Here is a 130,202-nt window from a genome sequence, read left to right on the forward strand (position 1 = left end):
GGTAAATAGAAAATGACAGACCAAAATATAACAACAATCACATTTCAAATAGCTGTTTATATGACATCATTGGTAATTTGAAATATAATACAAACTGAACAAATGAAGATCGCCACTTTTGTTTTTTTGAAATTTCGTGACATTTTGTGCAATGTATTAGACACAATCAAGAAAAATGACATTTTATGTTAGCTGAAATCTTGTTTAAAAATTAAATGTGACATTTACAATCAGTGTAAAGAGGTGTTTTTGTTTTGAAAAATTGCTAACATTATTTTCTTTACCATCTATATCATGTAATATATGTAACATCTTAAATATATGAAACAAAATAAAATCTGATTTTTGGCAATATAAATGTGTTGTTTCGAATCATTTACCATATCTGTAAAATAATACTGGACAAGGGTTAATCCATTGGTAACAATCAAAACAACAGTGAATGGGTCTGTTCATAACAGAAAATGAATATGAATGTTCTAAATCTCTCATGCTCCTAGCAATGGCTAAAGCAGTTTATCATTTTATATTATATGACACATTCGATGATATTAAACAATATAAAATCTGATTTTTGGCTATAAACATGTTGTGTTTTGTTATTAGAAATCATTTAACCACCAATTAAATGTGAACTTTCAGTTCATGTTGTAAATATCGGGAGGTTTAAGAAAAGCAAGAGGTTATGCATGTTCAATATATGGATATAGAATGCCAATGCATCTAAATTCAATACTTCCCTATTGTCATGTAAAAATAGTAAACATAGTGCTAATTACGCCGTTGCTAGGACCGTAGGCAATAGCTTGCATTTTCCACAACTGTATGTGAATATGCTCAATCAAATAGAGTGAAATAAGAATCTCTTAAGAAAGCCCAACGCGGCAAAATTGAAAATGTTGCAAGCTCTGTTTGATTGAGCCTGTTCATGGACGGTACTAGAAAGTGCAAACTACCGTCCACGCCCCCTAGCACCGGCTTAAGCAGAATTCAACATTTAACACGAACATAAAATTTATAATTTTGAAACATCCGCAGATGTGTTGATATGGCGGTTATCATGGAACATTCAATGTGACACGTTAGTGCCATTCCATGAAAAGCGGCATATGGTCCCCAAGTAAAAAAATGCGTGTGCCCTAAACGAGAAAACAATGGGCGGAACTAAATAAAATAGAATTTTGAAAGGGGATCTGAGGTTATGAAGCCTGCATATCACAGATATAATGTCAAAAGACAAATTTAAATAGCAGGCCTCATATCCTAAGGGTGATTCAACAGTATTCAAGTGAGGAATACTGGAACCACCCAACAAAAAAGATGCCGAATAGATAGAACTAAAATACCACAAGTACAACAATAATGTCAAATAACAAACAAACAAATAATAACAGACCAATGATGTTGCCGTTTTGATATCATTTTATTTGCTCTCGATCTGTTAAGCAAAAAATGAAAAGCAGAGCACAAATTTGCATTACCATTATTACATGTTTTTGCCTTAAATGATGTAAAACGATAATACAAATTTCAAGGTCACCGTGTAATTAATGTGGAATCTAAATTTGCTCAGCTGAGTGAATTAACGTGATTTATTAAGAAAGTGTAAAGAAGCTTTATTCAACTATATTGTAATATCACCCATAGCTCTAGAGACATATAAAATTATAAATCACGTTCCACTATTCAAAGTGAAATCTAACTATTTACTGTCATGACACGGGTGACCACAGTGCAGAGGGGTCATGCTAGCTATAACATTGCTATTGAAAAGAACTTGTTGTTAGGTAATTCGGTGTGATAATGTCCATCATGAAATGACATGTCAGGCTGAGGGAACTTAAACAATTTCTGAGTGTCCTGGATCGTGTTTGACGCCCGCGGGTAAAGATGCCACGTCAAGAAAGGTTTATGGTCTTGCCCTTATTTGTAGTCGTCACCTTACGGCCGTTATTACATTTGTTTGCTTTTTTGTTCTGCATTTGCGTTTAGCTCTGTTAACGGAACATGCTCCAAGATTGTCACAAATGCATTGACAGTGACTGGTGATTTTCAATGAAGAGACTCCTGATAATTCTGTTTCGTCCAAATGTTTGTCATCGTACCAGAAAATCATTTTGGCTGAAATGGATAGGTTAATGGAAGGGCTGTTATGACCTAGGGAGGGATATCGAAGAGGGTAAAGTTACTATTGCGATATATGGGAATTTATGTGGATGTAATTCAGTCCAAAGTTTTCAACAGCACAACCAAATCTCTAAGCATCACAATGCCCGGCTCCATGTAACCAGAGCTTTTTTTAGACTTTCGAGCAAATCATAACTTTAAAGGTTCTGATATAGGGCAGATAAATCATAGCATGGAAACCAGCAAAAATATATGAAAATTGCAGCCTTAGTTTAAAAGAGTCTATTCATGAGAGATATAATGTTGATGTGCAATCTCTTACGCCCCTATATATGGACTTATCAATATTCAGCATTAATTATGCTGGAATCTACGGAAAATAAATAACGACACAGAAATGAAGTAAGGAGCAACTTATTACATCTGATGTTGTGCGTAATGTATTCGTTAATTCTGAAGAGTTTCATCCTTTATTCACAAATTCTTCATAGGTGCCCGCTCGTCACTGAAAATAATGCACGGCGGGGCGTCTTCTTACACCAGTGAAGCTGTATGACATTAACTGTGTTGGTGTGAATAAAAGAAATTTTCTTGTTAAAATATTCTTTTTAAACCTGTAAAAGGTTTCTTGTTAAAATATTCTTTTTATACCTGTAAAAGAGTTTGGGCCATTGTTTTGGATTAACCAATGCAGCCGAAAAATGGACGCAATGAAAGTAACATTATATGCTTACCTCTTGTGTCGGTCATTAATAGTTTCATTTTCAATATTTTATTTGAGAGGTCAGTGACAATTAACGATACCCTTTATCTTTGATCTTTAATACAATTATTAAAGTGCGCATGCAAATTGTAATGAGAGAAGTTAATTAATCTGAAACATACCACAATTAGCAAAGGATCAAATTGTTGCAATATTTGATGATTTTAGATCACTGATTTCAAAATATCATTCTAAATTCACAACGTATTCCATTCACTGGAAATATCAAATGAAATGGAATATATACAGAATCTCTTAAGAGGGTGCAAAACAAAAAATAGAGAATACATGATTGTTTCCGGAATGATGAAGGTTTATCCGGTCTACAAGAAAGTGTATCTTGGCGAGCTTTAGCTGTTACTTTTTCCCAGATAAAACAAATAAAAAGCGTATATATGTAATTTTGTTTTGCTGCTAACCATGTGGCGACATCATAGGCTAACCATTTGATGTAATGATTAGAGATAGATAAGTTTATCTGGCAAGGCTTTATCCAGCTGATAAGCAAGTAGCAGAATAAATTGAAAATATCGCAGGTTCGGTTTGGTTGATGGACTGTAGTCAACCGATACGAAAGTAAAGATAAGTAAGAAATGACAATATTGGAACAACATGTCGGTCTGCATTCAGTGATTATTAAGAATACACGAAAGTGCACCAGCCAATTTACAAAACATTATCAATGAATGAGAATACTCCAATTTTTACAAGCACCAAAAGAAATTAGCTTATAAATATGATTTCATGAAAAATATAACTAAAAAGCAAGGTTTACTTTAAGTTTGGAAACCCGGCCTTGTAAGCATTTTAGGATTACTTAATTTATAATAAATATTTTTTGGTCTTCACAATATATATATACATGGTATATTTTAATAGCTCAAGATATCTTTGCTTAAAGAAATTTCACAATAATTTCCTTCAAAACAATAATAAACTACATTACATGTATCTGTTAACTTATGCCATACGTCCCCGCCATGCTTCTTCCTTTGTGCCTCTCCGGGTGTTTGTTGGGTGTTCTTCTTGTGTCATTCTTGTTGTACCTAGCAAATTTGAATAATAAGTGATTCAAAACAAGTGTGAGTATGGAGACAAAGATGCCACAAAAAGCCAAGTTCTTTAAATAGACAATTTTCAAATTATTTTAAGAGGCATAATGACTGGTCTTGCATTTCAATTATAATTATATACATCGAAGTTTGCTTGACATTGTCCCGAAACGTTTAAATATATGTTGTTAGACGCAGAAATTATGTTATTTAATCATTGCTTAACATGCTTAGAGTGCCATTCGGTCACCAGTTGTTTAACAAATAATTTGATTGAGTGATAACAAGGCATGATTTAATATGTTGTGATAATTGTATGTTCATAGTTTGATCCTAGCAGTAAAAGCCAGTCGCGCAAAGTAACAATAAAGGGTACAATAATGGATATCAATGGATCATGTATTTTAAATGTTTAAAAAACTGATTTTAAGCAGCATGAAAGTAAGGCAATAATGTTGAATGTGAAATAATTTGCTATAACACCGGTATTTTCTCTTCATCATTAAAGCTTGAGTGACGATCAAAACAATATCAAAAACCAAAACAATAACAACAAACGTAGTTTTGTTGTATGACCAAAGAGTCCAGTTTCGGAACCATGAATTAAGCAGTACATATACAATAAAAAGCCTTAATATATATAATTATGATTTGTACGTAATTGATATTGACTTTCTGTGAAAAAATGTTCACAATATATAAAACTTAGGAAAAAATTTCTTTACAGTGCTGCGGAACATATACATGAGGTTAGAAATATTGCTGTATAGGATTTTTATAATTTTGAAAACTATGTCAAAGACAACACATTATTTGACTTATTTATGGAAAGATGTTAAAGAAGTACGATTAACACACAATCCGAGTAAAAGTGGTTCAGAAAAAATGGATACTAAACGTAATAAATGTTGTTTACAATTATCTAACAAATACATTGGTTAGCGATGCACATGAGTTTTTCTTATTCTTAATCAAGTGATGTTTTAGTCTGCAAATGTGACAATTAACTTCGTATTCTGATATTTCCGTTCTTTGGTATAACTTATCTACAATCGTAGGCGTTTAGTCTGGCGCTAGACAAACGACAAAATGCCCCATTGCACAATGATTAAATGTTTTCAAAACATGGTTATTTAAAATCATTCATTGAAGTCGTTTTAGGTAATGCAAGATGCATCTCAATTATAGACTCTCTTTTTTGGTCTGCTGCATTCATCCTACACATGTATTTTAATTGGGAGTGTCTCTAAAAATAATCACTAGTCACAAAAATGTTTTCCCTTTAGGATGATACCAAAGGCCATAAACGTCATAAGAAATTATTGAATAAAAAAAACAAATTTCAACGTGACTGTGAAAAAAAACAAATGAATTGTTGATTCAATCATATATATTCAAATATACATGCTTCCGACAAACTGTTTCCCGGGACATAATTCTGGTTTAAGTGACAGTGTCGTTATTCACACACACACAAAAAACAACCTCTTAAACAATGTTATTGCTAGGGGCCATTGGAAGAAACATTTTCCTTGAAGCAAGAACTTACTATAAATCTTCAGATTCGTAATTAAGATTCAGAGCTGAGAGCGTTGAAATACAACGAGGCTTTTTCCAGATTTCAATATTACTCTATTCGATCCCTGCTGTGCGCATACGTGGGGGCCTTTTCACCATGGTTGAATTTGATACGTAGTATGCATTAAATATGTAGAAGAAATGGACAATTGAAGAATATTTTAATTGTCAATTGCACAATCATATAGTGAAGCGCACAGTGTCTGATAAGAAATTATATTTAATGATATACTTATGTAAGAAATATCTAAGCTTTCTAAAGGTTACACTGTATGTTACACTGTAAAATAGATAACGTTCTAAAATGGTAACTCATATGTCAAAAATAAAGCTAAGAATAATCAAGTTTCTTAAAGAATGTGTGGATCTAAAGGAGTCATTTTGGAAACAGACCGAAAGAAAGGACAAATATATAAAAGTTAAGGTTTCAGATTTGCAAATATGTTGCACTAAGGAGCTTTTATTTCAGCATTTGTCCTCTCTGAAATAAACTTTAAGAAATTCTGTCCATCTATATTATCATATTCAGCATGTTAATTGTTTCAACATCTGACTTTCTTTTAACAATTAAATGACAGGTGCTTAAGCGTCCTTAAAACAAATTTTAAAAGAAACCTTTTGAACATTTGTTTTTTATGTGGAATGTAACCATTAAGTTCATTATGAAAGAAAAACAAGAACCATGTCAGTTTGAAGACCTTTCTATAAGATTATAGATTGAAAAAGACAATATTTGATTGACAGAATCCGTATATTTGTGTGCTGCCTTGGTTATCATATTTATGAAATGGATATATTGTATATGTTTTGTACAAATTAATAATGTGTAACATATGTTATATATAAGTGAAAATTGGATGATAACTGCTATGACGTCAGCATTCTGAGGCATTTGACGCAAGTTAACACAATAAAAAAGAATTATCAGAAAAATGCTCCATGTGTTGTCAATGATACTAGTTTCTTTGGGGGAAAAGTCGAAAACCTGCGAAAGAATAACACACTGATAAAGCTTGTATAAGATATTTTAATTTTCTCAAGTACACTGTCTGAGTAAGAGTTAATATAACATGAACATTTATTGAACGAACATAATAAAAAAGTAACCATGTTTGAAATTAATATATCTATAATTCTGTCTAAAACATAAAATACATTTTACAAAAAAGTATATGTATATAAGGAACATTTACTATGCCTTAAATATTATCTTTATGAACTTATACTTCATTGTATTCAGTAAAATTTAATCAAATATACTATTCTTTAAAAATGTAAACATTGGGATAATTGATTCGTTAAAGATGAAATGCTGATGGAAGCGGTGTGGGGGCTGTGAGGGACGTGACACCCTTGCTTGACTTTCAATCAGGAAGGTCTGCAATTTTAACTTATTACTTTTCGAGAAGAGGCTGGTTATATAATATTTATGGATCCAGTCAAGCATCTATATTTTAAAGTGTGTTTTTCATTTCACATCAGTCTGTTAAACAAAAAAAATGAATATAAAAATTGAATGTTTGCCTTAAAAAAATAGAAACATGATTTTATGCAAGATAGAGCACATGTAAAACATCTATGACAAAAATGTAATTAAAACATTATTAGTTTAGAAAAAGAATTAGAATTATCTTTTAAGAATAGCATTTGCTTTAATAAAATATAGTTTGCTTCTGTATCAGCATTACATAAGTATGCGCATGCTTTGTCGTTTTTCACATTAAATCCCGTACATATTCAGATGAGTTTTATTTTTACTTAGGTTCAATAAAAAGAAAAATACAATATTGTTTTTTATTGTTACTTTTAAATGTTAACGTCTTCAAAACCGGTTGGGGCGGAAAATATGTAACAATGCAATTGTATGATCAATAAGAATATTATTCAATTATTTTTTGACAGTGGTGAAAATATAACGTTACAACAAGTGTTTGCCCTTAAAAACAACTGCGTCATAACATCGTTAAGTATTCGCACATTATCAGGAACACTTAGTTATGACGTACTCTGAAAAACAACAATAACAACATATTACGAGAAGTTCCATACCCTAGTCCAAATCCTTAGCTTCCTCGCGAACATTTATTTTCAAAGTGTTTTCAACGAAAAGTGGCGTCATTATATGCATTATTAGGATACAAAAGCATTTACATGCACCTGCTGCTTGATTTACTTTATAGCAATTTTCAGGCCATGCCCACACATTCCGTTCAAATGGAATTTACTTATTAATTGTCACTTCCGCAATTAAAGAGTAACTGTTCTGAAGGTTAAAGTTAAGTTTTAAAGTTATTTCAAAGAGTTTAAAGCGGTACGCCTTATGTTGATTGACATGAAAATAAACTTACAAGACAATACGATATATAATAACACAAGCATTACCTTCTTTTTTCCTTTAGAATTCATACAAATTAGTTATTTATCTTTATGCTAAAATTTTAAACAGTTTAAAATAATTTTCATGAAATATTGCCTTTTGATAAACGACTTATATATACTTGTTCATGTCTGTTTCATATAAGTATTTGGAAAAGTATATGTATAAACAGGAGGATATTTTTACCAATAAAGATATATCAACTAAACAAGAAACCACCAATTAAGGAGCATTATCAACTGATAATATAAATGATTTGCAGACATAATTACATCTTTCACCCGAGAATTCCCCTAGAATTACATTACAAGTTCACTGTTAGGGTGAAGACTAAAATCTATAAAGTGAACCATTAAATATTCAAAATTTTAACATACTCCTATATCACGGCCTCATCTCAATACACACCACCTGTTACAATAATTAATATGAATTATTTAAGGCGAATATATCTTACGGTCATGAAAACAATTATATTTGTGTATATAACAAATGCATATAGTTTACCTTAGAAGTAATAAGTGCTTTTAAATTTGTTGTTTATATAGATTATATTGAAATTCCGGGGTTTTCATTGTACTTGCTTTCATTTCTGGAACGAAATGTCATATTTCTGTCTCAAATAATTAATATTCTGCTTGTCATGTAAAGATCAAAAGGCGTTCAATTGTCTGGTCTTTAGTTTTAGAATCCTTCTTCATAATTGAATAAAAGACAAAACAGAGATACAATTTAAAGAGAATATTGATTAATTTACTGTTATTATATTAACTGTTATTAATATATCTGCGTTCAAACATGTCTGTCCTTCCTTCAAACATCCATTAACAAAGCAAGATTGATGAAAATACATGTAATTGGTTTCAGCATAATGTTAGAAAAATTGAGCCAAAGGACAATGCGACAAATACCTTATATTGATGTCAATTACGTGCATATTACTAGACTCATTGATAAGTGGTCTGCAACAAGAAGTATCTGTGGAAGAAACGAAGTAAAACGGATTTACTCGCATATGTTAGTTTTTAGTTTTCCATGCAAAATCATATCAATATGTTGGCATAGCTTGCATAACAATGACAAAATAATTCCTTGTAGGGTTATTAATCTTGAAAAATCTACGCTTGTGATAAGGTCTGCTATTATTCTCCAACAAGAAAAATACAAAAGCTTATGGAAACACCTCTCTACAATATTGAAGAACGGCGCATGCGCAATGGGGATTAACATCAACGGAAACATTTACAATGGACTTGAATAGCCCATACCAATGAATATAACTTTTTGTTTAAGTTACTGTAAATAGGTCCATTTTTTCTTCTTTTCTTTCAGAGAAAAAAACAACTGTAAATAAAGAAAGATAGTGGTTTCATAATGAGGAATATAAAATATTTTTCAAATTTTCAAGTACACAAATCCTCTATAAGCATTGCAAGAACGTGCTAAAGAGTTTCAAATATCTAAAATCAATCTAATTTAACCTTTTGGAAATTGATGAAAATTGATCCTTAATTTTGGAGAATACACACAATATGTTTTTAATTGATAATTTAAATTATACAGCGGTATTATAGAACCCGTCCATTTATAACAAAAATAAACATATGCAGCCGTAGTAAAACTATAAGAGCTTCAGTTACTTTTATTCCCTATTATGAATGCACTGTTGTTACATTTTGTTGAAAATGTTCATGGCGTGGCCTGTCTCCACAATCGGACGTCACTATTGTTTACTGTATATAGTTGTTAAGTTTGTATTTAAGCGTTTCGTTCTCTTTAGTTTGAAGATGTAATTGTCCTATTATTATTATGTGTATGTTTAGTTATTCCAAGTAGTGCGGTATAATGTATTTTGTTAAGTTTTATTTTTAATTTTTCATGCATAGGTGCATGACCCTGTAAAGTTTGAATACTTCTCCTCGAACTATTTCTTCTTCCAAATAAACGGTTGTTTTTCAACCATAGAAATTAGAATATACTGTTATCTCAAAAATATATTTTTCTTTCATACGTAATAATATCAAGAAATGTATATTTTATAGGTTTGAATAAATTATCTTTTTTTTGTATATTCTTAAAAGCTTACTATGTTTTTGTAAAGTAACATAAATGTTGACACGTTTTCTTTCTCTGTACGTGTCAAATTTTCAAAATGGCATTCAAATACATGTACTTAATATTCGGGATTCTGATTACTTTCATTTATTAATAAAAGATATTTTATGACATTTTGGAATTGATTGAAAAAATGATCTTGCATCAGTTAATGACGAATGTAAGGACAAATGTAAAATTGACTAAATCATAAAGGCGTATTTGAAACATGTTTAATTTGGTAATGTCGAAAATTAAAATACTTTTGTTCATCATGTAATTGAGGTCAGACATCCTTATACTAGTAATTAGATAAATGAGAGGTTTTGTCGTGGGTGAATAGAATAGAATGAATACTATCAAAAGAAATGTACAGCAACATTCTTTAAATAACATACAATTAACTTAAATTTTATGGAAGCGAACAGAACAGACAGTACTTAACAGATATCTTTTTTATGTACTGCGCTCCTTTCTATCAAGTTATTTTTATTCAAAGAAGATACATTTACTTATCAAAATAAGATTAAGATAGTCTGTACTATCTATACAGTTCTGTCAACTCATCTTCAAGGAAGTCAGTAAAAGCAGAGTGCTGCAAGGTAAATAGATAATGACGGACCAAAATATACAATCACATTTCAAATTGCTGTTTATATGACATCATTGGTAATTTGAAAAATCATATCAACTGAACAAATAAAGATCACCACTTTTGTTTTTGAAATTTCATGACATTTTGTGCAATGTATTAGACACAATCAAGAAAAATGACATTTTATGTTAGCTGAAATCTTGTTTAAAAATTAAATGTGACATTTACAATCAGTGTAAAGAGGTGTTTTTGTTTTGAAAAATTGCTAACATTATTTTCTTTACCATCTATATCATGTAATATATGTAACATCTTAAATATATGAAACAAAATAAAATCTGATTTCTGGCAATATAAATGTGTTGTTTTGAATCATTTACCATATCTGTAAAATAATTCAGGAAAAGGGTAGCAATCAAAGTAACAAATAAATGTTAATCAGTTTGAGTTGGTCTGTGCATAAAAGAAAATAAATGTACTAAATCTCTCTTGCTCCTAGCAATGGCTTAAGCATTATATTATATAATATATGAATCATTCGAAGATATTAAAAATATATAATCTGGTTTTTGGCTATAAAACATGTTGTGTTTTGTTATTTGAAATCATTTAACCACCTTTTAAATGTAAACTTTCAGTTCATGTTGTAAATATGGGGAAGTTTATGAAAAGCAAGAATTTATGCATGTACAATATATGAATATAAAATGCCAATGCTTCTAAATTCAAAACTTCACTATTGTCATGTAAAATAGTAAATATACTGCTAATTGCACCGTTGCTAGGACCGTAGGCGATAGCTTGCATTTTCCACAACCGTCTGTAAACAGGCTCAATCAAACCAAGTATTAATGTTGCCGTTTTGATATCATTTTATTTTCTCTCGCTCTGTTAAGCAAAAGGATAAAAAGAAAAGCAGAGTACAAATATGCATTACCATTATTTCATGTTTTGGCCTAAAATGATGTAAACCAATAATGTCACCGTGTACGTTATGTGGAATCTAAATTTGCTATTTTGTATATTCTATTATTAAAAGCTTATACACGTTTTTTTTTCTCTGTACGTGTCAATGTTCTAAAATGGCATTTAAATACTTGATATTCGGGATTCTGATTACTTTCATTAATTAAAAAAAATATTTTATGACATTTTGAAATTGATTGAAAAAATGATCTTGCATCAGTTAATGACGAATGTAAGGAAACTTTGTAAAATTGACTAAATCATAAAGGCGTATTTGAAACATGCTGTTTAATTTGGCAATGTCTGGCATCAGTTAATGACGAATGTAAGGAAAATTTGTAAAATTGACTAAATCATAAAGGCGTATTTGAAACATCCTGTTTAATTTGTCAATGTCGAAAATTAAAATGCTTTAGTTCATCATGTAATTGCGGTCAAATATCCTTATAATTAGATACATGAGAGGCTTTGTCGTGGGTGAATAGAATGAATACCATTAAAAGAAATGTACAGCAACGTTCTTTAAATAACATACATAACACTTAAATTTCATGGAAGAGAACAAAACAGACAGTACTTAACGGATATCTTTTTTATGTACTGCGCTTCTTTCTATCGAGTTATTTTTATTCAAAGAAGATACATTTTCTTATCAAAATTCGAGTTAGATAGTCAGTACTGTCTATACAGTTTTGTCAGCTCATCTTCCAGTAAAATTTGTACTATAGTGTGGAAGCAGAGTGCTGCAAGGTAAATAGATAATGACGGACCAAAATATAACAACAATCACATTTCAAATTGCTGTTTATATGACATCATTGGTAATTTGAAAAATCATATCAACTGAACAAATAAAGATCGCCACTTTTGTTTTTTGAAATTTCGTGACATTTTGTGCAATGTATTAGACACAATCAAGACAAATGACATTTTATGTTAGCTGAAATCTTGTTTAAAAATCTATGTGACATTTACAATCAGTGTAAAGAGGTGTTTTTGTTTTGAAAAATTGCTAACATTATTTTCTTTACCATCAATATCATGTAATATATCTAACATCTAAAATATATGAAACAAAATAAATTCTGATTTTTGGCAATATACATGTGTTGTTGTGAATCATTTACCATATCTGTAAAATAATTCTGGACAGGGGTAAATGCATTGGTAACAATCAAAACAACAGTGAGTGGGTCTGTTCATAACAGAAAATGAATGTTCTAAATCTCTCATGCTCCTAGCAATGGCTTAAGCAGTATATTATATAATATATGACACATTCGAAGATATTAAAAATATATCATCTGGTTTTTGGCTATAAACATGTTGTATTTTGTTATTTGAAATCATTTAACCACCTTTTAAATGTAAACTTTCAGTTCATGTTGTAAATATGGGGAAGTTTAAGAAAAGCAAGAAGTTATGCATGTACAATATATGAAAATAGAATGCCAATGCTTCTAAATTCAAAACTTCACTATTGTCATGTAAAAATAGTAAAAAATACTGCTAATTGCGCCGTAGCTAGGACCGTAGGCAATAGCTTGCATTTTCCATAACCGTCTGTGAACAGGCTCAATCAAAAGTTTTATTGTTGCCGTTTTGATATCAATTTGTTTTCTCTCGCTCTGTTAAGCAAAAGAAAAAAAGAAAACAGAAAAAGAAAAGAGTACAAATATGCATTGCTATTATTACAAGCTTCGGCCAAAAATGATGTAAACCGATTTTACAAATTTCAAGGTCACCGTGTAATGTGGAATCTAAATTTGCTCAGCTACGTGAATTAACGTGATTCATTAAAAAAAGTGTAAAGAAGCTAAATACACTTGCAACTTTATTCAAATATATTGTTTTATCACTCATAGCTCTAGAGACATATAAAATTATAGATAACGTTCCACTATTTAAAGTGAAATCTAACCATTTGCTGTCATGGTACGGATGACCACAGTGCAGAGGCGTCATGTTATTGCATTGCTATTGAATGTTACTTGTTGTTAGGTAATTCGGTGTAACGATTTCCATCATGAAATGACATATCAGGCTGACTGTCTTAAATCGTGTTAGATGCCCGCGGGTAAAGATGCCACGTCAAGAGAGGCCTGTGGTCTTGCCCTTATTTGCAATCGGCACCTTACTGCAACAAAAGTGATTGTTAATATTATATGCAAACATAATCACCCTATTTGTGCAGCACAAACTATAAGAACATGGCCTGCGAGCTCGCTTATTATATTTGTTTTTTTTGTTCTGCACTTGCGTTTAGCGCTGTTGAAGGATTGTTACCAATGCATTGACGGTAACGTGTGATATTCGTGGAAGAGACCCATAATTTCTTTGTTTCGTCTAAATGTTTGTCATTGTACTAGAGAATCATTTTGGCTGAAAAGGATAGGTTAAGGGACAGGGCTGTTATGACATAGAGAATGATATCGAAGAGGGTAAAGTTCCTATTGCGATATATGGGAGTTTATGTGGATGTAATTCAGTGCAAAGGTTTCAACAGCACAACCAAATCTCTAATTATCACAATTCCCGGCTCCATGTAACCAATGCTTTTTTGAGACTTTCGAGCAAATCATAACTTTAAAGGTTCTGATATAGGGCAGATAAATCATAGCATGGAAACCAGCAAAGATATATGAAAATTACACCCTTAGTTTAAAAGAATTTATTCATGAGAGATAATTTAAAGTAACATTATATGCTTACCTCTTGGGTCGGTCATTAATAGTTTCATTTTCAATATTTTATTTGAGAGGTCAGTGACACTTAACGATACCCATTATCTATGATCTTTTATACAATTATCAAATTGCGCATACGTATGGTAATGGGAGTACTTAATTTATCTGAAATGTACCACAATTAGTAGAGGATCACATTGTTGCAATATTTGATGTTTTCAAATCACTGATTACAAATTATCATTCTAAATTCACAACGTATTCCATTCAACGGGAATAACAAATGAAGTGGAAAATATACAGAACCTCTAAAGAACGCGTAAAACGAAAAAATAGAGGATACATGGTTGTTTCAGGAGTGGAGAAGGTTGATCCGGTTAGCAAGAAAATGTATCTTGGCGAGCTTTAGTTTTTACTTTTTCCCAGAGAAAACAGATAAACAGCGTATATATATAGTTTTGTTTTGCTGCTAACCATGTGAAGACATCATAGGCTAACCATGTGACGTAATGATTAGAGATAGATAAGTTTATCCGGCAAGGCTTTATCCAGCTTATAAGCAAGACAGTAACAGAATAAATTGACAATATCGCAGGTTCGGTTTGGTTGATGGACTGTAGTCAACCGATACGAAAGTAAAGATAAGTAAGAAATGACAATATTGGAACAACATGTCTGTTTACATTCAGTAATTATTAGGAATACACGAAAGTTCACCATCCAATTGACAAAACATTATCAATGAATAAGAATACTCCAATTTTTACAAGCACCCAAAAGAATTAGCTTATAAATATGATTTCATGAAAAATATGGCTAAAAAGCAAGGTTTACTTTCAATTTGGCAACCCGGGCTTGTAAGCATTTTAGGATTACTTAGGATTACTTAATTTATAATAAATATATTTTGGTCTTTACATATCCATTATTTTTATTATTTTAGTAGCTCAAGATATCTTTGCTTAAAGCAATTTCACAATAATTTGCTTCAAAACATTAATATGATACATTACATGTATCTATTAACTTAAAATCGTTCATATGTTATTTAAGAAAGAATATATCCCAAACAGTGATTTTATTGCTCAATAACATCACTGTTTGGAGTTCGGATGCGAGGAATTATATCACGAGGGCGTAGCCCGAGTGATATAATGATGCGCATCCGAACGACAAACAGTGATGTTATCAAGCAATAAAATCACCGATTTGGATATATTATTTCGATTCTAACTCGACATCAACAAATAAATGCTGGCGTATCTGATATTTAGCTAAATTGCGTCTGATTTGTTTCCGTACTTATTGTCAGCGCGTCACATTTTTAGTGGTTACGTCACGTGTATAATGATTACGTCACAAGTCTAAATATAGAACGTCAAACAGTGATTTTATAGCATAATAACACACACTTTCGGTTCTTCTATGTTCAATAGGGAAAAATGCGAGTTGTGTTAGAATAATGGATATTCCCCGTCATGCGTTTTCCTTTGTGTCAGTCCGGGTGTTTGTTGGGTGTTCTTTTGGTGTCACTCTTATTGTTCTGAGCGGGAGATATCATTTGTGAAACGCCGCTCTGCACTTTATATCTTTGTACCCATATTTGTTTTTATATATATTTTTTTCCAGATGATCATGTCTTTCATACGTAGAAATAGTAGTAACCTAGTAAATTAGTTAAACAAAATAAATTTTGATCGACAATTAAAGCATTACATGAAAAATAAGATGCCAAAAAAGGAACTGCTTTAGCTGATTAGATAAATGTTTTACCTGAAATAACAGCTTTCATCCGACTTCTTAAATAAGTAAAATCATATCATTATTGTACTTTTTGGACGGGGTTTAAATCCATGAAGTACTAAAATACATATATTGAAAAAGAGAGAATTAAATACAAACGCTAAGATTCATATTCGAAGAAAATATTTAGTGGATAAGTTGCTTGAAACATTTAAAATATATATCATTATCTGAGTACTTAGCAGATTTGAATAATTAGTGATTCAAATCAAGTGTAAGAATGGAGACAAACATGCCACAAAAAGCCAAATACTTTACATAGACAATATTCAAATTATTTTTAAAAGGCTTAATGACTGGTGTTGCATTTCAATTATATATACATCGAAGTTTGCTTGACATTGTCTCGACATATGTAAATATATGTTGTTAGATGCAGAAATTATGTTATTTAACCATTGCTTAACATGCTTAGAGTGCCATTCGGTCACCACTTATATAACAAATAATTTGATTGAGTGATAACCGAGGTATTATTCAATATGTTGTGATAATTGTGTAGCAGTTACAGCGAGCAGCGCAAAGTAACCATGAAAGGGACAACAATAGATATAAATGAATACGAACAGAAAAACGTGTGTTTTCAATGTTTAAAAAATGAGTTTGAGCAGCATGTTCGATAGACAGTAACGTTGAATGTTGAATGCGAAATAATATGCCACTGGAAAATTATCTTTGTCATTATAGCTTGAGTGATGATAAAAAAACAATAACAAAAACCAAAGCAATAACAACAAATGATAGTTTCGCTGTATGGCCAAAGAGTCCGGCTTCGGAACCACGAATTAAGCAGTACATCAGCAATAAAAAATCTTTGAGAAATGACGAATTATAGAATTAGGGGTTGTTTTTTTTTGTTTTTTTTGAGGGGGGGGGGGGGGGGGCTTGATGAGTCGTTAACAATTTGCATGCAAATGATTCGTCTTTTCGTCTTATTGTATGATGATGATTATTTGTACAAATTAAAATAAATATCAGTTCTATTCTGTTACAAGCGAACATAAAGCGTTCTCTATAATATTATATTATGTTGATATATATATATTATATATATGTATAATTATGATTTGTACGTGATTGATATTGACTTTCAATGTTAACAATATTATAAATTGGGGAAAAAGTTCTTTACAGTACTGCGGCACATATACACGAAGTTAGAAATATTTCAGTATAAGATTTTTAAGATCTTGAAAACTATGTAAAACAAAACCCACACTATTTGACACACTTATTGGAAAATGTAAAAGAAACACGATTTACACACAATCCGAGTAAAAGTGATTCAGGAAAAATGGATACTAAACGAACAAAACATTTTATACAATTATCTAACAAATACATTGGTTAGCAATGCACATGTGTTTTTCTTATTCTTAATAAAGTGATGTTTTACTCTGCAAATGTGACAATTAGCTTCGTATTCTGATATTTCCGTTCTTTGGTATAACTTATCTACAATCGTAGGCGTTTAGTCTGGCGCTAGACAAACGACAAAATGCCCCATTGCACAATGATTAAATGTTTTCAAAACATGGTTCTTTAAAATTATTCATTGAAGTCGTTCCAGTTAATGCAACATGCATCCTAATTATAGACTCTCTTTGTAGGTCTGCTGCATTTATCCTACACATGTATTTTAATTGGGACTGTCTCTAAAAATAATCACTAGTCATAAAAAGGCTTTTCTTTTGAGGATGACATCAATGGACATAAACGTCATGAGAAATTAATAAAAAAAAACAAATATTAAATTGAAAAAAAAAATATAAAAAAATTGTTGATTCAATCACATATTCAAATATACATGCCTCCGACAAACTGTTTCCCGAGACATAATTCTGGGAAGGGCTTAATCAAATGTTGATAGAACTTGTTGTCCAACCAATTTCCTTTCTGTTATATACTTGTGATTTGTATAATATTTTACATGGATTTTTGCTGAAGTAAAATATTTTTAAACTTAAATAAACCGTTTCCTTGTCAGTACTTGTTTAATATTGGTTAAAAACTTAAAACAATTAATTTAAATCTTTTGCTTACAAAATTTCATGTATATTAATTGTTGACTTAATGTTTACAGGCAAGTTTTATTTCATTCTTTTTGAAATTTGAACTTTCTACTTCTCTGTAATAGAAAATAGATTGCTCACTATTCTCAATAACGAACTATTTGGGACAATCTTACATTTTTACAATGTTTCTCAATTGTAATTAGGGAAAAGTTTCATTATTTTTCTCCTTATAAATGTAAAATGCATACACCAAACACATTTAATTAATTTGAGTCCTGCATTTTCCAAAATGATCATTAATTTTGAATTTCATATAGCTTTTTTCAATAATGTGTTGGAGGGGAGGGGGGAGAGAGACATTGACATTTTGTAACGTCCTGGTTTCATTGACAGTGTCGTTATTCAAAAAAAAGCTCTTAAACAATGTCATTGCCAAGGGCCATTGCGAGAAACATTTTTCTTGAAGCAAAAACTTACTATAAATCTTCAGCTTCGTAATTAAGATGCAGAGATGAGAGCATTGAAATACAACGAGGCTTTTCTTCAAGATTTCAATATTACTCTATTCGATCACTGATGTGCGCATACATGGGGACCTTTCACTGATACGTATTCAAAATGATAAGAAGAATAAATTGACAATTGAAGAATATTTTAATTGTCAATCGCACAGTCATAAAATGAAGCTCACAGCGTCTGATAAAAAATCAAAATTAATGATATACTTATGAAAGAAATATCTAAGCTTTCTAAAGGTAACACTGTTAAATAGATAACATTTTAAAATGGTAACTTACATGAAAAAAATAAAGGTAAAATTAATCAAGTTTCTTAAAGTGACATTATGTCCATCCAAGGGAACAGGTGAAAGTCATTCACAAACATTTTCTTATAATTCCTTTCAATTTTATAACTTATTTCACATGAACGATAAATAACTCACTAGGCCCTGTGAAAAGTGTGTAATTATCCGTCGGACCGATCTGTAATTTAAATTTTATAAAAAGAGTGGGGCAGTCTTTTTATATATTTAGGTAGATTAATTTTTACCCTAAACATTTTCAATTATCATGTGTTGATCATTCACCGTTATAACGACCAGTTTATTTAAATATATAGTCAATGAAAGTCAATTTGGCAATGAAAAAAATGAGCATAATGTCACTTTAAAGAATGAGTGGATCTAAAGGAGTCATTTTGAAAACCCACCATAAGAAAGGAACAAAAAGTTTACATTCCAGATTTGCAAATATGTTGCACTAAGAAGCTTTTATTTCGGCATTTGTCCTCTCTGAGATAAACTTTAAGAAATTATGTCCATCTATATTGTCATATTGAGCATGTTTATTGTTTCAACATCTGACTTTCTTTAAACAATTGAATAGAAGGTGCGTAAGCGTCCCTAAAACAAATTTTGAAGGAAACCTTTTGAAAATTTGTTATTTTTTTTATGTGGACGGTAACCATTAAGTTCATTATGAAAGAAAACCATGTCATTTTGAAGACCTTTCTATAAGATTATAGACTGAAAATTACCATATTTGATTGTATGATAACTGCTATGGCGTCAGCATTCTGAGGCATTTGACGCAAGTTAACACAATAAAAAAGAATTATCAGAAAAATGCTTCCTGTGTTGTCAATGATACTAGTTTCTGTGGGGGAAAAGTCGGAACCCGACGAAAGAATAACACACTAATAAAGATTGTATAACTAAATTTAATTTTCTCAAGTACACTGTATTGAAAAATATCAGTTTTAAGGTGAGTGTTAATAGCAGTTTGAGTAAGAGTTAATATAACATGAACATTTATTAAAAAAAGTAACCATGTTAGAAATTAATATATCGATAATTCTGTCTAAAACATAAAACACATTTTACAAACAAGTATATGTATACAAGAAACATTTACTATGCCTTAAATATTATTTTTATGAACTTATACTGCATTGTATTCAGTAAAATATAATCAAATTTACTATACTTTAAATATGTATATATTGGGATAATTGATTCTGATAATTCTAGCGTTAAAGATGATATACTAATCAAAGCGGTGTGGAGGCCGTGAGGGACGTGGCACCATTGCTTGCCTTTCAATCAGAAAGGTCTGCAAATTTAACTTATTACTTTTCGAGAAGAGGCTGGTTATACAATATTTATGGATCCAGTCAAGCATCTATATTATATCTATAAGTGTGTTTTTCATTTCACATCAGTCTGTTTAACAAAAAATTGAATATAAAATGTTTGCCTTAAAAAAATAGAAACATCATTTTATGCAAGATAGAGCACATGTACATTAATGACAAAAAATGTTTGATCAAAGGCCCGCCTTCTTTATTTGTAAAATTAACTAACATAATCAGTTTAGAAACAGAATAAGAATTATCATATTTCAGAATAGCATTTGCTTTAATAAAATGAAATTTGTTTGAGCATTACATATATACATGCATTGTCGTTTTTCACATTAAATCCCGTACATTTCCAGATGAGTTTTATTTTAACTTAAGTTAAATAAAAGGAAAAAAGGTTTTCCCCGTGGCAATGTTGTGTTTTTTGTTACTTTGAAATGTTAACGTCTTCTATACCGGCCGGCCGGAAGTAATGTAGCAATACCATTGTATGATCAATTATTATGATCAATAAGAATATTATTCAATGATATTTTGTTATTGGTAAAAATACGAGTATAACGTTACAACAAGTGTTTGCCCTTAAACAACTGCGTCATAACATCGTTAAGTATTCGCACATTATCAGGAACACTTAGTTATGACGTACTCTGAAAAACCTCGATAACAACATATTACGAGAAGTTCAATGTCCTAGTCCAAATCCTTAGCTTCCTCGCGAACATTTATTTTCCAAGTGTTTTCAACGAGAATTGGCGTCATAATATGCATTATTAGGATACAAAAGCATTTACATGCACCTGCTGCTTGATTTACTTTATAGCAATGTTCAGGCCATGCCCACACATTCCGTTGAAATGGAGTTGACTTATAAATTGTTACTTCCGCAATTAAACAGTAACTGTTCTGAAGGTTAAAGTTAAGTTTTAAAGCATATCATTAAATTTATTTCAAAGAGTTAAAAGCGGTACGCCTTAAGTTGATTGACATGAAAATAAACTTAAAAAACAATACGATATTATAACATAGGGTTTACCTTCTTTTCCCCTTCCTACAGTTTCTGTGTAAGATTGTTCAACGACTTCACAATGATACAATACGATCTTAAATAAAATAAATTCAGTTAAAATCACCCTCGACTTCATGATAAGCTTTCATTCAGGCTTAACCTTCAGATGTGTAAATATTGCTCCACAATTAAATCAAACAATAACTGTGACCACACATCTGTTGATGACTTTTAATTCAAAATTTCGCCAATAGCCTGTTTAGCTGTTGAAAGTCTGCTTAAATAGGCGCTAGGGAATAAACGGTAGCTTGCAGTAACCATTACCGTCCATAAACAGCCTAAATAAACATTTAATTTTGCCTTCTTTTTAGCGTTCTTTATGGATTAAGTTATATTCAACTTAACCGAGTTGTTCTTATTGCTCTCGATGGATCTCCCCAGAGCGACAGTTACACATGATATAAACTTTTAGGTTTTTACCTTTACCATAGACTTAACGACCACATATAAGTTTTGTAAAAACTGCCCATTTACTTCATGACAATACAAAATGAGCTTTAACCTTTTTCAAAAATATTCTATGTCGGCATGATGCTATTTTCATCAAGTAAAAATGTAAGCAAATACAATTCATACATATATTAGTTATTTATCTTTGTGCTTTAATTTCAAACAGTTTAAAATAATTTTCATGGAATATTGCATTTTGATAAACGACTTTTATTTACTTGTTTCTGTCTGTTTCATATAAGTATTTGGAAAAGTATATGTATAAACAGGAGGACATTTTTACCAATATAGATGTATCAACTGAACAAGAAACCGCCAATAAAGGAGCATTGTCAACTGATAATATAAATGATTAGCAGACAAAATTACATCTTTCACCCAGGAATTCCCCTAGAATTACATTACAAGTTCACTGTTAGGGTGAAGACTACAATCTATAAAGTGAACCATTAAATATTTAAAACTTTAACATACAACTATATCACGGCCTCATCTCATTACACACCACCTGTTACAATAATTATATGAATTATTTAAGGCGAATATGTCTTACGACCATGAATACAATATCGAATGCAAATATTGTACCTTAGAAGTAATAAGTGCTTTGAAATTTGTTGTTTATTTAGATTATAATGAAATTCCGGGGTTTTCATTGTACTTGCTTTTATTTCTGAAACCAAATGTCATATTTCTGTCTCAAAATAATTAATATTCTGCTTGTCATGTTCAGCTCAAAAGGCTTTCAATTGTCTGGTCTTTAGTTTCATAATTGAAAAAGAGACAAAACAGAGATATAATTTAAAGGGAATATTGATTAATTTACTGCTATATTAACTGTTATTAATATATCTTCGTTCAAACATGTCTTTCCTGCCTTCAAACATCCATTAACAAAGCAAGATTGATGAAGATACATGTAATTGGTTTCAGCATGATGTTAGAAAAATTGAGCCAAAGGACAATGCAACAAATACATTTTATTAATGTTAATTACGTACATATTACTAGACTCACTGATAAGATATATGAAACAAGAAGTATCTTTGCAAAAAGAAAAAGCCGAAGTAATACGGGTTAACTTGCATATGTTAGTTCTTAGTTTTCCATGCAAAATCATATCAATATGTTAGCATAGCTTTCATAACAATGACATAATAATTTCTTGTAGATTTATTAATCTTGAAAAATCTACGCTTGTGATAAGTTCTGATATTATTCTCGTTATTTTGGACAAATTTAAAACTCAGATCTTATGTAAAATAAACTCAGTGAGTTCTTACGTAAAATAAACTGTTAACTAGAAAATGTATTGAGATCTAAATGCAAGAAGTATTGTTAAACTGAACTTTAAAAATATCTGAGCAATTTAACTAGAAAGTTTTTAAGAACTATCCTGTTCATTTTATTTTAGAACTATCCTTTACATTTTATTCAATAATGGCATTTAATGGCATTTTAATTCAAATACCCCTATTAAGAAAGTCTGGGATGCAGTACGGAAAATAAGTGGTAAGTATAAAAAGAGTCCAATTGTTCACTTAAAAACTGGTGATGGCCAATATGCCAAAACCAAAACGGATATTGCAGAAACTTTGGCTAAAACATTTGAAAAGAACTCTTCTTCAAACAATTATTCAAATGAATTTCAACAACACAAATGTAAAGCTGAGAAAGAGCATATTAATTTTACTTCAAGAAATGACGAAGACTATAATTCCCTTTTCTCTATTGACGACTTAATTTATTCAATTAAAACTGCAAAAGACAGTGCTGCAGGCCCGGACGAAATTTACTACCAGTTTCTTAAACACCTACCGCCCCAATCTCTTGACTTGCTTCTTGAAATTTTTAACAGAATTTGGGTTTCTGGTGAATTTCCTAACACTTGGAAAAATGCGTTGGTTATTCCTATCCCTAAACCTGGAAAAGATTCAACTGACCCTACAAATTATCGCCCAATTTCACTGACAAGTTGCCTCTGCAAAACATTCGAAAGAATGATAAATAATCGGTTAGTTTGGTATCTAGAAAATAATGGAATTATTACTAATTTTCAGTCAGGTTTTCGTAAACAGCGAAGTACAAACGATCATCTTGTACGACTTGAAACTTTTATTAGAGAAGCCTTTGTAAATAAACAACACCTGGTATCAATTTTCTTTGATCTTGAGAAGGCTTACGATACTACTTGGAAATATGGTATCCTAAAAGATCTAAAGGATGCTGGACTTAAAGGCAGACTTCCTCTTTTCATTTCTGGATTTTTAAACGATAGGCACTTTAAAGTAAGACTTGGTTCAACTTTTTCTGAGGATCACCAACAAGAACAAGGTGTTCCTCAAGGAAGCATACTTTCTGTTACACTTTTTGGCCTTAAAATAAACAATATTGCTAGCGCTCTTACACCAGGCATAGATTGTTCTCTATATGTAGACGATTTTCTTATCTGCTATCGATCGAAAAGTATGAGAACAATTGAACGGCAACTTCAACAAAATTTAGATAAAATTCAGAAGTGGGCAATAGAAAATGGGTTTAAATTTTCAAAGTCAAAAACTCAATGTGTTCATTTCTGCCGATTGCGAAAACAACATAATGACCCTGAACTTTACATATCTGGTTCTAAAATTCCAGTAGTTGATGAAGCTAAGTTTCTAGGAATTATATTTGATAAAAAACTTTCTTTTATACCACATATTAAACATTTGAAAACTAAATGCATAAAAGCTTTAAATTTACTTAAGGTTTTATCAAGTACAAATTGGGGATCAAATTCTTCCACATTACTGAAATTATACAGAAGTCTTATCCGATCAAAATTAGATTATGGTTCTGTAGTATATGGGTCCGCAAGAAAATCATATCTTCAAATGCTAGATACCATACATCACCAGGGTTTACGTTTAGCTTTAGGTGCTTTTCGCACTTCACCTGTAGAAAGTCTATATGCGGAAGCTGGGGAACCATCGCTTTATCTTCGTCGTAAAAAACTATCACTTCAATATGCAACTAGAATTTCATCTAATAGGAAAAATCCAGCTAAAAATATTATTTTCAAACCAAGTTATACTGAAAAATTTGTTAGCAAACCAAAGGAAATTAAACCATTAAGCCTTCGTTTAAAAGATGATTTAGATAAACTTAAAATTAATCCAGACAGTATCCTTCAAAATGACGATGAGGATGTTCCACCTTGGACTTATAATTCCCCGGAAATAAATATTAACCTTTCAAATATAAAAAAGGCATCAAATTCACCTGAATATTTCAAAGAGAAGTTTCTAGCAATTAAGGAAGAACATGAAGATTTTATACATATTTATACGGACGGTTCAAAAGAAGGTTGCAAAGTAGGTGCGGCTGTGTTTGAAAATAATTTTACATCTAGTATGAGGTTACCAGATAATGCATCAATTTTTACTGCTGAAGCAAAAGCTATCGATTTAGCATTGTCATACATAGCACAGCATACCCACGATAAATTTGTGATATTTTCTGACTCGCTTTCTGTTTTAATATCCATAAAAAATAAAAAATCTGACAATATCATGGTAAAGAAACTTCTTTTGCAATTTCATGATATACTAAAAACAAAATATGTTAAATTATATTGGATTCCAAGCCATGTAGGAATACGAGGAAATGAAAAAGTAGATGCTTTAGCTAAACAATCATTAAATTTTCAAAAAACTGACTTATTGTTACCTGCTTGTGATTTTAGACCGGCTATAAATAAACTCGTATCATCTGAATGGAAAGCAAATTGGGACAATGCCGTTTTTAATAAACTTCACGATATAAACCCATCTCTTGATATGTCACCATCTCTATCTCTGTCAAACCGCCGTGATCAAACAGTTCTTCTTCGATGCCGAATTGGACACACTAAAATTACCCACTCTTATCTCCTCACAAATGACAATACCCTTTCTGTGTAGGTTGTAATGAAAATTTTACTGTCAAGCATTTTCTTCTTGAATGTCATGATTTTTCACAGGCCCGTAATAGATTTTATTCTGTAAATTCACTCAAAGAACTTTTTAATACAATTCCATCAAAAAACATAATTGATTATTTAAAAGAGATAAACTTGTATTCTAGGATCTAATTGGCTCATTTCTATTGTCATTTACAATGTTTTACATAATATTCTAAGCCTATTATAGCATTCGGCACGATATGGCCAGTTATGTGTTGACGTGCCGTAAAAATCCAAACAAACAATAATGGCATTTTAGTTTAAAACTATCTTAGAATGACAAAAACTATCCTTTACATTTTATTTCAGAATGGCCAATGAGATTCCTTGATTTTATTTTTAAGATGACCAATGAAAACTCTTCTTATATTCAGTTCTTCCTGTAAATTTTTCAGGAAGTGAAACTGAAAACAAACCGGCATTCCGGAAAAAAATAATATGAAATTAGGTGCTACCTATGGCGCGGAAAGCTCTTATGAATTATGATTTTAACATAACATGTTAAGTGTACATGTAAACCAGATCTTTCTTGCAGGTATTTGTACCATAAACAAAACAAATAAATTGGTAGTGTTCAACCTATCATCGGAGCGCTCGGAATATTCCGAAAATCTCCGAACGTAAAGGGGGACCACTGCGCATGCATCGGCGTTTGGAAAATCCCGTCCGCCATTTTTGTTAATCTCTAATCACAGTTGTTGTTTTAACGTTATTTCTTAATGTGCTAATTTATCAAAAAGGATATGTTATAGTAACGTTTTATGTTTATAATCGTTATTATAGTTCTTATAAATGAAATGCATGTTTATTTTCTGATTTTGTACATCATTCTTTCACCGGAAGTGTTATTTAGCATGCGTCTGCTGGCAATAATCCGAATTATGTAGACACTCATTAAAAGCGCTCTGATATCTATATTTAGCTCAAAAGGATTTCAAAATGGCGGCACCCTGTTAACCCATTACTTCATGAGCATTTTGTGAAAAATGGCTGTTTTCATTGAAAAGTCTCCCGTTACAAGTTCAAATTGGTATAATACTATAAAAACTGCTTCAACACTAATCAAACTTGGCACTAATGTTCCCTGGACCATTGCCCTTGAAACAACATGCCCAGGCTTAAATTTTCTGTTACCATGGGAACGAGGGGACATCTCAAAATTGCCAAAAATCACTATTTTGCGTTGATTTTTTCCATCAAAATTGATTTCAAAGTGCTGCAACTTCTCAATGGATTGAGATAGAGTCAAATGCTTTTCAGCGTTGGTTACACGTTACCTTATGATCAATCTGGGGTCATTTATAGCCTCTCACAGGTCCAAAATTTTCTTGGCGATGAGAGGGACTCCGCTCCCTTCAAACCCCCAAACAGAAAGGGGCACATCCCCCTTCTGGCAACCCCCTGATGTATCTTTTGGTTGGGGGGCCGCGCCGAAAAAGTGGTCACTTTTTTTAACAACATTTCTCAAACAAAAACAAGTGTTGGGGGCCTAAATAAGGCATTTTTTCACCATTCGAGACAAAAAGGGGGGGGGTGAAAAAGGCGTTAAAAGGCGTGTATATCGCGTAATGGGTTAACTATTGATTTTTTCACAGCTCATTTGGTATAGGATATATATTTTTTGAAATTTTCATTTTCTTTTAATTTGATTTCATTTGAATCGATACGCGTCATACATGTTATCTAAGAGCGCTTCAGCCCTCGCGGCGCCAAGGCCCGCTCGGACTTTCCGCGTATTAAAAAAACGTTATTCGATATATAGATGGATACATGTTATAGAAATAAGTTTACAGGATAACTGGTCAATGAGACTTAACATGAGCTCGTGAGATCTATAAACTCTGTTTCTACATTGCGCTATATTTTGCTTCAAACTATAAACATTGCAAAAGAGATAATTAACTTTAAAACCTTTAATCTTTCTCCTTATTGGTATAAGACATGTACAACCCATTACTGATACTTCTGGTGACCATAAGGTTCCACCTTAATTTTCAATTAAACGTTATTTAATTTTGTATCTCTAACGTATCATACAAGTTGAAATATAATGTTTTTGAAAAAAAGGAATAGGGTGTTTCAAAGTTATAGACTGAATTGAAATTGGACTCGATGGATCTATAGAAATAACAAGGAACAAAATATCGCTTCTCTTCCGTTAGATTTATTAACGAAATGCATGTTCCTTAATAACCATGAATGAGATCATTTAAAAACAGTCTTCTTTCGATTTTGCAAGTAAAAATCTTTTAACCTTATCTATTATGAAATTATATTTATTCACTGTTTCTTTTGTACTTATGCCTTAAATTCATTTTTCTTAATAATAGCATGTACACTGTAAATTTATAAATATTTTCAGTTTCAGGACCTTTCTACATTAGATTTCACCAACCTTCTGAAAATACAGGATTGACTGTTGGGTTTTCGTGAGAAATATAATTTTTAAACTTGAAAACCATTGCTTTAAACAGATTTACAACAGTTTGAACAATAAGTTTAGCCTTATTACTATACGTATAAATAGAAATACGAAAGAAAAAATACACATTTTAATATTTCTGGTCATACAAATTTCTTTTCATTTTAATCAAACAATTAATCATATCTACATGGTTTTCTTGAGTTTTCATTGAAAAATGATTATAATGAATTTCTTACTTGGACCGGTGCTAGCGATAAGGCGTGTGAGTGGTGATATATTTTCTATTATTTCGCATGCAGAAGCTTATTTAACCCTCGATAATGCCATTTTCAATTTTGAACTTTGTTTTCATTGCTCTAGAGTTTCGTCCCTTTTCCAGATTTTTACCAGAATTCACAAAATTACTTTCAATTATCCACAATCAAATTAAAATGTAAAGCAATATAAATTACGAAGTAATTTTTTTTCTTTCGCCCAATATGACAAAACAGTTAATAAACATGCAAATTCTATAGCGTTCGGTTGATTCGGCATTGGCGCCAAAATTCCTATAATTCAATCCTAAAAGTGTAATAAGAGATTAATAATTATGTCACAGTTGACATTTAATTGTTTTGGGATTAACAGTAAATGAATGGGTTCACATTTTTCTAACAGAAATATGTTGTGTTTATGTATTTATGTAGGTGTTTCAAATGCAGACGTCATAGATTTTTGAGCATTAAGGTGTCAATATATTTTTGTTCTAACACATCCTCCCTTGTTAAACCATATACAAGACGAATCTGATTTAAATAAGTATACGCACTCTTTAATTTGAACTTCGAGCTAAATGAGCATGGACAGAGGCCTCTAATTAGACGCATGCTAAATGTTTCCACAGTCAAATGAATTTGATTCTTGAATGCGTTGGACCCTTTATTATATCTTTGATCAGTCACGTTATTCAGGTATTCTCGATATTTTCTCAGTGTTTTATAAATCAATGACATGTCAAGCCTTCCATGTTATTCTAAATGCATTCTTAAACAAAATTTCACACTTCTGAAATTAAGACTTAGATCATTTGAAATCAAATGTTTCTTTAATAACAACCGTTGAAACTTATTTGTAAATGATTTATTCAATTCACCGGGTATTCATAAAACAGTGAGTGAACAAAATATTATTTTCAATGTATGGAAATGAATTGTCAATTTACTAAGAAGACAACTGATCAGTTAATAATATGAAAATCTACGACTTTGGAAATAATTGGTTAAGATATAATATATTATTTTTATCAATATTTAAAATATTGATGAAATGAAATATGAAAATTCATCTACAGATAATATAATTATAATTTGTTTGTTCTTATGAAAGCAAGTGTTTGTTTATCATGATTGAGTACTATCATAATATTATCTCTATAAAAGCTGGGGAAAACATCAAAAATATAACCAAAAGCACTTATACAATTTTACCAAATGAAGCTGCTTTGCGACCTTTCATTTTTAAAATGTTTTGACGAAAAGTCAATTTATAATATTCACGCACTTTTAGCTTCCTTATTTACTTTATTGCAATTTACAGTTCATATAAGTATAATGCTAACATTGTCTGGTGAAATGGAAAAGTCTTTAATTAAAATAGCTTCCGCCATGTAACAACATACTTTCTTTAATAATTGCTTTTTAACTTTAATTATTCGGTAAATAAGTTTGAAACTTCCCTGTCTTAAAATGTCAAGTAAGTGTAAATAAACAACTATAAATCTGAACAACTCAACACTTTTCAAATGTAAAATTGATATAGAAAGTGATACATGTGGTATGTTGGAGAAAATATCTTATAAAAAAGTAAGTTAAACACAGAAATTTGTTTAGATATATCCCAGGTCCACTGATATCAATTAAAGCAGTATATATTCTTACGATTGTTCGTCCTTTTTAAATCGAACCACTCTCTATAGCTAAATTTACTGACTAATAGTTATGTTGTTCTTGTGTTTTGTTTCGGCAAGAACAATATACACGTACTCGAACAAGTATAAATATAATTTCATATTATACAGTATATACATCCGAGTTTTTGTCAAAATTGATTTAATTTTGTTTTTAAACTGATTCACGTTCTATATCTAAATTTACCGACAAATGGTTATGTTTGTTCTTGTATTTTGATTCGACAAGAACAGCATATACATACTCAAGCAAATATGAATATAAATTTATATGATGCATTATATTATATACATGTATCTTATCAAATTAACTCAAAACAATGTATGAAATTCACTTCTCTGTAAGTTTTGCTAGACAGTGGTAATTTATTTAACATTATATAAATTTGAATGTCCTTTTGTTATGATGTTCATTTTAATTGATGATATACAATTTTGTGTATACCTTCTCCATTTACACATGTTATTGTATGTATATGCTTTACACTGTCTTGTCATGTATCATGTATCTGTTTATCCTCATGGACCATTTGGTCCAATGGAATATTGAAATAAACTTATCAACTTATATGTAGTTATCAAATTTAAACAGTGCATGCATGACACAATTCGAGTAATTGGTGATATTACACCTTGTACTTGTAAAAGAAAATACTATGAAAGAGACGATAAAAATAAAGTTGAAAGACGTTTTGAAAGAAGATATCCATCCAGATGATACAAAATATATGTAGTTGGGAAATCACAGACTTAGTCTGAGAAAGGTTTAAATACCACCAAAACCCACCAGCATCGTTAGAATCTGATAAGTATACAATCGTCAATTATGAAAATATCAAATCAAATACAGTTAATGTTTTGATCGTGTTTTAATGTCTGATAGGTGTAGGGAAACATCGGGAGTGTATTGCTTATTAAGTTCAAATAAAGGAAAGTTGCATTCATGTATACCATTTAAATGGTTGTAACAGAAAGTAGTTATAAAAAGGGATCATACTAAATCATAATAATCAATTCATTTTCGACTTTAAATTCATTGGCGTGTAAATATGTATATTAACATGTTAAGATTCAATCTTATACAATGATTATTTACCACACTCAGTTTGTATAAAATCGATACTTAAACCTTGCACTTACACTTTTTCAAGAATAATATGTGTTTGTTTATTACAGAATAAGATCGAATTTAATTTTACTTGACTGATTATTTTTGTTCATATTTGGCAAACTTTAGAAAAAGTAGTAATCATTTTAATATTGTACGTACCAAATCAACGAATGTGATAAACATATATGTATAATTTGTACCGAGTTTTATGGTGTTTTTTTTTTTTTTTTTTTTTTTTTTTTTTTTTTTTGACGATGGTTTTGCAACGGAAGTGTCAAGGGATCGTATCTAAACCGTTTATTTGTGTCAGATTAAGCGTAGATAAAACTATCACGTACACTAGAGTAGAGTAACCATCTTTTTTATAATATAACTATGTCATATGTTATTAAAATTGTTTGCGTTAGGGTAAATATCGGGAAGAAATCTACAATAAATGCATTAACATTACAGTTTCTTTTATTAATATTTTGAAATCCAGTAAAGATATTTAGACTGATAGGTGTATAAACTAAACAAGAAGAACCCAGTTATAACCGACAATTAACGCACATGACCAGCTTTTCAGGTAAATGTTAAGTAGAAATTATTATGACTTTTATCCGACAATTTCCCCAGTATCTAGAATTATCTAAAAATACTATTTCGATGGAGTCCGCAATATAAAATTTGAATACTTATCAACTGCCTAATGTATACTAAGTGCAGGCTGGACTGGACAAATGTTTATCACTTTCGGGCCCATCAGGTTAATAGTTTATGAAGTCTGGTCCAAACTGATGGCTTTGGATTACGTTTTGATGAACAACTCGAGTTTTCTTTACAAATACATATTTCTGTCAAAGTTTCAAAGACGTTTAATAGTGCTTTGAAAATGTCTCAATTATAATCATTATATTGTCCTTAATATTTGAAATATGTTTACTAATTGATGAAGATACGGAGATGAAATTTTAAAGGGAATATTGATAAATTAAATGTCTTATTTATTGTTATTGATATGTTTATGTTTAGGGACATGTATTTCTGTCAGACACTTATTATGACAGAGCAAGTGCATGAGTCTCAAATAAAATAATCACGAGATTCTGCATGATTTATTTACGTATTATTATTGATGATAAAAAGGTTTTTACAAATTGGTTGCCGGTCCCACTGTAAAAAGAGAAATGGACTTATCAGAATGAAGGGAAATTCAACACATTGTCCGTGTTAAAAGGGATTTTTAAGTGGTCGTTAAACAATTATGTGGCATGTGAGTAAATGATTTCTTGTTTCTATAAGTTAAACACTATGTGACCGACTACTAATTGAACGAGCAATGAGAGCGACAAATGACCATTTGATTTAATGTCCGAGAAATATAATTGTTATTGCCCTTGATTACAAAACCGATGCTCTCCTTGTTGAACTAAGCGGGCGGAGATGACACTGAAGAACAATTGATGTTGTTCGGCAATATGTGACCAAGAATATTATTAGTAAATCAAGAACAACTTATGTGATTAAAGAAAACGTAAGTCCTAAAGCGATGAGGAATATACTTTTAACTGATATCAATGATGTAAAAGTATTCGAGTATAACAGTAATATATCATTTGAATAAATAAAAATGACTTAAAGCTCCTGCATTGTTTTGTCTATAATTATTTACATATTACAGGATCTTTACTGATTTTTTGACATGACTGGACTTAAAATAATTTGTTGAGGTTAATGGCCAAGTTAGTGAAAGTCTAGACAAATAAATCGTGTGCAAAATTTCAGATCAATAACTTTTTAATTGTAAAAAATAACACAAAATTGAAAAGTGTTACAAATGTTTTCACTCAAATCAAACACACGCTCGTTAAATGCATTTCTGGGTATATTTCTTTATTCTCTTTTGCATATTTCATTGTTGCAAGTGACCCAGCTAATCTATATAAGAAACTCAAATTTTGTGTTAAGGGTTTTGAAACTCAGTGGAGTTCCATTAGCATTCTCGGATAGTTCTTGCAATAAACGCATGTATTTATTTTTGTAATGATAAATGTATATTGCAGCTTTGAACTAAGGATTACAAACGTGTTTTATTGTATGCTTTAGTTCAACATAAATGTCCATCTGTTAAGTTAGAACTTTACGATATTCTTAAAATGCACGACTTACGTGTATTTTCCTCACTGGTATTCAGTGAGAAAAATAAAACGATATATGCTATTTAGTTTTCAAACGTTTCTTTCTAACAATATTACAACTTATTATTACATCTTTCTATTAAAATAAATTAAGTTTCATTAACATTTTTAAATTTGTATTCACGCTTGGACTTTGTAATCAATTCTATACAAATATCTACCACTAATTAAATTTCTAGATATTCTAAACATTCTTGCTGCTCACCCATTGAAATAAAATTTTATCTTATAACTGCACATCGTATTCGAAAATGTATCAATGCAAAATATAAGAACTGTTAATTTATTCAAATAACACGACTGTAAAATCCTTCGAAAATGTGTGACCTTACTAAATAAGAGACGGAAAGCGCAGACATAGGCATATAATTTATATTTGTCAAAACTTATAAAGAAGTCAATTTAATACAAGTATTAATCAAATTCATTTCTAAAAAAAAATGCCTCGGTTACAAATCAAATCAGTCCATTGCTTACAAAGTTATAGTCAATTGGAGCATAGTTCGAAAAGTTACGATGTATCAAGATTATATAGGTCTAGGGCAGGTTCACTTTCATTTACTTTCTAAAAGGTAATAAACAAAGGTTAAATGTTTTTAAAAAAAACCCAATAAATATGTTGTTGCAGCGAAATACCATCAAGTGCAATATGCCAGTTTTATGCCAATTGTTGTTAAATATAAGTATGAATATATTGTACTAGTAATTTATCCGTTAAGCCGTCGCTCACGTCCGTGAATAGGCTCAATCAAACCGAGCCTGCAATGTTTTAATTTTACTGTCTTGAGTGTTCTTTATTGATGGTCCGTTCTATTCGATAAATCCGTGTCTTCATAAGCATTGCTTTTCAAAGCTCTCGAGAGACCTCCCTTCCCAGAATTATGGAATGACTATTCTATATAGCATTTACTTTCAATTTTGTTAAGATTTGCCATAGACTTCACGATAATATATCATCATATACCGTCACTTTTGCCAAGATCACCCATTAGCTTCACGACAATGAGATGTATCTGCACATTATATAATAAACTGTTTCCACCTTTCTGTTACAATTTCATGTTTTCTCGAAAAAAGTGTGTATGGTATACAAGTACTAGTATTGTTTTTAAACGTCGGCGTTCCAATACATGTACATATATCCTCTTCATATATAAGTATTTGAAACAGCAAAGACATCTAAACCGTTATTGGGTGTATCAACTTAACAAGAAACTGCCATTTAACGACTATTATCAGCTGATCAGATAAATACTTAGCAGAAATAATTACAACTTTCGTCGGGATATTCCCGAAGTGTCTAGAGTTATTATCGAATGAAATCTTCAATATAAACTCAGTCATTAAACATTCAAAACTTTAACATACTACTATATCACGGCCTCATCTCAATAAATACCACCTATCACAATAAAAATGTATAAATTATTTAAGCCAAATATGTCTGACGGCTAAGAAAACAATTTAATTAGTCTATATAAAATGTCTACATTGTACTTGAGAAGTAAGGGCTTTGAATTATGTTGTTTTCATTCAGTTTCTGCTATGTTTAGATTAAACTTAACCAAATGTCATATTTCTGTCTCAAAATAATTAATATTATGTGTGTCATGTAAAGCTCAAAAGGCATTCATGTGTCTAGAGTTAACATCTTCTCCTTAGTTTTAGAAATCTGCTTTATAATTAAAAATGAGACAAAATTGAGATTATACTTAGAGGTGAATATTGATGATACTCTGATATCTTAATTGTTATTGATATGTTTTAGCTTATACAAGTTGCTTTTCGTCATACAAACATTAGCAAAAAGCATATTTGTTGAAAAATAGTTTGTTTTATCACGAATTTAGATAACATGAGCCAAAATGACAAATTTAGTGACAAAAATACCACCTTAACCTTCAATTAACTGTTATTCAATTCAATTCTATATCTCTAATTTATCATTTTAGTTGTCGCCATTTTAATTTGATTTTAATGATCTTTTTACAGTCTCAAATATTCATCAACTGCTTTGTTACAATTGGTCCTCATGGATTTGGTTTTATAAGATATATTCTGTTCCTTTTTATTTTTTATAAAACCAAATCCATGAAGACCAATTGTATATATTGTATATATATAACAACAACAACCAAGTTTATGAAGAGTGCAGACAAAGCAGGTTAATAAAAAGTAATTGGTCGGTCGTTTAAGCTCGGACGCCAAGAATTGTTTTTAAAGAAAATGCTAATACGAGATGAAGTCAATGTAAATATCTTATTGTCTTTAGATTAAAAGTGAACTAAAGGGTGCTTATATTTTACCAGAAAGCGGTACTGTTTACGCATTAATGTGAGTCGAACAAATGTCTATGAACAGATACTTGTACATCTAACCACCCTCCCTTGTTAACCATATGAACAACGTACATGAATGAAATGAGTAGACGCACTCTTTTAATTTGGTAAAATTATAAAGAATGAGCATTGGTCTCTTATTTAACGCATCCCAAATGATTCCACTATCAAATATATTTGATACTTTGTTGTGTTTGACACTACATAATTTCTTTTATCAACATCATCTTATTTTTGTATTCTAGTTGCTTTCTCATTCTTAAAGGAGCTAAGGCCGAGAAGCCATAAAGATCAACTGGGGCATTTGAAACAGAAATGCAAATAAAGGATGTTAATGAACAAATATACACAGAATATAGTATAACAATGAAAAAGAGTATGACCCAATTCCGTAGTATCCTCATCAAATTTCGATGATCAAATGATTGATTATTTGATAACAACAGATATAGCGCTGCTTTGCAAGTAGTTAATCAAATGACTAAATAGTGTAGTCTTATCGTATATATATATATATATATATATATATATATATATTTGATAAAATGTAAATGACTTTTATTAAAATACATCTTCTGCCATTTAAGACTATAGATCTTATTTAATAACTTTGAAGGTAAAAGTTTCATAAAAAGGTTATTAAAAAAAGCATTCATAATATTTTATTAATAACTCAATTCTTTTTCAGAAAATATTTTCGCAACTTCCGTGTCGTTTAAGGTCAAATAAACGTCATTAAGCATCTATAAATCTTAACAACGCAACGTTTTACACATATAAAATTGATATAGGGGGTGACATATTTTATCTGTTACAGGTAATATCTAATAAAAAATAGTTTTTTTTTATCATTATATTAAAAGATTTGGAAAGACAAAATATGTTTTCAATATCTCCTGCATGATCTTAAACCGGCTAAACCAGAAAATGTGTAAAAAATTAAACATTATTATTCCTTATTTTCTTCTGTCACACGTTAAATTGGGGAAATACAGAACAAAATATGGAAATGACCTGTTATCAGCACATTTAGATCTATTTTGGGCAACTATAAAAAAATGAGATTTTCGATTTACATTTGCTTTTCCAAATGTCACAACCATGGGGACCCTGCACAGTGTTGGGATAGTGTAAAAAAATATATAGTTTATATAGACAAGGGGTTGAGCTCGCCAAGTCGGCAGAATGCCACTAGTCCAGTATAAGTCAAAATTGCAAAGTCATTTTTACGTATATCATATTAAGCTGTATATCAATTTGTAGCTAAATGACATCACTTGACGTTGACAATAACATTATTGTTCCCACTTAAACCGATTTTGAACAACACACCACTATTTCTGATGGAACATCGTATTTTTGCTAGGTCGACAACAACCGTGCAACCTGTCAACACTCGATTTTCTACGTGTAGAAACGCAATTCTAAACCATGTCATTGTACCAACCCGTAATAAATCGATAAAACAAAACCAAAGAAATACTAGCAGATATATAAAGTAAACAAGAAGAATCCAATCATTATTGACAATATAAAATAAAGAAAATATGAATTCCTAAAGAAAGCCCAAAACGGCAAAATTGAAATGGTTGCAGTTTCGGTTTGATTGAGCTTGTTTATGGACGGTACTGGAAAGTGCAAGTTACCTCCACGCCCCCTAGCACCGGCTTAAACAGTATTCAATATTTAACTTGATGAAAATAATTCCATTATCAGCTTATCAAATAAATGTTTAATAACATCTTCCATCTGACAGTTTTTCCAGTGTATATTATTAGATAAAATTTTATTATTTTTTATGAAGCCTACAATCTTTATACTGTATACTTATTGACTGTTAGAATATATTTCTATATCACGGTCATGTTACCGTATATAGCACCTTATACAATGCTATGATTTCATTAAAACATTTTAACTCTTAACCTGCTGAATTTGTATTATAAATTAACCATGCTTCGTGTTAGGTTCATTCACAGTAAGGAGTTTCAATATCAAAACACAAAAATTGAGCTACCAACAGGAGTATATGTGTGCAGGTTAACCTGCAAAGGCTAATACATTGTCCACTCCAGTAGGTTATAGCATTATCAAGTATATCAGAAATACTAAACTAAAGGCTTTTGAATGCTAATGTGCAGATAATTTTACTAAAATGTCAAGTTTTCTTTACAAGTACATATTTCTGTCTTAAAATTAATATATTGTTTGTCATGTAAAATGTAAAAGGCTTTTAATAGTGCCTTGCAAATGTCTGCAGTTAAAATAATTATTCTTTATCCTTAATATTACAAATTCGTTTAATAATTTAAAAGGAGACAATACGGAGATGAAGTTTGTAAGGGGAATATTGATAAATTAGATATCAGTATTATATCATTATGTCTACGTTTAGAGACATGTCTTTCTGTCACACACACATTAATTAATAGAACGCATGTATTCTAAATATTGTTTTCAGTATGATTTTGTAACGTATGCTATGGATGAGAACGATTTTACGAATTGGTTTGCTGCAATTCTCACTGTAAACAGAATAAAGCAAAATGACACATGCTACTCACATGTTTTATATATAAATATTTAGTGTACATAAAAAAGTATTTTTACAATGAGAGTGAATAATATCGAGTTTCTTCCAAGTTAAACACAAAATAACACTAGAGTTGTTTAGTTGGTTATTACGCCGATTTTAAGAAATTTTGATCGTATTCACTTTACCGGCTTTACTTGGTAACAGACTAGTGATTATCTGTTTCTCAGCGAGTGACCGTTTACTTCTCGAAGCAAATGACTTCAAGACTCAATGTCAAAGTTCAATAATTCAATAATTATTATTGTCACGAGGAATTGCATATCGACCGATGTTCGAACAAGCGAACACTTGAAAACAAATCCGATACTTTTCTATTGAGCAAAGCGGGCGGATAGGACAATAAGTGCCACTTGTACATGTACAATTATATGTGACCAAGAGGATTCTACGTAAAGCAAGAACACATTATGCTATCACCAGAAACACGAGCCAAACGGAACTGTTTGTAATTATACTAGTACCTGTAGCTTCGTATCAAGTTATCTCAATATATCTTCTGTTTAATTTGTATAATTAAAACGTTTCAAAACAACGATTCCCTCGAGTAAGATATAAATAAAAAAAAACTTGTTCTTCAATGAATATAAACTATGATATAAGTAACATCCAGTGTTGTTGGTTATGAAAGCAATATATCATTCGACCACATGGAAATAAAATCATACTCCTGCATTGCTTTATTCATTAATATTTTTAGCATTACCAATGTATTTCTGTCTGTACAGTGAAAATATCAAATAAGAAGATTGTAATGTTCCTTGATATTGTTTTACATTAAAGTTAGCATCAAATTAGTATAATTTTGTTGTTTATATTTATTTTGTCAAACCAAGGATCAATTTTTCAAAGAACTCACATCTCTGCATATTAACAAGAACTAGATATTTACAGTACATTGTTGTGTCAACTGTAATATTTCTCTCAATGGTTTCTGATAATGTCTCTGCTTTCGAAATCAATTCCGAGTGAATGATTTCATTGTGGATGAAAACAAGATTTAAGAAAGATTTAATATCTTCTTTCAAAACAATTTGCATTTTATTTAATATATCTATGTTAACACGCCTGTGTTATCTATTGAAGATATTTGCACGTTTTTTTCTGATTGGATTTTATGTCGCACCAACGAAACGAAATGTACAGACACATGCGTAGACAAATTTTGTATATGTCAACAATAAGGCTAAAATACATCAATAACACAGACATTTTGATATTGAACCTATTCCTTGCATAATATTGTAGAAGAAACTAGAACCATCACTGAATGTGATAAGTACCCTCGCAAAAAAAGATTGTTTCCCTAAAAGTCACACCAAAAAGGGTAACACTTGACGTTTTCTAATTACCAAACATTGATGGAAGGTTTACCTAAGGGTCGTATTTGAATTCCCTAATATTTGGATTTATAATGTATAATAATGCTATTCAACATGTCGTTGTGCCTAAACATTAGTTATGTCTCTACATAGATTACAAAGTTCTCCAGAATTTAAATAAATATTAAATATAAATATTTGACATTGGAGATCAAGGCATTTAAATTTCATCGTCATTGTTTTGTGTATTATTTTGTCCAAGTAATTATAATATCCATTTATGAAATACAATAATTAGACTCTCAATGTCATTTTAAGAGCACGAATTGCTCAACTTGACAAATTTAATCCAGGATGTAGGTTATATCAAGTATTAATCAAATCAGTCAATGATAAGCAGAATTCAAATATTATAACAAGACCGATCAGTGATCAGACGTGTCACCTGATGATGGCACATTGCATGTTGCAGATTCTGTGCAGCAAAAGCACAAAAATCATTAACCGGCCTAAAAAACATTTTTTATTCTAAGGCTATAACTCAGCCAAAAATCATTCAACCGGAAAACCCGTGTAATATGCGCAAGTACTTGAGCTTCAAATCAAGTATGTGAAGTCTCTTTGAAATTGCATAACTGGTATAAGAGGAGTCAGAATAAACTTTAACAATAGAAATTATCAAAGGGTCGTAACTCAGCCAATATTGACATCAGGGACCTGATTGATATCAGTTGTGTGGAGGGCAATGCTTCATCGAAACACGTTAAATCTTGGCATTGTAGTTTCACACAGTATGTCCTTGACATAAACTTTATGTATTTTTCTATAGAAGTCTAAATACATCAAGTGCTCCCGTGGCGGGGCAAATATTGACTCAAGAACCAAGGGGCATGATTGATATCATTTTTGCGGATGTCCACGGTTTGATTCCAGCAGCAAAGGTTAATAAACACTTCGTTTCCGCCCACTAAAACTATCTCTTAATAAGCAGAATTACAAGGTTATGTTGAAATATTTAACAAAGAACTTATGGAACGCCCGAAGACGTGTTCACATAGCTGAAACTGAAATTACTTTTTTAACTATAATTAATATGTAAGCATATAGATATTCAACTTTTGTATCTTTGAACTAAAATTGTATAGTTGTGAAACAATGGAGTAATGAATTCGTATATATAAAATAGGCTCACAAATGAATTCTGTGTTTTAGAATAGGGAAACTGTTCCTTTGTAACATGTACCACTTCCTTTTACAATTATATAAGTATTTATTTTACCAGGTTCATGTCCTGCCATTTAATACTGAGAAGAAGCACTCTTTCATCTGAACTTAGAAATAAATTAGCATGCTCTCTAATAAAACCAATTCCCTAATGTTCCAACAATTGAATTTATTTGATTCTTAAATACGTAACAACATTTCTTCAATCAATACCGTTTGATTAAGACAGTCTCTTTATTTAAGCTGAGTTTTAATAGGCAACAACATGTCATATTTCCCCTTGCGGTCAAACAACATTAAGTTTTTTAAACAAATAACGAATAAATATTTTAAATGGAGTTATAAGAGAGATAACTCCATAATGCAGGTATATGCACTGCAGATTTACCCCCTCTTATTATCTCCCTTGTAGACGTAGGAGTGTGGTCGTTCTGACATGCAAACATTTTGGGCTGGGCTTATTTTGCAACATTAAGAATAGAAAAATCCCACTTAAACTGACAGTTTATGTGGTTTTGTTCTTCTTTCATAATGGTTTATATAAATAATATAGATAATGTAGACAGAACGCTCAGAAACCATTAGATGTTATCCCGTGTATCTGTCTTTCGAACTGTCCCACGTCAATCTTAAAGTGTTTCAGAGGGACATAAAACTTCGTATGTGGTAACATCTCATTGAGAAGTTCTGTACCCGAGAATTCTTTCGCAAAACCTTGGAGCTATTGTCTTTTGAAAATTTTCATAATGATTTTTTCTACAGGGTAAAGTGAAGAAGAAATGGAGACATGAACTTAAAACTTCAGTATTTTGAAATGAGTGTCCTCTGAAATTTATTATAGAATCTACTTAAGTTTTTGTACGTGGCATCAAATTAAAATCACAAGTAAACAGATTTCACAAAGAAAATGTGCAGTATGGCGTAGTAGTGAATGTGTCTGAAAAGTAAATGATTGCTAGCTGCATTGGTTACCCTTTAGGGGCACGTCGTCTCCTAGAGCAAGAGACTTTACACTTATTCCTCTGTACTGGTAGGTTCAAGGAACGTATTTGAATGTGTGTCTATAAGCTTATAGCTTCCTACACAATCGAACTAAAATAAATTCTTTATAAACAAAGAAAAAGTGCAGTGTGTACTTCAGTTACAGGATTTTCTTGGACGTCAGGGGTGCCTGTATTGCACGTGCAAAAACACGTTTTCAGCCGCAATGTTGTGAAAGCTATAAACCCAATAGTTTATTTTTAAACATGGTAACAACAAAACAAATGATGGTTTAACTTTATGCACAAAATATCATGCCACTTCAATTTTCGTTCTAGGAGATATACACATTTAAAATCGGAAAACACTGTAAATTTGTAAAATGTACATATCTCACAATCAGCATTACTAACTCCTCGTATATCAGTGTTTATATTAAAGTTTATATTAAAATTATGCTTGTTCCTGGTCAAATTGGATTCCATTAATGTAATAAAATGAGCATTTACATGCTTTCATTACGCTTGAATCCTTGGACCAAGTCAAATTCAATAATAACAAAAGATTACCTCAGTTCAAAGGTTGTCTTTTTACTTGGCACTGCTCATGATTTTGTACTATACTCCGAGGTTCTAAATACTAAGAAGTTTTGAACAAGACATTTGCACACTTTGTATCATTCCACGATATATCAATTCAACTAATTTCCTGGTTTACAAAGAACAATGATTATACACATAGTTCTATATACTGTTTTCAAGGTTTTCAAGTTTCAACAGATATTACCCATTTGTTGAATTTCTATTGCACCACAACTAAGATTTTGTCTTGTGTCTCTTCAGTTGTTTGTCTAATAATCAACAAACACTATATACAAAAAACTACCATTTAATCTTGAAAAGGTCATTTAATCACAGGTAACAGAAAATGTATACAAATATAAAAACTAAAAAGAAAATCTGATGTAAAACTTTACATTTAAGATAAAAGTTTGAAAGAAAGTGCTTAAAATATGGTTTTATGAATAAAATAGACAAGTCTGGTATAATGTGTAAAAAATTTTTTTGTTTTTCCCTCTTGTGAACAAAAGTACCCAATTAAATTGTAAGTTTTATATGTTTACGCTGAGTTTAAAACAAACTCCTAACCAATGCTACATGTAAAACTTTAGATCTGAGATTTACTCATATCGGATGAACATATCTCTAATTTTTGCAATCTTCCTTATATTTATTTGTATATAAAATGAAAACAATAAACAATATAACTCTATCAAACTATCTATAAAATCTAATTCTAAATAAAAAATAAAAGAGAAATAGTTAACAACATAAGAGGGGATGCCAACATGAGATGGACTTATATGATCTTGTACTTGTATAGCTAGAAACTTAAATTCTCGAAAATCCATGAAAAGAAATCTTAAAATCGTTAAAATTTAAATATAATTGCTTCATTTCTGGAAAACTCAACGTAGATGAAGGTTAATGTCATATATAAACAAATTTATTAAAATACTTGAGCTGTCATAATAGTCAACTAAAATGTAAAATATTTTGCAATCAATCACAAGTTGTGATTTGTATTTAAACCAGAAATTTGTCAGTCATTTATATAGTTTAAACTTACATTTCACATTTTAAGGACACACATCTTTTTTCAATCGAGAACTTACGTTTCCTATTGTTTTCATAATAATGATTAAATTATTTTCAAACAGTCAATAGGAAAAAAGATATAAAATTAATATTCATAACATTTGTTTGTTTCATTTTACGCCTTCTCTCAACAGTATTTCAGTCACATAGGCGGGTAGTTTCTTAACGAGAGTTACACCATATTCATAACATAATTCTATGTGAAAACTTTTTTCAACAACAATTAAACAGTATACACGGACTGTGTAAAATAAGATTTTGAACACATGAATTACACGTCAATTATGTTGATGGATTTATATAGATGTATCGTTGTAGAAGCATGATTAAAATATGTACAATGAAGGATAGAAAAATACCTATTTACAAAACAATACAAATTTCCCATGAACAATTCATTAAAAAAAAGAGTTATTTTAAAGGCTCAAAATTTCTATATCATCCAAATATAGTAAAATGTGATAAAAAAAGTCCATTTAGTCAATCATTCAAATTAATCATTTTCACAAAAAAAATCATTAAATTAAAATCTAATTAATGTCTATGTATTCATTTTAAAAGATATCAAATAAACATTCCTTCTATGTTGGTTAGTCAAAAAATAACAATGATCATTAGTTTATTCAATGTGTTTGTATTTGGTTCATCATGAAGCAAAATATAACATATTCAAGTATCTGGCTTTATTTGCCCTCGCCAACAAAAATATAAGAATATGGGTGAGCATGCTTTATCTTATGACAAACTTAAGAGAAAAGATTATAGATAAAAAAATAATATAGTCATGTAATTTATATCAAGATAGTCCAATGCAAAGTGTACATGCGCAGTGCAGATAATCAGATTCTATAAAATGGTATTTGTTATCTTCTGAATCTAAAACATATCATATAAAAACAGGACAGAGTTGTTTATCTATACTCTGCTTAATTGCACTGCAGCTTTGTGAAAATAAGCCTAATAAACTTAAAACATATCATGAAAATGTAGCAGTTCTTAAAAATACTGCAGGATCTACCAATAAGGACACTTTTGTTGAAAAAATATAAATGTAACAAGAAACAATATAAATGTAACAACAAATTTCATTACAAATTTACTACCATTGTAATGACAATTTATCAACAGTTTAAAAATATTTCTTCACACCTTGTGCTTTTAAAGTCTGAGTAATTTAACAATATTTAACAAAGGAGAGGTTACTTTACAGTCATATAATATCACTATTACATATAATTTGCATCATCACGGTAACTCTACATTTCATCATGCATATCATCTCCCATAGCAACTATAGCAGATGCTGCGATCGCAAAAGCCAACAGTCCAATTACATGTACACTGGGTATAACAATCTTGAATGTTGGCACAGCCTGAAATAAAATTATTTACATCAACATTTTTTTCCAGAAAAATCAAGGAGAATGTTTAGTGTCGTCTGGGCATATCATCTTTTACATCAAAGCAGAGAAAAACGGAACCCTACAGAACGCAGAACAGTAGTACTAGGTATTGCCAGTTATACTGGAAAATGTCGGATCCGGTTGACCATTTAGCTGTAGCAAATAAACATATTTACAAGAGCTATTCTATTCACTATTTTAAGTTTTTAAAAAGGTTTACATGATTTTAGTTGTCCAATCAATTTTAAGGTTAAACTTTGTAACAATTCAACCATTCTATGATTAAATGTTTCCTCCATAACAGCTATTTACCTATAGATAGAAACTTTAAAATTTGAGCCGCGTCATGACAAAACCAACATAATGGGTTTGCAACCAGCATGGATCCAGACCAGCCTGCACCCGTGCAGTCTGATCAGGATCCATGATGTTCGCTTAAAAACCCTATTACAAGTAGAGAAACTGATAGCAAACAGCATGGATCCTGATCAGACTGAGCGGATGCGCAGGCAGGTCTGGATCCATGCTGATCGCAAACCCATTATGTTGGTTTTGTCATGACACGGCTCATATCTTGTTTTACTTTTTCAAGTTATTCTACGAATATGTCACATACCTGGGTCACAATTGCGTTATCTGCTGCTGCGTCTTTCATTTCATAAGCTTCACCTTTAGAACCTGAATGACATAAAAACAATTTTATAATAAAAGATTTGACAATAAAATATATAACCGGTACCGTTGGCCTAGTGGTTAAGGTGTCCGCCTTCGGATCGGGAGGTCGAAGGTTGGCTGGCCCTTTCAGTAGGGGTGACACTATAATGAACAAGACCTTTACCTTATAAATAAAAAGCAATTATCATAGTATTGCAAGCAATCCATAAGTCCCCTACCGGTTAGATCCCCAGCAGCATTCTGAAGGGCCATTGGCCATTCACTAATGTTTCAATTTTTCTCTATTTTAAGTAAATTTGTTGGAAAACTTCTTTAAAAGTGATCACAGGAAACAGTTTTTATGAACAGACAGACAGACGTACTGAAGGACACTCTAAAGTTAATATTTGAAACATCCCTGTAAGCTGTTACCAAAATATAACATTTTTAAAAACAAAATTCTTAAAGAGGGGATCACTCATGAATTAAAGATGCAATTTCATAAAAATGTTCAGCTCTTTTTGACTAATCACAAATATTGTTATATTTGCCATGTTTTTAGCCTATTTGTTGCCAAGGCAACCAATATTTTTTCAAAATAGGAAGAAAAGATAAGATCTTGACATGCATAATATCCAGACTGCCATCTATACCCATATGTCAAGTTTCATAAAAATATTTCCAGTACTTTTTGAGTTATCACTGCATTCAGTTTATGTGTAAAATTTGCCATATTTTCAGTCTATGTGTTGCCATGGCAACCAGAATTTTCAACATAGGAAGAAAAGAAAAAGACGTGCATAATCTCCAGACTGCCATCTACCCATATTACAAGTTTCATAAAAATATTTCTATTACTTTTTGCGTTAACACTGGATCCAGCTTATGTGTAAAATTTGCCATATTTTCAGTCTATGTGTTACCATAGCAACCAGAATTTTCAACATAGGAAGAAAAGAAAAAGACGTGCATAATCTACCCATATTTCAAAATTCATAAAAATATTTCCAGTACTTTTTGCGTTATCACTGGATCCAGTTTATGTGTAAAATTTGCCATATTTTCAGCATATTTGTTGCTATAGCAACCAGAATTTTCAACATAGGAAGAAAAGAAAAAGACGTGCATAATTTCCATACTGCCATCTATCCATATATCAAGTTTCATAAAAATATTTTCAGTACTTTTCAATTTATAGCGGGATCAAGTTTTGTGGACGGACGGACTGACAGACTGACAGACAGACAGACGGACGGACGAAGGGTAAACCTAAAGTCCCCTCCGGTAAACCGGTAGGGGACTAAAAATGTACATAACGTATATAATGTCAAAAATTTAACAGGATATTTGAAAACTCAGTACTTTGATATTCTGAATATCTTAATCTTTAAACTTTACTATTTTTCTAAAATGGATGTTATGATCAAATCAAAGTGGTCATAATCCGTGTCATAATATTATGACAACATCGAGACTGGACATTTTTTGCCTGATATTTTAATATTTTTGCCAGTTACCGTATAGCTGTATTAAGTTATAACTAAATTTTAGTTAATAAAAATAAAGTATAAATACAATATAAAAATTAACGTTTTTAAGTCAGTCATAATAATGGCATAAAATGTAAGATATTGCAATTAAGGTTTTAGGTATATAATAAATATGGCATAAAATATGCAAAATACTGCAATATAGGTTTAAAGTATTATAAATATGGCATAAAATATGAAAGATATTGCAGTTCAAGTTTTTAATATTACAACTATGGCATAAAAATATGCATTATATTGCAAATTAGGTTTAAAGTATTGTAAATATGGCATAAAATATGAAAATTATGGCAATAAAAAGTTTTAAAGATTTAGTTTAAGATAAAGCAGCACCATGCAAGCTTAGATAAAATGGAGCAGTTAAACCTCTAAAAGAGCCCAATGAACATACTTATAACATGTGTATACATTTGTGATAAGGTAAACATTAATTATTAATTTTTTCCTTGAAAAAAATATGGATTGGAAATATTAATGTTTGTTGTCTTGTTATACTACCATCACAACATATTTACAACAAAACCTTTGCATAATATAGAAAAATTCAGGGTGTGCTGAAAAATATTTCACTTCACCAAACATCCCCGCCGTCTGTTATGTACATTTATAAATGTCAAATAAACCTTTACTATACCATCTTAAACATATTTCTTCCGACAATATTATATCGATACACTTGTGTCATAATATATAATTACATCTATATCATTATTACCTATAGGTATTGTAACTTGAACAGTATGTACAGTAAACTTAAAAATAGTTTGTATTTAATCTAATAATAGGTGGTTTTGTTAAAATCTTTCCCATTCTAAATGGTAAACCTTCTCAGTCCTCATTGTTGTGACAAATCCTAGGATTCAAATGATCAATACTGATCATCAGATCTCATGAGAAAGACTGAGGTCAATGTTATCCTTCACAAAAGTACCAATGTCACAAACTATGTCTGTCACAAAAAGCTAAGTCTCATGATGATGAATTTACATTAGATCGACTAAATACCCTGTACATACATTTTCAAATTTTTCATGTGACCTTAACCTTAGCAACAGGAACCCGAATTTTGCATGCAACATTCCAATTCACAATAGTAAACATTTGTACCAGGATATATTAAAATCCTTCAATGAATGTAGACGTTTTGCTCTAGACAAGCATTTTTTCTGACCTCCAAGTGTGATTGGCTTTTGACCTACAGACCTTGCTTATGTGTGCTACACTACATCGCATATCAAATATGTATTAGGTTATACTTAAACCAAGGCATGCATAAAGAAGATATGCTTCATATTATCATATCTGGTACTCTTGTTTATATTACCCTGGATTATGCTAGAAACATTCGATCAGTCTCATGATTGTGAATATTTCCAAACTTGCTATCCAAACTATACGATTGTCTGTACACGTATTTTCATATTACCATCTGACCTATGACCTTGACCTTTGCCAAAGGGACTTAACTGTTACAATCAACACACAGCCTCATTAAATTTGGTATGTATAAACATTATATAGGCATTCCTAAATGCATGTAGATGTTTTGCTATGACAAAGTTTTCCTCTGACTTCTATGTTGGACCTTCGAGGCCTGGTTCATGAAAACAACACTACATCACCTGGGGATGAACATTTGTATTTCAAAAACATGCAATTCTTAAATCGCTCCATAGTCTATGATAGAAGATATGCTTTGAACAATATTTATCATTGCCCATATGCCAACATTGATTTCCTATAATATGATTTTATAACTAGATGAAGGTCCAATTCAATGTAAGCTGTAAAACTTTTTTTGACAATGATTGAGGCGAATGTTAGTTTTGAAAATTCAAAAAAATAGAGAAAAACAAGCACATCACGGCAAACCTGAAATTGTTGAAGAGTCGGTTTGATGGACGGTACTTGAAAATGCAACTGTCGGTGCCCCCTAGCACCGGCTTAAGCAGAGTTAAACATTCAGACACGAAATGGTGAAATTTTAATTTAGAAACATCCGAGATGTATTCATATGGCAGTTTTCATGGAACCTTCAATGTAAAACAGTAGTGCCATTCCATGAAAAGAGGTGAATGGCCCCTAAGTAAAAGAATGCGTGTGCCCAAAACGAGAAAAACAATGGGCGGAACTAAATAAAATTGAATTTTGAAAGGGGATTTCAAGAATGTTAGCTATAAAAAGCTTGAAAATGTAAATGTTAACTATTAGATTCGCGAAAGACTGAGGTTAATGTTAGTTTTCAGAGCTGAAGCAGTTGGGATTCAATGGTAGCTGAATACTAGCTGTAAAAAATTCAGTTTGACTGAGGTCGATTTTTGCTATAGGAACTCAAGAAAGATACGGTGAATATTAGTTGTAGGAAATTAAGGAAAACTAAAGACAGATTGAGGTAAATGTTAGTTATATGAACTTTAGAAAAACTGAGGCCAATGTTAAAGGAATTCACAAGGAGAATCCAAAAGGTTCGTAGAACACGAGTTTTAACTTACAGATTGGAAGGTGGTTTCAACATTATATTTTAAACTGGTAGGTTCGAATCATATTTCAGCGATTTCTTTTTTCTTCTTAATTTTATGTAAGGGGTTTCTAGGGGGCGTGAGGGATGTTGCACTTATTCATTATCCCTCATGTACAGACTCAATCAAACCGAGTATGCAATTCTTATGCTATTTTGTTGTGATTAATGCTTCCGATGCCAGAATTCTGTATTGCAAGTGAAAAAAGCCCGTTTTCAGCGACATCGTAACAATAGAAAGTGGTGGTTTAACTTTATGTACAAATAGCATGGCATCCAGGAGATATACACATTTAAAATTGGAATGACTTGAATTTGTAAAGTGTACATATCTCACCATCAGCATTATACTCGTACATTAAAGTTAGTATTAAAATCATGCTTATGCCTGGTCAAACTGGATTCCATTTATTTGATAATTTGAGCATTAAGATGCTTTTATTATACTTGAATCCTTAGACTGAATAAAATTCTTCTATTATATTGAAATGAATGATTAAATTACACTAAATAATGTCAAAATAATGTCCTAGTGTCCTTATATTTTGAAAAGGTTGTCTTTCTACCTGGCACTGCGGATGATTTTGTTTTGTAGCACAATAATACTATGAGGTTCTTAATACTAAGAAGCTTTAGTCAAAACGTTTGCACACTTTGTATCATTCAACCATATATATCAATTCAACTTATTTGCTTGTTTACAAAGAACAATTATTATACACATAGTTCTATATTTGTCCACTGTTTTCAAGGTTTTCAAATTTCAATAGATCTCACCTTTTTGTTGAATTCCTATGCACCGCAATTAAGTTTTTGTCTTGTGTCTCTTCTGTTGTTTGTCTAATAATCAACAAACACTATATACAAAAAAACTACCATTTAATCTTGAAAAGGTCATTTAATCACAGGTAACAGAAAATGTATACAAATATAAAAACTAAAAAAAAAAACTGATGTAAAACTTTACATTTAAGATAAAAGTTTGAAAGAAAGTGCTTAAAATATGGTTTTATGAATAAAATAGACAAGTCTGGTATAATGAGTAAAACAATTCAATGTATCAAAAACAAAGCTTTAACCTAATTTTTGTTTTTCCCTCTTGTGAACAAAAGTTCACAATTAAATTGTAAGTGTTATATATTAATACACAAATGTACTTAGATTTAAACCAACTCCTAATCAATGCTACATCTAAGATTTACTCATATTAGATAAACATATCTCTAATTTTTGCAATCTTCCTTATATTTATTTGTATATAAAATGAAAACAATAAACAATATAACTCTATCAAACTATCTATAAAATCTAATTCTAAATAAAGAGAAATAGTTAACAATGTAAGAGCTCGCAAACATGAGATGGACTTATATGATCTTGTACTTGTATAGCTAGAAACTTAAATTCTGGAAAATCAATGAAAAAATCTTAAAATCGTTAAAATTTAAATATAGTTGCTTCAATTCTGTAAAACTCAACGGATATAAAGGTTAATATCATATATAAACAAATTGAGCTGTTATAACAGTCAACTAAAAGATAAAATATTTTGCAATCAATCACAAGTTGTGATTTGTATTTTAACCAGAAATTTGTCAGTCATTTATATAGTTTAAACTTACATGCCACATTTTAAGGACACACATCTTTTTCCAATCGAGAACGTTTCCTATTGTTTTCATAATAATGATTAAATTTTTTTCAAAAAGTCAATAGGAAAACTAATATAGAATTAATATTCATAACATTTGTTTGTTTGTTCATTTTACGCCATCTCTCAACAGTATTTCAGTCACATAGGCGGGTAGTTTCTTAACCATCGTTCCTGGAGAGTTACACCATATTCATAACATAATTCTATGTGAAAACTTTTTTCAACAACAATTAAACAGTATACACGGACTGTGTAAAATAAGATTTTGAACACATGAATTACACGTCAATTATGTCGATGGATTTATATAGATGTATCGTTGTAGAAGCATGATTAAAATATGTACAATGAAGGATAGAAAAATACCTATTTACAAAACAATACAAATTTCTCATGAACAATTCATTAAAAAAAGAGTTATTTTAAAGGCTCAAAATTACTATATCATCCAAATATAGTAAAATGTGATAAAAAAAGTCCATTTAGTCAATCATTCAAATTAATCATTTTCACAAAAAAATATTCATTAAATTAAAATCTAATTAATGTCTATGTATTCATTTTAAAATATATTAAATATAAACATTCCTTCTATGTTGGTTAGTCAAAAAATAACAATGATCATAAGTTTATTCAATGTGTTTGTATTTGGTTTATCATGAAGCAAAATATAACATATTCAAGTATCTCGCTTTATTTGCCCTCGCCAACAAAAATATAAGAATATGGGTGAGCATGCTTTATCTTATGACAAACTTAAGAGAAAAGATCTCAGATAAAAAAAATATAGTCAACTAATTTGTATCAAGTAAGTCCAATGCAAAGTGTAAATGCCTAGTGCAGATCATTAGATTCTATAAAATGGTATTTGTTAACACATTTTCATCTTCTGAATCTAAAACATATCATATAAAATCAGGACAGAGTTTTTTGTCTATACTCTGCTTAATTGCACTGCAGCTTTGTGAAAATAAGCCTAATAAACTTAAAACATATCATGAAAATTTAGCAGTTCTTAAAAATACTGCAGGATCTACCAATAAGGACACTTTTGTTGAAAAAATATAAATGTAACATGAAACAATATATTAATGTAACAATAAATTTCATTACAAATTTACTACCATTGTAATGACAATTTATCAACAGTTTAAAAATGTTTCTTCACACCGTGTGCTTTTAAAGTCTGAGTAATTTAACAATTTTTAACAAAGGAGAGGTTACTTTACAGTCATATAATATCACTATTACAAATAGTTTGCACCATCACGGTAACTCTACATTTCATCATGCATATCATCTCCCATAGCAACTATAGCAGATGCTGCGATCGCAAAAGCCAACAGTCCAATTACATGTACACAGAGTATAACAATCTTGAATTTTGGCACAGCCTGAAATGAAATGATTTATATAAATATTTTTTTTCCAGAAAAATCAAGGAGAAGAATGATTAGTGTTGTCTGGGCATATCATCTTTTACATCAAAGCAGAGAAAAACGGAACCCAAACAGAACGTAGAACAGTGGTACTAGGTAATGCCAGTTATACTGGAAAATGTCAGATCAGGTTGACCATTAAGCTATAGCAAATAAACATATTTACAAGAGCTATTCTATTAACTATTTTAAGTTTTATAAAAAGGTTTACATGCTTTAGGTTGTCCAATCAATTTTAGGGTAAACCTTTGCAACAATTCAACCATTCTTTGATTAAATGTTTCCTCCATAACAGCTATTTACCTATAGTTATAAACTTGTTTTACATTTTCAAGTAATTCTACGATTTTTTCACATACCTGGGTCACAGGTGCGTTATCTGCTGCTGCGTCTTTCATTTCATATGCTTCACCTTTAGAACCTGAATGACATAAAACAATTTTATGATAAAAGATTTGATAATAAGTTATATAAATACAAATGTAAATAATGTATATAATGTCGAAAATCTAACAGGATATTTAGAACTCAGTACTTTGATATTCTGAATATCTTAATCTTTAAATGTTTACCGTTTTTCTATAATGAATGTAAATTGATTAAATCAAAGTGGTCATAATTCATGGGGTCTTAAAATGAAATAATTAACAGCTGAAAAACATTAAAACAAGCGCAATGCTGATGCCTTTCTATGTCTTTCTCATGGTTAACAAAATTATATTTCTATACTGGTCGGGGACCATCAACCGGACACTTTTTGAACATTTTTCTGTACAGATTTCATAATTTTTAACCTAGAGACCAAAAAAATTGACAAGGTTCAGCTAGGTTCTTCTCCTAACTAACAAACTAGTTTGTTTATTTCTGATTGTATTGACACTTATATCTGAGGCTCGACAAGGAGGTATCAAAATTACCTCAATTGTCTACACTACAGTACCATGTGTCCGGACATTTATGTACATGACGTGATTTAATTCAGATAAAAGCTTGGGTGTTTTGATTTTTAATTTTTAACATGATAGACAATATTTCAGCAACAAATGCTGAAGTTTTGGAAATTCTATTGTTTACTCTGCAAATGATTATAGCTGGTATATGAGGTCAAGCATTGTTTTCTTGACCCCCAAATTTCAACGTCAACATTCTTGAAATAGCCATTAAAATATTACCATTTACGGTGGTTGAAATAAATTTATTTATTTATTTTTAGAAGAAACATGCATTTATTGTTGATAAAAAAGTGACTGACAACCACTGAACAAAGAAAATACTAAATTAAGCATTTTCAGGGCCGTCCGGGTTTGGTGGTTGTCCGGTTTTGGTGGTCCCCAACCAGTAATATTATGAGACTGGACATTTATTTCCTGATATTTTAATATTTTTGCCAGTTACTGTATAGCTGTATTAGTTAATAACAAAGAAAGTATAAATACAATATAAAAATTATCATTTTTAAATAAATAATAAATAAAGGCATAAAAATGTAAGATATTGCAAATAATGTTTTAGGTTTATAATAAATATGGCATAAAATCATGCAAGATATTGCAAATAAGGTTTTAAGTATTATAAATAATGATGGCATAAAATTTGAAAGCTTATAATTGCAGTTCAGGTTTTAAATATTATAACTCTAATGGCATAAAATATGCAAGATATTGCAAATAAGGTTTAAAGTATTATAAAATTTGGCATAAAATATGAAAAAATATGGCAATAAAAAGTTTCAAAGATTTAGTTTAAGATTAAGCAGCACCATGCAAGCTTGGACAAGATGGAGCAGTCCCTCTAAAAGAGCCTAATAAACATACTTATAACATGTGTATATATTTGCGATAAGGTAAAACCATTAATTGTTAAAATGTATTTTTCTTTGAATAAAAGGAGTGGAAAAATTATTACAATATTTGTTGTCCTGTTATACTACAATTACAACATATTTATAACAAAACCTTTACATAATATAAAAAAATTCAGGTTGTGCTGAAAAATATATCACTTCACCAAATGTCCCGTCTTCTGTAATATGTACATTTATAAATGTCAAATAAACCTTTACCATACCATCTAAAACATATGTCTTCCAACAATATTATATCGATACACTTGTGTCAAAATCTATAATTATACATCTATACTATTATTACATATAGGTATTGTAACTTGAATAGTATGTACAGTAAACTCAAAATTAGTTTGTATTTAATCTAATTATACATGTAGGTGGTTTTATTATAACTATTCCCGTTGTTAATGGTAAATCTTCCCTGTCCTCATTGTTGTGTCCTAGGGTTCAAAACGACCAATACTGACCATCAGATCTCAACAGAAAGACTGAGGTCAATGTTAGCTTTGACAAGAGTACCATTGTCACAAACTATGTCTGTCACAAAAAGCTAAATCTCATGATGGTGAATTTACATTAGATCCCTGAATCCTTGATGAGTAAATACCCCGTACATACATTTTCAAATGTTTCATCTAAACTTGGAACTCTGCATGTGACCTTGTCCTTAGCAAGAAAGACCTGAGTTTTGCATGCAACATTCCACTTCACAATAGTAAACATTTGTACCAAGATATATTAAAATCCTTCAATGAATGTAGACGTTTTGCTCTGGACAACCTCAAAGTGTGACTGGCTTATGTGTGCTACATTACATTGATATAAAATATGAATAAGGTAATACTTAAATTCAGGTATGCATAAAGAAGATATGCTTCAGACAAAATTTGAAAATGTATCATATCTCGTGCTTTTGTGTATATTACCTTGGATTATGCTAGTAACATTCGATCAGTCTCATGATTGTGAATATTTCCGAGCCGACTACCCAAAACTATAAGCCGTACATGTATTATCATATTATCTGGCCTATGACCTTGACCTTTGCCAAAGGGACTTTGCTTTTACGATCAACACAAAGTCTCATTAAAGTAAGCATGTATGAACATTATATTGGCATTCCTAAATGCATGTAGAAGTTTTGCTATGACCCAGTTTTCCTCTGACCTCTATGTTCGACCTTCAATCTAAAGGCCTGGATCATGAAAACAACACTACATCTCATGGTGTTGAACATTTGTATTTCAAATACATGAAATTCTTAAATCGCTCCATAGAAGATATGCTCTGGACAATATTTGTCATTGCCCATATATGCCAACATTGGGTTCCTATATGTTTTTATAACTAGTTGAAAATAGATTTAAATGTAAGCTGTAAAACTTCGACAATGATTGAGGCCAATGTTAGTTTTGAAAATTAAAAAAATAGAAAAAAAAATAGAGAAAAACAGAATCCTTAAAGAATCCAAACATGGCAAAACTGAACATATTGAAGGCTCGGTTGATTGAGCCTGTTCATGGACGGTGACTGGAAAGTGCAAGTAACTGTCAACGCCCAGTAGCATGGGCTTAAGCAGAATTCAACATTCAAACACGGTAATGGTGAAATTTTGAATTTAGAAACATCCGCAGATGTATTCATACGGCGGTTTTCACAGTAGTGCGATTCCATGAAAAGCGGCGTATGGTCCCAAAGTAAAAGAATGCGTGTGCCCTAAACGAGAAAACAATGGATAGAACTAAATAAAATGGAATTTTGAAAAGGGATCTCAAGAAAGAGGTCAATGTTAGCTATAAAAAGTTTGAAAATGTAAATCTTAAATATTAGATTCAAGAAAGACTGAGGTTATTGTTAGTTATAGCTGAAGCAATTTGGGTTTAATGGTAGCTGAAAACTATAGCTGGAAAAATTAAAGTTAGACTCAGGTCAATAATTGCTATGGGACTTCAAGAAATGTTAAGGTGAATTATTGTTGTAGGAAGTAAAGGAAAACTTAAGACAGATTAAGGTAAATGTTAGTTATATGAACTTGAGAAAGACTGAGGCCACTGTTAGCTATTGGAATTCACAAGGATTGTCCAAAATGTTGGGGTTTTAACTTACAGATTGGAAGGTGGTTTTAACATTATTTTTTAATAATTTTCTTATTAATTTTTTTTACTTCAATGCAATTGGCCCATTTTTCTTTTAAAAGAACTTTACTTTTGAGATTAAAATTGTCTGTTTGATTTCCAAAAGCAGCCTTAGCTCATAATTGTCCCGAAATCTTTTTCTACTTCAAATTTCATAAACAGATAAAAATCCTTTCTGGTTTCAAGACGAGTGTGGAAGTATCCTGAATTTTTGCATTGAACACTTGTTGAAGCTCTTGACTCTAACTTAATTTGCATGTTTAACCCACCTGGTAGATACCAGTACTTTTCACATGCCTAAATGTCCATGAATTATAGTGTAAGCACTTCCATTAGAAATTCCACATTTAGAAGCAAGTTTGGCAATTTTTGCCATGCTTTTACTCAAATTGGGATAAGAGTTGCACAAACAATAAATTTTCAATATAATTCTGAGTTATAATATAATATGATATTTCTAGAAGATCATTTGCAGATCTTCTATTTTAATTCTATTTTAAGAGTTTTACTTGATCTATGTTTAATATTAACCTCAGTGGAGTTCTTTCAAGAAAGACTGGGGTAAAAGTTAGTGAAAGATTTAGGTCAATGTAACTTATAGAAGTTAATGAAAGACTGGGGAGAATGTTAGATAAAAAAAACTTTAGAAAGACTGAGTTCAATGTAAGTAATGGGAAATAAAGATAGATATCATAAAAGCCTGAGAATCTTTCTTATCCATGTGTCATACATGCAAACAAAATCACATTTAGTAATTACTATTAGCAGAAAAGAGAAAATAAATATGATTTTAAGCCAAAATGAGGGAATAAGTGACCAATTTGAACTTCATTACTGAACAATATCTCTATTCCGTCTCTGACTCACTAAGTATTTGCCTTTCGACTTTACGTGATTTTAAACTATTTGGCGGGACTTATAATGGCCAAAGTGCACTGTATGATTATAAATTTGATTAAAATGACATATCAGCTAGAAAGTTCATATTTTATATTTAAATAATATTTTTTGATGGTCAAAAATTAAAACAATAAAGGTTACTAAGACAAACATGGTGAAACTGAAATGTTTCAGGCTTGTTTTGATTAAACATGTCCATGTACGGCAGTAGCAAGTCCACACCCTCGCACCCAGCAACAGTTTATGCACACTTTAATATTTAAACATGGAACAGGTGTTAAATTAGGCACATTGAATCTGGAACAAGTGAGACAAACTAACTTTTATTTATAATTCTTTGGTGAGAGCCTCTTTTTATTCCCTCATAAAGTAATTATTTGAAAGCCAACCCTTCATGCACCGAGCCAAATCTTGAAAGACATTCATGATTATATGTCAATATTAACACAATTGCTGATACCATTTCACCATATGAATTTTTTTTTCTTTTCATATTTTGAAATAATTTAAAATAGATATACAACATTGGAAACAATTTATTTTTCTTTTGCCAATACAAAACCCATGAAGAGCTATTTTTCTGTAAATGTACAAGAACGATCTGGACAACATCAATGGCGAAAATAATCAGCACTTATGTCGCTTCTAAACATCAGTGTTTTATCTGCATATGGTCAGGTTGCTAGGCAACAAAATTTACCTAACAAAGAACTTTTTTAAATGAAACAAAATAATTGTTTGTATGTCATTTATGTCATTTCACAATATTAGTTATTCTTATTAAATAACATTTAACGACCTATATACATTTGTATTTCAAACTGCAGTCACTTCAATTGTTTTAATTTTTTTTTTTTATTTATGCCACAATCATTAGGATGGACCAACTTTGCAAACTTGCAAACACTGGTGTTAAGGTCAAGCAAAGTTAGAGATTCAAACATGTAACTAGACTATCTATTTTGAAGTGTATAGAATAGTTTCATGTTGCAATGTATAAAATACAACATAATTACTGTTGTAGCCAAGAATAGGAGAGGTTCCCTCATCATGCCCTAGGATGGAGTATAAGTGGAGGAAACATGTTAATAAGTAACACTCGAATAGAAGACTGATAGTAAATCACTATATATTAACTACATGTATTTTAAGTGACAATATGCCCATCCAAGAGTAAAAGGTTGGTATACAGGTAAAAGGGTACAGGTTATTTAAAGTAACTTTGCCATGATGTTTTCAATTTTATATTTTTGTTTCACATGTCTAATCAATTACCCATGTGACTCGAGAAAAATTCTTTAAATATCATTCAGAATGTAACAATAATATTCAAATTATGAAAAGAGTAAAATGGGCAGTCTTTTTATATTTTAGGAGTTTTTATATTTTAACCTAAACATTACTTATTATCAATTTTGGTGAATGATCATAATGATAGTTATTCTGAAGATCAACATGACAGCAAATATAAATGAGCATATTATGTCACTTTAATTTTAAATATGAAATGATTTGTTCATGAAAATAGGTCAACATGAAGTTTTCTAATGAATGGCCTAGATATAAAATGTTAACTAATCTATAATTTCTCATTTGAACTTAATATAATCTTATTTCTTTTAATAGTCATGGAATTTTATGACAATAATGTCTTAAATAAGTGTCTGGTAAATACAAATTTGTGATGGAAAATATTAAAATGTACTTTAATTTCAATTGAAACAAAGGAAAAAATAAGTGATATTTTTATGATGCCTGAATTTGATTGCTTATCAAATACTAACTAATTAAACTCTTTTCCTGACTTGATCGTCAATTTTATCAACAACTTATTTCAAAATAGCAAATTTTAAATACTATTTAATTCACATTAGTTTTACTTAAAATAAGCAGCTTCTAATACTATTAATAAAAGTTATGTAAAAATAAAGGCCCCCTGAAGTATATTATAAATGTTTATTAATGGACTTTGATAAGTATTGTTTATTTTCTTAAAAAGATAATTTTAATACAAATACAGATATCGGTAAGACTAAAAAAGCCATGTATAGGAACGTGGAAAATTCTATATATTTGATAACCTACCATGCATTTGATACACTAGTATCAGAGACATTACATCGGATTATATGTCTCTGCTAGTATGTAATAAATCTATCAAAGCGTAATGATAATTTGGTACATGTCACCGTTTTTCTGTTGTTTGAAAAATAGTGTCATTATGACCCAAAGCTACAGTAATTTGTATCACCATGACACTGTAATCAAAACATAAATAGAGGAAAAATGAAATAAAGGATTTTGAATGTAGATTGAATACAAAATTAATTGAATTAGTTGAATAAAATATTATTTCATTCAAACAAATGCAATAAATGTAGTATTGAATCTACACAAAAGTAATATTCTGTTTATCACATAAATAAAATAAGAATGGTTTAGAGTTACGCTTTGTTTGTTTATAATGCAACTGACGTCACATCACAGTGTTATTACAGTAGTGTAATATTGTATTTATTAAATGGGTTTATTACACTCCTGCACCGTGGTGTATGTGATAAACTGTATTCTATAAGCTAGTTACGATGTAATACTTTAAAATGACAAAGTACAACAATTGGTACTATATATTACACTTGTTTTACAAAATAAAAACTAGAACTATCACTAAATGTGATTAATACCCCCACAAATCTGCTTCGGAAATGAGGATGTTACTAGTAACAGAATACCTTGTAATAGAATTGAAACATAGAGTTATGGTTGTGGGCAATTAAAGATAATTGTGGTTCATGTATGTTGCATTTCCTTTCAATGTGGTTGGCCATTGATGAAGTTTAATTGAATTACTCTGTAATAAGTCCAGAAAGACAAAGAAAAAGAACAAAGGGCAAAAACTCTATAAATACTGAAGATAGAGTTATAGTTCTTGTGCACTGCACTTCCTCTTATTGTGCTTGACCATTGAAGTTGTTTTGAATTCCAACCAGTACGTTTTAAGTTATGGTCTGGACAAGGAAAAGTATCAAAGGGCAGTAACTCTGTATTTTGTCAAAATGGAGTTATGGCTCTTGTGCACTGCACTTCCTTTTAATGTCCTTGACAACTGTATGAAGTTGTACTGAATTCCAAACAGTAGTTTTCAAGTTATGCTCTGGACAAGGAAAAGTAACAAAGGGCAATAACTCTGTAATTAGTCAAGATGGAGTTATGGTTCTTGTGCACTGCACTTCCCCTTATTGTGCTTGACCATTGTATGAAGTTGTTTTGAATTCCAACCAGTAGTTTTCAAGTCATGCTCTGGACAAGGAAAAGTAACAAAGGGCAGTAACTCTGTAATTAGTCAAGATGGAGTTATGGTTCTTATGCACTGCACTTCCTCTCAATGTGCTTGACCATTGTATGAAGTTATAATGAATTCCAACAATAAGTCTTCAAGTTATGGTCCGGACAAAAGAAAGCAATCGCAAAGTAACAAAGGGCAATAACTCTGTAATTACTTTAGATAGAGTTATGGTTCTTGTGCACTGCACTTCCCCTTATTGTGTTTGACAATTGTATGAAGTTGTTTTGAATTCCAACCAGTAGTTTTCAAGTTATGCCACGGACAAGGAAAAGTAACAAAGGGCAATAACTCTGTAATTAGTCAAGATAGAGTTATGTTTCTTACGCACTGCACTTCCTCTCAATGTGCTTGACCATTGTATGTAGTTATATTGAATTCCAATCATTAGTCTTCAAGTTATGCTCCGGACAAGGAAAATGCAAAGGACAAAAAAAAAAGCAAATGGAAAAGCAACAAAGGGCAATAACTCTGTAATTACTTTAGATAGAGTTATGGTTCTTGTGCACTGCACTTCCCCTTATTGTGTTTGACAATTGTATGAAGTTGTTTTGAATTCCAACCAGTAGTTTTCAAGTTATGCCCCGGACAAGGAAAAGTAACAAAGGGCAATAACTCTGTAATTAGGAAAGATAGAGTTATGGTTCTTATGCACTGCACTTCCTCTCAATGTGCTTGACCATTGTATGTAGTTATATTGAATTCCAACCATTAGTTTTCAAGTTATGCTCCGGACAAGGAAAATGCAACGGACGTCTGGACCGACCGACCGACCGACCGCCCGACCGACCAACCGACCGACCGACCGACCACCGGGTGACTCCTATATACCCCCCCAAACTTTTTTTTTCGGGGGTATAATAACTGACTGAATTTGCATGCTTTAAGATACCTTCATTTGATTGGATATCAACTTTGTCAGGTGACTTCGTAATTGAATGTACTGATAGAAATAAAATTCCAGCTACTTTACACAGGTACAAAAATGATCAGGGCAATAATATACATTGTATAAACATAACTAAACAAAATCATATAAACTATATCAAAAAGTTGGTGAAAAAAATGTTTCATGAAAAAAGATAACACACAACTTAACTTTATCTTAAAACTGAGTTATAAAAGCATTAGATCTACGGAGTTATTAACTTTTCTAAAAAGATTTTCACATACAATGTATATTAGATTAATAATAAAAAATAATGATTACATAAATTCTGATTCAAATTATCAGATTCAAGTAATGAATGAAATAAAAATTGGACTTATTGAAATTTCAAAATGTATATAATATTGAATATCCGAAAGGCATAAATTTACATAATTGTATAAGTTTTAGAAAGAAGTGAATTCATATCACTATCATTACTTGACCATCAATTTTATTTTGAACTATTTACACCTACAACAGAAGTAAATGAAATAAACTTTAATAACTAAAGAGTGGAGTTATATGTAACTAGCAAGTTAAATACAATTAAATACATGGTTATCAATTAGAACAGGAAATACTACTTAGTTCTATGTTACTATGACAATCTTACCTTTTTTATGTTGACAGTCATAAATGTATGAGGTCAACTCAATGAGACCAATCCACCCAAGAGCTACCCAAATCACTATTTTAGCACTGAACGGTACCTCTATTGCTGGCTGATCAAAACCAGCAAAAATATTCACAACTGCAAAAAAAATTATCATCAATTTAAGACACATCTTAAATTATAGTTTACCATTTATGCTATACATTCATTTTTGCGAAGTAATAGAGGGTTATTTATAATGCACCTATTTTCATATGTTAAAGTCTGCTGAAGCAGGAGGACACATATGATGTCAGAGTCCACAGAACAAGGGATCAGGAAGTCTGAGGGCTTATGCAGATATTGATGAAGGGCAAAAGGTGCATTAGCGCTATTCTTCTCATTTGACAATACCTTGTAACATTATTTGTTTCTGGTATAAAAAAAATCAGTATCAGCAAATTGTCATTTGACAGTTATTTTTTCATAATAATTAAACTACAAGGGCCGTCATTGCAGTAAGCATTTCTTACATGGCGCATTGAGTCACACAACCTAAACCTAAAAATCATGCAACAAATCGCTTCAGCTCAGGTGATTTGATCAATTAATGCACGTTTTCTTCCCTGTTAATGTGTACTGGCGTACCTAGTTTTTATGCAAGAATGTAGTATATTCACAGCAAGCATAACAAAAAATGATGTTTGTAAAAGGTCTCTGGATATTTTTAAAACTGCTTGTATGACCATGTTGCAAAAATTGTCTGTTCATTCATATAAATGTCGTCTTTTTTGGGCAAGGCAGATTCCATCTAGCCACTTGTTAATAAGCCATAAAATGTCTATGAAAATTGCCCAAGATTTGTCCATCTTTTCCCATTTGTTGTATATAGAAAATTATCTGTTTTACTTTAAAACTTGTTTGATCATTCAACATTACTATTAAATTAAACTTATTTCAGCACAGGAAAAAGGAAACTTACTTCCACAAACATAAGCTGTTACACCAACAGTGATATGAGCAAAGTTGAAGTATGGTCGTTTTGGTGTATTTGGGTGTGGTCTGAACAATGCCATAATAGGCTGCAAATATAAATAAAACAAATCAAATAATATACAATATATCAATATACACAGAAAACAGGGCGAACATTGACTATCAAATTGCAAGCCATACACTAGAAACTTTATACAAGAGGGCCACGATGACCCCAAGATTGCTCACTTGAGATACCTTGCTAGACACTATCACAATTCTTCAATGCAGAAGTAAATAATTATGTCATATATGGTGCATCATTTTGACCCCAGCTGCATATCTTATAAAATGTATGTATTTATAGAGCTCTGCAAGGAAGTGCTTCATGCCAAATATCTGATTTCTAAACATTCAAGATTTACAAAAGACAAATGTGTTTCCCTTTTATTGTCTATATAAACAAGGGACAGGATGTGAAGTGGTTGCACACAGTGTTCAAGCGAGAAAAAATCGTTGCAAATTTGACAAAATGGTTACATGAATATTTACAACACTGGCATGACTTTTAGGCTAAATTTATTATCTTATTTTGTAAACTTGACAATTTTTTAACTATTATGATTTTTTAATTTAATTCATATAAAAATAATTATGAAAATCACATGAACTAGGGAATAGCACTGCTTTAAACCTTGTTTTTACTTACATTTACTGTTGCTAAACACATTACAATTATTCCTAGTATAGGATGAGCTTTCTGGAAGTTAGTTCCAACAATCTGAAAAATATTTGAAGAAGTAAAGGTCTTGGTCAATAAACTAAAACCATATCCAAACATTTATATTATGTTATGTATGATTGAATTGAATTAGCAACAGTATAAGTTTTAACGAAGCAATATGTCATCGATTTGAGACAACCATCCAATAATCAATTATTATAAGTAAGTTAAACTGATATTTATGTGCACATGATTTTCTGTCTACAAAAGTGGTATACTCATTTAAATTCACAGAACATGTATTTATCTATATATCTAAAAGGCCAATTTTCTAACAGAGTATGATATACTAGTATTTTGTCTATAAGATTGATTAAGCTGTCTTTGAATTCTATGAAACAGTGATCAAAGTAATACACTTAATATAGATTTTTCATTTTTTGGTTTAAATTTAAAACAAATTATTTCATCTATTGCAATGGCCATTTTCCCATTAAATGGTATACATTTTTGTACACTTAAGTACATATATAAATAGAAAAATGAAGAAGAGACAAACACACTTTGTTTAACATTTTCAAACATAATTTGAAAAATCATGGCATATACATATACTTTGTAATTATACAAATAAATCTCTTGCAGGTCATGGTTTCAATACTCAGCAATTTGAAGTTTCTGTCAATTATAGGTATTTAATGGCAAATAGTTAAAAATCAATTTTAAAAAGTTAAAAGCTAAGCATACTATTACGAATATTGAAATTGAAGACATTTTCTGGAAGAAGGCAAAAAAAGAAACACTGGAACTTAAGTCCACAGAATTTTCTGACACTTTACATGATTAAAGAGAATGATGCTTGAAACAAATGGATGAAAAAGAAAATTGGGGGTTACAATTCTACTTTGAAAGATATTACTCTTTTAGGTCATTTTCAGGAGCAGATGATTCAAAACAATCCATCTTTACCATCTTTAAACAGCATTGTATCTTTCAGTACCACATTGCTTTCTATCTGCCCATTTAAGTTATTTGTTTCTTGCCTATGAGACAGGATTATCAACCCTTTGCACTGGTGCTAGAAAAATACTGTCGTACACCCCCATGTAAGACAAGTCTCATGCTTTAAATTACATCATTCCCATGTGCCTTTTATGAATAAAATTGCGCTCTTAAAATGACCTCATTGTAAATTCATACACTACTATAAGCAGCAGAGCCATGCTACCATAATAAACAGCTACCCTGGATCTAGATATTTCCGTCTGTACCAGCTGATGGTGTAAGATTCTTATAGTTTAAATTTTGTAAAATATCCATACTGTGATACATTGTAAAAAAAAGCATTATTAAATTTTAATGTTTTCAACTTTAAAAAAAAAATACATGTACATGAATAAATTTCAAAAATGTTTAAGTTACTGAAAATGGGAATTAATTTTAATAAAAAGATAGAACAAACCTCGGAGTAACCACCAACATGTACAAATATAATAACAGCAGCGGCAGCTGTCAACAAGAAAACTGTCACCATAGCCAATCTGTGTAACTGTTATATATAAAACAAAATGAAAATCATTGATTTACATTAATTTGATCCAGGCTATTTTTTGTTATTAAGAAGCTGGCTTTAAAAGTAAATAAAATACATACAAACTCAATTATCTTTTGATGATTTCTATAATATCTTTACTGAAAGTCACAATATGCCTAAGAAATGAAACATTCTTACTTCTTTAGAAAGGCAAACATGAAATTTAATATATTTAAATAATGATTATGGAGCAAGTTAGATGCTTGTAACCTGAAGTAAGTAGCACTAAATGTAAAAGAATGTGTCATAAAAGTAGCAAAATGTAAACAAAGTAGTAATTTGACTTCCATACAAATTACTAAAATTATCACTATAATTGTACAGACTGCCGAAAAGGAGCAGATGAACAAAATTAATGGTTTAGGTAATTTGCCAATGAGTAACTTTTTGGAAACTATAAAATTATACCAACAATAAAAAGCTTTTGAGAAATATAAATAAAAGAATTTCTGAGACATATTCTGAAGTCTTTATTATAAAGGTCAGATATTGCTCAAAACAAATCCAAGCCACTTACAACAAACCAACGTTTCTGTCCACACCACTCCATGCCTTCGGGCCAGACAGTCTTGTAAAATCTTGCCATGAATATACCACAGTTGGCGAAGAATATCCATGCAAATATCATTAAAATGCCTGAAAACATGTAAAAATTTAGGTGAATTTCTTTCTTCAATGAAACAGAACAGATCCGATTAACCCAAAAAGCTACATTATTATCATGCTGCATTATGTAAAGGAAGCCCCTGGGGTTTTCCTCCAAGCAAATCATTTTAGCGCATTTACTGAATGAACCATGTTAAAATGATGTCATTTTAAAAAAAGGGGAAATAAATGCTCAGGATGACCTCATTTTGCCCCTTGTTATTAAAAGTTATAAAATTTTATTGCTAAATTTTAAGAAAAAAGTTATGGATTGAAATGAAATTTTTAAATTTCCAAAGAAAAAAATATTTATGCGGTTAACCAAATTTTAAAAAATGAAAATAATATTTTCAAATTGCAAGAAAAACCCTATCAAAAGATGTGTTTCCCGGGTTCGGATCCGGGAAAACATTTCATTCCAAACTGCCAATGGGCGGTTTAAATCGATAAACTCATTAACTGCAAAATGGGCGGTGTCCCCTTGGGACGTATATTCCTATCTGAACCGCAACATATGACAGATATTATTAATCAACATTTACCATGGATGATAATTCTGTCCTTTGAAATAGAAGCGGCACCAATGTCTGTAAAACTCTGGAAATCAGCTGTCTGCGATGATATTACTGGATGAGTTTGATGTTTGTTCAGATTACCTGAAATATGTTAGGCATAAATGAGCAGTGTCACGACAAAACCAATGTAGTGCGTTTACGACCAGCATGGATCCAGACCAGCCTGCGCATCCACGCAGTCTGATCAGGATCCATGCTGTTCGCTTACAGACCCTATAACAAGTAAAGAAAGTGATAGCGAACAGCATGGATCCTGATCAGACTGCGCGAATGCGCAGGCTGGTCTGGATCCATGCTGGTCGCAAACCCATTATGTTGGTTTTGTCATGGCACGGCTCAAATTATTATTCTGATTTCATATTTCAAAACTATGAAATTTTCAGCAGTACTTCTGAAATTTCCTGATATTGCCAAGATACAAACATAAAATTTCCACACATAGCCTCTACAAAAATTAAAAATTCCTAATACTTAATCTATAGTGAAACATAAAAACATAAAGTACCTCTTCAAACATAAAATGTCTACAGTCACTATACCATGTGCAATTTAATGAGAATGACTTTACAAAAATGAAGTTCTATCACATACAGCACAAATGTTCCTCTGCAAACATGAAAAAAATTGACTGGGTCTCCTCAAAATATCATATATTTGTATAAAATAAAACGAAACAAAAAAAAAACACTTTTATTTATAGCAAAGTATTTAACTAGGTTTATTTTGGATCAACTAACAATCACTTGCTGTACCTATAACTGACTTTTAAAGATCCTGTAACACAATATTTTTTATGGTTTTATATCATAAATGTGATGCTTAAATTAAGGTTTATCAATTTTGTAAGTTCCAAAACATTATTCCTAAAGCTATTACTGAATTTAACATTTCGTGTATATAAAGGGAGATAATAAAAAATCTATTTTCTATAAAGTCTTAGTCAATTTTTTCAAAAAGAAATAAATGCATATATTTTAATGATTACATATATGTACCAATACATGTATTTGCTGTACATAATTTACATATTCTTTGGTGTTTGAAAATTGTTTTATAAGCATAATTATATACATATATATAATTTCACTTAAGTGTGGTATACAATCCTCCAACTTCCCTTCGTGGCGTGCACAACACATGCATAGGTCACACCAGATGGGTGACCTAGTTAGGTCACTTAGCTGGTGTGACCTAAACAACGGCGAAGGGTGTGGCCCTACAAAGAGCTGCTGCTCCCAGAAGAGGTGCCTTTCCTCCTATTGTCTACTGCGTTCTAGAAGCGAAGAACTGGGTCCTAGAGAAGATCTACAACAAAAGACGGCATGAGAAGGCCTCCACTGTGGCTCTACGATCAGCGACGTTGCAAGCAAACTAAGAAGTCCTCCATTGCAGGCTCTACGACCAGCGATGTAACAGAGGCAGATAGTCTGGGACATATGGCAAAGCCGGCACCCAGTATAAATAAAACTAAAAACACACACTGGTATACAACCTCAATTACAACATACAGGACCTTTAAGCCTGGAAATATGCAAAGAAAGGCACACATTGTCTTCCTTCTCAGTTAAATCTAAGAAGTTGCCATATGAAACATGAAACCTTATTTAAATCAAAAACTAAATTAAAGACAATAAAGTATTTCATTACCTCCAATAGCAGTTCCAAATGCATATAATAAATTAAAGTCTTTGTTCATATCAAAGTATCTTGAGGCTGATGGATCAACTGCTCTTTTCTTACGTCCGTTCATGTTTGAAACTTGGTTGAAAGTCTTCATTCTCGAAAACTGACATTTTAGTATGCCGTCCTCATGAGATGCTTTTATACTACTGAGTCCAAACTGAGGCTGTAAAAAAGATGACTTCAGTAAAAAAATAAACAGATGGCGTTATGAACTTATGAAAGAGTGCACACATCTATAGGATGAGAAGATCAAGAAATGATTTAGCTTAGTGATATTAAGTCTCCTTATTTGAAAATTACTCAGAATTACATTCTTCTTTTACACATTACTCAGAATAACATCCTTTATGAACAAATTACTCAAAATTACATTTTTTATTTACAAATTAATCAGAGTTACATCCTTTATTTTCAAATCTATTGCAATCTCATTCTTCTTTTATAAATTACTCAGAATGTAACATCCTTTATTTAAAAATTACTCAGAATTTCATTCTTCTTTAACAAATTACTCAGAATTACATTGTTCATTTCCAAATTACTCAGAATTACATTTTTCTTTAACAAATTACTCAGAATTACATTGTTCTTTTCCAAATTACTCAGAATTATATTCTTCTTTTACAAATTACTCAGAATTATATTCTTCATTTACAAATTGCTCAGAATTACATTGTTCTTTTCCAAATTACTCAGAATTAAATTCTTCATTTACAAATTACTAGGAATAACATCATTTATTTACAAATTACTCAATATTTTACAAATTACTTGGAATTACATCCTTCTTAAATTTTACAAATTACACAGAATTACATCCTTCGTTTTCAAATTACTCAGAATAACACCCTTCTATACGATATGAAGTTATATGACATTCACCAATTTATTTCACCATATGTATGTCACACTTAAAACTGGCCATGTAGTCTTTTTAAGCAAATTTGTACCTCTGAACTAAGCCTGAATTAATATACATTCAATAGATACATTACCGTCGATAATCTTTTATTATTTCTTCCGCCATTGTATGAGACATAAGCAGACACTGTATTATCACTGGATACACATTCAAAAACACTGTCATCACCCTGTTAATGATACAGATAAAAAACTTTAGATTTCTTCAAAACAGCCATAAAATAAAAGAAAAGGTCCATGTCATTGTTTAGTTTGGTTTTCTTTATCTATTTAAGTTGCACTTACTACAATTAAAAGTCATCAAAGGACATATCAACACAGTAATAACAAGTAGCAAAATAAATCTTATGTGGCACAACTTCTTTCGAAACATATGAGCGGCTTCCAACAAAACCAACATAATGGGTTTGTGACCAGTATGGATCCAGACCAGCCTGCGCATCCACGCAGTCTGATCAGGATCCATGCTGTTCGCTTACAAACCGTATAACAAGTAGAGAAGCTGATAGCGAACGGAATGGATCCTGATCATACTGCGGGGATGCGCAGGCTGGTCTGGATCCATGCTGGTCGCAAACGCACTATGTTGGTTTTGTCATGACGCGGCTCATTTTTTAAAAATAAGTTTATAAAATTACCTTACAAATGAATTGCCAAATTCATTTTTTACAAAATATATGTACAAACAATATACCCATTTATTAGTGCTTTATTAAATAACAATATTATAAACACATAATTTTATATAACTATTATAATACATCATATTAAATGAGTGTTAAAGTTTAATACTAAATTTATTGAACAAGCTGAAAAAAATTATATTATGCTAGCCTTTGGTGAGCATAATATTGTTTATATAACAAGTTCAATAAATTAAGTCATGAAACTAGACGAATAAAATATTCTATTTATCACATATTAAAAAAAAAAAGATTTACAGTTTAAAAGAGGCATTTTTCATTGACGCACCTGTAATGTAACGCAAACATTAGCGTGCTTTGAGTAATAGAAAGAACATTGAAACAGTCAAGGCTACCTGAGTTGTAGCTCAAGTCTTACCATTTTTTTATCTTTGGATAATCCAATGGCACAGAACACATTGTTTCCTGGACGTTTACAGGTCAAGGTAAAATCTATATTATCTCCGTTTTCCTTCCAGGTCAATAAAAATCCACATGATCCACTATCTTTACAATCATGGTAACATCCAAGACTTTCTCCACATTTACTGTCCTTCTTTATCATCTATTTATATATTTCATAAAAATAAGGTCAAAGGTCAAGGTCAAATATAATGTATATGAATTTTGTTTATATATCTGTCACAATGTAATAAAATAACATGATGTAACACAATACCATGTAAAAAAGACATCATCATAAATACACAAAGTTTCTTTAACAGAAAGAGAAAAATACCTAGTGGTATTCATTCCTCACCAAAATTTAACAGAATGTTGAATTTGTCATCTCTTACATAAAGATATTCTGTTGATAACACAATAACAATGATTGATTGATTGATTTTCTTTAGAACGGGCCTTTAAGGATAACCTACAAAAGTGCAAACACTTATTTCCAGTAGGGTCCTTACCTCACCAGACTCTAGAGACAGCTATGACATACAAGGGAGTCCCTAGCTCTTATTGAATAGTTCCCTTGGTTCTTTTACATGCCCAGTGTATAGCACTGATACATGCGAGGATTACCTGGGTTTCTTACCAGTTAACCTCTAGGTAGGTGGGAAACACTGAAAGTGTCTCTGAAAAATCCAAAGGGTGTTACCCAGCCTCGAACCCGGAACCTCAGGAGTGACAGTCAGTGGTCTAACCTACTGAGCTATCGCTTTTTTTTGATGCACTTAAACTCCTATTTGTTTTACATACATACCAGTATTTAACATTGCTAAGTTTATATAGCTTATAGCCCTCCATTTAAAAATGTCTTATAAAATACATAAACCTATAGCCCTTCCCCCTCCATTAAAAAGATTTCTTTATCAAAAAAAGATATAATAATGCACCCTAATTACAATGATAATGAGTATTATTACTTTCTTTAGGCCATCATAATTTATACTTCCTAAAGTAGATATCAATGAAATTGCTATAAAAAAATTCAATTGAAACTTACCCCTGTTTCTCCCATGGCTGGTGTGGTTCCAGTGTCTGTACTAACTGTAAGGAAATCTATTCTGGATGTTGAAAATTTTGGAGACTCACTATGCTTGACTTTATTTCCTTTGAAAAGAACAAGTAATAAGTGTTAAGGAAACATACCGGTAGATTCTACGCTTATAGAAAATTGTCATATTTTATTGCTTTCATTATTAAATCAGATATGAGCCGTGTCTCGACAAAACCAACATAATGGGTTTGCGACCAGCATGAATCCAGACCAGCCTGTGCATCCGCTCAGTCTGATCAGGATCCATGCTGTTCGCTATCAGTTTCCTTACTTGTTATAGGGTCTGTAAGTGAACAGCATGGATCCTGATCAGACTGCGCAGATGGGCAGGCTGGTCTGGATACATGCTGGTCGCAAACCCATTATGTTGGTTTTGTCGTGACACGGCTCATATATAGGTATTCTATAGGAAAATCAATGTTGAAGTTACCAGTATACACCCAGACCAGCCATTATGTCTTAATACAGGTAAACCTGTGAATAAAGGCCATCCATGTGGAAGACCAAATACGACTTTTATATTATAAACAAATGATATTAATTTGGAAGTTAGTTTATTCTAATTAATAAATGATGGGTTGTCAAGGAGTGTTCTTAATGTACAGTGTGATCTTTATGAACATGTGGTCTTATACACAGGTTTGACTGTACTGCTTGCAACTGCAGTATTTTCAAACAAGAGGGCCATGATGGCCCTGAAGTCGCTCACCTGTACATAGGCCCCCGGAGCAGGGCCAGTTTAAAGCCCGGGGCTTTTATTTGAACAAACTTTGTAGACAACCATTAGAAGATGTTTCATGCTAAACATCTAAGGTCTAGCTCGTTGGGATTTTTAAAAGAAGATTTTTTAAAGTTTTTTCTTTACACATATAGTTAAAAACAATGTCACACCTGGGGCAGGGCCAGTTTTGACCCCAGGGCTTTTATTTGAACAATCTTTGTAGACACTTACTAGAAAATGTTTCATGCTTAATATCTAAACTCTAGCTATTCGGGTTTTTTAAAAGAAGATTTTTAAGTTTTTGCTATACTCGTATAAGGGAAATCAATGTCCCCCGGGGCGAGGCCAATTTTGACTCAAGGGCTTTTATTTGAACAAATTTTGAAGACACTCACTAGAAGATGCTTCGTGCTTAATATCTAAACTCTTGCTATTTGAGTTTTTTCAAAGAAGATTTTTCAATTTTTGCTATAGTTTTACACATATAGGGAAAATGAATGACCTCTGGGGTGGGGCCAATTTTGACCTCAGGGCTTTTATTTGAACAAAGTTTGTAGACAATCACTAGAAGATGTTTCATGCTTAATATCTAAACTCCAGCTATTTGGTTTTTCCAAAGAAGATTTTTTAAGTTTTTCCTATACACATATAAGGAAATTTGGAAAATCAATGACCCCCAGGGCCGGGCAAATTTTGACCCCAGGGCTTTTATTTGAACAAACTTTGTAGACACCCAATAGAAGATGTTTCATGCTAAATATCTTAGCCCTAGCTCTTTTGGTTCTTTAAAAGAAGATTTTTTAAGTTTTTGCTATATGTATAAATGGAAAATCAATGACCCCCTTGGGTGGGGCCAACTTTGACCCCAGGGCTTTCATTTGAACAATCTTGGTAGACATCCATTAGAAGATGTTTCATGCTAAATATCTTAGCTCTAGCTCTTTTGGTTCTTTAAAAGAAGATTTTATAAGTTTTTACTATATGTATATAGGGAAAATCAATGACCCCCTGGGGCGGGGCCAATTTTGACCCTAGGGCTTTTATTTGAACAAACTTGGTAGACACCCATTAGAAGATGTTTCATTCTAAATATCTTAGCTCTAGCTCTTTGGGTTCTTTAAAAGAAGAATTTTTAAGTTTTTACTATATGCATATAGGGAAAATCAATGACCCCCTGGGGCGGGGCCAATTTTGACCCAAGGGCTTTTATTTGAACAAACTTGGTAGCCACTCACCAGAAGATTTTTCATGCCAAAAATCTAAGCTCTAGCTCTTTGGGTTTTTTAGTAGAAGATATTTTAAGTTTTTTCTTTTGGTTGCCATGGCAACCAGAGTTCTGCATGGACTTAAATTCTTTGAACAATTTTCAAAGGTGACCACCAAAGGAATATTCCTTTGAAGTTTGGATGAAATTGGCTAAGTGGTTTATGAGGAGATGTCATTTAAAGTAAAAGTTTACGGACGACGGATGACGGACGGACGGACACCGGACGAAAAGCGATCACAAAAGCTCACCCTGTCACTTTGTGACAGGTGAGCTAAAAAGCAAGGCAAGTGCATTGCTAAAATATATAGGATAAAGGTTTCTAAGTCATTATAACACTATACCTCCTGAAGCACTTCCATGGGCAACCAGCAAGTACCATGTTTTGGTCAAACTGAAGAATGTATCATCTTCATTGGCTGATGCCATACCCGCAAGATCGGCACTCTTTTTTCGTTTGAACGTACATGATAAAATACCATTATTGTATGATCCACTGACAAGGGTAAGTCCATACTGTTGCTAAAAATATATTAAAATGAATAGAAAAACAAAATCATTGCATATCTTGGTCTATCAGATGAAAAATACAGTTGACTCACGGTAACAGGAATTTCAAGGGACTGGGCATTTCACTTCAAGAGAAACGGAATTTGAGTAACATGGATCTGCTGCCATTAGTTTATATTCATACATTTATACAAACATTCGTAACAATGACATAAATGCAATCATATCAAGGTGGTCAAATACTCATCAGTAGTAATATAAAGCACATGTTTACAATAAGCAATCATGATAATTCATTCGATTAGAAGCACAATTACACAATAACACATTTATTCAAACAACAATATTTTTAATGCTTGGAGAATGTGCATTAATCATCAGACAAAAACGAAACAAAAGTAGCAAATTATAATTGTGAACCGGAAGTATATATTAATGTATGCATATGTTTGTTTGATTGTGTTTTACATCACACCAACACAGTAGTGGAGGAAGACCTCAGGTGCCCTTCCATGCATTATTTCAGGCATAAACGGGCACCCCAGTAGAACCACCAACTTTCCATAAGCTAGCTGGATAGCTTCCTCACATGAAAGAATCCAAAGTCCCTGTTGGAATTCAAACCAACAGCAGTGAGAGGCAAGTGGTTTAAAGTCAACGACCTTAACCACTCGGCCACGGACGACCCATATGCATACTTAAAATGATGGAACATTAATTACACAAATGTCATAAATGTTGATAACACACATCAATAACTAGGCTATTATTAGACTAACATCTGTCAGACTGGCATGAGTCAACTTTCTTAAAGAAATGTGTTAGACCAATTTAGTCCTTAAGTCACTTTTATGACGTGTAAATATAAAACATAATGACCAACAATTGATATTACTACGAAACCTGGGAATAATGTTCGACTTTAATTGACGGGACCAAACATTCCTTTAGACTAAACAGGAGTGTCAGTAAGTCAAAATTTGACCTAAGCCGAGTTTAAGTACAAAGATAAACAGAAATTTGATGGGACTTTAGAAATTCTTGGACTAACGTGGAATTTTGAGTATAGGTGCTTTGGACATTCATGCAGTCTCCGGCCTAAACATATACAGAATCTTGTTCAATTGCAAGATTTTGACCTTGTTATCAGTTTAACTTATGTTGACTGTTAAAAATTAAAGTAGGACAATTAGAGGAGTGGTGATCTAGTGGTTTATATGTTGTTTATATTTGAATTAGGGGAGTGGTGATCTAGTGGTTTATATGTTGTTTATATTTGAATTAGGGGAGTGGTGATCTAGTGGTTTATATGTTGTTTATATTTGAATTAGGGGAGTGGTGATCTAGTGGTTTATATGTTGTTTATATTTGAATTAGGGAAGTGGTGATCTAGTGGTTTATATGTTGTTTATATTTGAATTAGGGGAGTGGTGATCTAGTGGTTTATATGTTGTTTATATTTGAATTAGGGGAGTGGTGATCTAGTGGTTTATATGTTGTTTATATTTGAATTAGGGGAGTGGTGATCTAGTGGTTTATATGTTGTTTTGCTGTATTTATCACCATATCACCATATTTCATCTGTGTGACTAATGCGGTATTAAAGGGTTTATAATTTTTGCATAATTTGACTTATTTGGTTATTTACAGGGACTGAATGTGCCATTTGCAATGTGCTAAATTACTTTCTTTTTCACTTGACAATATTTTACTTTTTAATACATTTTCATAAAAATCAGCATGAATCAAAAGTCATGCTGCTTTAATCAATTATATAACTATAGTTGATAGTACACTATAAATAGCTACAACTTACATTGCCAGTTGACCTGGAATTTCTCCATTCCCCATCAGCATTATATGAGTTTTTCACATCAACGGCCCCATTGTTAGACACACACTCTGTAACACTAGTGTTACCCTGAAATATAACCGAAATATAAAATCAATCTAGCCCGTAATACTAGTGTTACCCTGAAATATAAAATCAATTTAGTGTGTAATACTAGTGTTAACCTGAAATATAACTGAAATATAAAATCAATCTAGCCCGTAATACTAGTGTTACCCTGAAATATAAAATCAATCTTTGTTTGTAATACTAGTGTTACCCTGAAATATAAAATCAATCTTGTGTGTAACACTAGTGTTACCCTGAAATATAAAATCAATCTTGTGTGTAACACTAGTGTTACCCTGAAATATAAAATCAATCTTGTGTGTAACACTAGTGTTACCCTAGAATATAAAATCAATCATGTGTGTAATACTAGTGTTACCCTGAAATATAAGACCGAAATATAAGACCAATCTTGTTTGATATAAATCAGTAATAATTAAATCTAAAACCATATCCTGTTCCAACAGGACTGGTGAAGGGCTAACGCAATTTCTAAAGATCACTGACAGTTAAGAATCAACTCTCCAGGATTACAGTTGTCAGAAGGTGTATTAATGGCAATTGATACAGGAGTACACTTATAAATTACATGTTAAAACAACTAGATGACCTTCAGAGTATCATCCCCTATTATGACTTAAGATGAGAGGAGGGCATAGTTATTTAAATGAGACAGACACAAATAATGACATTGAAATCCCTTAAAATCACCCTACCTGTGCATTTGATATTGCAAATTCAAAGTAATGGCATGCATGTATTATGCTCTTTTATTAAATAACTATATGTTATTAGTCCTATAAACAAGAGCACCGCTAGGCGGAGCATTATATGCCCGAAAGTGTTTTTTTTTAAGTAAGGATGAAGCATTTGTAAGACATGGGAATTCGCTGTTCATCCTATAAATTTTACAGCTGTAGGTTGATTAATACTTAAGTTATTAATAATGACCTTAACCTTTGACCTTGTGACCACAAAGTCAATAGGGGTCTTCTACCTTATATGGACAATCATCCTAAGAAGTTTGAATATTGTGGGCCAATTGGAACGTTAATATTGCTCTAGAAACTGTTTTCAGTATTAAGGTAAAAGTGACTTTGTGACCCCAAAATCAATAGGGGTCTTCTACCCAATATGGACAATCATCCTATGAAGTTTGAATATTGTGGGCAAAATGGTACTAACGTTATGCTCCGGAAACTGTTTTTGGTTTTAAGGTAATTGTGACCTTGACCTTTGACATAGTGACCCCAAAATCAATAGGGGTCTTTTGCCCAATATGGACAATCATCCTATGAAGTTTGAATATTGTGGGCCAAATGGAACTTAAGTTATGCTCCAGAAACTGTTTTCAGTTTTAAGGATATAGTAACCTTGACCCTTGACCTTTTGACCCCAAAATCAATAGGGGTCTTCTACCCAATGTGGACAATCGTCCTATGAAGTTTGAACACTGTGGGCCAAATTAAACTTAAGTTATGCTCCAGAAACTGTTTCCAATATCAAGGTTATAGTGTCCTTGACCTTTGACCTTGTGACCCCAAAATCAATAGGGGTCTTCTACCCAATATGGACAATCATCCTATGAAGTTTGAACATTGTGGGTCAATTGGAACTTAAGTTATGCTCAAGAAACTGTTTTCAGTATCAAGGTAATAGTGACCTTGACCTTTGACCTTGTGACCCCAAAATCAATTGAGGTCTTCTACCCAATATGGACAATCATCCTATGAAGTTTGAACATTGTGGGTCGAATGGAACTTAAGTTATGCTCCGGAAACTGTTTTCAGTTTTAAGGTCATAGTGACCTTGACCTTTGACTTTTTGACCCCAAAATCAAAAGGGGTCTTCTACCCAATATGGACAATCATCCTATGAAGTTTGAACATTGTGGGTCAATTGGAACGTAAGTTATTCTCCGGAAACTGTTTTCAGTATCAAGGTAATAGTGACCTTGACCTTTGACCTTGTGACCCCAAAATCAATTGGGGACTTCTACTCAATATGGACAACAATCCTATGAAGTTTGAACATTGTGGGTCGAATGGAACTTAAGTTATGCTCCGGAAACTGTTTTCAGTTTTAAGGTCATAGTGACCTTGACCTTTGACCTTTTGACCCCAAAATCAATAGGGGTCTTCTACCCAATATGGACAATCATCCTATGAAGTTTGAACATTGTGGGCCAAATGGAACTTAAGTTATGCTCCGGAAACCAAATTGCTAACGGACGGACGGACGTACGGACGGACGTACCAACTTTTGATATTTAAGAGGTAAGTCAGCTCATAAACTACACCTGGACCAAAGTCCATAAGCAAAATCAGCTCATAAAATCAAAAAAATAGCTCTTAATTTGAATTTTATGAGCTTTTGTTCTTTATTTAACTACGGAATGAAGCTCATAAATATCAAATGTTTGCTCGGACAGACGGACAGACAGACGGACGCCAGGGGGTATAACATAATATGCCCTTTCGGGCATATAAAAAGCACATGCCACATCCAATAACACGATGGCCTGCCTTAAAACATGGCCAATATCTATATCAATTTTTCGGCCCCGGGCTAAAAAGTGATATAGATATAAAGCCAGCATTTGAAGTAATTTGATTGGCTGATAAAGCAGGGCCAAATAATGATTTAGATTTCTGCAAGAAACTGGGAAATGGCAGCCATTTTGTTTTAACTTGGTCTATGTGTAGACGCCGACAGGTTGCATAAATGAAACAAAATATTCTCAGTTTCTAAACACTCACAATCTGACATTTAAATTGTTGTTCATGTACAATATAAATTACAAAATGTAGGTTTTCCATACAAACTGATAAAATGTAGGTTTTTTTTACAGTTGTTCTTTGTTATAATTAAAATATGTTAGAATTAAAATAAGAATAAATATCCGAGGATAAAATGTGAAATATTATAAGTTCATGTAGTTATTTAATACAAGAGCGATCAGTAATCACATATGTCGCCTCATGATGGCCAATTTTATGATTGGACAAGTTTTGTGACAGACGGACAGACAGACGGACAGTGCACAACTAGACTTGGTACTGATCATTCCTGTAAAGTTTGGATAAAATTGCACCAGTAGTTTATGAGGAGTAGTCCAGACAAGCTTTTGTGTATCTGGCAACACACAGAAAAAAACACCTTTTTATCAAAGGGCCATAACTCGGCCAAAAATCATTCAACCGGAAAACCTGTGCAATATGCGCAAGGACTTGAGCTACAGATCAATCCTGTAAAGTTTCATTGAAATTGCATTAGTGGTATAAGAGAAGTAGTCCGGACAAACTTTAAAAATAAAAATTATTAAAGGGCCATAACTCTGACAAAAATCATTGAACCGGAAAATGCTGACAATATGCACAACTAGACTTGGTACTGATCATTCCTGTAAAGTTTGGATGAAATTGCACCAGTAGTTTTTGAGGAGTAGTCCGGACAAGCTTTTGTGTATCTGGCAACACACAGAAAAAAACACCTTTTTATCAAAGGGCCATAACTCGGCCAAAAATCATTCAACTGGAAAACCTGTGCAATATGCGCAAGGACTTGAGCTACAGATCAATCCTGTAAAGTTTCATTGAAATTGCACTAGTGGTATAAGAGAGGTAGTCCGGACAAACTTTAAAAATAAAAATTATTAAAGGGCCATAACTCTGTCAAAAATCATTGAACCGGAAAATGCTGACAATATGCACAACTAGACTTGGTACTGATCATTCCTGTAAAATTTGGATTAAATTGCAGCAGTAGTTTTTGAGGTGTAGTCCGGACAAGCTTTTGTGTATCTGGCAACACACAGAAAAAAACACCTTTTTATCAAAGGGCCATAACTCGGCCAAAAATCATTCAACTGGAAAACCTGTGCAATATGTGCAAGGACTTGAGCTACAGATCAATCCTGTAAAGTTTCATTGAAATTGCACTAGTGGTATAAGAGAGGTAGTCCGGACAAACTTTAAAAATAAAAATTATTAAAGGGCCATAACTCTGTCAAAAATCATTGAACCGGAAAATCCTGACAATATGCACAACTAGACTTGATACTGATCATTCCTGTAAAGTTTGGATGAAATTGCACCAGTAGTTTATGAGGAGAAGTCCGGATAAGTTTTGTGATGGACAGACGGACAGACAGACGGACAGACAGACGATGGAGAAGTGATCCCTATATGTCGCCACTACTCCGTAGAGGCGACACAAAAATTGTCAATAAATAAGTGATTTGATATTGGCCCTGTTATTTGTCTTCGGGTCAGTCGTATTTCAGGCCCTCAGCCTTCGGCCTTAGGCCAATATGACTGCCCTCTGACAAATAACAGGGCCAATATCAAATCACTTATTTATTAACATATAATAAAGGACCAGATCTGTAAACTTCATAAAGACTACTGTATATCAAACTCCTTGAAGTCAGAATGACCACACCAATTACTGCTTACACCTTAATTTTGTTCCTTTGATCTACAAATTACCTGAAATTAACACTGGACAGTTTCAAATTCAAAGCACTTTGTCCGTTAAGCAAAACAAGAGCCGGGTGATGCTCCCCGAATAGGTTTTGGACACAGGAAAGTACACCTCTTGTAGTTTCAGAGTTATGTCCCTGGAAAAAGTTCGAAGTGCAATAATTCCAAAATTAGGAAAGGCAGAGTTACTGTTCTTTGCACTGCACTTCTAATCACTGTTATCTATCAACTTACAAAGTTTCTTGTTGATATCTCTTATGGTTTCCGAGTTATGTTCCGGACAACTTCAAAAAGTAAAAATAAACAAAGGGCAATAACTCCAGAATTAGAAAAAAAGAAAAGTTATGATTCTCGTGCACTGCACATCTACCCATTGAGATACATCTACCTAGAAAGTTTCATGTTGATATCTCTTGTAGTTTTACAGCTATGTCCAGTACAAGATTTTTCTTTAAGGGGAGATAATTCAAAAATGAGGCTTAACAGAGTTATGTTTTTTTGCACTGCACTTCTACTCAATGAGATCTATCTACCTACAATGTTTCATCTTGATATCTCTTATAATTTTAGAGTAATGTTCCGGACAAAGTTCACTGTTAAAATTAACTAGGGCAATAACTCCAAAATTAGGACAAAAAGAGTTATTGTTCCTATGCACTGCACATCTACCCATTGAGATCTATTCACCTACAAAGTTTCATGTTGATATCTCTTATAGTTTTAGAGTTATGCCCCGGACAAGATTTTTCTATAAGGGGAGATAATTCAAAAATGAGGCTTAACAGAGTTATGGTTCTTTTGCACTGCACTTCTACTCAATGAGATCTATCTACCTACAATGTTTCATCTTGATATCTCTTATAGTTTTAGAGTTATGTTCCGGACAAAGTTCAAAGTGTTGAAATTAACAAAGGGCAATAACACCAAAATTAGGACAAAAAGAGTTATTGTTCTTATGCACTGCACATCTACCCATTGAGATCTATTCACCTACAAAGTTTCATGTTGATATCTCTTATATTTAGAGTTATGGCCCGGACAAGATTTTTCTATAAAGGGAGATAATTCAAAAACCGGGCAAAATGGAGTTATGGTTCTTTGACACTGCACATCTACCCACTGAGATCTATTCACCTACAAAGTTTCATGTTGATATCTCTTATAGTTTTAGAGTTATGCCCCGGACAAGATTTTTCTATAAGGGGAGATAATTAAAAAATGACGCTAAACAGAGTTAGGTTCTTTTGCACTGCACATCTACTCAATGAGATCTATCTACCTACAATGTTTCATCTTGATATCTCTTATAGTTTTAGAGTTATGTTCCGGACAAAGTTCAAAGTGTTAATTAACAAAGGGCAATAACTCCAAAATTAGGACAAAAAGAGTTATTGTTCTTATGTACTGCACATCTACCCATTGAGATCTATTCACGTACAAAATTTCATGTTGATATCTCTTATAGTTTTAGAGTTATGCCCCAGACAAGATTTTTCTATAAGGGGAGATAATTCAAAAACCGGGCAAAATGGAGTTATGGTTCTTTGACACTGCACATCTACCCACTGAGATCTATTTACCTACAAAGTTTCATGTTGATATCTCTTATAGTTTTAGAGTTATGCCCCGGACAAGATTTTTCTATAAGGGGAGATAATTAAAAAATGACGCTTAACAGAGTTATGGTTCTTTTGCACTGCACATCTACTCAATGAGATCTATCTACCTACAATGTTTCATCTTGATATCTCTTATAGTTTTAGAGTTATGTTCCGGACAAAGTTCAAAGTGTTGAAATTAACATAGGGCAATAACTCCAAAATTAGGACAAAAAGAGTTATTGTTCTTACGCACTGCACATCTACCCATTGAGATCTATTCACCTACAAAGTTTCATATTGATATCTCTTATAGTTTTAGAGTTATGCCCCGGACAAGATTTTTCTATAAAGGGAGATAATTCAAAAACCGGGCAAAATAGAGTTATGGTTCTTTGACACTGCACTCCCCCTCAATGCCCTCTACCACTGTATGAAGTTTAAACAAATTATCTCCAAGGGTTTTCAAGTTATGCTCCGGACAAGAAAACGGACGGACAGACGGACGGAAGTTCTCACAGGACAGTAATTATGTGGCTACTCTATTGTTCTCTCTATTGTTCTTTTTAGCCACGCAAAAGAAAATAGCCACATAAAAGCATTACGGAATGAATGACATCAAAGAGAACCTATTGTCCCTCTAGCCACATAATTACTCTCCAGTGAGTGCGGACGGACAGACGGACAAGGAGCATAATAAAAGAGATTTTTAGTAACCGTTACACCGTTGAATATCTTAAATAGAATAATAATAGCAAACAGTGCAGACCATGATCAAAAGGCACAGACGGGTCACTAGAAGAATATGTATCTGTCAGCAGGCTTTAAAAGTAAATCCAGAGTAACAGTCATTTAAGGAACATTATGCCTCAGAAATGTATCTCCTTTAGAAAAAGCCTGCATTCATACGTTTTATAACATTTAAAATAATGATATGAGAGCATGTAAGCTGTTTTTTACCTGATGAAAGAAGTGACAAATGTGGAATTATTTGTCATAAAAGTAGAACAATGTAAACAAACTAGTATTTTGACTTCCATACAAAACACTTAATTGCTGTAAGAAAACTAATTGCTAAAATGCCAAAGAAGCAACAGATGGTTCAGGTAATTGGCCAAGGGGAAACTTATTTGAAATTATAACAATTGGACAACAAAAATAGAAAGCTTTTCAGAAAGAAAAGTTAAAGCATTTCTGGAGCATAATGGGCCTTTATTGGTTAAAATATGTTTTTATTTGTGAATATACAAACCATTTGAGCATCATCAGAGAAGCCTATTCCAATCCAGTAATTATTTGAAGTAGTTTTTCTCTTTAAGGTAAATTCTACATCATTCATCCCTGACGTTTTCCATGTCACAAGGTAATCGCAATTGGTGGAACACATCGCTGATGCTGGGAAACAGCCTATAGTCATATCACAGTCTGGATCCCGGTCAATCTGATAATAAATTTAAAAAATTAACTTAAATATGATGTAACACAGAAACAAGAGAGCCATGATGGCCCTGAAGTCGCTCACCTGTATATAGGCCCCCTGAGCGGGACCAGTTTAAACCCCAGGGTTTTTATTTGAACAAACTTGGTAGACACCCATTAGAAGATGTTTCATGCTAAACATCTAAGGTCTAGCTGGTCAAGTTTTTTCTTTATTCATATAGTTAAAAACAATGACACACCTGGGGCAGGGCCAGTTTTGACCCAAGGGCTTTTATTTGAACAATCTTTGTAGACACTTACTAGAAAATGTTTCATGCTTAATATCTAAACTCTAGCTATTCTGGTTTTCTCAAAGAAGATTTTTAAGTTTTTGCTATACACATATAAGGAAAATCAATGTCACCGGGGCAGGGCCAATTTTGACCCCAGGGCTTTTATCTGAACTAACTTGGTAGACACTCACTACAAGATGCTTCGTGCTTAATATCTAAACTCTAGCTATTTGAGTTTTTCAAAGATTTTTTAAGTTTTTGTGTTATACACATATAAGGAAAATGAATGACCCCCAGGGCGGGGCCAATTTTGATCCCAGGGCTTTAATTACAACAAACTTGGTAGACACTCATTAGAAGATGTTTCATGCTAAATATCTTAGCTCTAGCTCTTTTGGTTCTTTAAAAGAAGATTTTTTAAGTTTTTACTATATGCATATAGGGAAAATCAATGACCCCCTGGGGCGGGGCCAATTTTGACCCAAGGGCTTTTATTTGAACAAACTTTGTAGACACTCACTAGTAGATGTTTCATGCCAAATATCAAAGCTCTAGCTCTTTGGGTTTTTTAAAAGAAGATATTTAAAGTTTTTTCTTTCGGTTGCCATGGCAACCAGAGTTCTGCATGGAATTAAATTCTTTGAACAATTTTTAAAGGTGACACTAAAGGAACATTCCTGTGAAGTTTGGATGAAATTGGCTTGGTGGTTTATGAGGAGATGTCATTTAAAGTAAAAGTTTACGGACGGACGGACGCCGGACGGACGCGGGACGAAAAGCTCACCCTGCGCACAAAAGCTCACCCTGTCACTTTGTGACAGGTGAGCTAAAAACTAGAACAATATTTGCCTCCAGTGTAGAACCCCCTGTAGAACCCCCCTGACTACTTGATTCAGTATTTCAAAACTAATATCTCTCTGAAGCTTTTAGTTTAGTTAATGCTCATTTATTTAAGTTTTATTGACAATGTGTTGGAAGCTATAAGCTTATTAAACACTCTTGAACCAACCAGTACTAAGCAATGATTTCAAAGTTTCTTGCTCACAGAAACAACAACTTACTCCAGACAGGGTTCGAACCCACACAGGCAGCAATCCTTAGATACTAGTCCAACAAGTTAACCTGACTCAGCCATGCCGTCATTCTGACTAGAGCAGTTTAAAATTGTCTTAAAATTTATACTTTAAAAATAAAATATGTAACAAAATCTTCAGACATGAACATTATGGCATAAAAACTGCAAATATCTATCTACAAATTAAAAGGAATTTTATTTTTTTTGGACATAATTTTCTAGTTCATAATTGAAAATTTCCTAAGATGAACTTATAATTATGCCTATTACCGGTAAGTGAAATAAACTATATAAAATTACTGTATAAAATGTATACTTAATTATCCAGACAAATGTTTCATGCTCAATAAATCAAGAACTTGATATATCTATACAACTATATACCTTCAGATTGTGCACATCAAATTTGTAGCATTTTACTTTTAACATTAACTGTTTCAGGATATCAAAAGATAGTTTTGCTCTTGTGGTTTCACAGGTATGTCCCAGATAATGTTCAAAGTGTAAAAATGAAAAAAAAGGACAAAAACTAAAAAATATTGCAATGTAGAGTTACACTTCCTTTCCGCAGGGAAAGGATAAACATATTTTCAAAAGAAAATTCTAAACTTCAAGCAATTTGGCAAGTCTGTTACATGGACATCATAACAATGTTTTACTTTAGCGTACCTGACCAGTTGTTTGTGATTGTGTAGTTGTAGCTTTGCTACTGGATGAGGCAGTCGAGGCATCAGTCGAAGCATCAGTTGGGGAATTTGTTGGTTTTGCTTTATATTTCAACACCTGTCCTGCTACACCCTTCACCCAGTATATTGCTTTGGCTTGCACAACAGAAAACCTGATAATAGTATTTGATTTTAAGTTACTAAAAATAATATAACTTTAAAAAGAATCATACTCAGAACTGAAGTTTCATCTTTATAGTTACAAATAATTTGATTGTTTCTGAGGCATAATGTGCCTTTTAATTTGCTGTAAGTTTAACATCATAATTACAGAAATTCAGGAGGGTATGAGTTGAAGCACTTACACAAACACAATGTCTCCAACATCTGCAAGTGGAGCCTTCCAAGTAAATGTTACTTTAGTTTTATCAGAGGGTTCACCATGTGATATAACAACATTCTGAAAAAAAAAAGAAAAAAAGAAACATTTATTTATCTACTATATATCTACTATGCTTACAGTCACATGTAAAATACTCAAGCAAAAAAGCAAAACAAAATGAACTATAGTATCAATTTTCAAAAACACTGGCTTTTAAATCTAAAATTGAAATTAATATACAAATGTATTAATGAAATTTTATTTGAAAGTTTTTGCAATCTCATTAAAGGGACTCCACTGAGTTTTTTTGACATGATGGAACTGAAAATATTTTTTCCAGATAAATGTCCTTTGTGCAAAATTTCAGATTATTCGCACACTTTGTTTTTTTCCAGAATAATTATTCAAATTGTAAAAAATGACCCAAAATGAAAATATTTAAAGTATACAAAATTTTCTTAACTATCTTTGCTTTTTTTTTTATTTAAAGTGCCCCAGCTCATTCATGTAAGAAATTCAAATGTTATGTTTTTAGGTTTTTACACCTCAGTGGAGTCCCTTTAAAATCATATCCTAAGTAAACTGACGCTCAACTAACTTTCTCTAGTTAGATTAAAGGGTAAAGTAATGGAGCAAAAACGATTATCTGACTTTAATAGGATTGAAAAGTTTGTGAATAAAGATGTATGGGTAAAATGATTACAAATAGACTAACTACAGAATTAAGAATATTTGGATTTTTTCCTGCCAATGACCTCAGCAACAAATTTAACAAATTTTACAGTTACAGCTTAGAAAATAAGCGCAACAGGTTGACTAATCCATTGTGATGGGAAGTACAACATGAAGCAATAACATTTAAAGTTTGTACCTACAGATTTAAGTTGGGAAAAACCAGCCTTTGCTTCGGATAACAATTCTATTAATCTCTGCTTTTTACATAGAGGATATTGAATGAGTGTAAGTTCAATACTGAATTTATTGCACAAGTTGAATAAAATTATATTATGCGAGCCTCTGGCGAGCATAATATTATTTTCTTCAACGAGTGCAATAAATTCATTAATGAACTTACACGAATTTAATATTCTATTTATCACATACCAAAAATAATGATGGTTTAAAGTGAAATAAGAGTCACTTTTCATTGACGTGCCTATAGTATAACACTAATATTTAGCACGTCTTTAACTATGTTTGTATAACGCTAATGACGTCACAGCAAAATATATGCATGGCTGTGCAATACCATATTTACGGAGTTGCAAAATCGGCATGGGTGTATGATAAATACATATAACAAAAAATACATTTAACCCTTAACCTGTTGATAACAAAAGCTATTAGCAAGTTTGCCACCATGATATATTGAACATACATGCAGTCTGACTGTTGATAACAGGTGAATTTTTGTATTTTGATATTGAATTCCCTAAACTTTCAAACAAACTGTACCAAATGAAAAACAGGGTTAATCTATTACACAAAATTTGGGCAGAGTAAGTGTTAATAAATTTCTATACCAGGCATTAGGTTTAGAAAAAACACGAAATATTATCAATAGATGATCATTAGATTATGGCTTGCACTGTCAATGCTCGGCTGTTGAGGGAAACCAACTTTTATAAATATTCCTAGGTGAAAAGAGAGCATAACTCCAAATGCTAGCTTTCAGTATAATGTCCCTTGTTTTAAATCTGTTCTTTATCATGATTAACAAGTATTCCAAGTTACATGCTGGTACTTTTATAATTTAAAATCATTATACTTAACTAAGAAGGGTTTTTGTCACAAAAACATATGTCTCCCAAAACTATGTATGGTCACCCATGTAAAGTTTCATTGAAATCCCACCAGCTAGTAGCTTGACCTGTGAAAGTCGGACAAGATTTAGCTCTGATGGCCATTTTATGCAGCAAAGCGGAATGTGCGGGTGATGTGCACAACTAGGGATGGTACTGATCCTGTAAAGTTTGGTTGAAATCCCACCAGTAGTTTGACCTGTTAAGGCCAGACAATATTTTTCTATTTTTAGCTCTCAGGCAGCCATTTTGTGGAGCGAAGAGGAACGTGTCGGTGATGAGCACAACTAGGGATAGTACAGATCACTCCTGTAAAGTTTGGTTGAATTCCTACCGGTAGTTTGACTTGTGAAGGGCAGACAAGCTAAATGCGGATGGACACACAGCAAAGGCAACAAAAATATGTCTCCCAAAATATTTTGATAGACATAATAAGCAAAGGGAACATAACTGCAAACTTTAGCTTTCAGAATGATGCGCCTTGTGCTTTGTGCTTAATGATTGTTAACAAGTATTCCAAGTTACACGTTGATACCATTTATAGTTTTAAAATTATTATACTTCATAAGCTACTTTTAAACAAAAAAATCTAAGTTAAAATGGGGCATAACTCCAAAAATAGAGCTTCCAGAATAATACTTCTTGTCTTACAACTGCACTTTGTTGTGAAAAAAAAGTATACCAAATTTCTTAAAATGTTTGATAAATGGCTATATAAAAGTGTTGCATGGCAACAATGACAATGATGGAAACAATGATGATGCAGCCATCACAACGGCTTAACCTTTATCTTCTAAACCAACTCTGACGTCTTACCTTGCCGGAACCTTTATCTACGCATGGATTCTTTGTACCAGTAGGAAGTGAAGGTATTGATCCATATGTGGTGTACATATCCTTGCTTGGTCTTGCTTGTATCATAAAGCCTTTAAATATGTTACCTCCAGTAGCTTCAAGAGTAACTGTAATATAATACATAATAATTTTAGGGCTGTCATTTTAATGGAAAATTTTTAACGATACTGGGGTCCTACATATTACCGGACAAAATATGAAGTTTTTTATCTGTAACTTTTATTTCAAATAATAAAAAAGAATGGAATTTTACCCAAATAATTTTGGGTTTTTATTGCACATAAACATTCCTTTATCAAACATGAAATTAAACATTTGATCGTAGAAATTTGTCTTTAAAGTAGGTCATTATAAGAGGGAAAAAATCGTGTAAACAACTCAATTTACCGGACATTGTGTTTCAAAATGTTTTGAAGTCGTGAATTGAAATTAATTCTTAAATAACCAGCAAGGAAACTACCACTAGGTTAAGATAATTGAAAAACCCAGTATGTCACTAGAAATAGACACGGCAGCCATGCCTGTTATGAAGAGGCCAATATAATTATAGGGTGTAATTGAAATTAAAATTATTAACTCAATTAACGTATTGATCTTTTTTGATCCTTAAACGTATGAAACATTTAAATATTCAAATGGAATTCTGTTCTTCTGTTCTTTGTCATACAGTTTCCTTTTGGTCATCATATAACATGTTACAAAAGCCATAAAATCAGTTTTATTTACATTTCATGTAAAGTTTCCTCCCATTGGCGTAACCCGTTTCCTTATATGTTATTTAATTTGCACTGCTTTGTAAAAGACAGCTAAGACTAAATTTAAAATTACTTTTATCATTAAATCATGTTACGATTGTCTCCTGAGGTAACGTGGAAAAGAATTAAAAGTATAACATATCTAATAAAAACGTTAAGGGTCTCTGCGCAGAACAGATTATTCCCCCCCGCATGATCAGGTCATAAAATAACTAGTAAACAAAAGGGCATTTTAGTAGATAAAGAACTGAATCAACAATATTTACCTGAGAGTGGTTTTGTTGTTATTTACTTTTAAATAGAAAGTGTGTGTACAATTCAGAATGTATGACTTTTGAATCGAAGCAAAACGTAAAGCACTATACAGCAGTAATAGCTTTTGTCCGGTAAACTGATTGTCCGGTGAAATATGTAGGACCACAGTATATATCAACTGGATAGAATAGACAGCACAGTATTTTTTTAAATAATCTATTATATACATTTGGTCCACTGTGAGCCTTCATATTATAGAATAGAACATTATAATCGGCAGTGACGTAACATTCATACTTGTATAATGAAAGTTGAATTATATATCAACAATTTATCGATATATCAAATTAAAAAGGCCATTCCAGTGTAAATACATTTAGATATGTTATATTATAAACTGTTATCATGGTGTTATGCACGATTGTTAAAGTCATCACAAATATAAAATACTGGAAGAAAGTATGATATTTTTTATAATTTCTCACTGACCACGGAAAATTAAATTATTAGTGGTTCAAGATAGCCACAAAAATGGTAGATAAATGACTTCCGTCTCTGAAAAACAGAGAAATATTTTCACTGGACAGGAAAAGACGGATTTTAATTTGTATTGATATTCAAAATTGAAAAACAATATTAAATCAAATTGTGGATATTATGATATCTTGATATTCAAAGACAGCTCTAGTGACTTTCATTAATAAGGTGGTGTACTAGCCAAAATTTTTACATGTCAGTATTAACCCTTTACTGCAATAGCATATTGTGAAAAATGGCCGTTTTCATTGAAAAGCCTCCTGTTGCAAGTTCAAACTGCTATGAAACTATAAAAAATGCTTCAATACTGATCAAACTCTGCACAAATGATGACTTGGTCATAGCCTTTGTAATGGCATGTCTCAAAATCCCTATTTTGTGTTGTTTTTTTCCATCATAACTAATTTCAAAGTGCTGCATCTCAATGGATTAGGATAGAGTCAGAGGTTTTTCAGCGTCAAAAGTCCAAAATTTTCTTGGCAATAAGGGGGACTTCAAACCCACAAACAGAAGGGGGCACACCCCCCTCTGCCACTCCCTTGATGTACCTTACTGACAGGGAGCGGCGCCGCCAAAAAAGTGATCACTTTTTTCAACATTTCTCAGAACAGTGTTTGGGGCCTACATTATAAGGGCTTTTTTTTCCACTATTTGAGGCCTCAAAAGGGGGGGGGGTGTGAAAAGCCATCTAAACTGCCTATAATGCGGTTAAAGGTTAAGTTATCTAGGTATTGTTGGATGCATGGGTTCAAACCAGGATCAAGCCTTGAGCAAGCAACTTTACACTCATTGCTTAGTATTGGTTGGTTCCAGTGAGGAACAGATTCTAAAATGCATCTATAAGCTTATAGTTTCCTAAACAATCAAACTGAAATATATTGTATATAAACTACTGTAATTAATACAGAAGATTCACCCCAGCTATGAATATGGAATAGTCAATTATTAAACTTTAAGCTGTTCCTGAATTGAACTTACCCGGGTGTAGATTTTCCAGGGTAAGCCTGGAACAGAGGCTGGTAAACCCTGGAAAACTATGGAAAAGCATGGAATTTCATGGAAATTCATGGAAAATTGGTATTTTTTCCATGCTATGTGGACTTTTTTGTCCAGCCATTTCCAGCATTGCTGGAATAGGCTGGAAATTGGCTGGACATTTGTGGTTAAAGCCTGGAAAACCATGGACTTTACTTCCATGTAGCATGGAAAGTGGAACTTAGATTTTTTTGATGCTGGAAATGTGTTAAACTTTCTCTAAGTATGCTGGAAAAAACTTGTAAAAATTACAAGAAATCTTACTTTATATATTCAGCACAATATTGTAAATTTACGAAGAAAATATACAATCATCATTTATTTTAATGCAAGTTACTGTAAATGATTTGAAATTTGACACTTTATACTTTTTATGTAGTTGAAAAAGGGTATCTCAGAAAAAATGTCTTATAATGCTAAAGACATAAAATTAATGAATTGATTGTTCAAAATACATATTATTATTTAAATAAATCTACATGAAGTTATGTACAATGAAATAATATCCATTTAATTACAGGCTTTAAGTTTAACTATAAATTAATTAAAGTCTGTGATTAAATCATTCAGACACTATAATAATCAAGATGGGATTGCATTGCTTGCCATTTTTAAATTGTAAGAATTCATGTTTTTGGATAACAATAAATAAATAAACAAAACAATAACAGTGCATGAAAGAATCTCATATATATTCTATATTAAATTGACCAGAATATGTAGGAAAATAAATACTACATCCACGGAGATTTTACGCTACACAGATCAGAGCTCTGATAAAACTCATTGACCAGCATTTTCTAACCATCTGTGCATGACTAATTTACTCCACTGGTCATTTCAGATCAGGCTGTTCCATGTGATTATTTTGGGGAGAGATAACATTATATTAATTTCATATGAAGAATGTGTTCTAGAAGGACTAATTGCAATCTTTTTTTGTACAAAAATTTGTAATGATCTTTAAAATCTATATATCTATTAGCTATTTGATATTTTCTTTTAAGCTCAAAGAATAAAAGTTAAAATGATGAGCAGATTAACCCTGCTTTACATAATGATAGACCTGTCCAGTAACTGTTGTAAATTTTGAATTCTAAGATATCTGGGTCAGAAAGAGTGCATATTACAGAGGATGTACTTGATATTATAGCAGTTTTGGAGATATTGTTTTGTTTAAGACTTTAAAGTGTTTAAGTACATGTATTGGTATGATAACAATTAGAATCACCTGGGACAAAGAGATATACAACAGAATCAGGTATTTATAAACCTTAAGTTACATCAATGCAGAAACAGGTTATATATCAAACTATTAACATTTGTAACAATTATAGAGATCAAGGTTGTTTTTATATTTTCAACTTCATGCATTTGTTTTTTCTGATAATTGTTTTTAATCTATACATGTATAATATGTAAAATATAAATTATTCAATGATTTCTTTATAATGTATATTGTTAAAATGACAATTGTTAGTAGATCTTTTTCATTTCCTACAAATAAAACAAATTAAATCAGTGAATTTGATTAAATAGGACTAAATGGTACAATCAGTAGTTTTGTACAGCTGAACAGGGTCATCATATTCATTTGTTATATTTACATGTATGTGTTGTGTTTTCAATGTAACAATCTAAAATAACATTTTACATTATACAATTACATAACTTGCAGGCTGGGACATAAGTGTTGACTGTGAGAATTACCAACAGTGTTTAATAATGATGTGCAGTATTAATCCTGAAAAGGTATATTTTTAAATCTCAATACGTGTACTTTTTTATTCCATGTCTTTTCTTGAAAAAATACATACTGGGTGATAAATATTGTCACAAATTTACTTAATTCTTATACATGTACAGAGAAATTCTTAAACACTTGTGCACTTTGAAATAAGATATACTGCATTGCTTTAGTATTTTTGAATATGCATAAGCATAGTTAATATTTAATAGTTAATACATTTGAAACATTAGATTTGATGTTATTAAAAGATACGAAATATAACTGCATAATATTTATATGCAATAAAACATAAGTCATTACCACATCTGTGTTAAATTAATTATGAATTTTATCTTTAAAGGTGAGCACAACCACAAGAAGTTCTAGGAAACACAGGCAGAGGACTGAAAATGGACATCAATAAAAGAAATAGTAATTTAAATAATCAGAAACACTTGAAACAAATTTAAGATTAAAACAGTTTCTCATTGACAGATTAAGAGCAAAATAATTGCTAAAATTTATAAGACAACCAGAACCTAGCTACCAAACCTGCAGCTAGGAAAAAAAAAACTGTTTGTGCTATAGTGAATGTAGAATGTTCTATTCTGTATTTGGACTAAAGGATATGTATTAAATTTTGTGAAAGAAATATGTGATCATGTTAAACTTATAAAAATTCCACCCCAAATATTCCTGTGCTGAATTCCGTCAGAGAATTTTAAGAACATTCAGGGATGCTGGAATTAGGCTGGATTTTTTTCCATGTTATTCCATCAAGGCTGGACTATTTACCATGGTAAAAAGTCCAGCCTCTATGGTTGGCAGTCACATGGAATACCCTGGAAAAAAATCCATACTTTTGTTCCAATACTCCATGTACATGGAAAAGCATGGAATAAAGTCCATGCTTTTCCATGGAAAACATGGAAAATATTCCATGCAGCATGGAAAATGTTCCCTGTTTTTCCAGCCCATTTTTTCTCAGCTTTAGGCTGGAAAAGGCTGGAAAATTTTGTTCCAATACTCCAGCCTCTTATTTTCCATGGAAATCCCTGGAAAAGCATGGACTTTTTACACCCGGGTATGTTTGAAAATATGGAAGAAGAAATAAGTATGTATTGTTTAAACCAAGGGTGGGGGATTCACCAGTGCCTGCTGATAGATACATTTGAAGTTACTTGGTGACTTGTTACTGCTTAACAGTTAAAACTCTACTTAAAATAGCATCTGCAACTTAAATAATAGAGACAATCTATTTAGTTACAACTTTTTGAGAACTGACCATAAAGGCAATGGAAACAACATAATTTCTCAAAAATATTTCAATAGATAAACCTTTATAATACCCTTTAAACAACAATGTAATCCAATTTTAATTTATCAAATGAGCCGCGTCACAACAAAACCAACATAATGGGTTTGCGACCAGCATGGATCCAGACCAGCCTGCGCATCCGCGCAGTCTGATCAGGATCCATGCTGTTCGCTATCAGCTTCTCTACTTGTAATAGGGTTTTTAAGCAAACAGCATGGAATCTGAGTTCACAGAATGGGCGAGAGGAGATCAGGCAAAATAAGACCAATAGTTGCAAAGTTTAATTTATTCAAGGAGCGGGAATTTGTCAGAAAGGCGGGGAGCTCACTTAAAAACACAAGGTATTTCATTCATGAACAGTTCCCAAAGGAGGTTTCAGAAAAGCGGAGGAATCTTATTCCTAAGATGAAAGAGGCACGAAGCAAGGGATCCAGGGCATGGCTATCCTATGACACTCTTTTTATAGATGGGAGGCCATACAGGGAGGAAGAGAAATAGGGATTTGCAGGGGATGAACTCAGTATTATTTCCTGGAATGTCAATGGACTGTCTAACGAAAAGAAAAGTAATAATGACTTTCTCAATATTATGAAAAATTATAGTATTGTTTTTCTGTATGAAACCTGGTCAAATGTAAATAGTATTATCGATTTAAGTGGTTTTGAAAACTTTAATTTTTATCGAAAATTTCAGCATCGAAACGCAAAGAGATCTAGCGGCGGTGTTGCAATATTTTTTTTAAATCTCATTTGAATAATGGTATAGAAATAGTGCGGAATCATTACGATACGGTATTTTGGCTTAAATTAGATAAATCTTTTTTTCAATTTTGATACAGATGTTTATATTTGTGCATTATATTCATGGTGTGATGAATCACCAGCATACACTGTTCATGACATAGATCTGTTTGATATTATACAACAAGATATATCTGATTTTGATTCTGTTGGAGAAATATATTTAATTGGTGACTGGAATAGCCGTGTTGGCACTAGAAATGATTTTATTGCATGTGATACTGTAAATAATGATATAGATTTTGTTGATTATGTTCCAGACGAATCCCTAGTTCGGGCCTCACGTGATAATGTATGCAATTCGTTCGGTATGCGTCTGCTCGATATTTGTAAAAGCTCGGACCTTCGTATAGTTAACAGTCGATTATATCATGATCACATGATCGGTAATTACACGTAAATCTCGAGGCTAGGGTCGTCTGTTATTGATTATTTACTGACAAAACAGTGTTATTTTTCTAAAATAAGCTCTTTTAAGGTTCATGATTTTAATGAATTTAGTGATCATTCACCTTTATCTTTTAACTTATATTGTAATATAGATATAAAAGAAAGTCAACCGGAGAATGTAAATTCTGTGTACTATAATTAAGTGGGCAGACGATTTAAGAAATAATTTTAGATCGAGGCTCATTTCCAAGTTGCCAGAATTTAATAGTTTAACAAATCATGTTGACTCTAATTGTAGTGAATCGATTGACCTTATGTTAAAGAAGTTCACATCTATTTTGCATGATGTAGCTGATCCATTGTTTCGTAAAGAAATTAATGTTAAGAAAAGGGTTTCATTTAACGGTAGTAGCGTTACATAAGATCAGCCTTGGTTTGACCACGAGTGTGATCGCTCGAGACATTTATACAAGAATGCGTTGTCTGCTTTTAACCGTTTTAATTCTGATATAAATAGGAAACAGTTATATTTGTACAAGAAAAGATATAAAACTATTGTTAAGAAAAAACGTAGAATGTATAAATTTAAACATGTGAGAGAAATAGAAAAATTAAGATTTTCTAAACCAAAAGAATTTTGGAAGTTTTTCAAAAATAAAAGTAATGTTAAACATAATCTATCACTTGATGATTTTTTCAAATATTTTTCCGAATTAGGAAACGACATTTTTCAGACTACTGATGAGGAATCTGAGTATTTTTCAAATACGCATGATTTTTATGATAATGATAACGGTGATATTTTGTTAGATCAACCAATAACTGTAAATGAAATTATAAATGCTGTAAAATCACTTGAAAGAGGCAAGGCTTGTGGTAACGATTTCCTTTTAAATGAATATTTCATTGAATCAATTGATATTTTATCATCTCATTTATGTGATAGTTTTAATTGTATACTTGACAGTGGGCATTTTCCAGATAGTTGGACAGAAGGGGTTATTATTCCTCTTCATAAAAAGGGGGATCAAAATAATGTAAATAACTACCGAGGCATAACTTTAGTTAGCTGTTTTTCAAAAATTTTCACGTCCATTATCAATAAAAGAATTACAAACTATTGTGAGGAAAATTGCATACTGTCAGACGCACAGTTTGGTTTTAGGAAAGGAAAGTCAACTATTGATGCTTTATTTGTTTTATCTTCTATTGTTCAAAATTATGTTAACCATAACAAACGTTTATATTGTGTATTTGTTGATTTTAAAAAAGCTTTTGATTGTGTGTATCGGAAAGCATTGTGGTTTAAATTGCATAATCTAGGTATGAAGGGTAAATTATTGCGTATTGTTAGGGATATGTATCAAAAGGTTAAATCATGTGTAAAGGTATGTAATACCTATTCAGATTTCTTTGAATATGCTGTAGGTTTAAGACAAGGGGAGGTAATTTCCCCGGTTTTATTTTCTCTTTTTATAGACGATTTTGACTTTTTTTACAACAAGACGTCAACTGTGGTTTAGAAATTAATGAAATTCTACTGATTTTAATGTTATTTGCAGATGATATGGCTATACTTGGAAATTCACCAGATGAAATATGTAAAAGTTTAAATTTATTATGTGAATATTGTGATAGATGGGGCCTTGAAGTTAACATTGATAAAACAAAAGTTATGGTTTTTAGAAAAAGAGGAGGGTTATTGCCTTCCGAGGAATTTTTTTACAAAGACCATAAGTTACATGTTGTAAATGATTTTAACTATTTAGGAACTGTTTTCAATTATACAGGTAATTTTGCACTCAATCAAGAACAACTCGTTGGCAAAGCATTGAAAGCTCTTAATGTGTTGTTAATAAAATGTAATAAATATAGACTGAAACCCAAATTGCTTTGTCAACTATTTGATTCATTTGTAGGTTCAATATTAAATGCGTCTGAAATTTGGGGCTACGGCAAATCTAAAGAAATAGAAGGGGTACATTTGAAATTTTGTAAAAAGATATTAAATGTTAATATAAGAACGTCTAATGCAGCTGTATATGGGGAGTTAGCACGTTATCCATTATATATATTAAGACATGTTAAAATTCTGAAATTCTGGTTTCGAATTATTAAAACAGATAACGTTATTCTTAAGGAAGTTTATAATATAAGTCTAAATGATTGTAATAACAGTAAAACAAACTGGGTAACAAAAGTTAAGAAATTGTTAAACGAAAATGGTTTTAATTATATCTGGAATAACCCAGAATCTGTTGATGTAAATCTATTTATACCTATGTTTAAACAGAGGCTTATAGACATTTTTGTCCAAACCTGGCATGTTGATAAGGAAAACAATAACGTTTTAGATTTGTATACAAATATTAAACACAATTTTACATATGAACTGTACTTAGACATTTTGCCAAGCAATTTGAGATTTTTTATTAGTAAAATCAGAATGTCTTCTCATCCATTACTTATTCATACTGGCAGGTTTGGAAATAATAGGTTACCTAGGAATGAACGTTATTGCGTTTATTGTAGCATGCACGATCTAGAAGATGAATATCATTTTATTATCATTTGTCCATGTTATGTTGAGCTTAGAAAAACATATATTAAACCTTATTACTACGTTAGACCTAGCGTTCATAAGTTTTTAGATCTTTTAAATTCAACAAACAAGTTACTTTTGAAAAATCTAGCTTTGTATATTAAAAATGCATTATCTCTTAGAACTACATTTACTTACAATTAATTGTAGTTCATCCTCATAATTATGATAATTGATATGAAATGTAAATATGTTATTTCACTGTGACAATTATGCATATTGTATATATTTGTATATGTGATGATGTACTTATTGTACAAGTCATGAATAAAATTGTTGTTCTGTTCTGTTCTAATTATAAGATTACACAAAGAATTTTGCCACAACATTCTGTTAACAAAAGAGCACATGTCATTGTTTGTGGTTAAATCTATTGTTATTCAAATAAAAGGTCAGAGTTGGGATCTATCAATTAACCCATTGCTTCATGAGCATTTTGTGAAAAATGGCTGTTTTCATTGAAAAGTCTCCCGTTACAAGTTCAAATTGCTATAATACTATAAAAACTGCTTCAACACTAATCAAACTTGGCACAAATGTTGACTGGACCATTGCCCTTGAAACAACATGCTCAGGCTTAAATTTTCTGTTACCATGGCAACGAGGGGACATCTCAAAATTGCCAAAAATCACTATTTTGCGTTGATTTTTTCCATCAAAATTGATTTCAAAGTGCTGCAACTTTTCAATGGATTGAGATAGAGTCAAATGCTTTTCAGCGTTGGTTACACGTTACCTTATGATCAATCTGGGTCATTTACAGCCTCTCACAAGTTCAAAATTTTCTTGGCGATGAGGGGACTCTGCCCCCTTCAAACCCCCAAACAGAAGGGGCACATCCCCCTTCTGGCAACCCCCTGATGTATCTTTTGGTTGGGGGGCCGCGCCGAAAAAGAGGTCACTTTTTTAATAACATTTCTCAAACAAAAAACAAGTGTTTGGGGCCTAAATAAGGCGTTTTTTCATCATTTGAGACAACAAAAAGGGGGGGGGGGGGTGAAAAAGGCGTTAAAAGGCGTGTTATATGAAGTAATGGGTTAACTATTGCCTGAGTGATTGATAGAAATACAAGAGCCTGGACAATATACAAAGTGTAGGTTAAAAAAGGGCCAATATGCTTTCAAAATCCATCTTAGAATTATGGGCCTTGAACCTCTTAATGATCAACATTATTTTTTGTCCAATCACATTGCAGTATTTTTCAAATTTCTGCTTAGTCTAACTTTGGTTAATGTGTACTAACTAAATAAAATTCACTTAATCTGTCGTCTAACCGCAGTCTAACAAATTTCAATAATGCATTATATTAGGGAGGAGTTAGAGGTATGGTTTGCACTCTGAATTGTAAATTATCTAGGTTTTCAAAACAATGCTAACGTTACTTTTTAAAGGTCAGGTGTTTGATACAATCAAAGTTATTACACAGATAATACATGTGGGGCACGCAGAGACAATGATTACATAGTAACTTTTTTATATCCTTTTAACTCTAAGAAAAATGTCTGTTATAAATTGCTGACTGTTTTAAACTCTATATTTTCCAAATTCAGTTGATAGGAATGAACTGCATTAACAATCCTTGATATTCAAAGAATACAATGTTTACATTTTTTGGCTGGAAAACTCATTGTACATGGACCTGTAAACCTAAATTGACAATCAGAAAAATGAAAAAGTGAACTGTTTTTCAAATGAGCAAATCATGGATTTTAACCGAATTTGTATCAATTTATAATCTCTAATGTATTTTTCTCACATTTTCTCGCTTGACCAATTATTTTTGTTAATACATATTATTAAACACTAACCTATACTTAGACATTGTCCTCTTAGATAACTGTGAGAAGTTTCAACTTGAAAGCCCAGTTCAGTCTAGTTTTGAGATACCAATATGAACCACAGTGAGGCATAGACACCTGGGTGAGTACAATAGCTATTCTTCAAATATTCAGGCTAATAAAAATATGCTATATTAAATTGACTGAGGGAAAAGTATTGTATGAAAAATACACCAACATTATAACTGTCATAAAGTGGTGAAGATGAGTATTTTTTATGTTTTTCAAATCCTAATCACAGTGGTATCAATTGTGAGACTATATAAATTGTATTTTAATATTTTTTTTACATTATTATTATAATCATAAATGATTTTTCAATGAATAACGTTTATCTGAGAAGTTTATCATCGGTGACGTATGTTACAGGTATTTATTTCACTCTGCACTGGCATCCATGCCACTGTGCTGCCTGTACATTGTCTACATTCTTCTCTATTCAGTCAATACATATTAATTTTTTCAAATTAAGGCTAAAATGATGAATAATTGTGTCCAAATTGAAAAATTGACAAGATAATTGGCATTATCTGGCTGAGGTAACTGTTAACGAAATGATGAATGCTAATTGTGATAAAAGAATATGTACAGTCCAGCCAGCTAGTATATTAATTTATGCAGTTATATTATAAAGACCACTGTCACAAGTTTACTCCTATAATCAAACATGCTTAAGGTAGCGCTGCATAGATGGTATAAAGTTACTATTGAGTCTGCCATTCAGGTATGCCAGCAACCAGTGTTAGATTTTTATAATCAAAGTACTGAGGGTGCTGGGAGAAGATCAGATCATTACATAATGTATTATCATGGTTGCAGAATTGATGTAATACATAAAATATGTAATTTCAAATCTATACAACCATGACTGTCTGTTTGTTGTTTCATGGTTTTAAATGATCAAATAAAAAAATCCACCTACTTTAATTTTTTCCTGTTGATTTTATTATCCCCAAAATTTATAAAATATGAAAAACAAGATCAACAAGGAAAGGCGGCGTTCAATGAACGCAACCCCCATATGACCCAGCAACAAGAACCAACGGCAAGGAGCCCAGGCGGACCCCAAACACAAAAAGGACAGGGCAACGACACGTTAATCAATAAATGATAAACAATCTGTAACCGACTAGGAATCCAAAGAAAACAGCTGACAGTCCCAAAATTGAAGCAGGGCATGCAAGCCCGTTCAAATTCAGGATAAATACTCATGGAGATATATTTTTTTTCAATTTTCAGGGAGATAACTGATTTAAATTTAATACCTTGAATATTTTCACCCTCAGAGTAGGTTGTCTTCCCTTGAGGAAATACAATTTGGTATGGGGGTGCTGAAGACTGGCTTGATCCTCCGTGTCCAGGGGTCATGCTGTCGCAAGCATTTGATGGAGGCCCAGCAGAATAAGTCAAAACTGAGGGAACCAGCACTAATATACAGATGTAAATTGACATTTTCAGTCTGAAAAGAAAAAAGAATTGTAGTCATTATTTCTCATCACATGTATTCATTATGTTGTGAATAATAATTAATAACAATTATTATGGAGCTAGCATCACATTTAATGAGCTCTTAATATTAATTTGATTCCTCATTAATTCCTGGTAAATTTTCTAAAATTTATAATCATTTTAACTCATTTTTATATTTCAAACATAGTTCATCAGCTACTATATTTTAAAGATCTTTTAAATAAAAATATCTCTTCCAGTCCTAGGTCAGTTTCACTTAGATATAATATTAGGTAGCATGAAACAAATTTGTTTATATAGTAGAAAAAATTCTTTTGTAATTAACTAAATCCTCAAGAATTTGCCAGTCTGTACATCCATATAGGGCACATCATATTGAATGGTTGAACATCCGTTTTTATCATACAATCAAGTACAATACAATCGTAGATCAACATAGTGCAATAAGATTTCCAAAATTGTATGATGCGTAAATCAAAATTGTTCAATAAAATGATATAAATTGTACAAAGGTAGATCAATATCATGCAATAAGATTTCCAAAACTGTACGATGCGTAGATCAAAATCGTGTAATAAATTTTCAAAAATTGTACAATGCATATATAGATCAAAATCGTGCAATAAGATTTCAAAAATTGTACAATGCGTAAATCAAAATCGTGCAATAAGATTTCAAAAATTGTACAATGCATAAATCAAAATCGTGCAATAAGATTTCAAAAATTGTACAATGCGTAAATCAAAATCGTGCAATAAGATTTCAAAAATTGTTACAATGCATAAATCAAAATCGTGCAATAAGATGTTCAAATATTGTACAATGCATAAATCAAAATCGTGCAATTAAGATGTCAAAAATTGTACAATGCATAAATCAAAATCGTGCAATAAGATTCCAAAATTGTAAATGCGTAAATCAAAATCATGCAATAAGATGTCAAAAATTGTACAATGCGTAAATCAAAATCGTGCAATAAGATGTCAAAAAATTGTACAATGCATAAATCAAAATCGTGCATTAAGATTTCCAAAACTGTACGTAGATCAAAATCGTGCAATAAAATTTCTAAAATTGTACAATCGTTGATGTCAGATGGCTCTAGGCTCTGTACAGTTAATTGTTGGCTGACAGAATTTCATTTATCATTCTTTACAAGAGCGATCAGTAATCACATGTGTCGCCTCATAATCGCCAATTTCATGTTGGGACAAATTTTGTGACAGACGGACAGACAGACGGACAGTGCACAACTAGACTAAGTACTGATCAATCATGTAAATCATTGGATAAAATTGCACCAGTAGCTTATGAGGAGTAGTCCGGACAAGCTTTTGCGTATCTGGCAACAACACACAGAAAAAAACACCTTTTTATCAAAGGGCCATAACTCGGCCAAAAATCATTCAACCGGAAAACCCGTGCATTATGCGCAAGGACTTGAGCTACAGATCAATCCTGTAAAGTTTCATTGAAATTGCATAAGTGGTATAAGAGAAGTAGTCTGGACAAACTTTAAAAATAAAAAATTATTAAAGGGCCATAACTCAAACAAAAAATCATTGAACCGGAAAATGCTGACAATATGCACAACTAGACTTGGTACTGATCATTCCTGTAAAGTTTGGATGAAATTGCACCAGTAGTTTATGAGGAGTAGTCCGGACAAGCTTTTGTGTATCTGGCAACACACAAAAAAAGAAACCTTTTTATCAAAGGGCCATAACTCGGCCAAAAATCATTCAAGCGGAAAACCCGTGCAATATGCGCAAGGACTTGAGCTACAGATCAATCCTGTAAAGTTTCATTGAAATTGCATTAGTGGTATAAGAGAAGTAGTCCGGACAAACTTTAAAATTAAAAATTATTAAAGGGCCATAACTCTGACAAAAATCATTGAACCGGAAAATCCTGACAATATGCACAACTAGACTTGGTACTGATCATTCCTGTAAAGTTTGGATGAAATTGCACTAGTAGTTTATGAGGAGTAGTCCGGACAAGTTTTGTGACGGACGGACGGACAGACGTCCGGACAGACAGACAGACAGACAGACGGACAGACGGACAGACAGACGACGGAGAAGTGATCCCTATATGTCGCCACTACTCCGTAGAGGCGACACAAAAATTAATACTGGACAGTTCCAAAACAGAAACCTGTCCATTTAAGAAATTCAACAGGTTAAATAAGGTAACGGTAAAGAAAAAATTTCATTGAATTCACATTTTACCTATTTATGATACTTTTATATAAAACTGGTTCAAAATTCCTCCTGCTTGATTAATGCAGTTGTACTCCTTTATAAACAATAAGACAATATCCAAATGGAGGTAATTTACATATTTTTTCATATATTTTAGCCTTTAAAATTTAAATATTATCACAGAAAAAAACACACCTTATTTAGCAAGGTAAAACAAGAGATCTTAAAATATACTTTACAAAACATTTAGACAATGTACCAGGATATAATTTTTTTATTGTCGCAGTACACATAGCCTTTAAAATTTAAATATTATCACAGAAAAAAAAACACCTTATTTATCAAGGTAAAAAAAGAGATCTATATATACTTTACAAAATATTTAGACAATGTACCAGGATGTAATTTTTTTAATGTCCATTACACATAAAAGACATACAGATATCAGTTTACTGGAATGTTTGATAACAACTATAATCAAGAAATGAATAAAAGCACCTGTCTTGGTTAATTGTACTGTTCAATATCATTTAAAACTAGAAGACACAGATGCCCCCCACATACTATTTGTCAGCCTTACGGATAGGCAGCATGACTGATGGACAACAGAAAATTTATATGCACAAAAGCATAAAAATTGAGCTGCTAACTCTTTACAGTAGAATTTTCTAGCCCTTTTCTAGCCCTAGATACTTGTAATCTTGACATTTAAAGTTTTGGGTTTCCCTCCCGGGCGGGCCCAAATTTAAAAAACTTAACAGGTTTTTAATGAGACTTTAAATGAGGGGCCGTGGAGTGCTTAAACACTTAAATGAAAAAAAAGGAAAACTTTTGGAAAATTTTGGGGATTTTTTGAGTACCTTGCCTATCCTCCAAAAAATAAATATAAACTCCTTTTAGGACCGCCCCTTTTGGGCAATCGGGGGGAATTTTAAAAATTTAAATCAAAAAACACACACACTGAAATTTTTTTTTTTTTGAACACCCTGGGGGGTAAAATGAAGAAAATAATTTTTAAATTTTTGTGTATTCCAAATTTTCAATTTTTAATTTCCACCCCCAAAAAATTTTCCCTTCATGGAAAAAGAATTTTTAATGGTTTTTAATTTGGGAAGCCAACAAATGCCCTCTTTAAGTTGCTTTAAAATCATTTTTTTTAATTGAGAAAACTCAAATTTAAAAAATTGTTTTTTGCCAAAGAAAGACCTTTTTCCCAAATAAAATAAAAAACCCCTCCAGGGTTTAAAGGGTCAGAAAATTTACCCCAAACCCCAAAAACAAAATTTTTTTATTAACCCAATTTTTTAAACAACATAAATTAATACTTTCAGTCTTTTTAAAACTTTTAAAAATTTTAAAATCAAATCAAGACAAAAAGACAATTCATTTAAAAACCCAGGAAATTATTTTTAAAAAAGGGGAAATTTTTTTGAAACAAAATTTTTTAAAAAATAATGAAAAAATATTTTTGCCCCAAATTTAAATATATCATTTTGAAGAAAATTTAAACTCCTTGGGAAAACCCAAAGGGGAATTTTTTTTGGCCTTTTTAATCAAAAAACTGGAAAACCCAAAGGGGAGATTTTTTAGCAAGTTTTTCCCCAATAAACCTTTTAACACTGGAAAAAAAAAGGTGAAACTTAGCCCTTTTTTTACCAAATGGATTTTCCTTTTTCCTGTTTAAACCCAAAGGGGACAAATTTGTCTTTTTTACCCCAAACTTGGGGAATCTTCCTTTAGCAATTTAATTTTTACCTACAAAAGACCAAAAAAGTAAACCCCAATTGGCCCCGCATGTTATGGTCGGGGAATTTTTGCTATTTTTCAGGACATGTAGTTCAGGCTAAAAATTTTAGTAAATTTTTCCCCCCAAAAGATAAAATTTTTAGACAATTTTCAGAGTTAAAAATTCCCCTAAAAAATATAAAGATATTTAAAAAATTTTTATAGGATGTTTAAGATTTTTACAGCATTTAAAAATTTTTAGATCTTAAGCCAAAAGTTTCCTTCTTTTTAAACATTTTTTAAAAAAAAATTTAATTTTTTTGGTTAATCCCACCCCAAACCCTTTAAACCCTTAAAAAAAATCTGACCTACCCCTGACCCCAAAACTAAAAGCAAATTTTCGGGGAAAATCCTTTTTTAAAAAAAAGAAAAATTTATGAAAAACAGTTTTCCCTCTACATCATAATAATTTTTTTGCAAAGAAATCTAATTTCGTTTTAAAAAAAAGGGTTTTTTTGCACATAAGACCTAAAATGCAGGGGGAAAAATTATCTTTCAATTTTAATTACTGGGGCCCAAATACGTGATTTTAAGTTTGTGGCCTTCAGTTTTTATGTAAACGGCCCCGAGCTAAAACCACAAAAAGTCATCCCCTTTGGCCAGCTTAATTTTTAAATCTCGTTGGGCAATTAAAATCAAAATAGGGAAATTTTGGGTCATTTTAAATTTAATTTTTATGAAAAGATTTTTCGGAAATTGGGGTGAGGGGAAGTTTGGAAAACCCGGGGTGTAAGTTACTGGGTCCCAATACCTACATCAAAATATCATACACCTATCTCAGGGGAAAAATATTTTACATTTCCCTTTCATGTCAAAAAAACGTCAAAGGGAAACTTGTAAGTGATAAGCCTCTGCCACTAATATATACTGCTCAGGTATCCTTAATTTTAATTCTTGACGATCCCCAATAATGGATAATGGGACTAATCCCCAAAAATTTAAGGGCTGAGCAAGTCCATTTTTGAAAATTCAGCAGGTTAAAATTTAAAATGCCAATCATCATTAACCCCATTTCTTCTCTTACGCTCTCAATATCTCTAGGAATTTATAACAAATGAGAAAACAGTCTGACATCGTTTGATAGCTTACCATACTTGGATATATTTTCTGTGACATTTTTTTATCTTTTTCATGATAGCATCATGGTCAATTATGTAAAACATTGTTAATTGGGAAAATCAAACAGACATTTCAAAAACCTTTCAAAAACATCAGATGTTAAGAGGCAAGGACCTGGTAATTTTTGTAACTTACGCAAACTAGATATCTGCCTTGGATACAAATATGATACTTTAAATGTACATAACACAGTAACTCTATCATTTCATCAGTATGGTTATATATGGTACAGTCATTGTTTGAAATAAATTTTTGTTCATGAGGGTTGCAGTATTTCAAATGTTCAATTTTAGCACATCTACTTTGGTAAATCGACTTAATTAAACTATCAGTCTGGTAAATCCTTTAATTTATAACATTTTGACAAATTCATTAAAGTGTTCAAGTCAGTAAACATTTTAAATTTAATTAAAATTAAAGTGAAACAGCAGGGGCCGTTCGAAGGCCCCTTTTTAATTTTTTATTCACAAACCCATACAATATTAAAATAACTTGGCGAAAAAATTTTTTGTAAAAAAAGGGAAATTTTTCCTATTTTTATATCTTTCGCACCCCGCCATGTTTTTGCATATTTTCATGTTAAAATAAGTTTAAAAAAAATTACACAGGCTTTATAAACATTAGGGCATTTTTTTCCTTAATTAAAAAAAAGTATTGAACAATGAATAAATAATATTGACCATTTTGACAGAGAAATATCATGATTTACAATGAAAAATTTAGTTCATTAAATGCCACTCCAAAAATGTAAAATAATAAATCCTGCTGAATACTTAATGTTTTAATTATAAGGAAATAAAATTGACAATAAACCTACCTAATTTATTTATACTGCTTTAACAATTTATAAGTATATGAAAATTTCATTAATTAATCATTGCATTTTGACTTTATACAAGATCTAAAATAAGACCATAAAAGGGTTTGAATAAAATTAACATAGGTTTAAATGGGATGTTTCAATCAAAATCTCATAAATTTGTGCCACATATGTGTTACAGCATACAACAGTACACAATGTGTGATTCTACCTCAGTAAATTATTGTAATATTAAAGTATTATACTGCATGTGGGTAAACAATGACACTTTTCTGTATACTGTCTTTAACTAATATATTGTACAATTGTACAGTATCATGAATTTTTCATTATGTCTTTTACATATCAGTAATATGATTTGTTCAACAGTATGGAGTATCAGTAATTTTGTGTAATGTCTTTTAACATGCTGCTACATTATTGTGATAATACATCCTACTGTACAACTGTACTGTATCAGTAATTTTGCTTAATGTCTTTTCCATATTAAGAACTACCGGTAAATCCTACAACTGTACTGTATCAGTAATTTTGCTTAATGCCTTTAACATGTAAGAAATATATAGCATACAAACTGTACTACTATCATGTGCATGACACATCAGGGGGAAAAGCATACAATAATTGAGTGTATGATTATCAGAGATGTTGATCTACTTAGTTTATAAACATCAATAAGAAATTTGAGTAATTGCACAGATGAACACACTAGCGAAGTACAGTATTTATACCACTATTATATTGCTAACCTAAGGGCTTTAACATTATTATCTTCAAATAATTTGTACCTGTATCATTTCAGTAAATCTTTCCTTATTTAAATGTTTACTTCACATATTTGTACTAGCTAACCTATTATAGATGCATGGTTACCATTAAAATGGTAAAATAAATAAGTATTTGTTTTCATAGCTGTCTCTATATATTTGTCATATTGAAATTATTTGGTGAATATATCTTCAGGTTATAAAATTGATAAAATTTCAACCGCAAGTAGGCCTATCTTTTAACACAATGTAAGTTTAAAGACAAGGTTAGCTTTTAAAAAAGCTAGTAGCGACTCGCTTCGTAATTTTTTTCAAGGGGTGTGTTTAAATGTAAAAATGACAGTTCTGTTAGCTGAAGAGACTTCAGCGAACATCAAAATTAAATTGAAATCAACACTGGCCCGGTGCCCGATGGCCAGTGTATATAAGTTCAGGCCAGTGTAAATTTAAGAAAATTTTGTTAATTCTTTAGTAGAATAAATTCAAAACTGGAATTCGGGCCAGTAAATTCAAAATCTTAAACTCATTGACTGAAAGTGACATATAAAGTTCTCTCAGTTTAACCAAGATGAGTATGAGTATATATGAAGGTGCATGTAAACAGATAGAATGAAGAACCTATGTCTATGCACATTTACTATATGGCCTGTTGACCTTGACCACAAAATGTTAGATAGGTAGATTTCATAAAGATGTCTCTTTATACAAAATTAAGTTGTAATACATGTATGTTATTTAGTATTGGAATGAGAGGCACAAGTCCTAAAGTAAACACAAGTTGTCAATCAATTCAGCCAGAAAAAGCCGGGATCCTATTAAAAAATATAGGGATCCCGGAAATTGACCAGTCTAAGAAGATGTTTTTCAGTTAAGCCGGGATCCTATTAAAACATATAGGGATCCCGGGAATTGACCAGTTCAAGAATATAGTTTTCAGAAAAGCCGGATCGTATTAAAATGTAAATAGATCTCACGGATTGGCCAGTTCAAGTATATAGTTTTCAGAAAAGCTGGGATCGTTTTAAAACATATAGGGATCCCGGGATTTGACCAATTCAAGAAAATAGTCTTTGATTTTTCCAATTAATTAGGCATATAATTATAAGTATTGTGATTTCCGCATTTTAAGTTTGTTAATAAATAGCTCTAAATATATCTATATTCTAAGTTAAATTAATTTAACGTTCATTATATACAATAAAAAAATAACGTTTAATGGCCTTTCATTACGACAACAATAAACACAAATATAGTTCATTAGGTTTTTCCTCCATATCTTATACGATCCCGGATCCCGGGCGTCCCGGATCCCGGCCAGTAAATACATACACTAAATACCGGAAAGGATAAAATGACCGGAAAAAAGGAAAAATAAAAAATGCACAGAACCAGATGTACACTTATGTTAATTAACCAAACGAAAACTTACTACAGAGAAAACAGGTGAAATCGCTAAATCAGAAGTCAGTGTAAATATGATTTATTGAAAAGAATTCATAAAGACAAACATTTTAATCATCATTATATCTTTGCGCTCAAAACAATACTTGCTGATTTTTAAAAATGGCGTGAAAATTGAAGGTTTTTTGACGCTATGTAAGATTAAATTTGATTGGCTAAATAATTTTGGATCCTAGTCCTGATAGATAAATTTTGTAGAAAGCTGGAAGCCAAGCGTCGATTAAATTTTTGGATGGCTTCGGAGTTTTAGGTTGTTTCTCAGTAAAATCCTACCGTAATACCGGCTCGCCGTGGCGAGCCGGCATTACACAACAGATTGACTTATTGCTGCACCTTATATTGTGATTTTCTGCATCATACCTTAATTAATTTTGTCTAAGAACAATATAGGCATGTACTTAAGTGGTAGATTCCATTTCATCCTTCTAAATATATATGGACTTGCTATTACAATATGAATTTGCAAATTTAAGGGATTCCAATTTTAAAATGTTAACATTTTGTAGGAATCAGAAGTGAGTAAGGAGAGATAGAGACCCTTTATTGGGAAAAGCCGTTAAGATATGAGCCCATTGATTTTGGGAAAAAATATCAATAAAATTAATAAATAATCAATATAAGGTGAAATATCACTGTCAGACTAAATAAATCTATGGATCTCCAACTTGGTGACTTTTAAAACTGAATTGGTATTGACAAGTGATAAGGTAAAAGTGTAAAGGCATCCTTAGAGAGTATAACAATAGGTGAATGATTTCTAAAAACGTAAAAGCGTAAAGTGCCGCATCGCCAACTCGAAAAATCTCAAGAAAAACCTGAAACACAGAATCATCTATGGATTTACCCTATCAATTCTTTGTGACATTTAAACTTGCCTTTCATTTGTAACAGTTAATTCAAAGTTAAAGGGATTTCATGATCGAACTGCAAAAACCTTGTTTAAATATACTGACAAAATTTATAGAGCCTGTAGTGAGACTGAAGGAAAGTGCAGGCTAAGGCCTGGATTTACCCTGGTGGCAATGGATAATCCCCACATTTACAGCAGATTACACATTAAAGGAAATATATATATTTTCAAAAAATACAGCAAACCCATATATCTACCATTTTGAAAAAGAATTAAATGAATTTGCATAATGCATTTAAAGGAATGCTGTAATATGCTTAAAAATATTACACTAATGGCCATATTGATAGATCCCTCCCATGCCCTTTTATTTGAATAACAATAGATTTGACCATAAACATTGGCAATTTTGACACTGCTCTTTTGTTGACAAATATGTAGAAATTCTCATTGTATCCACTAATCTGATAAGGGATCAATGCATTGATCCACACATTGCAAGTATTATAGCTTTATTCTGTGTTATAATATTACAATGTATTTAAGTTGTGAGAATTACACATACAATATTATTGACATGTATAATGGTAGGTGATAAAATAATTTTAATGTGAAATACAAAAAGTAAGCAAACAAAGTAAGTGACAAACAAAAGAGATCAAAAAGTCATTGCATTTCACTTATAAATTTACAAAATCATAAGCTACTAAAGCTTTTAAATGCTAATTATAATTGGCGTGGGATAATTGACATGTTATACATTGTCAAACCTTAGATATAAGTATAATATATATAAATATGACCCTCTTTAAACATTAAAAGCTAAACTGATATTGCTAAATGTAATAATATAAAAATTCATTAATTAAACAACTCATTTAATGCACTTTTTAAAACTAATATATATTGAAGTGTTAATAATGTTAAAATCAATTTGATTTAAATTCAAATGTACAAAGTATATAAAGACCTTAGTCCAATAGATTAGACGTTACAGGCTTGTTATAGTTTTATGTTGGTCAAGCCTAACATGGAAAATGAAAAATGTAAAATATCAGATTAATGAATGATAAATATGAAATAGATTACGTATAGGTCTTATAATTAGGACTAATAAAGACCTATAATAACTCTAAAAATAATGTTACATTATATTAAGCATAAAGTCGTGTTAATCCCTGAAACATTACCATATTAAAAGGCACAAAACAAATACATTAATATTTGATAAGTTTAAAGTTAGACAGCCTAAGTAATATAAACTTCTATATAAACACTGATAAAGAACTTAGCATAAATAAATACATTACCTGTTTCTCATACATTTAATTTTATGGTAAATGGTTCACACACACTTAATTTGACAACTTAGTATGAGACAGAGAGAAAGGATGTACGTATTTCCTACAAATAAACACGTACATGTATATATAATAAAGTATATACATAATTTATATTCATATATTATAACAAATATAATTATAACATATTAAAATATTACCTTTCTTTACTATGAATAAAATCCAACAGTATAAAATAACCACAAGCAAAATGATTTTTTCCAACAGCTATGTAACTTTACATTATTTCTTTTTAACAAAAACCACAGCAAAATATCATATAATTTTGTACATACATTTGTAAAGCAAAGATGGAAAATAATGAGCTAAAAATAAACAGGAGAGTGACACCTGTGTTTGACCTGCAACCAGGTGTGGCACAATGCTATGCTTCAGTAACCAATCTTTGCTATTATACAGTATTGTTTGTATTGGAAAATTGTGTCACTGGCTTAACATATTTTCATTACTGTGGGAAGTTATGTTTGTATTTCACTACTTGATCAATGTGTCAGTGACTCAAGATTTTTCTGTACTTTAAATAGGAAAACTGGTTCAGCAAGTAAAGATGGGCGTAGGCACTTCACTCATATCCTGTTTTAAGTTTGATGACTATACTTTTATACAGTATGGTATACTATACTTTTATACATAGAATATAAATATTTTTTTGTTTTTTTTTTGTCTATGTTGGCATTAAAGGTCATATTATCATTGAAATCAGCTTAATTTTAAAACTGGCTGTTGGAGGAATACATATTTCAGGTGCTGACCACTGGGCATTAAACTCTTAAGTCTCACGAAATCTCTTAAATGAACGAAATATCTTAAATGAACTTGTCCATCTTTCTATCTCTAGATATTTTTTATGGAAACTTTAAAATATAGTCACTGGCTGAAAAACCAACAAATTATACAGCGACCATGGTCATGCAGTGACACGGCACAGCTCCCAGCCACAAATGAAGCACATGCTTCAGGTCAGTCCCCCAGCTTTAAGTATACCTGAAATGTACTTCAGATATACTTACAGATAATAAGACCTGCTTCACCTGAAGTCCTACAGACTTCAATGATACTTAACAACCATACTTCAAATGAAGCCCCTGGGACTTCAATTATACTCTTCCTAACACATACCTGCTTCAGTAGAAGCCCAGGGAACTTCTGCTGGAAGTGCCAGGGACTTTGTTGATACTTTGTAAACATTAATAAATAGATAAGAACAGTAATGGGGCTTCAATGATGCTTTAAACACTTATATGAAAATATAAAGCATATTTCTAGGGTCAAGAGTTTCTCCTTGCTGTTTTCATAATAGCCTGTGTTAAACTGGCCTATCTTATATAAAAGAAAGTGTTAGATAAGTGAGGTTTCCAACATGTAATCTAATATCCTGAACAAATCTGGCTCTCAGAAAATTCAAATATTTCTCAGGAAGTTTGTTTGGACCTCAGTGCTTATAATTTATAAAGATGCTTAGGACTAAAGTTAAACATGTGCCTAAAGTGTCATTTAGATGAAACAACTTTATAATGTGAACTTTAATGAAATTATAATGGGACATTAAATGAGTTCTTCAATCAGATGGAAATGGAAATTTACTATTGTTCAATGGAATAATGGTAAGCTATTTAGACTATTTTGTTACAACAGCCTTTTCAAATTTACCTTAAATTAACACTAAGTATAAGTTTAGTTTTTGTTTCTCTTCATAAATTTTACATATCGTCACCTTGGAGCAAAAAGTAATGTAACTGACATTTTTTGAGAAAATCACTTTTTGTCATTATTTGGTTAGAAATACAAACTTTCACCAGTCCCTGAAGTTTAGAAGCTGACTTTTGATAAAAAATGACTTTTTTGGCATAAAAATAAAAAATGTAAGTGCAGCTTCAGAATTTGTTGGTGCAAAAACTACAGTAAGTACACTTACATGAGTTTTTGCGCCAATGTTTTTACAGATAAGTTGAAAATAATTTGATGCAAAAAGTATTGTAACTGCATTAAAACATTTCACTACTGCATTATTAAATAGCAAAATTATTTCTAAAATACAAATTTTATATATAAATCTACTTTAGGAAACTAACATTTTAAAGAAAATGTTTTATTTTGATTTAACGACAAACAATATATAGCTAGTAATATATTCCCAGTATTCAAATTTTTTGTTTATATTTTTAAATGATTCAAGTAATATAAGAGCTGTCATTGATTCGGTGGAAAAAGATGAAATAAGATGAAAAAATTTTGATGTTACACAGGATATATTAATAATTACGTACTACTTTGTCTCTTAATTCTTTTCCATAATTATTTTAAATGCTTTCAGTAAAAAACATGGTCTTTTCATAAATGTGTCCTGTTTCAAACAAATGCCCATTGCATGATTTTTGCTAACAATTTTTTGTCATCACTGCCATGAAATATGCTTCTGCATAATTATTTTTGGTTGAATTTTCATAATTTCTAGACATTCAATTATTAAATCAAAATTATCGATTTTCTAAACTGTGTACTGATCAACAAAAAATTATCAACGATACACATCAATATCATTTCTATTGATGCAAGATCTAAGTAATTTTTTTTTCAATTGTTTACTCAATTATTTATTATAATAAAAATAAAGATAAAAGTTGCTTAAAAGATTTACATTCTTATTGCATTATATAAGGACAACTGTATTATAAAAATGTCACTGCAATTTCACTGTTTATAGCCCTGGAAAGAAACAGTTGCTAACATTGGTGTATCTTTTCTATTTTAAATTTCTATAAAAAACATGGCAGACAAAGGCATGTAATCTGTTTCAATAATATATTGGTCAAAACCATAATTGCTAGTATGTTAAGTCTAATGTGGTACATCTACAACTCCCATACATTCATACATATAGAATGGGGTCTATTATCAAAAATTAGAATGACTCAGTTCATTCTCTATGTTGTGCATGTTAAACACTTTAATTAACAGAAAATCACAATTTTCAAAGACCCAAACCACATTATGTCACAGAAAATAATCGGAATTTTTATATAAAATCAAAGCTATTAAACCATGATAGTGATATGGCTTATAATGTTTAAAGTTTGGTGGCAGGAAATAAGACAATTTGAATTCAATATATCAAAATTTTGAAAAGAAGAAGCAATGAAAACAAAATTATTTATAAAAATCTAAGTCTGTTCATGGGATATAATATATAAAGGATCTCACTGGGATATGTTGGACAAGAAAAGTTTAGGATTCTTAGCAGGTTCATCCAAAATCTCGATTTACATCCAACCAAAATGTTCAGAAAAGTTCAGGATTCATAGTGGTTTTTATCCAAAATCTCAAAGTCTATGTCCCTGTGATGGTTGAATATTATTGAGACATAGATATTATGATATATACATCTCCAAATGCCCCCATTTTTATAACAAATACATAAATAAACTGTACCATTAGAAAATGGCAACAGTAAAAAAACATGATTTATAAGTTGTCACGTAATTCACTTCAGTGTTGTTATGTTTTTTCTGGTCCTCTGTAATCATTGATTCCAGCACTTTTAAGTGTTGAAAATTGACTAAGCTTAAGTCGGTGCTAGGGGGCGTGAGGGATGTTGCACTTTTCATTATTGCTCAATTGTACAGACTTAATCAAGTGAGTCTGCAGTTTTCATGTAATTTTGTTGTGATTAATGCTTACATTTACTTTGAAATTAAAAAAAAACAACACTGCTTTGGATTTACTGTTACTGTTTAAAATTAATGTTGAAATATTCAGTTTTTAAACTTCCTTTCATATGTTTAATGTATTAAATGTTGTTCATAATCCACAATGACCTATTTTAAACAAACCTTACAATTAATTCGTTTGTAATAAACATCTTTCAATGTCTATGCAATGCAGTAACTTCAATACTTAAAATTAAAGTTAGTGCAAAAACTATGGTAAGTGCACTTACATCACTTTTTGCGTTTAAAATCTCAGTGCAAAAAGTCATGTAAGTGTAGAAGAATGTCTAATTACTTTTTATCCATAAATGAATAATTGTAATGTTTAAAACCAATTTAATAATACTTATTAATGATATTTTAACATTATTGTCTGGAATTAAAAGGGTTTACTCAAAATGAACAAATCAGTTTTTTGTGTCTCCTGTAAAATTTCAAAAATGTCAGTTACAGTACTTTTTGCGCCAAGGTGACGATATGTCCTAATTTAAATCTTTTTCACTGAGTGTTATTAAAGGGGAAATTTTAAATCTGCATTTTTCTTTACATTATGTACAAGTAAATTACATGCCTGTGCAGGTCATTATTTTTCATAACATTTAAATTCTGAGGGCAAGGGGACCCTTCTGTTTCAGTAAATTATGGGTTATTTAACAGTACAATCAATCATTTAAAAATGGAACCAATATTATTTTACCCGTTGATAGAGTTTATTAAAATATTTCATAAGATATAGATTTATACCCTTTTAACCATTTAAAACTTTATATATGTAATTTATGATGCTTTAAATGTACTTCTTCAATGATGCTTTTAATGTGCTTCTTCAGTGACGCTTTAAATGAATTTCAACTTGATGCTTAAATTGTACTTCTTAAGATATATAGTGTTTGATGCTTTAAATATACTTCAATAAATGATCATGCTTTAAATGTACTTCTTTATGTTGTGCTTCAAATGTACTTCATTATTAATTTCAAGCTGATGTTTAAAAGGGCTCCAAGTGATGCTTCTATTGTACTTCTGGTAAAGCTTTAAAGGTACTTCCTAAATTGATACTTAAAATGTACTTCCCTGAGCCTACCATGCTGAGCTTGTAGGTTCTTCCTGAGTGATGCTTTATATACGCTTTCTTAAAAGAAGTATCTTTGAAGCATAATTTAAATATTTTAGACGGAGCTTTAAGTGTACTTCCCCCTGTTCGAGTGAATGTTAAATTTTGCTCCATAAAATAAAGTACACTAGAAGCAGGTACTTAAGTGATACCATATTGATACTACATTGTGGGGCTTTATAGGTACTTCTATTGTACCTAAAATGTACTGTATTTGTGGCTGGGAGATGTGCTGACTCAGATCCTGGTCTGCACTTGTAATGCTTGTGAATGTTACAATTCCCCCCAGTAGGATACAGGTTAATCAGGCACAATGTCCCTGTTTGCATCAATCTATATATTTCACGTATAACAACATAAATCTATATCTCCGTTAAAAACCTAAGGTCTGTACAGCTTCCACAACTTATAGGTAACTTGATATAAATCAATATCCCACTTCAATATGGTGAGAATAATAAAATATTCATTGTGGCTTTATATTATAGCTTCAGAATAAAACATACCTGTATCTAGCAATATTGGAAAATAATCCAGCAGTGAAATATCTTCTATATATTCAACATCACAAATAAACTATATTTAATTAGTGTGCTACTAGTCATGGGGGTAACACCACCTTTACTTTAATAGCATTGCTTTTGCAAAGTATTATTTAAAGCTAAAAGTATTAGTTTGACCTACAACAAGTGGCCTGGTTAAATATTGACAGCAACCTTCAGATACAATTTCAAGACCATTTATTCTTCTATTTCTAGATTTAAGTCATTGTTGTTTCAGGGAATATAGCAGAATAGTAGTACATTGGCAGGTATTTACTATAATACTGATCCTGTGTCACAATTCAGAACAAAACTGAGAACAAAATGATAAAAGGTAGTTTGGTATTTTAAAATGGTTTTAACAAATTTATTTTGTTGAGAAGGCTTTTTTCTAAATAACATATCCGTGTTCATTATAATTATGTATATACGGTAGCAGCCAAAAAATGTGTGTCACGATTGAGAACAAAATTAAAAAGAAATCTTCAGAATAAAATTGAAAACATTTTTAATTTATGTTAATTAGGTGAAACATGACTGAATCTATATATATACTGGTATTTGGAGCCACTTGACATGATGTTATATTCTCTAGATTTTTCTTTAGTGATCATCTGACCTTAATATGTCAATAACTGAATGTGTGTCAAAATTGAGAACAAAATTGAGAACAAAATTGAGAACAAAATTAAGAACAAGTTTATAAATAAAGCTTATACAACATGACATTACAGTTAAAATAAGGTAAAACTTGCTGTGCTGTATTTCTTTGGTTGAATAGTTAGACAAAAATAACCTAATTTTGTTATTAAAGTTTTCAAAAGCTTGAAAGCATGTCTTTAAAGAAAAAGATTTAAGTTTGTGACAATTGTCAAAAATTATCAGTGCATAAAAGGTAGCATATTTCAAACAGTCATATTAGTTTGCAAAAACTTTTGTCCCAATTGTATTGAATATGGTGTACAAAAAATGCAGTTGACTTTTTTTACATTCCTTTAGTATGGTTATATAAAATTACACAAAATGTAATGTCAAAAAGGATTACGATAAATTTTGTTTTTCTCAAAAAATCTCTGCCCGAAACAACAGAATTCCACACAACAGAAATCCCTTTAATTTCGTAAACATTAAAATACTACAGCATGAAAGCATGACAATGAAAACATGCCAGAAATGAGGTTAAAACATTATGATTTAGGTACACAGGGAGTGGTTTAAAGGTGTGCTCGAACCAAAAGCATTAAGCCTTTGCCACCAGTATAGAGCCAGGCCAGCCTGCATGTCCGTGAAGTCGGACCAGGCTCTATACTGATGGCTGACAAACTTTAAATATTCAAATTGATATCCCTAAAATTGATAATGGAAAGCGACAAGTCTATTTATCAAAATGTAAAAAGGTTAACCTGCATGCTGCCTTGTGCAGCTTCCATTTTAAAACTGTCCAGCATGATTTCTGGGGATGTAAAGATGAAAATTTAATGTCGGTCTTCAAGGACAACCTGCCCAGGCTGCAAACAAATGCATGGTGGAATGTGGTTATTTACTGCGTGGTGGCAAGGATCTAGAGCTCTTTATTCTTATTTCCAGCACTCACTCTGCCTGGTTACCCGGGTGTAAAAAGTCCATGCTTTTCCAGGGATTTCCATGGAAAATAAGAGGCTGGAGTATTGGAACAAAATTTTCCAGCCTTTTCCAGCCTAAAGCTGAGAAAAAATGGGCTGGAAAAACAGGGAACATTTTCCATGCTGCATGGAATATTTTCCATGTTTTCCATGGAAAAGCATGGACTTTATTCCATGCTTTTCCATGTACATGGAGTATTGGAACAAAAGTATGGATTTTTTTCCAGGGTATTCCATGTGACTGCCAACCATAGAGGCTGGACTTTTTACCATGGTAAATAGTCCAGCCTTGATGGAATAACATGGAAAAAAATCCAGCCTAATTCCAGCATCCCTGAATGTTCTTAAAATTCTCTGACGGAATTCAGCACAGGAATATTTGGGTGGAATTTTTATAAGTTTAACATGATCACATATTTCTTTCACAAAATTTAATACATATCCTTTAGTCCAAATACAGAATAGAACATTCTACATTCACTATAGCACAAACAGTTTTTTTTTTCCTAGCTGCAGGTTGGTAGCTAGGTTCTGGTTGTCTTATAAAATTTTAGCAATTATTTTGCTCTTAATCTGTCAATGAGAAACTGTTTTAATCTTAAATTTGTTTCAAGTGTTTCTGATTATTTAAATTACTATTTCTTTTATTGATGTCCATTTTCAGTCCTCTGCCTGTGTTTCCTAGAACTTCTTGTGGTTGTGCTCACCTTTAAAGATAAAATTCATAATTTAATTTACACACAGATGTGGTAATGACTTATGTTTTATTGCATATAAATATTATGCAGTTATATTTCGTATCTTTTAATAACATCAAATCTAATGTTTCAAATGTATTAACTATTAAATATTAACTATGCTTATGCATATTCAAAAATACTAAAGCAATGCAGTATATCTTATTTCAAAGTGCACAAGTGTTTAAGAATTTCTCTGTACATGTATAAGAATTAAGTAAAATTTGTGACAATATTTATCACCCAGTATGTTATTTTTCAAGAAAAGACATGGAATAAAAAAGTACACGTATTGAGATTTAAAAAATATACCTTTTCAGGATTAATACTGCACATCATTATTAAACACTGTTGGTAATTCTCACAGTCAACACTTATGTCCCAGCCTGCAAGTTATGTAATTGTATAATGTAAAATGTTATTTAGATTGTTACATTGAAAAACACAACACATACATGTAAATATAACAAATGAATATGATGACCCTGTTCAGCTGTACAAAACTACTGATTGTACCATTTAGTCCTATTTAATCAAATTCACTGATTTAATTTGTTTTATTTGTAGGAAATGAAAAAGATCTACTAACAATTGTCATTTTAACAATATACATTATAAAGAAATCATTGAATAATTTATATTTTACATATTATACATGTATAGATTAAAAACAATTATCAGAAAAAACAAATGCATGAAGTTGAAAATATAAAACAACCTTGATCTCCTATAATTGTTACAAATGTTAATAGTTTGATATATAACCTGTTTCTGCATTGCATGTAACTTAAGGTTTATAAATACCTGATTCTGTTGTATATCTCTTTGTCCCAGGTGATTCTAATTGTTATCATACCAATACATGTACTTAAACACTTTAAAGTCTTAAACAAAACAATATCTCCAAAACTGCTATAATATCAAGTACATCCTCTGTAATATGCACTCTTTCTGACCCAGATATCTTAGAATTCAAAATTTACAACAGTTACTGGACAGGTCTATCATTATGTAAAGCAGGGTTAATCTGCTCATCATTTTAACTTTTATTCTTTGAGCTTAAAAGAAAATATCAAATAGCTAATAGATATATAGATTTTAAAGATCATTACAAATTTTTGTACAAAAAAAGATTGCAATTAGTCCTTCTAGACACATTCTTCATATGAAATTAATATAATGTTATCTCTCCCCAAAATAATCACATGGAACAGCCTGATCTGAAATGACCAGTGGAGTAAATTAGTCATGCACAGATGGTTAGAAAATGCTGGTCAATGAGTTTTATCAGAGCTCTGATCTGTGTAGCGTAAAATCTCCGTGGATGTAGTATTTATTTTCCTACATATTCTGGTCAATTTAATATAGAATATATATGAGATTCTTTCATGCACTGTTATTGTTTTGTTTATTTATTTATTGTTATCCAAAAACATGAATTCTTACAATTTAAAAAATGGCAAGCAATGCAATCCCCATCTTGATTATTATAGTGTCTGAATGATTTAATCACAGACTTTAATTAATTTATAGTTAAACTTAAAGCCTGTAATTAAATGGATATTATTTCATTGTACATAACTTCATGTAGATTTATTTAAATAATAATATGTATTTTGAACAATCAATTCATTAATTTTATGTCTTTAGCATTATAAGACATTTTTTCTGAGATACCCTTTTTCAACTACATAAAAAGTATAAAGTGTCAAATTTCAAATCATTTACAGTAACTTGCATTAAAATAAATGATGATTGTATATTTTCTTCGTAAATTTACAATATTGTGCTGAATATATAAAGTAAGATTTCTTGTAATTTTTTACAAGTTTTTTCCAGCATACTTAGAGAAAGTTTAACACATTTCCAGCATCAAAAAAATCTAAGTTCCACTTTCCATGCTACATGGAAGTAAAGTCCATGGTTTTCCAGGCTTTAACCACAAATGTCCAGCCAATTTCCAGCCTATTCCAGCAATGCTGGAAATGGCTGGACAAAAAAGTCCACATAGCATGGAAAAAATACCAATTTTCCATGAATTTCCATGAAATTCCATGCTTTTCCATAGTTTTCCAGGGTTTACCAGCCTCTGTTCCAGGCTTACCCTGGAAAATCTACACCCGGGTAAGGTAAAATATGAACAATTAATGTAATCTAAGATTTAGGCACTGTGGTTTGACAGAAAAAGAATTTTTTAAAGGTTTTTCTAAAATTATTTATTCATATTATAATATGAAGTGACCCATTGGGCCAATTCTCACACATTAGTGTCAACACTTGTTAAACAATGCTAAGTTGATCATTTTTGTATATTTTTAGATAGAGCATAGTTAAGAATTTCATGATCTATAATTCAAGACTAATTTTACAAACATTCGCTCATTTGTGTAACAGTCATATAATGACAATAATGTATTCACTTTAAAAATCTTCTTTACAATTAATAATATAAATGTAACAAAAATGTTTATACAAAATACAATTTGTAATGTTAATTGTATATAAGATCAGCTTATATAAAAATTAACTATATAATTCCTTCTACCAATGATTACTGTCCAACACTATAATTATGTACATCTATTTTATAATGCATACACATGTAATTATATCATCCCATTATTTTGATTGTTTGAAGTTATTGTCTGCTTTAACAAACACAATTACAAGGGAAGCTCTTTTACTAATCATTCACTTTTCACTATCTCTGCTTTAAAGTCACATGGTGAATTTATGGTCAAACACACTCAATATTGGTGAAAGAAAACTTAAACAGCCTCATTTCAATGCATTATTTCAGGCATATATACTACAAAGGTTCAATTATCAACTGCCTTTGAAATTGTGTATAAGTATAGCTGACAAAATATACTATGGTATGTTTATTTCACAAACTGTACTATCATATCGTTTAAAACCATTTTGTTTTATTCTCAAAAGATTTTTTTAACAAAGAGTGTCTCTGTTCAATAAACATAGATATTACAAATAAATATTATTAAAATGCTTCCTAAAATGCATGCATACTATTGTTATTTTAAGTCATCATAAACTAAGTTTATTATGTAAGACTATTATACTAAGTGACCGCCAGGGTGGGCCAGGTTTGACCCCAGGGGCCTGATTCTTGAAAAAACTTGTAGAGGAGCACAAGGTGAATACTTCCTGCAAAATAACTATGAGAAGACTTTTGCAGATCTCAATAAAACAAAGTGTAACATGCCAATTATCTAAGCTTTAAGCATTATAGTAACACAAAAGAAAACTTACATGTATTTTCCTTTACAAGTCTAAATGAATGACCCCTGGGAAAGGGTCAATTTTGGCCCTAATGGCCTGATTCATGCAACTTTTTTATAAGATTACAAGGTGATGCTATTTTTATATGATAAAAGTTATCATTATAATAGGAATGATTATCATCATTTCTAGTAACATTCATTAAACTATCCCTATTTCTATTTAAAACAATTTTGTATCATTATCTTGAATATGATCATGTGCCCTTCCGTGCATTTTTCAGGCATGAGTGGGCACCTGAGTAAAACCACCAGATTTCCTAAGCTAGCTGGATACTTTCCTCAGATAGCAGAGATCTGAACAAAAGGGGTTAGGGGTAAGTGGTTAAAAGTCAACGCCCTTTACCCCTTAGCCACAGAAGCCCCTAACTAGAGACAAAAGTTGTGTATATTTTAAAACACAAGTGGTGAGCGGAGACATAGTCTAAGGTTAAGGTGTCTGCCTTTCAACCCAGGGATCATGAGTTTGATCCCTAGTGTGGCCAGGATGACCATGTTATACGACACTAGTACTGATTAGCTTCAGGAAATAAGACTCAAGAATTGTTCAGCTAAGCTCTAAACTTTCACCACATTATCAAGCTTAAATGATTATCTCTATCTAATAAAAGTGGTAAAAAGAATCTACTGCAAATCATAATTAATTGTTTGGCACTAATTTTTTCAAGGTTCTTGTGGATAAATTGATCCACAAATTTAAGATCCAACAAAATTTTGTTTTGTTTCCTGTACGAATATTTTAATTGCATGACTTGTATAACAACTTTTCTGCAAAAACAGAAATCCACAAATTCAAGAACCCATGATAATGTCATTTTTGACAAAACCACAAAATTTCATGCCAACGAAATAAAGTGAATCCACAGTATTCACAGAATTCACACCAACTCACCAGTATTTTGACACTTCAAAAATTCCAGCAACTTCTCTGTTTCTCCATAATTTGAATATTGGTGATAAACTGAAAATGAAGAAACATTGACATGATATATGTATATAGAAGATATTGAATGAGTGTTGATTTAGTACTAAATTTATTAAACGAGTTGAAAAAATCACTTAGGTTAAAAACTTCAAAGATGAAATACCAATAAATACATGTGATTTAGATTTATTTATAACTTATGGTATAGACAATAAAAAAATCACCTTCAATTTCGGCTATGTATTCTTCTGTTTTCTCATTAAGATATTACCATAGACTTCAAGGAATACTTTCGTCTTTTCTGATAAAAGAAAAACAAAACATTTTAACAGTAGCTGTTGCTTTTTATGACACAATACAACAATTATTTAGATTACTTTATTTTAAACTTATTCATTCAAGATCAATTTTTTTAAAAAGTCTTAAATCCGCTTCCTGGATCTAACCTGATACAGTATTGGTGCCATATGAGGGAACAATTGGATGTGACACCAGTATGGCTCAAACCCATGATCCTAGATGCAGTAATGGTGCCACATTAGAAAACATGGATATGACAGCAGTATGGCTCAAACCCATGATTCTAGATGCAATATTGGTGCCACATTAGAAAACATGGATGTGACAGCAGGATGACTCAAACCCATAATCTTAAATGCAGTATTGGTGCCATATGAGGAAACATGGATGTGACAGCAGTATGGCTCTAACCCATGATCCTAGATGCAATATTGGTGCCACATTAGGTCACATGGATGTGACACCAGTATGGCTCAAACCCATGATCCTAGAGGCAGTATTGGTGCCACATTAGGAAACATGGATGTGACAGCAGTATGGCTCAAACCCATGATCCTAGATGCAGTATTGGTGCCACATTAGGTCACATGGATGTGACAGCAGTATGGCTCAAACCCATGATCCTTGATGCAGTATTTGTGTCATATAAGGAAACATGGATGTGACACCAGTATGGTTAAAACCCATGATCCTAGATGGAGTATTTGTGTCATATAAGGAAACATGGATATGACACCAGTATGGCTTAAACCCATGATCTTAGGAATGAGAAGCACTCTGACACCTTAACGACTAGGCCACAGACCCCATTAAAAGAAATGATATTGCTACATGTATGTTTGACCGAAAGAAATACTTATTCTGGTAGTTGTTGTTATAACAAAATTCTAAAATAAATAACTGTTATCACTTCACAGAGTTCATCAACAAGAGAGTATGGAATTATAAATAACTTCTATTACTAATAATTGGGTTGTTAGAACAAAATGTTTATTTGAGACAAGTGAATGTCACACACAGTTGGATGTGATATCTATTTTATTAAGTTTCCAAATAAATCAATATTCATGATAGACATCTAAAACATTATAACAAGAACAGGTTGAACTGGGTGATGCTCCTCAAATAGATAGGTTTTGGACACAGAAAAGTATACCTCTTGTAGTTTCAGAGTTATGTCTCTGACATAGTTCAAATTGCAATAATTCCAAACTTAGGCAAGTCTTTGCACTGCTCATCTACCCAATGATATCCTCATCTACCCAATGATATCTATCTACCTACAAACTTTCTTGTTCATATCTATTAAAGTGTCAGAGTTATGTCCCGGACAAAGTTCAAAATGTAAATATGAACAAAGGGCAAGATTTCCAAAATTAGGCAAAGTAGAGTTACAGTTCTTTGGCACTTCACATCTACCCAATGAGATCTATTTACCTACAAAGTGTCTTGTTCATAATCTATTATACTTTCAGAACTATGTCCTGGATAATGTTCAAAGTGTAACAAGAGCACCGCTAGGCGGAGCATTATATGCCCGAAAGTGATTTTTTTTGTAAAGATGAAGCATTTGTAAGACATGGGAATTAAATAAAGTATTACCTCCTTCAATTAAAATTTTTCCTTTGAAGTTTCAATATTGTGCTCCAAATGGCCCAGAAACTGTTTTCAATTCCAAGGTAATAGTGACCCTGACCTTTGACCTTGTGACCCCAAAATCTTTAGGGGTTTTCTACCCAATATGGACAATCATACTATGTAGTTAAAACATAGTAGGCTAATTGATACTTAAGTTATGTTCCGAAAACTGTTTTCAGTTTTAAGGTAATAGTGACCTTGATCTTGTGACCCCAAAATCAATAGAAGTCTTCTACCCAATTTGGACAATCATCCTATGAAGTTTGAATATTGTGGGCTAAATGGAACTTAAGTTATGCTCAAGAAACTGTTTTCAATTTCTAAGTAATAGTGACCTTGACCTTTGACCTTGTGACCCCAAAATCAATAGGGGTCTTCTACCAAATATGAACAATCATCCTATGAAGTTTGAACACTGTGGGCCAAATGGAACTTAAGTTATGCTCCGGAAACTGTTTTCACTTCTAAGGTAATAGTGACCTTGACCTTTGACCTTGTGACCCCAAAATCAATAGGGGTCTTCTTCCCAATATGGACAATCATCCTATGAAGTTTGAACATTGTGGACCAAATGGAGCTTAAGTTATGCTCAGGAAACTGTTTTCAGTTTTAAGGTCATAGTGACCTTGATCTTTGACCTTGTGACCCTAAAATCAATAGGAGTCTTCTACCTAATATGGACAATCATCCTATGAAGTTTGAACACTGTAGGCCCTATGGAACTTAAGTTACGCTCCGGAATCTGTTTTCAGTTTTAGGGTCAAAGTGACTTTTCCCTTTGACCTTGTGACCCCAAAATCAATAGGGGTTTTCTACCCAATAGGGACAATCATCCTATGAAGTTTGAACACTGTAGGCCAAATGGAAGTTATTTATTAGTTATGCTCCTGAAACTGTTTTCAGTTTTAAAGTCATAGTGACCTTGACCTTTGACCTTGTGAGCCAAAATCAATAGGGGTCTTCTACCCAATATGGACAATCATCCTTTGAAGTTTGAATGTTGTGGGCCAAATGGAACTTAAGTTATGCTCCGGAAACCAATTTGCTAACAGACGGACGGACGGACGCCAGGGAGTATAACATAATATGTCCGAAATTCTTTCGGGCATTAAAAATGGACAAAGAGCAAAAACCCCAAAATTAAGCACGGCAGAGTTATGTTTCTTTTGCACTGCACTTCTACTCAATAAGATCTATCTACCTACAAAATCTCATGTTGAAATCACTTATAGTTTCAGAGTTATGTCCTGGACAAAGTTCAAAGTGTAAAAATGAACAAAGGGCAATAACTCCAACATGAGCCAAGGCAGAGTTGTGCACTGTACTTCTACTCAATGAGATCTATCTACCTACAAAGTTTGATGTTGATATCTCTTCTAGTTTCAGAGTTGTGTCCCCAACAAAGTTTGAAGTGTTAAAATGAACCAATTTGGCAATAACTCAAAAACTAGGCAAGGCAGAGTTACTGTTCTTGTGCACTGCACATCTACCCAATAAGATCAGATAGACAAACCTACAAAGTTTTATGTTGATATGTCTTATAGTTTCACAGACTGATGGACAGACAAAGCAGCGACTGTATGCTCACCAACCAATACTGTCATGTTATGTCAGCCAGGGGTTAAATGGGATATTGTAATGTGACAATAGGGCTTGTTACCCTCTTAATCATGTGAGGCATATTAATACATTTTTTTACATCCTGATCATAATATTATTTTGAAGTTAACTAATTTACTAGCCTTTGGTTCAATTTTCAACCAATTTGCAATTTTATCTGTATTCTTGCTGTCTGACTAAGGTATACTTCTTTTCCGATGTTGGGGATGGAACCTTTTACAATTTAAGTACATATGAGCGTGTAAAGAGCCTGTATGTAATTTACTTTTTGTAAAATTTGTGACTAAGAAACTTGCTTTTAGGTCTGGTTTATATAAAAGTAAAACTTAATTGTGTCATGTAACTTAAACTGGCCATGAAGGAATTCAATTCCTGTCGGCTATGTGGCCAAATCATAAAGATATCATCAACATATCCCTACTAAACTATTGGTTTAAGTTGTTGAGTTAAAGTGAATAAGAAAGAACATCATTCTCTGTACATATATTTTTTTAATATAATTATATATTACACAAATATAGTAGATAAGCAGGTAAAAACATTAAAACACCCTTATTAAAACATCAGATAAAAGGTGACATTGCATAAAAAGTATATGAAACACATTCTTTATAAATTTGAAAATAAACAATCCTAAACATTAAAATATTCACTTATACAAAATGTATTTGACTATATCACATGAAATACACATTTAAACTTTATCCTTATCACTATCATTTATGATGCAAGATTCCAAGAATGAAATAAAAACAAAAGATCTACCTATGCATGGTTAAATGCATGTTAAAAGACGAGAATAAAGACCCTCAAGGCAAAGGCAACGTTCACAGGACACATTCCCCGACCCACCCAAGCTACCACAGCAGGGCACCAAGAAGGCACCAAAACTGTACTTCAAAGTTATTCAGCATGATCAGTAAACAAATGCAGACTTTGTCTGCTGTTTCATAAGCTTTTATAAACATGATACTCCTTCAAACTTATAAAACATAAAACATAATTTCCCTAACTTTGGTAAAACCCTGATAATCATATGAGCTGCGTCACAATAAAACCAACATAGTGCGTTTGCGACTAGCATGGATCCAGACCAGCCTGCTCATCCACGCAGTCTGATCAGGATCCATGCTGTTCGTTATCAGTTTCTCTTCTTGTAATAGTGTTGGTAACCCATTATGTTGGTTTTGTCGTGACGCCGCTCATATTATGCAGTTACACCATAATAACATGACAAGGTTATTCATCTATATGAAATTTAAAAAAAACAACAATTGTACAAAAGTTGGATATACTGTAAGGTAAATAAATATAAAACAATTGGCAAAAATAGCTTTTATTATGGTTTACAAAACAAAATACATGTATTGCATAAAAAATAAAAATGTTCAAAAACCGAATCAGTTCTGCCACTATAATCAGCAAGTTTGGTGATGATTTCACACATTAGTTTCATTGAAATATAGACAAATTTCTTTCATTCTGTAATCATTCTAAACACAGAATAAAAATAATTTTGTTATCCTGTGAAACAGCATATATATATAGAGAGAATATTTGTTTGTTTAGCGTGTAAAATTAAAATATATTTCACTGAGTGGACACCAGATGCAATATTTTCATGAGTGGCGTAGCCATGAGTGAAAATATAAAAATTGGTATTCAATCGTGAAATATATTTCAATCTAACATGCAAAACAAACAAAAAAATCTATTTATTTCATGCTTTTTTAGTGATTTTATGTTATTTTTTCTTGTTTTGCCGTGTAACGTCATGCCTTCTTCTTCATGATGTCATCACATCATGACATCACAGTATTAATGTTGAAATTTAGTTTTGTAAAATTTCTCAAATTTTGTTACATTTTTAACACAACGTAAACAGTTACTTATTAAGGCAAAATTTACATATGATAGAATTTAATCCTGTTGATAATTCCATTTAGTTATGAAATATTATTTTCATCCGCATTCAAATGTAGTCTGGCTACAGTGAAATTCATCAAATATAATTTCACTGTGAAAATTATCAAATATAATTTGATTTTCCACTGCAAAGCATGTAATAAATAGATTTATACACTTTAATACAAATGTACTGTATGACAATGAATGTGATGAAAACAATTCAATAATGTTTATCAATTGGAGACAGGCAAACTATTTCATTATAAAGATCTAGTACTGGCCATTCCTCATTATTATGTATCATATGATTTACAAGGACACTTCTTAAGTAACGAAAGGTTAAGTCCTTTCATTAATTAATCAAATGTAACCTCACCTGACCTAAGACTTTGAGATTTCATATATATTTCTGAAAAACTTTCAGATCTTATTTGTTTTGTAGGCAATAAAGCTGAGAGAAAAAAACAATATAAATATTTATCACACGAAAAATACAGCAAAAATATGAAAAATACATATTACGTTAATAATTTCAAGTAGACTTTACAGTAAAGAGGGCTGGGGTGCACTTAAGTCTGTAGTGATGGAAACAAAAATGACCCCACAATAAATTTATCTTTTTACAAATCATACATGTAGATACATATACTTGTATGTTTGTTTATAGAAACTGTAAATTTTGTGACCATGATCTAACTTGTTTACATGTTCAATGTTCTAAAATATATTACAAGTAAATAAAAACAGTTTAAATACTGGTAACCAGTATATAAATATTAAAGTAACAACAATCTTTGATCAACTTTGATTATCACAGTGAGTAAATAGGTAGAAACAAAAAATACTAAATGCTAAATACATGTTTACACATATGTATTGCATAAAAAGTTTAACAACACAAAAAAATTACCCTGCTATTGTACATAATAATGTATCAACTGTACCTCGATAAAAGACTAGATTGTGAGCTTTT

General features: G+C 31.5%; 1 protein-coding gene and 1 long non-coding RNA gene across 2 annotated transcripts in view; one reads left to right on the forward strand and one right to left on the reverse strand.

Annotated features, from left to right (window-relative positions):
• The window catches only part of LOC132745749 (uncharacterized), a 7,241-nt gene extending 6,883 nt beyond the window's left edge, over positions 1 to 358 (forward strand). The window contains exon 3 of the long non-coding RNA XR_009627897.1: positions 1 to 358. This exon is cut by the window's left edge and continues 1,580 nt beyond it. This is a non-coding gene — a long non-coding RNA (uncharacterized LOC132745749).
• A 43,313-nt stretch (positions 359 to 43,671) lies between these two features.
• Positions 43,672 to 101,436, reverse strand: LOC132745748 (putative ferric-chelate reductase 1). Its single transcript, XM_060734718.1, has 20 exons — positions 101,243 to 101,436; positions 88,680 to 88,825; positions 86,045 to 86,175; positions 85,684 to 85,852; positions 83,480 to 83,668; positions 76,062 to 76,166; positions 74,080 to 74,257; positions 71,697 to 71,803; positions 70,623 to 70,808; positions 69,635 to 69,730; positions 68,604 to 68,802; positions 66,924 to 67,037; positions 66,254 to 66,372; positions 65,605 to 65,691; positions 64,128 to 64,199; positions 63,426 to 63,525; positions 62,465 to 62,602; positions 58,594 to 58,632; positions 53,053 to 53,114; positions 43,672 to 44,848 (listed from the first exon to the last, which is right to left on the reverse strand). The coding sequence occupies exons 1-20, from the start codon at positions 101,427 to 101,429 to the stop codon at positions 44,732 to 44,734; spliced, it is 2,541 nt and encodes an 846-aa protein (XP_060590701.1). The 5' UTR covers positions 101,430 to 101,436; the 3' UTR covers positions 43,672 to 44,731.
• Between the last annotated feature and the right edge of the window lie 28,766 nt (positions 101,437 to 130,202).

Source organism: Ruditapes philippinarum, unplaced genomic scaffold (assembly GCF_026571515.1).
Source record: "Ruditapes philippinarum isolate M1 unplaced genomic scaffold, ASM2657151v2 ctg895_1_1_1_1, whole genome shotgun sequence".
NCBI lineage: Eukaryota > Metazoa > Mollusca > Bivalvia > Venerida > Veneridae > Ruditapes > Ruditapes philippinarum.

What these genes read in the sequence shown, in the direction of transcription:
- LOC132745748 (XM_060734718.1), bottom strand. Translation starts at nt 101,429, where the DNA reads ATGTCAATTTACATCTGTATATTAGTGCTGGTTCCCTCAGTTTTGACT. An exon ending in ATTCCAGGTCAACTGGCAAT is followed by an intron (nt 74,258 to 76,061) that starts GTAAGTTGTAGC and finishes ATATATTTTTAG; the next exon opens with CAACAGTATGGACTTACCCT. An exon ending in TATCCAAAGATAAAAAAATG is followed by an intron (nt 69,731 to 70,622) that starts GTAAGACTTGAG and finishes TATCATTAACAG; the next exon opens with GGTGATGACAGTGTTTTTGA.